At 45.7% G+C, this 144179-nt stretch overlaps 1 protein-coding gene and 2 non-coding genes across 7 annotated transcripts; all 3 read right to left on the minus strand.

Moving 5' to 3' along the window:
* Positions 1-57569: 57569 nt before the first annotated feature.
* SLC25A37 (solute carrier family 25 member 37) lies at positions 57570-107900 on the minus strand. 5 transcript variants are annotated; one of them, XM_036749505.1, is made up of 4 exons: positions 107525-107900; positions 67048-67276; positions 64865-64921; positions 57570-61343 (listed from the first exon to the last, which is right to left on the minus strand). In XM_036749505.1, the coding sequence occupies exons 1-4, from the start codon at positions 107723-107725 to the stop codon at positions 60823-60825; spliced, it is 1008 nt and encodes a 335-aa protein (XP_036605400.1). In that variant the 5' UTR covers positions 107726-107900; the 3' UTR covers positions 57570-60822. The 5 variants fall into 5 exon arrangements, with proteins under 5 accessions (XP_036605400.1, XP_036605401.1, XP_036605403.1 ...); XM_036749506.1 differs by lacking the exon at positions 107525-107900 and adding an exon at positions 82006-82085; XM_036749508.1 differs by lacking the exons at positions 67048-67276; positions 107525-107900 and adding an exon at positions 66351-66888.
* Positions 82487-82735, minus strand: LOC118845195. The gene has a single exon (XR_005010060.1). It is a non-coding gene; the product is annotated as a small nucleolar RNA SNORD17 (small nucleolar RNA).
* Positions 107901-129425: 21525 nt separating the features above from the next.
* Positions 129426-129532, minus strand: LOC118845247. The gene has a single exon (XR_005010105.1). It is a non-coding gene; the product is annotated as a U6 spliceosomal RNA (small nuclear RNA).
* Between the last annotated feature and the right edge of the window lie 14647 nt (positions 129533-144179).

Consider the following 144179-nt stretch of genomic DNA (forward strand, 5'->3'; position numbering starts at 1 on the left):
AAAAAAACATACTTGTACAGACAAAGAGAAATGGATAGAAGAGAGAAATCGGCCTAAAGAGATAGATACATAAAGGGAAACAAAAAGAAAAGACAGAAAATGGGGTAGACTGGTGATGATGGGAACTCAGTTATAATGGGTTCCTGGATGTGTTAAAATGTTTTCTCGTCAGGATCCTGTTTATTAATATGTATTATGTAATTGCTGGTGGAGTCACCATTCAAACTCAGGGCTCTCATTGCCAAGTTCAGTGCTCTCTCCACCATCACAGGTTCACATTTGTTTATTATGGGATATGGGAAAAATTAGGAGTAAGTCACAGAATCACAGCTTCTCAGAGTTGGAAGGGATGTCCAAGGGCATCCAGTCCAACCCACATGCAAATCAAAATCCCCCTTTTACCTCACCCAACACATCATTTATTCAAAATGTGCCTAACATTTTTGAGATTGACTCCATGGAGAGGAAGCCATATTCTGACAATGATCCTCTGGTATTAGGAGAGAGCCCCGGTCTAGAAGAAACATGTATCTGACCGATATAATCATTGGGTTCTCAGGACAAGAATAAGGACTGGATCTGTGATTTCACTGATGGAAGGCAATCCAGGTAAGGAAACTCCCTCTCCCAAAGCAAATCAGCACCTTCCTTGCATCTTCTAGTCTCAGAGGGCTGCCTAGAGCCCTGAGAGGTTTAGAGACTTGCCCAAGGTCACACAGCCAGGATGTGTCCCGAGAGGAATAAGCAAAACAGCCAAGTGGAAGAAGAACTGGATTGTGAGTTAGGGAATACGGGATCAAATACCAGCACTGGTATTTATTCCTTGTGTGACCCTGGGTAAATTATTTAATTTCTCTAAGCCTCAGCTTTCTTGACTTTAAAATAGGGCTGGGGGCAGGGTTGCACTATGATCTCTAGAACCCCTTTCCAGGTCTAGATGCTATGGAGGAAGCAGAGAAGGAAGAGGCTTTGGGAGAAGGGGCAGGTCTGATGTGCAGAAGATCCTCCCTGCCCCATGGATCTCTCTCCCACCTGTCACTAAGATCCTAAAATTCTACCAGGAGAGTTTCATTCCTTCGTGTTCAAGACAGGTTGATTGTCCCCTAGTGAACAACAGATACAAGGATAAAAATGTTATCGAGCTACTGTTAGTTAATGCCACCTTACTATGTATGTATTTTAATTAGTGGTATTATAATAGAGAAGGGAAGAGAAGGGAAGGGAAGGGAAGGGAAGGGAAGGGAAGGGAAGGGAAGGGAAGGGAAGGGAAGGGAAGGGAAGGGAAGGCAAGGGAAGGCAAGGGAAGGCAAGGCAAGGGAAGGCAAGGGAAGGGAAGGCAAGGGAAGGGAAGGGAAGGGAAGGGAAGGGAAGGGAAGGGAAGGGAAGGGAAGGGAAGGGAAGGGAAGGGAAGGGAAGGGAAGGGAAGGGAAGGGAAGGCAAGGGAAGGGAAGGCAAGGGAAGGGAAGGGAAGGGAAGGGAAGGGAAGGGAAGGGAAGGGAAGGGAAGGGAAGGGAAGGCAAGGGAAGGGAAGGGAAGGGAAGGGAAGGGAAGGGAAGGGAAGGGAAGGCAGGGAAGGCAAGGCAAGGGAAGGCAAGGGAAGGGAAGGGAAGGGAAGGGAAGGGAAGGGAAGGGAAGGGAAGGGAAGGGAAGGGAAGGGAAGGGAAGGGAAGGGAAGGGAAGGGAAGGCAAGGGAAGGCAAGGCAAGGGAAGGCAAGGGAAGGGAAGGGAAGGGAAGGCAAGGGAAGGCAAGGCAAGGGAAGGCAGGGAAGGCAAGGGAAGGGAAGGCGAGGGAAGGGAAGGGAAGGCGAGGGAAGGGAAGGCGAGGGAAGGGAAGGCGAGGGAAGGGAAGGGAAGGTGAGGGAAGGGAAGGGGGGGAGGAGAGGGGAGAGGGGAGGAGAAGAGTGGAGAGGAGAAGGGAGGAGTGGAGAGTAGAGGGGAAGAGAAGACTTCTAACCTCTGATTGGAAAGAAAACACTGGAGTAGTCACAGAGCTTGGTCTTCTTGAGACCACTGTTATCCAACCCTGCCCTTTGTCTTCCTGAGAACACTGTTATCCAACCCTCCCCTCATCTAAAGAATAAAAACATGTATGGTGTTGGAGCCAGACAAGGATTTGGGGTATCTTCTTGTGTCTAGGCAGGGTTAAACAGAGATAGCCCCAGGTAGCCATGGCCAGGCAGGGTGAGGTTAGGAAAACTTTTTCAGAAGCAGACACTGTACACTGCTGTACCTGTCATCCAAGGCAAACACACAGTTTAGTGAAATCTGAGGGGCTGGCCAGGGTATTTGCTTTGATGTCCAGTTCCCTATAAAACCTGGATAATATTTGATGAGAAACAAAAGATTCCTTGAGCCCCGATAATCATCTTGTCCTGGGGACAGATACAGGATTCTGATTGTTTAAATCCTGGATTAATAAATGACACAGGGCATCTACCTCCAAGTGGTCAGGCAAGAAGAGCCTCTCAGAGAACGGCTGGGCCCATGGAGGACTGGAGCTAGTGGAGGACACCTGGTCTGCTAAGAGGAAAGGGAGTCAGAGGCCAAGTTCTTTTCTCCAGGGAGAGAAGGTCCCTTTGTGTTCCAGCCCTCAGCTGGAGAGTCTGATTTGCATCTCAAAGCAATCAATCAACAAGCATTTATTAAAGGCCTGCTGTGTTCTAGACACTTCACTGGCCACTAGAAATACAAAATGAATCAGTTGCTGCCCTCATGGAACTTTCATTTTGTAAGAAGTACAACATATATAAGAAATAAACGTGTTATGGTAATGGTGGAGGGGACACTAACAGAGACAGTCTATTTCACCTGCAAATTGTGCCTGTTCTCCAGGTTGTCCTTAGTTATTCTGGATTCCTTAGCCTTCCTATGTGCTCATCAGCTTAGTCTGATGTATATACAGAGAGAGCCCCAAAGTGTGTTCATAAATACAATCACTTCCTTCCTCACCTGTGCAAATGGGGATTGCACTCAGGAGGCTCCCAGTGATTTTCCATTGGTTTCATTATCAACAAAAGCACCCTTTCCACTGCCCATCAGTGTGGAAACAGTCCCAAGTTGGAAAAAGGCAATAGGATCTTGGGAGAAGTTTCCATGGAGAGAGCCTGTGCTTTGGCCCCTGTTTTGCCCTTCAATGGGTGACCAATCCCACCCAATCCAATTCAACAAGTATATAGTAAGTGCCCGCTCTTTGCCAGGCATTGTGCCAGGAACTTTGGATTCAGAGACAAAACAAATGAAAAAACTAACCCATCTATCAAAATACTAGTATTCTTTTAAAGGGACCATTGGAAGGGGCCAGGGTGCATGTTTAACCTTTGGGAAGTGCTCCAGCCCACCTCTCACTACATAGAAGTGTGTATATACATGTATGTGTGTGCATATGTGTATATATACTGTCACTCATGAGCCCCCACCAGTGTGTTCCCTGATGACTGACAGATATATTAAATTAGCTTTTAGAAAGGGTTATAACTAACCAGGTATACCAAAGAGAGTTGCTATAAAAAATACCCCCACAAACCCAAAGCCCACTTTCAATTTGTACACACAAGGTCTCTAGGGAAAGTGGACTCAAACTTAGATTGCTTTGTCAGATTTGTAGAGGAATAGATTAGACAGGGGACAGGTTGAACAATTCGACAATCATTTATTAAAGGTCTATTTACAAGTCATAATTCTAGGAGCTAGAAGTATAAAAATGTCAAGGTACTTGACCTCAAAAAGCTCACATTCTACTGAAAGGGCTACCATAGAAATATAGACAAGTACATAGGATAGGAATTCCTGGGAAATCTAAGTGAAATTCTGGAGTGAAGCTATTTTCTCAGACGGTATCTCCCAGATGGAGTCCCTTTGTGTGATCAGAGCATGGGGTTACAGGTCCATAGTGGTCCATAAAGTCTGGCTTGAAAAAAGAAGACCCCTAATCTGGAGCAGCCTCTTTACTCCAGCCTCTCCCCTTCATCCCTGGGGCCCAAGACTCATGTGGTGACAAACTGCTTCTTGTCAAAATCAGCTTCAGGACAAAAGGTGTTGGTTCTAGTGGGCCCTCAGAGCAATTGTGCCCAGATTACTTTGTGTCTGCTTTTCTAGGCCCCTCAGTGGGTCAGAGCTTGTATTTGGAGGCTCCTGGGAAGAAGGTCATCTGCAAACCTGGGATAAGGTTTTTCTCTAAAACCTTTGATAAGGTTGACCTGCCTAGTTCATAATACTGAAAGTCAATGATTTGTAGAGGAAACCTTTCCTTTGCTCAAACCATTATCCCAAGATGTGGAATGGATTCTAGGTCTAAAGCTGGAAGGGACCCAGAAGCCAGTGAATCTAAGCATCTTATTCTTACATATGGGGAAACTGAGGTCAAGAGAGGGGAAGAGACTTAGTATCATAGACTAAAAGCAGGAAGGAACCTTAAAGGCTTTCTAGTCCAAACATCTCACTCTACAGATGAAGAAACAGGCCCGTGGAGGTTGAGAAACTTGTCCAAGATCAAACAGTAAATATCAGAGAGGGGATTTGAAACATTCATCATTTAGGCCTTCTCCCAGTCACATGGATGAGATGTTCAAGTTGAGTAAGGGTTTACCTAGAAGACCTATCCAATTGAAACCAAAAAGAGACCCAAAGTCTCTTCCAACTTTCAGATTACATTGCCAAAAACAATAATTGAGTACCTGCTGTATATAAGGCATCATGGTAGATATTTGAGATAGTGTGCCACATACTAAAACATAGGAGGAAAACCCTTTATTAAAGTAACTGCATTGCTATAAATTAATCCCTAGTCAATGCATTTTAAGAGGTGATTCACAATTTAGAGAAAGATTTAAAGAAATGTAAACCCCAACTACTTTTTGCTCACCTAAGTGCTTTTCTGCCCCTTACCTCCACATCTTAATTTTTCTGGCTTCTTTCAAGGCTTGGCTCTTATCCCACTTTCTGGACAAGGCCTTTCCTGGGTCCCCCTCCCAAGCTGCTACTGCCTTTCCCTTCCTTACTCTACATAACTTGTATGTCCCTGGTTATGTACATTTTCTCTCCCTTCTTAGAATATATGTCCCCTGAGAGTATGTGCTGTGGTTTCGTCTTTCTTTCTATTCCTACTGTTTAGGTCAGTGCCTGGAACACTTGATAAACACTTATAGATCGACTGACTACAAAACTGCAGCTCCTATCAGTCACTACTTAATATAATCTCTCATTTTCTTAGTCCATCTTTAAGAGGACCTTAAAAAATACACAGAAGAGAACAGGGGGAGGTTCAGAAGGGCACCCAGACAAGCAGGGCAGTGTTGGAAGTACTATATTAAATGGAATATGTACTTTTAAAAAGTTGTACATAATAGAGCTTCACGGTGTCCCATACAATCTTCTTTCTGTTCTTTGTATATGGAAAAGTTCATGTTTGTTTATGTTTGTCAAATTCACAATAAAAAAGAAACTTTCAAAAATAAATAGAAACTTTAACTGTTTGCTGGCAATACTTAGCAGGGTTCCCTATCCCCTCCCCAATAGCCCTCAGCCTGCCAATTGGTGTTGGGCATCATCCTCACTTTGGGGGGGTTAAACAGCAAGCTTATTATATTGTTCAGGACCCACTGAGTCTTTCACCGCACATCGGCTGTTTCTTTTTGACTCTCCCTCCTTCACGTGGTCTTTGAAAGCTCAGGCAGATTTGCTTTCAGTTCATCTGAGAAGTATCACAAATTCTAGCCTCCTAGACCCTGGATGTACTCCCTGGAGCACTACGGGGAAGAGAGAATGGGTGCAGAGACATGTTTAGAGCTTGGATTCCCAGCACAATTGTTTTCTCCCAGCAGATGTTCCTCTGGCTCCTGGTCTTCCCTGGAAAGATGGAGCTCCTTTGATACCTGGATGAGTATATTAATAAGAATAAGAATTGAATAAACTTAACTTAAACTTTGAGGCTTGCAAAGAACTTAGCATTCACTTGATCTCTCAACAACCCTGTGAGGTGGATGCTGTCATCACTTCCATTTGGGAGGTGAGGGGATTGAGGCAGAAGGAAGTTAATTGACTTGCCAAGGGTCACATAGTTAGTAGGAAGTCTGAAGAAGGATTGGAACTCAGGGCTTCCACTCCAAGTCCAGCACTCTTTCCTCCGTGGCACTTGTGTGATCTTGTTTATGTTGGTCCTCCAAGTGGTATCAATCATAAATAATTCATGCTTTATCAGCTTTCCATAAATCACCAAGGAAGGAAGGAAGGCACTTCATAAATAATATTCATTTGATCCCCACAACAACCCTGGAATGGTCGATGCTATTATTATCCCCATTTGCAGTTGGGGAAACTGAGGTAAATGGGGTTAAGTGACTTGCCTAGGGTCATACAGCTAGTAAGTGTCTGAGGCTGGATTTGAACCTGGGTCTTCTTGACTTCAAGCCTAGTGCTCTAACCACTGAACTACTTAGAGGACTCCTGGGTCATTTCTCTGGATCTCCTCTTTCTTGCTCCCCTCTTTTTCCATTCAAACATCTCTTTGTTGTCATTTTCCCACCATTTTTGTCATCCATTCATCACTAGTTGAATTATTTGCACACACACACACATAGACACCTTCAACTGCCTCTCCATTGCTTTTTAGGTGATTTGTAATTTTGGTTCTTCAGAAACGTGCTTTTCCATGATTCACGGACACACAGCACCCCCTGAAGAACATATATACATATATATATATAGGCTTTTTTCATTTTCAAGAGAAGTTTGGGGTATTTAAAGCATGGCCTAATCTCCCAAATGCCTTCCAGCTCACTTTCTGCCCCTTACTTCACTCTGGCCTCAGTGAGGGGCTGATCAGATCAGTTGAGTGTCTCTAATTCATTTGATGAAAATAAAGCATAAGGACAGCTAGGTGGCACAGTGAGTAGAGCACCAGCCCTGGAGTCAGGAGGACCTGAATTCAAATCCAGCCTCAGACACTTGACACACTTACTAGCTGTGTGACCTTGGGCAAGTCACTTAACCCCAATTGCCTTGCCTTCCCCCCTCAAAAAAAAAGAACAAAAGAAAATAAGGTATAGACCTTTGGTAGAAAGGGGCATCTGCCATGAATTGAACATGGGATCTGGTCACAGGGGTGTGTCGGTAAATGTTTAGCAATCAGCTTTCTAGAAAAAAAATATATATACACATGATACACTTTTAACTTTAATGTCTATTATTAGCATTTTCCCCATCACCTTCTTAAGCCTAGACAATTAACAAAATGATAAATCAAGCCCTGATTTGTAACATTTGCCAATTGCCAAGGTTTGCTGGAAATTATCAAAGTGGAAATTTTAACAATCAGCTCCATGTCAGTTTGAGCTGGCTCTGAGATCCCACTTGGACCAAGTGTTTTACTGAGGTGAATGTTAAATATTGATACAGCAGTCTCATAAAGAGGCTTTTACTTTGAAGGGAGAGAAAAATGAGCATAAATGGCCATTTGAGATGCATTATGCTTTCTGATTTGTGCGAGCTCATGACTCATTTTTATCTAAGGCATTTTCAGTGACAGTAGAAATAGCCATCTATACCTGATAACTGCTTTGTACATGGAGTTCCTTTTCTAGAAGGGACCCTGGTATTCACATTGTGGGGAGATCTTAGACATAAAATACCTAAACTTTTTAAAGATATTTTCCAAGAGTTACTACAGAGTTGGGAGTATGATGAGCCAGAGAGATAAGAAATGGAATACCCCCATTTGGGGTCAGTCCTACCTCCTCAGGTCTGAACACAGTTCTCTGAACCCAGAGCTCTAGAGCCATGTGGGAGAGGGAACCCCTGGAGGAAGAGTCATATTTAGTAATGTCATGCCTTCACAAAGACCCAGAAGCTTTGGTTCTGCATAGGTGGGGTAGGAGCAAAGGGAAGAGTTCACAAGGAGCCCTTGAAATAGAGAAATAACACGGTGCTTAGGCAACTCTCCTCACTTTGCTGGGGCTCAGTGCCCTCATCTCTGAAATGAGAAGTTTGGTTTCATCTGCAGTTTCATCAAGTTCTAATGAGCTAAGAATTCTTAGCTTTAGGATTCTTTAGCCTAGAGAGGAAGCTTCACTATGGCTACTTCACTATGGTTTTCTAAATATAAGGAGGGGAAGATGTGCTAAGAATTAGAACCCATAGTTTACTCTCACGTTGTGTGATTTGCAGGGGAGAGAAATAATAGCATTTGCACAGCACCTTAAAGTTGGCAGCCAATTCTACTTGTCTTTTTAGCCTGATTATCCTCACAACCCCCTGTAAAGGGTATACTACCAGTGTCATCTTCATTTTCAGGATGGGAATACTGAGGCACAAAGAAGTTGAAATTTGCTTAAAGATTTAGAATTAGAAGGGGCTATAGACCATTTGGTCTACACCATCACATGAAGATGAATGAAGGGCAACAATGGTCAGATGACTCGCCTAAGGTCACACAGCTATGGACAGAGCCAAGTCCTCTGACTTTAAATCTAAGCTAACACCCACCTCCGCAGAAGAAATGCCCCCATTCCCACAAGAATCATCCTCACTAGCTCATCTGTGCCTGATAACTGCTTTGAACGAGGAGTTCTGAATGTCCCATGATACTGGTCTTCCTGCTGTTCCCCGAACACAACTCCATCTTCCTTCTCCAAGACTTTTCACTGGCTGAACTTCATGTCCGGAATGCAGGCTTTCTTCAAATCCCTGGATTCCACTAGCCCTTCACTAAAATCCGACCTTTCTTACTATCTTTGCTCTGAAATTACCTTCAATTGATCCTGTAAATATATCATGTTTGTATATAATTATTTACGTTGTCTCTCCCTCATTAGATCACGAGCTCCTTGAAGATAAGGACCAGTTTGGATTTTTTTTCCTTTGTATCTTCAGGGCATGACACAGTTCCTGGCACATAGTAGGAACTTAATAAATGTTTGCTGACTTGATTTGATGATTAGAGGAAGGCTTTGTCAAAAGGTAAATATATTACCCAAGATGAAGTAATAGATTAAGTAAATTACCTTCTGCTTTGCATCATCATAGATAATATTATCAGATTCATCCTAGCAAAGAATAGACTCCTGGGAGGGTGAGGCACAGGATAGGTAGTTTTGGATGGAGATGATAAGGGAATAGAGAGAATAATCTGAACCATGGGGCACTGTAATTGGGAACCCAAGTCAGCCTAGGAGACACTGGGGACTATGAGATGGATGAAGGGGGAGTATGACCAAAGTGGGGTTGGGGGCACATGGATATGTTGAGAGGATTGAAAGGAGGGTTGGTATGAAGAGCCTTTAAAAGCTGGATGCAATTTCCTGTAGGTATACACTTACCTGGAGTAAATCTCCAATTATAAGTATAGTATCTGATTGTCACCCATCCACATGGACCTGGTGTTTCCTCTTTATGGATCTCTCTAGGAAGGCTCATGCCTTCCTTATAACAGTATCTCCCATTTAAGCTGTATACATCTTGCACATGCAGAGTTGTTTTCCCCTACTTTGAACCTTGATCTTTGTGAGAGCAGGGTCTGTCTTCTGTCTTTCTTTGTATGTTTAGTGTTTGGCACAGCACCTGGGAAATAGTAGGTGATTAATAAATGCTTGTTGACTGACTGACTATAGGTTTTCCCAGGTCTTGGTGTGGGAAAGGTACAGAAACCAGGACATTAAGGACTAGATAGCTTTGTGATATAAATAGAATGCCTGAGGTTTTACAGCATCCCCCTCTGAAGTGAGGGATTAGAGAGGGGGGTTTTAAAGTGACACTTTATGAGGATCCAAAAGAAAGATGCTGGACATGCCTAGGGGCTGCAGGGCAGGAGACAGTGAGAGAAAAAGGTGGATGAGAGTTAGTACATTGTGTGCTTTCTTGGGACAGTCCAGCTTTTGTTAAACTGGAAAGTCCTCCTCTGCCATTCAGGGTTCCAGGACAGCAACATCTGAAGACCGCACTGAAAGATGATGCTTAGAAGAACACTGTTGAGCCCACAAAGGGAACAGGTGGTGGTCATTCTAGGAGCAGCCAGACAGCAGGACGTGTCTTCTTCTTATACCTTCTCTCTCTGAGATGAAATTACTTGATGGACTATCCCCTATCACTATAGTCTTCCAGTATGTCTGGGAGAAACCTGGCATGGAAGACTACGACAAAGTTGAGATTTCAAACCTTATGAAGTATTGGATCACCTGACACTCAAAAGATTGAAAGTCAACACTGTTTATTTCATTTTCATTGTAAGAAAGAGTCCCTTGAAACCATGTGTGAGTAATACTTTCAAATCACTTAATATGCTGGTTTAGAATCTCAATAGGATAGAGGCTGAGCTATAAAAGATTCATGAGTTATTATAGATATTCATATCTCCACAGAGAAAGCCCACATAAAGCAACTAGGGAGTTCTGAGCATGGACACTTGGTAGGGGTACTGGTCACACATGTGCAGTGATCTTGGCAGACTCAAGCTTGTAGTGCCACCTATTGGTCAATGAAGATAGTGCATGTTGAATAACCAACCAATCAAAAAATATTTATTAAGCACCTACTACATTCCAGGCACTGTGCAAAGCTCTGGGGATACAAAAAGAAGCAAAAGAGTCTCTTCCCTTAAGGAACTTACAATCCAGTGGGGGAGACATACAAACAAAGGCATACAAAGCAGGCTATATACAAGATAAATAGGAAATACTATTTTTCTTTTTTTATTTAATATTTTTAGTTTTCAGCATTGATTTCCACAAGAGTTTGGATTACAAATTTTCTCCCCATTTCTACCCTCTCCCCACTCCAAGATGGCACATATTGTCCCGTTCCCCAGTCAGCCCTCCTTTCTGTCATCCCACTCCCCCCATCCCCTTTTCCCCTTACTTTCTTGTAGGGCAAGATAGATTTCTATGCCCCATTGCCTGTATATCTTATTTCCTAGTTGCAAGCAAAAACTTTTTTTGAACATCTGCTTTTAAAACTTTGAGGTCCAAATTCTCTCCCCTCTTCACTTCCCTTCCCTGCTCTAAGAAGGCAAGCAATTCAACATAGGTTACATGTGTATCATTATGTAAAACCCTTACACAATACTCATGTTGTGAAAGACTAACTATATTTTGGTCCTTCCTTTCCTAGCCCCCTTTGTTCAATTTTCTCCCTTGACCCTGTCTCTTTTTGAAAGTGTTTGCTTTTGATTACCTCCTCCCCCTATCTGCCCTCCCTTCTATTGTCCCTCCTTTTTATCTCCTTCCTTGTTCTTTCCTGTGGGGTAAGACACCCAATTGAGTGTGTATGTTATTCCCTCTTCAGGTCAAATATGAAGAGAGAAAGATTCACTCACTCCCCCTCACCTGCCTCCTCTTCCCTTCCTATAGAACTGCTTTTTCTTGCCACTTTTATGCATGATAATTTACCCCATTCTATGTCTCTCTTTCTCCCTCTCTCAATGCATTCCTCTCTCATCCCTTAATTTGATTTTATTTTTTTAGATATCATCCCTTCATATTCAACTCACCCAGTGCCTTCTGTCTGTTTATATATATACATATACATATACATATATATGTGTATATATATACATACATTCCCTTCAGCTACCCTAATACTGAGGTCTCATGAATTACACACATCATTTTTCCATGTAGGAATGTAAACAAAACAGTTCAACTTTAGTAAGTCCCTTATGAATTCTCTTTCTTGTTTACCTTTTCATGCTTCTCTTGATTCTTGTGTTTGAAAGTCAAATTTTCTATTCAGCTCTGGTCTTTTCACTCAGAAAGCTTGAAAGTCCTCTATTTTATTGAAAATCCATATTTTGCTTTGGAGCATGATACTCAGTTTTGCTGGGTAGGTGATTCTTGGTTTTAATCCTAGCTCCATTGACCTCCAGAATATCATATTCCAAGCCCTTCAATCCTTTAATGTAGAAGCTGCTAGATCTTGTATTATCCTGATTGTGTTTCCACAGTACTCAAATTGTTTCTTTCTGGCTGCTTGCAGTATTTTCTCCTTGATCTGCGAGCTCTGGAATTTGGCAACAATGTTCCTAGGAGTCTTCTTTCTGGGATCTTTTTCAGGAGGCAATCAGTGGATTCTTTCAATTTCTATTTTGCCCTGTGGCTCTAGAATATCAGGGCAGTTCTCCTTGATAATTTCTTGAAAGATGATATCTAGGATCTTTTTTTGATCATGGCTTTCAGGTAGTCCAATAATTTTTAAATTATCTCTCCTGGGTCTATCCTCCGGGTCAGTGGTTTTTCCAATGAGATGTTTCACATTGTCTTCCATTTTTTCATTACTTTGTTTCTATTTTATAATATCTTGATTTCTCATCAAGTCACTACCTTCCATTTGCTCCAATCTAATTTTTAAGGTAGTATTTTCTTCAGTGGTCTTTTGGACCTCTTTTTCCATTTGGCTAATTCTGCCTTTCAAGGCATTCTTCTCCTTGTTGGCTGTTTGGAGCTCTTTTGCCATTTGAGTTAGTCTATTTTTTAAGGTATAATTTTCTTCAGTATTTTTTTGGGTCTCCTTTAGCAAGTCATTGACTTGTTTTTCATGGTTTTCTCTCATCACTCTCATTTCTCTTCCCAATTTTTCCTCTACTTGTCTAACTTGCTTTTCCAAATCCTTTTTGAGCTCTTCCATGGCCTGAGACCAGCTCATGTTTTTCTTGCAGGCTTTTGATGTAGGCTCTTTGACTTTGTTGACTTCTTCTGACCAAAGAAAGATTCCAAAGTCTTAGTCTGAATCTGAGTCTGTTTTTCCTGCCTGGCCATATTTCCAGCCAACTACTTGACCCTTGAGTTTTTTGTTGGGGTATGACTGCTTGTAGAGTATAGAGTACTTTGTCCCAAGCTTGAGGGGCTGTGCTGTTGTTTTCAGAGCTATTTCTACATAGCAAACTCTGCCACACCAGTGCTCCTTCTCCCCCAAGAACCGCCAACATGGACTGTGACTCAGATCTAAGCAGGCTCTGCACTCCTGTTCAGATCCATCACTTAATTCCCCCAACCAGGTGGGCCTGGAGCCAGAAGCAACTACAGCTGTAGTTCTGTAGCTGCACCACCTCCACTTACCCCTGGGGTGGTGGCCGAACTGCAAACTCCTGTCACTCTGTCCCCACAGTTTTTTCCCACTAAACTTCTCTCTTGTCTTTGTTGTTTGTGGGTTGAGAAGTCTGGTAACCGCCACAGCTCGCTGATTCAGGGTGCTAGGGCCTGTTCCTGGTCTGGTTGGTCCGGGTGCAGCCCACGCTGGGCTCTGCTCCTCTCCGCTCCCAGCTCCATGCAATAGACCTTACCCAGTGACCATCCAGGCCGTCCTGGGCTGGAGCCCTGCTTCCCTCTGCTATTTTGTGGGTTCTGCAGTTCTAGAATTTGTTCAGAGCCATTTTTATAGGTGTTTGGAGGATCCTGGGGGAGAGCTTTAGGCCAGTTCCTGCTTTCCAGCTGCCATCTTGGCTCCACACCCCCAATAGGAAATAATTAAAAGAGGATGGGCACAAATATTTTGCATGGCTACACATGCATAACCTACATTGAATTGCTTACCTTCTCAATGGAGGTGGGAGATGGGGAAGGAGGAAGGAAGAGTATTTGGTACCCAAAAATTTTAAATCAAATGTTAAAAATTGTTTTTACATGTAACCGGGGGAAAATAAAATACTAAGTAAAGAAAAAAAAAGAGGGTGGGCACATATACTTTACATGTCTTTACATAATGCTCTGGGACAACTTCCCAGAGCATCAAAAACCATACATAGTAAGATCTAGAAAACATTTTTGAACATAGGCCATAAAATGTCAGATTTGAAAGAGACCTTTGAATATAGATGATCAAATATCAGAGCTGAAACTGATTCCAAAACATAATACACAGAATGCAATAAATAAAAGGAGTTTTGAATCCAGAACTAGAATGTCATAACTGAACAAGACCCTTCAGCTTGTTCAATTCAGCTCCCTCATTTGACAGAGGACGCAAATGAGTCCTAAAGAGAATGATTTCCCCTAGGTCAGTGGCACAGTGGATAGAGCACCAGGTCTGGAGTCAGGGAGACTCATCTCCCAGAGTTCACATTTACTAGCTATGTGACCCTGGGTAAGTCACTTAACTCTGCCTCAGTTTCCTCATCTGTAAAATGAGCTAGAGAAGGAAATGGAGAACCACTCCAGTATCTCTGCCAAGAAAACCTCAAATGGGGTCACAGAATAGGGCACAACAGAAACAGCTGAACAACAACACAATAGTGAATGGCAAAAAGAGACCTAGAAGCCGTGTCTCCTGTCTTTTTCCTTTCTTTGAGGGAAGTCTTCCACCCCACACACAGTAGGTGCTTAAAGAAATGTTTATTGACTGACTGAGTTTTGTTGTAGATTATAGTACAACAGAGATAGCGTGCCATGGTGGAAATGGTGCTGGAATCAAGAGAGACACAGAGACAAACTCCAGCTCTGATGCTTCTATGTTCTGTGACCTTGGACAAGTTGCTTTATTTCCCTCTGCCTCTGTTTTCTCATCTGTAAAAGAGGACTCAGACTCTCCAAATATAAGACCAGAAAGAGATTCTAAGTCACCCAACACTCTCAGATAATAACACCCTTCCTGCTCCTGCCTGCCTACTTCACATGCTTGTTGGGGGAAAGTGCTTTGTAAATGCACATGTAAAAAGTCCTTTGAATAGGAGAATGGTCTTTATGTTTATTGTTACCATTCCCCTACCCTCCACTGGATTGCAAACTCCCTGAGGGCAGGAATTGTGTCTTCTTTGATCTTTGAACCTCCTGTAGCAGATTCTGAGAAGGCAGTTGTTAAATAAGTGTGGAAGTGGTTAAAGATCAAATAAGATAAGGCTTGGGAAAGTACTTTGAGAGACAGAAAAGTATAACATGAATAGGTACTGGAAACCATTCCTGCCCTTGAGGAGCTTATGTTCTCCTGGCCTATGTAACATGCAAACCAATAAAAGTGATAGTGTGCTATGTGCTATACGGTGCTGTGTGAGGGGTGGGAGGAACTATTTAGACAAAGTGTTCTATGGAAATTTGGAGCTAGAAGGACACAGTGATTCCCCTGGTCTGAGCTGGCTAGAGCACAGCCCATGGAATGTTGAGTTTCGTCTGCTATTTATTGGCATGTTTGTCATAACCTTCAACGGAATATAAGTGCCTTAAAAAGAAGGATTGTGTTACTTCTCAGGAAACCTATGGCTCAACCCTGGACAGTTCGGTGTTTTGGAATGATGCCACAAATCTTGGGGGTTACCCACACACACACACCTTTACAATAGAATCTCAGAGTTGGAAGAAGACTCAGTGACCGAGTCCAAACCAAGGAACAAAAGTCCCCACTGCATATCATGGCAGACAAGAGGTCATGGATTCTCTGCTTGAGGAAGAAGCCCCATCTCTTGAGACAATCTGTTCCACTTTGGGACAACTCTACTTGTAAGAAAGGCTTTCCCTCTTTATACATACCATCCATTGTTTCTGGTTCTCCTTGGATTGTCTTTCATTGTGTTCTCTGTTTAGGGTGTGTAATCAGGAAAGGCTGCATGGAAGAAGTAGCTATTGAGCCGTGCCTTGAATGATGAGAAGGATTCTGATAGGAATTATTTTACTGGTGTTATTTTTTTTTACTCTGGCATCAACCCTTCAGGTTGGGGTGCTCCCTGGCTATCTGCACATCTGAACCTGACCAATAACAGCTCACCTCTTCTCTGCACTGACTAATTAAGTTCCTACTTCAATTAACATCTCCTGTTTCTTGAGCACTTCACTCTCACTCTTCACTTGTAACTCTTGGAAACTTTGGTTTCCCTCAAAACTAAGCTCAAAGGCCACCTCCTACAGGAAGCCCACCCAGCAGCTAAAGCCTTCTCCAATAAGGTCACCTTATCACCTTCTATCTCTTTCTCTATAGGTATATACAATTTTATATGTATCTCCATGTGTATAGAAAGTAAGTGTGATAGAGTAGAAAAAATGTAGGTTTGAATCTAGACTGTGCCATTTAATACCTAGGTAATTTTAATGTATAAATACTATAAGTATTAGGTATCAAACCTGGTGATCTTGGGTAAAATATTCTCTGGGCCTCAGTCTTTTAATCTGTAAAATTAGAAGATTAGGTTGGAATTAGCTCAGATTCTAAGACTCTTCCAACTCCAGATCAATGATCCTATCTAGTATAAATGAATATGTTGTCTCCTATTACAATATAAGTTCCATGGGGGTGGGGAGCATTTTTCTTTGAATTGGGGTTGTCCCATACTTACAACAGTGCCTGGTACATTGTAATACTCAGGCATACCATTTGCGATCTAACAGATTCATATATTCCCTCCAATAATGCAGACCTGAGCCTGTCTATTCCCGGCCACCCTTGTCTATTTCTTTCTATAAGTTCAAGGTAGCTGGGTGGCCCAGTGGATAGAGCACTGGCTACGGAGTCAGGAAGACCTGAGTTCAAACACTTACCGTGTGACCCTGGGCAAGTCACTTAACCTCTGCCTGCCTAGGTTTCCTCACCTGTAAAATGGGGGTGATAATAGCACTTGACTCCCAGAGTGACAGTGAGCATCCAACAAGATAACATCCGTAAAGTGCTTTGCAAACCTCCAAGGACTGTGTAGATGCCAGCTAGCATTATTGTTGTTTGCCAAGGGGCCCATCTTCTCATTGTACCCTAACCCTCAGGGTGTGCCAGGGGAGCACTCTGACTGTCCACCTGTCCTCCTTCACTGCCACGTGACTAGCCCACCTTCTCTTCCTAGCATACCACTCCTGGGTGGCATATTTTAAAAATTCTTGTTGATTAATTGGTATGTACACACCTCATGAAATTCAAAGATATAAAGACCTCCCCATTTTACAAAGCTGGTTCTCTAATTGAGGAGACACGGCTAATGCTATTGTTCTAAAGGACCTCTGCTTATTTTAAGTAAATTGTTCCTTACTACTAATATGAAATCTAAGTAATTTGTTGGGCAGCTAGGTGGAGCAGTGCACAGAATGCCAGGCCTGGAGTCAGGAAGACTCTTCTCCCTGAGTCCAGATAGACACTTAATAGCAGTGTGACCCTGGGCAAATCATTTAACCTTTTTTGCCTCAGTTTCTTCACCTGTAAAATGATCTGGAGGAGGAAATGGCAAACCACTTCAATCCCTCTGCCAAGAAAAGCCCAAATGGGGCCATGAAAAGTCAGACAAGGCTGAAAAACAACTGGACAATACGTGTAGTAAAGACAATTGAATTGAAAAAGGATGAGAACTTGCCAGTGGGTGTGGGCAAAAGAAGCCTGAGAGTATCATGAACCTGGGACTAACAATAAAGGGAAGATTGCTCGTAAACCCCAAGAAACTGTGACACTAACCAACATCCATGAAAAGTTCCCTAACAGAAGAAGGCAATCCTGTGTGTCCTAAGTGTCTGGTGAGTGATATGGACAATTAGTACTCTAAGGGTTCAGAGCCAGGAGAGATCACTGTGGCCTGAAGAACTCAGGGAATGTTTCCTGGAGGCTGAGGCGCTCAGACTGGGCTTGGAAAGCTGAACTGGATTTTCTTTTGGAATGTTTGTTACTTTCCTTCCCCCTGACTTTATCCACTATGAAATACTGCCTCCTCCTTATAACCAAGGAAGACAGCTAAGCCAAACCAACAGATAAAGGAAATGAAATGGATCAGAGAGGGCAGGCAAGGCACCACACTCATAGCCCACCACCTCTCTATAGAGTTTTCCATCATCTGTCCAGGTGAGTTGAATTTTGAGCACTAAAGTAGAGAGGGATGTAGCTAATACTTTCTCATTCAACAGGACAATTCCAGCATGCCCTGTCCTTGTGGGTCACATTGACACTAAGTATTTTAAGATGCTCCAGCCATCCCTTGGCTTTGCCGAGTGCTCTATTTAACTTGGCCTCACAGACTATACTTTATGAAGTTTCACTTACTCCCTTCTTGTCTATTTATTGTCCGTGAAGAGCAATGGCAAACTCTTTCCACATGCCAAAAAAAAATCAACATTTGGCTTTCAAGTTATTGATATTCAGATTGGTTTCAGCTGACTACAACTTCCTTGGAAAAGCTTTGCTCAGGGCACCCAGGAAGGCTCTGGGAGAGGCACTCAGGACTCTCCCATCCACCACGCAAAGACAGGGCTTCAAGGAAATCCTGGTCCGTGAAGAAACTTCCATGGTCTGTTGGGTGCATAAGATGCATTGAAAACTACCCAAAAGCTGTATTTACACTTGTCGTTGTCATCATTCCAAAGCAGCCATTAGTGACGTTTGGGTAAATAAAACTATTCCTAGTGTCACTAAATACATATTTGAGGGATATTAAGCTGGTTTTCTTTATGGGCCCAGGATGGCCCAGCTTCCATTTCCAAGTGAAACCCTAGTTGGGCAACATGTGCCCTGTGAAACACTCCTCTGATTTCTCTACTTTTTCCCCTATTTTTTCTATTTTTCTCTATTTCCCTATTTTTCCTCTAATTTTTTTTTCTAATAGAATGGAAAAAATGAAAACAGACCAATTCTCTGATGGTACTTTTTGGACTGTCCAATTACAAAGAAAGAATTCCTGCTCGATTTTCTATCAAAGTTTGGGTTCCTGTTCATTGGACCAGGAGCACCCTGCCAGTCCCAGGAAGCCTTGGTAAAGTCAGTTATTCAGTCGACAAGCTCTACTCTGTGCCAGGCATTGTATTGAGCAGATAGGGACCAGATGTGGGATTTCATTAGTATAGGGACAAAAGGCCACTCCACTGAAGCAAGTCCACACAACATGTACAATTTCGAGTCTTAGAGAGTGGCCAGTCTCTGTGAGAGGCAAGACTTGAACTCAGGTCTTCCTGGCTTTAAGAGCAGATATCTCTCTATTACATGCTGGAAGTGTCAAAAGTGAAATAATACCTGCTGTCCAGAAGCTTGTATTCTATTGAGGTTGAGTGGGTGAGATGGACGCACAACATGTACATATACAGAGAGATACAAAATAGAGACCAGATAATGGGGGGAGGGTAGAGCAGTAGCAAGTGCGGCGGGGGGGGGGGGGTGGGTTAGGAAAGGCTTCATTGTAAGGTAAAACTTGTGGTGAGTCTTGAAGGAAACTAGGAATTCTGACAGATGGAGGTAAGGAGGGAGTGCATTCCAGGCATGGGGGACTGCCAATGCAAAAGCATAGAGAAGAGATATGAAGGGCTATGTATGAGGATTGGTAAAAAGGCCAGGTTTAATGGACTAAACAGTTTGTGAATGGGGATAATGTGTAATAAGGCTAGAAAGGTCAGTTGTAATGAGCTTTAAGCACCAAACAGAGAGGTTTGTTTTTGACCCTCAAAGTAATAAGGAACTAAACAATGCTTTGGAATTGTGGTGCTGGAGAAGACTTATGAAAGTCTCTTGGACTGCAAGGAGATCAAATCAATCAATGCTTATAGAAATTAATTCAGGCTATTCACTGGAAGGTCAAATACTGAAGCTGAAGCTTAAATCCTTTGACCACATAATGAGAAGATGGGACTCATTAGAAAAGATCCTGATGTTGGGAAAGATGGAAGGCAAAAGGCAAAGGAGGCAATAGAGAATGAGATGGATTACGTGGTGTCATGGAAACAACAAGCATGAACATAGACAGACTTTGAAAGATAGTGGAGGAAAGAAGACCCTGGAGTGCTATTGTCCATGGAGTCATGAAGAATCATGACTGAAGAACAACAGACTTCACCAAATAGCGAAGTAATGTGGTGAAACTTGTGCTTTAGAAAAATCACTTTGCCAACTTGGTGGAGGGTAGATTTGTCTAAGATAAAGGTTTGGAATCCTTGCTAGGGCTTGAAAGACTAGAGGCTAGACACTAGAGTGATTTGGGATGATAGCTCAGGAGAGACATTAGGGTTGGCTACATAGACCTGAGAATCACCTCCATAGACCTGAGAAGTGAACCCTTGGGAGATGATGAGTTGGGGATATCTATGGTTATTGGGCTTGTGAGGGATGAAGGAGCAGAAAAGGATACTGGGAAAGGGCAGTCAGATAAGAGGAGCAGGGTCACCAAAATGAAGAGAGGAGAGAGAATCCAGGAGAAGGTAGCTGGACATTAACTGCTAAGACAGGTCAAGAAGGATGGTGACTGAGCTTCTCGAGGGTAGGAGCTGTCTTGCTTCTTTATTTGCATCGCCAGGAAATAACCCAGTGCTTTGCACGTAGAAAGTGCTTAATAAATGCTTTCTTGTTCATTCAATCATTCATTCATGTTTACCTCTTAAAATCCCTAGCTTTCTTTAAGGCTCAGCTCATGGGCTATCTACTACATGAAACCTTTCTTGATCCTCCCAATTGCCAGTGCCTTAACCTCCCAGAATTATTCTAACATTAATAACCCTTATTGGGCCCAAAGGGCTCCAACATCCTATTCTCTTCTCCACTTGTAAGGCCCTCTTTTCTAAATACATGAATGTGATTGGACTGGGTTCAATTCTGGGGGAACCTCCTTTTCTCTTTGGCTTACTATGTCTTCTACCACAGCACTCTCAAGGAAAAATGCTTAAGGCTTAGACTTTGACTCATGTCCAGGCTTTCTCCAAAAGCAAGGAGTGATGAGAAAGGGGAGGAGTAGAAAAGAACTCTCAATGTACAATATGAATCTGGTATAGGACAGGTATCTATTTATTTATTTATTTAGTATTCACAAAGACTCATAAGAAAGACTGAAACCAGGGTTCAGTAACTTAATTTATAACTGTCGCTATAGATGGTATTTAAATCTTCTCAAAACAAAAAGCAGTTTTGCAGGACTGCTGAGTAGGCATTTTACATCTTACCTTGGCTCAACATTGTCACTCTCATTATAGATAGGCCAGGGCTCGGATTCTTGGTTGTTATCTGTTCCAAGAGCACCTGAGTGGTTGCTGAGGCCTCTTTTCCCTGTCCCAAGTCATCTCGAACCAAAGGATCCAGGATCACCAAGCCTCTCAAAATCACAGGGCAGTCTGGACTCCAAGTCCAGACAGGTTCTTCTTGGGAAAGAAGACTGAAGAGGCAGCCCTAAACCCAGAATCTAGATTACTTAGTCACAATGTGGACTTTAGCTCCCATGTGCTCAAGTCCACCATTTCTGCTCAGCTGAGTGGAAGAGTGGCCCCGGACCCCCAGTCCTCATGGGAAAATTGCTTGTCACATAGAGTGAGTCCGAGCAAGAAGAGATCAGGGATGGATTTCACTGCCTTTTTGAAAGGTCCACTAAGTCATCAGCTCTTCTTCCCATTGGCCAATAAGGTGATTGATTTGTCATCTCAAAGTATCAGTCCACCTCCATGCTCTCACAAGCATGTGGTCAGCCCAAACAGAATAAGTAGTTTTGTATGTGCTCTATTCAATCCCAAATGACATTTTCTTTTTCTAATCTCTTTGGATAGAGGTGTGAGTTCATTGGCAAAGGGAATTCTCCGTGAGGAAACTCCCTCTCTCAAGCAAACCAGTAGTTGCTCTGTGTTTTATCATCTTAGAGAGCTACCTCGGACCCTAAGAGCTTAAATGACTTGTCTTGCCTTGGGCATGATAGAATCCACCTCACTCTTCATCCCCTAGTCCTTATAGAGATCAGAAAAATGAAGCCCAGAGAATGGGCAAGTGACCCATAGACTTAGAGATGGGAAAAGCCATAATGGCAACTTTTGTCTGGAAATAGCAAACTTAATCAGTTTGGCCAATTTGGTTTTGTTCTGCATTCGAAATTTTTTATCGATGCCCTTTTTTCCCACATCTTTCATTCCACACTAACCCACACTCCCTAAGAAGCATCTGTCCCTTGTATCAAATATGTATCATCAGACAATACAAATGAACACATTTGCCATGTTGGAGAATGCATATCTTATTCTAGGGTCATAGATCCCTCAGAAGTCACTGAGTTCTATTTTCCATTTTTACAGGTGAGGAGACTGAGGCCCGGGGAGGCTCAGCCACATCCTGGGTCACCCAATCAATCTAATGTTTATTAAGTGCTTACTCAGTGCCTACATTGTATGAAACAGTCCCTACCAAGGGGCTTCCATTCTATTAGGGGGACTCCTAACTCTGAAACTGACTCTCCCACCAATAAGCTGCTGCACTGCTGTTTTAAGCCATTTACATTTTGTTTTCACTTATCTGGTTTTCCCTCAATAGAATGTAAGGTGCTGGAGGGTAAGACTTTTGTCTTCTTATCTCTGGTACCCAGCACAGTGCCTGGCGCACACAGTAAGTATTCATAAAGCCTTTTTGGTTGACCTTTAGTTTGATTTCTGCCTCTCAGGATCCTTTTTTCTTCCAAGGCACAACCATTTTTAGGGACTTCTCCCTCCTCAGTCTTCTGAGTACTCTCATTTGTTTACATGTTGTGTCTCCCCAAATAAAAGGTAAGCCCCTTGAGGGCAAGAATGGATTTGTTTTTGTTTCTATATCCCTAGGCCTTGCCTAATGACTGACACACAGTAGGTGCTCAATGAATGCTTGTTAAATGAAAGGACCATCAGTAGCACTTACATTTTCTGGTGAGATAAATAGGATCTATTGATTCATCAGCTGTGATCAGTTGCCCTCCCTCCTTATCCAAAGCCACAAATATGTAGGATCCTGGGAGGGTGTGGCAAAGATTTATCTCCATTACATCCCTGCTTAACTATCTGTTGACACCTTCCTCAGTTCCAGTCCAAAACAAATGCCAAATCAGGCCAGAATGCTTGAAAACGTTCTGGAACACACCCCAGCCAAGTCCCTGAAGTTGGTTGGAATCATTCTCCCAGAACAAATGGCTACTAGACCCAGTGAGCAATCACACGTTTGTGCTTAATAAGGTGTACATGCCTGTGATTTGCACTGCAGATGTAACATCTCTGAAACTGCCCAGCAATGTTGTCTCTAGGCAGCCAGCTTCTCATGTGAGTATTTTCTACATGCTCTAGGAGAAAAGTACAGTGGAGACGCCAACGGCTCTGGAGTCAGAGGTTGTGGGTTTAAATCCCATCTCTGATAAAGCTGTGTGACCCTTGGCAAGTCACTTAAACTGCCTCAGTTTTTCCACCTGTTAAATAAGGGAGTTGGACTAGATATCCTCTGGGATCCCTTTGAGCTCTAGATCTATGATTTATGAACCCATGAAGACTCACTTTGCTTCGTGGCATAAGAAATGATGTCCTATCACCTTTATCTTAGTTAAAGTGGGGTTAGTCACCTTTTTGCCCTCGGACCCAGGGCTGTGTTTTCAAATGTTTAACAATTAGCTTTCTGAAAAACGTGTTGAGACACTTTAATCTTTATTATTAACGTTTGCTTCATTATTTTCTTAAATCTGGGCAATCACCAAAATGCCAAATCAAACTCTGATTTGTAGTGTATGCTGTTTTCAAGGTGTGACTTCTCACTCTTCAAATTTAAGGATCAGCTCCCTCTAGTCAGTTTGAGCTGGCACCAGCACAGACCTGCCTGGATTCCTTTGGGAGTCTGGTGCAGCCTTTGGACCTTCTCAGAGTAATGTTTTAAAATAGTTGGTGGAAATTAGTTAGAAGTTAATTTATGTAAAGATGCAAAGTTTTTCCCCATACAAGTTCATGAACCCTCTGGAGTTGATCCATGGAGCTTGAGTTAAGATTTTTTTTAAAGAATTTGATACCGAATAATTGGGTTGGGGTAGGGAAAGAGAGATCCAACTAGGGAAAGATTTTAAGAGAGATCGAATATACTTTGTTTTCCTTTTAGTTTGGTCAAGGAAAAAAAAACACGTCTCAAAGTGGTCCTAATCTCAAATGACCACTCCATAGATAAAAGGGGGATATTTTAAAGTATAACCTGGTGCAACTAAAGGGATGCATCGAAGATGGAGATTAACTTGAATTATTCTGTTTAGGTCTCTCTTTCAAAGAGATAGAGACAAAGAGACAGAGACACAGAGACAGAGACAGAAACAGAGACAGAGACAGAGAGAACTCATTAGGAGACTAGAATCCCCTCCTTTCTGTCCCTTTACCTTCTTCCAGCAAGGACCAAGTGGCCAGCTAAAGAAGTGCCGCTGGGTCTATTCACCAGGATTGGGTCTAGATTGACTGCTTTCCTATCAAAGTAAACAGAAAGACAATATCACAGTCTAGGGGTGGAGAAGGCTAGAGAGCCTGGGAGGGCAGTCATGCAGACAAATGTATCTCAATGAAAGGGGAGGATTAAGGAGAATCAGAACTCTGAAGTTGGACTCCTCTTTGCCCCTCATAGTGTCAGAGGGACACTTTGCCCCTCTGAGCCTCAGCTTCCTTACCTGTAAAATTGGGGGTGGGCAATATTTCCCTTAGAGGGTTATGGTGGAAAAAAAAAAAAAGCTTTGTGAATCACAAATGGTTCTGTAGAAATTAGAGAGAATAGGATAAATCAATCGATAAGCATTTAATAAGTGCCTACTGTATGCCAGGCACTGTGCTATGCTGTAGATACAAAGAAAGGCAAAAGGTAGTTCCTGTCCTCAAAGAGCTGACAGGCCAAAGGAGGAGACAAAAAGCAACTACATATAAACACCACTACATACAGGAGAAATAGGAAATGATCGACAGAGGGAAGGCACTAGAATTAAGGGGAATTGGGAAATGCATTTGCAGAAATGTCAGGTAGTGTTTCTGTTCTGTGAAGACCAGCCTGGCTAAATTTGGAGGGCATCAGCAATGGTGGTTTCAGACCCTGGTCATTTCCAATTGTCTGTACATTGGTTTCCTAATTGGTCAACTGCCTTCAGCCTCTCTCTCCTCTTTTCCCATCCACCTTCCTTATAGCAATCAAAAGAACCTCCCTATAATACAGATATGGCCACATGGTTCCCCTGCTCCAGACGATTTGGTGGCTCCCAATGGCCTCCAGGATAAAACACAAACTGATAAGTGTGGCATTCAAAGTCTTCCACAGCTTGTACCCAGCACACCTTTCCAAGGTTATTGTAAATTTTTTCCCTTGTGCACTCTGTGCTCCAGTCAAATTGACCTTTTCCTTATCTATGAATTGGATAAAGACCATCTATATGACATGGTCATCAAATCTGCAGAAGACACAGAGCTGGGAGGGAGAGCTAACACATTGAATGGTGGAGTCAGGATCCAATTAGATCTCAAAACCCTACAGCATCGGGTGGAATCCATTAAGATGCCATTCAATAGGAATGAGGGTCAAATTTAATGGGCATACAATTGGGCAAAATAATTCCTCTTCATTAGAGGTGAATTCACCCTTTTCATTTCTGATACTGGTAAGTTGACTTTCTTCTACACGATACAATGCTGAGCAAGCAGAGCAGAGCCAGGAGAACATTATACACAACCACAGATATATGGATTCTGTGATGACTAACCTGGATAGACTTCGCTCTTCTCAGCAATACAAGGTGCAAAGACAACTCCAAAGGACTCACGATGGAGGTAACTAGCTATATCCAGAGAAAGAACTATGGAGTCTGAATGAAGATTGAGGCACACTTTACTCTCACCTTTTTTTCCCTTTGTTTTTTTTTCTCTTTTGTTTTTGTTTTTGGCGGGGTTTTTTGTTCTGTTTCTTCTTTCTCATGATTCATTCCAAGGGTCATAATTCTTCTCCACAACTTGACTAGTGTGTAAATAAGTTCAATGCAAAGTTATACATAGAAGATATATCGTATTCCATGCTGTCTTGGGGAGGGAGGGGGGGAGGGGGGAAGAAAATCTGGAACTCAGAATTATGTAGAACCAAGTGCGGTAAAATAAAAATAAAAAAATCTCAAAAAAATGGGAATGAAGGTCAAAAAAATCAACTTCACAAATGCAAGATGAGGGAAGCATGATTAGCAGTTCTGAAATGATCCAGGTGGAAGGCAAAGAAGACAATCAAGATTGGGATGTTGTGATCAACAAAGCTAACGAGCTCTTGAACTGAGTTAAGGAAGGCAAAGTTTCTAGGAATAAGAAGGTGATGGTCCCTCTGCATCTTGCCCTGCAGTCCACATTTGGAGTCCTGGGTTCAGTTCTGAGCAACCACAATTTAGGAAGAACATTGACAAGCCAAAGCCAGTCCAAAAGAAGGCAAACAGGATGATGAATGGTCTTTAATCCATGTCAAATTCAGAACCTGGTGGATGTTAGCCTGAAGAATAGAAGACACAGGGGAAATATGAGAGTTGTCTTCAAGGGCCATCATGTGGAAAAGGGATTAGATTTTTGCTTGGCCCCAGAAGACAGAACTAGAAGCAATGGGGAGAAGTTGCAAAGAGGCAGATTTAGACTTATTGTCAGGGAAAAACCACAACTTCCCAGCAATGAAAGTTGTCTTAAAAAGGAAACAGGCTGTCTCAAGAGGCAACAGGCTCGCTCACCCTCTGGAAATCTTCAAACTAGATGACCATTTGTTCCAGGGAGTTGGTAAAGCTGGTTCCTACCACTGGGATGAAACATCTGATTTTAAATTTTAGGGAGACCATTTATATCTCAGAAATGGACAAACACTACAAATCAGGACTTGATTTATTCTTTTTCTGATTTGTAGACTTGCGAAAGTGATGGAGAAGGGTGGAGTCAAGATGGTGGAGTAGAGACAGGAACTCAGCTAAATTCTCCCAACATTACCCTTTAAACAACATTAAGATAATGCTTCAAATCAAATTATGGAGTATCAGAGGCAACAAAAAGTTGGGGTGAGATAATTTTCCAGCCCAAGACAACTTAGAATGCTGGGAAGAGAGATCTGTACCATTGGTATCAGGGCCAGCTCAGAGCACAGGGGTGGACCTTGAAGGTGGCTGCAACAGTGGCAGTAGCAGCTTCAGGACCTCTCAGCCCAGAGACAGTAAGGGGGTCAGACAATTGGTCAGAAAGAGATTACAGGAGACTCTTTGCTGTCACTGAATGCAGGACCCTTGTGCATTGCCTATGCACAGTTCCAGGTCATGGTTTCAGGGCACTAGCACTTGTGGTCAGGGGAGAGCATGATACTTGCCCATAGTTCCAAGGCACAGAAGAGTGCTTGTGATCTCTCACAAGGGATCAGGCCGGCCCTGATCTTATTTCCAAGGCAGAAAGGAGCACTAGCATTTGTGGCTGTAACAGAATAGGGGACCTGGTCACAGTTCCAGGGAAAAGAGGAAAGTTTCAGGGAAGCAAAGTCCCTTCCTGGGTAAAGACCAGCATTCAGGTCAGTTGAGCAGTGACCACACTTCTTGGATCATACCACCTTAGAAGCACTGAAAATTTACAGACTCCTAGAACTATCTCTGAAAACAGCAGCACATAAGCTTAAGACAATGTCCCACCCCCACCCCAGGAGCATAGCCTAATTTAACATAAAGTTAAAAGTCAAAAAATAAGCTGGTAAAATGAGCAAACAAAAAAAAAGAGAGAGAGAAACTGACCGTAAGAAACTACTGTGGTGACATGGAAGATACACAAGCTCAAAACTACTACACAAAGCCTCAAAAAAAAAAATTGGACACAAGCCCAGCAAGAATTCCTGGAAGAGTTTTTGAAGGATTTTAAAAGATCAAGTAAGAGAAGTGGAGGGGAAAATGGGAAAAGAAATGAGAGTGATGCAAGAAAATTATGAAAAGAGTGTCAACAGCTTGGTAAAAGACACACAAAAAATACTGAAGAAATTAACACCCTGAAAAACGGAATTGGTCAGATGGCAAAAGAGGTTTAAAAATTCACTGAAGAGAACACTTTAAAAGATATCCTATTTCAAGAAATTATCAAGGAAAACTGCCCTGAAACAGAGAGGAAAATAAAAGTTAAAAGAATCTACCAATCACCTCCTGAAAGAGATCCCAAAATAAAAACTCCCAGAAATATTATAGCCAAATTCCAGAGCTCCCATTTCAAGGAGAAAATATTGCAAGTATCCAGAAAGAAACAATACAAATATTTTGGAGCCGCGGTCAGGATCACATAAGTTTTAGCAGCTTCCACATTAAAAGAGTGAAGGGCTTGGAACATGATATTCCAGAAGAGAAAGTACCTGGGATTACAACCAAGAAAAACCTACCCAGAAAAACTTAGTATAATCCTTCAGAGGAAAATGGATATTTAAAGAAATAAAGGACTTTTAAGCATTTCTGATTAAAAAGACCAGAGCTGAGTAGAAAATCTGACATTCAAACAGAAGACTCAAGAGAAGCATAAAAAGGTAAACAAGAAAGAGAAATCTTAAGGGATTTAATATGATTAAACTGTTTATATTCCCATATGGGAAGATGATATTTCTAACTTTTAAGAGATTTATCATTATTAAGGCAATTAGAAGGACTATACATAGACTGAGAGCATGGGTATGAGTTGACTATGATGAGATGATCTCAAAAAAGTTAAGGGGGTAAGAAAGAAGGATGCATACTGGTATAAAGGGGAAGGGAGATGAAGAATTGGAAAAATTATCTCACATATGAGAGGCACAAAAGGAATAGCTTTTACAATGGAGGGAAAAATGGGGGAGGGAGTGGTGGGCAACACTCGAACCTCACTCTCATTGGAATTGGTTCAAAGATGGAATGACATATACACTCATTGGGTATACAAATTTATCTTACCCATCAGGGAAATCAGAATGGAAGGGGATGAAAGGGGTGAGGAGGTGAAAGAAGAGAAGGCATACTAAAAAGGAGGCAAGGGTCAGAAGAAAAACAGACTTTTGAAGAGGGACAGTGTAAAGAGAGAGAAAGAAGAGTAAATGGGGAAAATAGGATGGAGGGAAATACACAGCTAGTAATAATAACTGTGAATATGAAGAGGATGAACTCACCCATAAAATGGAAGTAGATAGCATAATGGATAAGAACTCAGAATTCAACGATATCTTGTTTACAAGAAATATATTTGAAACAAAAAGATGCATAGAGAGTTAAAATAACGGGTTGGAGCAGATCCATTATACTTCAGTTGAGGTGAAAAAAAAAAAGGAAGGGGTAGCAATAATGATCTCAGGCAAAGCAAAATCAAAAATAGACATAATTAAAAGAGATAAGCAGAGAAACTACATTTTGCTAAAAGGTACCATACTCAATGAAAGACTATCAATACTAAACATTTGCCCCAAATGACACAGCATCCAAATTCTTAAAGGAAAATTTAAATTAGTCATAGGAGGAAATAGACAGTAAAACTATATTAGTGGGGACCTAAACTTTCCTCTCTCAGAACTAGATAAATCCAATCATAAAATAAATAGGAAAAAAGTTAAGGAAATAAATAGACTTTTAGAAAATTTAGATATAATAGATCTCTGGAGAAAATAAATGGAAATAGAAAGGAGCAAACCTTCCTTTCAGCTGTATGTGGCACCTTCATTAGAGCATAAAAATCTCATGGCCAAATGCAGAAAAGCACTTAAATAACCCTATCTTAGGAAAAGAAATTGAAGAAGCCATAAATGAGCTCCCTAAGAAAAAAATTCCCGGGACCAGATGGATTCACAAGTAAATTCTACCAAACATTTAAAGAACAACTAGTTCCAAAAATATGGTGCTGACACCTAAACCAGGAAGAGCAAAAATAGAGGGAAAAAGCCTTTAGGCCAATTTCCCTAAGGAATGTTGATGCAAAAATCTTAAAAAAAAAAAAATACTAGCAAGGTGATCACAGCAATATATCACAAAGATCGTGGACTATGACCAGGTAGGATTTATACCAGGAATTCAGGGAAGCTTCAATATTAGGAAAACTATCAACATAAGTGACTATATTAATAATAAAAACATCAAAAATCATATAATTATCTCATTTTCACAAAATACAACACTCACATTAATAGGAGTGACAAAATACAACATGCCTATTAAAAACACTAGAAATGGGAATAAATAGAGCTTTCTTTAAAATGATAAGTAGTATTTAAAACCTTCAACAAGCATTATTTGTGATGGAGATAAGCTAGAAACCTTCCCGATAAGATCAGAGATGAAGCAAGGATGTCCATTATCATCACTATTATTCAATATTGTACCAGAAATGCTAGCTATTTCAATAAGAAAAGAAAAAGAATTAGAAGAATTGAAATAGGTGGTGAGGAAATTAAACTGCCACTTTTTGTGGATGATATGATGGTATACTTAAAGAACCTTAGAGAATCAACTGAAAAAACTAGTTGAAACAATTAACAACTTCAATAAAGTTGCAGAAGATAAACCCACACAAATCATGAGCATTTCTATGTATTATCAACAAAGTCCAGGAGGAAGATATAGAAAGGGAAATTTCATTTAGAATAGCTGTGGACAATATAAAATACTTGGAAGTTTACTTGCAAAGACAAACCCAGGAACCATACACAACTATAAAACACTTTACACAAATAGAGACAGATTAAAACAATTGGAGAAATATTAATTGCTCATAGGTAGGCTAAACCAATATAATAAAAATGACAATTCTACCTAAATTAATTTATTTGTTCACTACAATACTAATCAAAATACTGTAATTATTTTATAGAGCTAGAAAAAATAACAAAATTCATTTGGAAGAACAAAAGATCAGGAATATTAAGGGAATCAGTGAAAAAAATGTGAAAGAAGGTGGCCTAGCAGCATCAGATGTCAAACTTATTACAAAGTGGTAATCACAAAAGCAATCTAGTATTGGCTAAGAATAGAGTAGGGGATTAGTGGAATAGATTAGGTACACAATACACAGTAGTAAATGGCCACAGTAATCTAGTGTTTGAGTAACCCAAAGATCTGAGCTTTTGGGATAAGAACTCACAATTTGACAAAAATTGCTGGGAAAACTAGAAAGGAGTTAGGCAGAAATTAGGTATAGAACACCATCTTAAAGGTTATACCAAGATAAGGTCAAAATAGGTACATGATTTAGACATAAAGTGTGATATCATAAGCAGTTAGGAGAGCATGGAAAAAATTACCTGTCAGATCTATTGATAAAGGAAGAATTTATGACTAAACAAGAGATAGAGAATTACAGGAAGTAAAATGGATAATTTTGATTACATCGAATTTAAAAGATTTTGCACAAACAAAACCAATGCAGCCAAGATTAGAAAGCAGGAAACTTGGGGAAATTTTTTTTTTTTTTTACTGCAAGTTTCTCTGATAAAGGCCTCTTTTCTCAAATATAGAGGAAACTGAGTCAAATTTATAAAATACAAGTCATTCTGATAAATGGTTGGAGGATATGGACAGGCAGTTTTCAGATGAAGAAATCAAAACTCTCTATATTCACCTGAAAAAATGCCCTAAATCACTATTGATTAGAGACATACAAATACATCTGAGGTAGCACCTCACACCTGTCAGATTGGCTAACATGGCATAAAAGGAAAATGATAAATATTGTAGGGAATGTGGAAAAATTGGGACACTAATGTGCTTTTAGTGGAGTTGTGAACTGGTCCAACCATTCTTGAGAACAATCTGATATTTAAAAGCTCCTGGTCATAGGATCATAGAGCCTTCAGGAGATTTAGAAGTTATCTAATTCAATTGCCCTCATTTGAGAAACAATCAAGCTTAAGTCGAGGGAGGGGACACAGTTTTGCCAAAGGTAACAAAGACAATTAGTAGCAAGCCTGGGAGCAGACCATGGTTTTCTAGCTTCCACTACAGGCTGCTTTCCCCTGCTCTAGCCTGCCTGTGACATTCTGTCCAGATGGCCATTCTTTCCTTTTACATTTGTGTCTCCAGTCCTTAGCATATAGTAAATGATTAATAAATGCTTTTTCACTGACATCCCTTTCATTTCTGTTGAAAATTTTGTATTTAACATACCTGTGCTTTCAATTATTCTCCTCCTCTATAGATGTACATATATACATATATACATGTGTGTATATGTAGGGAGTGGGGTTCATACTCCACTTAGGAAAAAAAGACAAATTTCCTTTCTTCTTAGAAAACCTTCAGACATTTGAAGATAGCTATCATGCCCTCACTGTATCTTCTCTACTGTAGGTTAACCATCCCCAGTTCCTTCAATGGATTTTCAGAAGGCAGTTCAAGACCCCCTCAACATCCTGGTCACCCTAATCTAGATGCATCTTAGCTTGTCAATTTCCTGCCTAAAATGATGGCTCCCAAAATTGAACATGATACTTTAGAGGGGGTCCTGGGCTGGACAGAGTCAAATGGGGATACCATCAACCTTCTTATGGATTAAAAGATGGTGTGTTCTGATGAAGAGCATGCAGGCTTTGGAGTCAGAAAACTCCAGATCATACCCACTAATGGTGTCTGGGACCATGTTCTCTACCTGCTTTAGATTATCTAGCTTGGTGATCTCACCAGATCCCATGGGTTCCATTATCATCTCTATGCTGGTGACTCTCAGATTTATGATAATCATCATAATAATAGCCAGTGTTTATATATCACTTTGAGGTTTGCAAAGTACATTATAAATATCTCATTTTATCTTGATAATACCCCTGGGAGGTGCTATAATTATCCCCATTTTACAGATGAGGAAACTGAGGCAAAGAATGCTTGCTTGGGGTCACACAGCTAACTAATGTCTGAGGAGGGATTTGAACTCAATTACTCATGACCCCAGATCCAGAATTCTATCTGTTGAGCCATATAGCTGTCACTAGGCATACACATATATGCATAGATACATATAGTCATACATAATATATGTGTATACACATGGGTGTATGTATGTGTGGTGTATAAGTATGTGTGTATACACGTGTGTGTTCGTGTATGCATATACACATACATGTTTATATGGGACAACATATAATCCGATGCAGAGTATAGTCATCAGAAACAGGAAAGCAATATATGCAGAAGAGAGAATCTACAACAACGTAAATGGAAAAGAATAACAACAAAAATCAAATGGAATTCTGGGTAATTATAAGCTTGACCGCAGAAAAGAACTTAAGAGAACTCTGGGTGTGGAACCTCGCACAGGTCATCAGACTCAGTGGATGCTGAACTTTTTCAAAATTCATTGTTACAAATTCATCGTTACCTAGGTACCTCTCTAGGTAGGGGAGGATTTGATTCAGAAATGAAAGCTGTATGAAAATAATAAGCATCAAATGATGTATTTTAATTCACTAGGGGAACCTGAACTTTGGATGGAATTCTTTTGCAAAGTAAGGAATTAGGAACAAGCTGTGGTATATGAAGGTAATGGAATACTATTGTGCCATAAGAAATGGGGATGATACGGACTTCGTAACAACCTGGAAAGACCTACACGACATAATGCTGAGCGAGTGGAGCAGAGGCAGGAGAACATTGTACACAACCACAGATATATGGATTCCGTAAGGACCAACCCTGACAGATTTTGCTCTTCTCAGCAACGCAAGGTGTAAGGACAACCCCAGGGGACTCACGATGGAGAATGCTATCTTCATCCAGAGAAAGAACTGTGAAGTTTGAATGCAGATTGAGGCACACTTCATGCTCGCCTTTTTTCTTCTCTTATTTTTGTTTTTGGGGTTTTTTTTGTTCTGTCTCTTCTTTCTCATGATTCATTCCATTGGTCATAATTCTTCTCCACAACTTGACTAGTGTATAAATCAATTCAATGCGAAGTTATACATGGTAGTTATATGAGATTCCATGCCGTCTTGGGTAGGGAGGGGGGAGGGAGGGGAGAAAATCTGTAACTCAAAATTATGTAGAACCGTGTGTGGTAAACTAAAAATAAAAAGATATAAAATAAAAAAAAGTTTAAAAAAAAAGTAAGGAATTAGTCTGAAAAGCAAAGGAGAGGTTTAGAGCAAGGTAAACAATGGATCGCCAGTGTCTTGCCAGTATTTTGCAAAGGCAAGAAGGCTCAGATGGGTTTGTTGGTTCCAAGGATCTTTTGAAAAGTCAGTTTAGTGAATAGACCAAAAGGGATCGCATTAGGGCACCCTAAGGGCATAGAATCCCTGGATGTTAGAGCTGGGTAAGGGGACCTTAAAAACCATCTAGTCTAGCGGTGCTCAAAGGGTGTGCCCTGATATTTGGGATGTCACATTATGTATGAATGGAGGAATAATTTTGCTTAATATGCATTTTCCTTGTCCCACCATAAAAATATTTATGAATATTTCGTAAAATAAATGAAATTTGCCTATTACATACGTGCACTAATCTCAAAGCACATCAGACTCAGAACTTGCAAAGAACTTCAAAAAGAAGCTGCTCTTATCAAAAGGAAACTGCACCTGCTTCATCCCCCTCCTGACTCTCCAACTTCAGCCTTGAGTGCTCGGCCACTTCTGTAACACATCTGTTGCATTGGAGTGTGGCCCCAAAACCAACTGGATGAAAGTTGCCAAGTAGCAAATTTAGAAACTTTCATGGAGAGAGAATCTATTGCATCCCAGGGTAGCTCATTACATTTGTGGACAACTTTAATTGTTAGGAACTTTTCCTTTATGTAGAGTCTAAATCTGCTTCTTGGCAACTTTCATCCATTTGCTTTTAGGGCCAATGTAACAGATGTGGCACAGGAAAGAAGTGAGGGGTGAAAGATTGGAGGTCATCATGAAGACAAAGGGCAGGGCTTGGGGGTTGTGAGAGGGAGTGAGAGGTGGAATAATAGTAGATTGTGATCACATAAATAATCTCCAAATTCTCGAAGACAGAAGTGGCGTGATTGTGGGTGATGGCAGATCAAGAGATGACCATCTCTGGTTTGGGGTGACTTGGAATGAAAGCCTGGCTCACAGGAAATGAGGAAACGAATGAGCTGTGAGGTTGGGGCGTTTGGGAGAATATCACTATGTATGTGGAAGTCCTCTGGTGTGAAGGCGGGAGTTGGGGGGAAAGGAAAGACTGTGAGCTCAGCAGTGAATTCATAGAGGAAGAAAGGAGAGTACCCTGGAAGTTGGTGGACAATAGCCAAAGGGGATTTGATAGGACAATAACTCTGGGTTAGGAGAACCTGGGAGGGCAGTGGGGAGCAAAGAGCATTTCAGCTCCCCCACCATGATCAATGAATGGGGAAGAATGAGTGAAAGGGCCACTGGGCTGGAAATCAGGGAGGCTGTGTCAGCAGGAGGGTGGCAGGTGTCAGTGAGCGCCGGGGGACAAGGAGGAGTGGAGAAGGAAAAGATTGAAAATGAAAGTTAGCTTGACAGTGAAAGGGGTGGGTAGATTCAGAGTGGGACTAGTGGGCAGGCAGCAGGAAATGGAGAATAGTTTCGAGTAATAACAGCCAAGGGTTCAGAATCATTGGAATTGGGTGGGGAGTGATGGTGACCTGGGAATATGTTAATTATGACAAATGAGTTGTTTGGTTATCAATGTCCATAAGGGGCGGGGTTGTCCTAGGCATAAAGCACCTATGTGTAGCTAGGAAAAGATGGGGAGGGGTAAGAGGGGCCAGCATAAGGGCAAGGGAACCACTCTAGAGTGTACTTCCTCAGGGAGTACCGAGGTAGGTGGAATGGCTCATGGCAGCTAGGAACCTCTCCTCCTTCCTGACTGGACAGGAGAAGCAATCGTCTATAAAATGAAGATATTTTACTAGATGGCCTTTCCAGCTTTAAATACATGATCCTATGGATCTTGGTCCACTCCTCTTCTCCCCTTCTGATTGGTTGACCACACACCCCCTCGGGGTCAGGTTCGACCCTTTTGTGATCAGGTTGGGGACTCCGGGGCAGCGGGTGTCCCAGACTCTACTCTCGCGACCACTGCTAACTGGGATGTGAATCTCTGTTCCCCGGCTTAGTACTGCAGGACTTTGAGCAGGCCACTTCCTTTCCCAGAGCCACAGCCTCCTCATCTGTAAAGTGGGGGCTCGCTCTCTGCAAGGACTGCTAGGAGGGTTGAACTGGGCAAACTTCAAGGTGCCAGCAAACTAGAGTCAGGACAATGATTATGACAGACTCCTGGGTGTCAGGCTGAGGCAGGCAGAGTCCGAGGTCCCACTCTCTGGTGACTCACTTGCATCAGGCTCTTTCTCCCCAGCTAAAACGAAGTGAGCCCTGAAGGACCTGGCCCGATGCCCTGGCCCTCCACTTTGCAGTGCCAGGGCCGAGCCCTCTTGGAACACCCTGAGGTCAAGTGCAAACAGCAAAGCCCCATGAGAAGGAGGAAGTGGCTTTTGTCTCAGGCTGCCGCTCTCTGATGTATGTCAGGGATGACACCCGTTCAATAAGCCGAGCAAACTTTACCCGTCCGGCTCTTGGCCCTCTCCAAGCCCCACAGTTAGCTCAGCTGTTCCTCTTGGCTGTTTTGTACATCCTGGTGAAGCTTTCCTGAGGCCTCATTTCCCAAGAAAAGCTTCTGTCTCAGGACCCTTTGGAGATCTGGGAGGGGACTCTGCCCTTGCTGTCTCCCCCCATCAGAAGGGGAGCCCCTCGAGGGCCAGGGAATCTTTGGGAATTTTGTTACTGTTTGTTCATTGGGGTTCTGCTTTCTTTGTATCTCCAGGCTTTAGATCAGTGCTTGGCACAGAGGAAGCCCTTAACAAATTCTTGTTGACTTGACTCCCAGAGAAGCAACCTCAGAGGACATCTAGTCCAACCCGCTTATTTTACAGATGAAGAGAATGGGACCCAGACAGGGGAAGGGTCTTGCCCACAGCCAAAAAGCTGGAGGCAGAATCAGAGGGGAACCCCAGAGTCTTCAATCCCAAATCTAGAGCTCTTCCCTTCTCCATCCTTCAATGGACATCAGTTGATACAAGAGATGTTTCTTTGAGAGGTTACACTCAAATATTTGAAAGGCCAACATGCGGATGAGGGATTAGGCTTGTGGTCCCACCAGAGCACTGGGTGGGTGCTACAGAGAGGCTGATTCAGGCTCAATGTCAGGAAAGGCTTTGTAACACAAAGCTGGCCACGCAGGGCTCCTGGAGAGGAAGAGAGTTCCTCCCTTGGAGGTCTTCAAGCAGAGGCTGGCCAACCACTTACTTGCTGGCTAGGTTATAGTTAAGATTCCTTCATGCATGGAGTGGCCTAGACGGTCCTTTCCAACTGTCCAGTTCTGTGATTCAGGAAGTTACATTTTGGTCAATCAATTTACACTTTAAGTACTCTGAAGGAGCTTAGCATTAAAAGGAAGGCTATCATGATGGCAAAACAAAGACCACCACTCTGGACTGGAAAAGAAAGCTGATTTTCTTGGCCAAAAACCTAGGTCATGGATAATTCTAACCCACTCCTCCCTCCTGTTTCTTTATATATCGTAAATGGGGAATCACAACACACACTCACTCACACATTCTCACATACTCTCACACACATACACACACTCACACACATTCATGCATTCTCACATACTCTCACACACTCTCTCTCTCTCTCACACACACACACACACAATTATGCACTCTCACATACACATACACACACACAACTTCTGGAGAGATTCAAGCACCCCAACAGGAACAGAAATCTCTTTTTCATTCCTTTGCCAATATCTTTTAGCTTCTCTGCCAGCTCTGTCTACAGCCCAGTCAGGGACAAGATGTGATGATGTGATGAAGCCTTCCAAAGAAGGGAGGGAGGTGGCTGTGACCAGGAGGGGGTGAATATAACCCATGGGACACAAAGTAAACAGCCACAAACCTCATGGGGTGGGTATTTATTTTATGTAAGGTGTAATTGAGTTCTAAGGGGAATTGTTTTTTCCCACTTGACATTCATGGAGTATTTTTCCCCAAAATCATTCTTTAGACTCCCTCCTAAACCCTCTGTCACACACACACACACACACACACACACACACACACACACACATGCACACACACACACACACACACACACACACACACCTCAACTAAGAGGGAGGAATGAGCAGGCTTAAAAGAAAAAAAGAATAGCTAAAATCAAACATAAAAGAAACTTTTGAAGACAATTCACGTGCCAAAAGGCAGCTGGAAGCCAGGAAGGGCCATTCCCACCTGTGATGTGAAGTGAGACCGACCACTAGGCTTACTCTTAGGGCAATAACATTGTCCCCATATTACCCTGGAATATGGAAACTGAGGCAGACATAGGTTAAATGACTTGCCCAGGAACACACAGCTTGTAAAGGTCTGTAGCAGGATTTGACCTCAGGCCTAGCACTGTGCCAACTAATCATCTCCAGTAAGGAATACGTCCAGAGAGAGCAGCACAATCACAACACCAGAAGACCTCAGTAATCCTGCAGCATTGGGAGTATGAGATGTCCCTCCTCCTCTATACCCTGACCACCTATGTTCCTGCAATAGGTGTCCCTAATAGATGATCCTTCAGGGTTCCAATTCTCCCCACTGTCGATTAGTGTAGGTCAGAGAATTATGGGAATCTTCCATTTCAGGGGTTCTTAACCTGGAGTCTGTGTATTTGCCTTTCTAATATTTGAAAACTGCATTTCAATACATTTTAATCCTATTTATTTTATTTTATGCATTTCAAAACTGTCTTCTAAAGATTCCGCAAGTGTTTATAGATTACCACGTGTCCACGACACACAAAAAAGCTTAAGAATTCTCGTCTTATTGCGATTCATTTTACGATGCTATTTGATTCAAGGTTTTTTCCTTAAACTGATTGTCTCCCCCGGCTCACTTGTAAAAGCAAGCACATTGGGTGGGAGCCAAACCGAAGAAGTCTGATCTCTTTTCCTGATGACAGTCCTCTAGCATATTCTGCCCCTACCCCTGCACTACCACCCCCAGTCTTTTCTTCTCCAGGTTAAACATTCCCAGTTCCTTTGACTGACCATCATGTGACACAAAGTCAAACAAGTATTCTGGCTACCTTCCTAGCGTTACCTTCCAATTTATCAACATCCTCCTTAAACTGTGACCCCCAGCCCAGGGCACAATACCCCAGGTCAGAGGACTGCCCCCTCTACATTTCTGGGAGCTTTGCCTCTCTCAATGTACCTGAAGATCACAGTTGTGACCTGGCCATATAGCCAGAGAGAATGGAAGTTTCAAACATGGCGAGAGAGATTTTTGTGGAAATGGGTAGTGGAAGTATGTGGCTAGAGCTGAGGCTACGGAGAGATTAGAGAGATCTCCAATCCCTAAGACCTTTTTGGACAATCATACCCATTTTAAGGTATCTGAAGGGTTGTAGAAGAGAAGGGAGGTTGAATTTATTCTACTTGACAGTCTATGCCTTAATGTTCCTCCTGGCTTCATCTCCCACCTCCACATCTTTGCCCTGGCTCTTCCCCCATGCCTGGAAAGCCCTCCCTCCTCACCTCTGACTCTGGCTTCCTTCCAGATTCAGCTCACCTTCTGCAGTCCCCTCTGCTTTAGTGCCTTCTCCTCTAATGTCCCATCTACTCTTCCTGTGTCTTGCATCTACCTATTCATTTATATGTTGTTTATTTTTATTTTATATTTTGTCCCCCCCTCTAGAGTGTAAGCTCCTTGAGGGTAAGGACTGATTCTGCTATTTCTTTGTATCACCGGTGCTTACCACAGGGCCTGACACACGGTAAGCATTTAATAACGTGTCTTGATTGATCAATTGGAAAAAAAACTTCTCCTCCAATTCTAACGGTCTAGAATTGGATGAGTTGATGAACGAGTCAGAGGCACCTGAAGGAAAACTTAAGGGAATCACGTCCAGTCGTTCCCTTCTGCACAACTTTTGTTCCTGTGGAATACTTCTGAACAGAAAGTTCTCCAAAACCCACTGTGTTTCCCTGAGATCACTGAGTTAACCACATTGATGAAGGACCCATGCCACCTTGTGGCAGGTGATGGGAACAACTGGACTTTTAATTCCAGCTTTTCCCAGGGTTTGTGGAATCTGTAGTTGGATCCAGTTGAATTCAACTTACATTGATAAAGCACCCACTATGTGCAGAGTATGGCGAAGACCCTATACTGGACATTGTCCCTGTCCTCTTGAAAGGGGAGATATGAGGCAGGAACAGGGATAATCAGAAGACAAAATTATAGTCAGAACTCCGCAACACATTAATATTTGTGACTGGGGCGTACAAGGTGCAAGGGAGGACTAGGGCCCCAAGACGGAGCCGCCGAGGCCTTTTCAGGACTCTTCATCCACTCTCCCCCGTGGCTCCAAGAAGCTGTAGCATCCACCCTCCGGTAAAACCAACTCGACAGACGGGCTAAATCAGGAAGAGTTAGGGGGAGGTCTACCCCAAGCGTGTAAAGACTTCACCATGGGGGAGTGGACAGCCGAGATGGACATGTGGGGCACTTAGATGCCGAAGTCATCCGTCGCATCCCAGGGCATCACCAGTTGTCTTGACTTTTGTCCTGCCACTTGACTTCGATGAATCAGGAAAGAAAAGTGAGGCTGATGACTTTGTGCAACTTTGCCTCGCTTAAATCTGATCCAAGCACGAGTCAAGACATTACCCTGTTAGTTATTGGTCCTCTCGGCAAACAAAAGGCAGGCAACAATATTTGCTAAGCAATTTCCTCACTCTAGTGTTGTAAGAAAAGTAGCATATGTATTATTATGTAAACTTTACTGATGAGGAAACAGGTTCAGAGAGGTTCAATAATTACCCAGGGCATGCAACGACTCAGCAAAGAAGAACTCTAAAACTTGAACCCAGAGCTTCAGACTCCAAAACCAATGTTCCCCCTTCCACTACTGGAGTGGATCTCAAGGCTTCCTTTCTCAGGTCCCCTTTATACTCTTAAAATAAGGACCCCCACCTAAAGAGCTTTTATTTATGTGGTTTATATCTATTGGTGTGTGGTATATTAGGGTCTTGGGGACCCCCAGAGGTCCCTGAAACACACCTTGAGAACTGCCGTACGACACCATGCCAATAAGAGATTTACAAAGTGATACAGGAGGTAAGAAGGGAAGAGATCATTAATAACTCGGGGCATGGATATGATGGAAGAACTCATAGAGGTGGCATTTAAGTGGAACTATAAAGGTTGGATCAGAACTTTAACAGATATGGGGAGGGGAGCAGGACAGTATTCTAGGAATAAGAAACTGTGTTAGCAAAGGAACGGAGGCTGGAAAATACAGAGAATTACAAGCAATAGTGAAGGACTAGTCTGGCTTGAGTATTATTATTTGATAAGCCTGGACAGGTAGGATGCCCGCCATATTTTGGAGTAGCTTGAAGGCTAGGCAAATGATAATAATAAAAGCTAGCATTTATGTAGGGCTTTACAAATGCTATCTTGTTTTATCTTTGTATATATTTACATGTTGTCTCCCCCACTTTGTGACTGTAAGCTCTTTGAAGGCAGGGACTATATTTTGCTGTTTTTTGTATCTAGCCCTTAGAATAGTACCTGGTATATTTTGTTGTTGGTAAGTCATTTAGTCGTGTCTAACTCTTTATGACTCCACTTTTAACGGTGTCTTCTTATCAAAGATACCAGAGGGGTTTGCCATTTCCTTCCCCAGGATCCCATTTTACAGTTAAGGAAACTGAGTTAAACAGCGTTGAGTGACTTGCCCAGAGTCACACAACTAATTAATGTCTGAAGCCAAATTTGAACTCAGGATGATGAGTCTTTTTGACTCAAGGTCCAGCACTCTATGCGCTATGGTGCCACCTAGCTGCCCCTCTAATAATATAATAGCTGACATTTATCTAGCACTTTAAGGTGTACAAAGGGTTTTCATTTTGCTCATCTGTAAACTGGGGATAATAGCGGCGGCTGTCTTATGGGGTCATTGTTAGCATGAAATCATGGAATTCACAGCTGAAAGGTACCTCAGTTACCTTCTAGTCCTTCTCCTATTAAAAAAGGAACCTCTGCCATCATAGATCAGACATGTGGTTCTCCGGTCTCTGCTGTAAGACCTCAGAGGACAGGCAGCTCACCCCTCAAGGAAGTCTATTCCACTTTCGGCAGCTTTCATTGTTAGAAGTATTTTCCTGACTCCTGATTCTGCACTCTGGGGCTAGAAAGAAAAAAATCTGATTCCTCTTCCACGTCACGGCTTTCAAATAATTGAAGAAATCTATTTTGTACCCCTGCATCTTATCTTCTCCAGGTTAAATATCTTTAGTCCCTTCACCAAATAAACCTAAACCCTCTTTGTTTTGCCAGCCCTTCACATACTTGAAGACAGATAGCAAGCTCTTCTTCAGATAGTTCTTCTCTGGGCTAAACCACTCCAGTTCTTTGAACCAGACTTCCTACGGCTTAGTTACTGGTCCCCAAACCCCAAGGGTCTGTCTCCTTGGGATCCATTCCAGGCTGTCAATGTCCTTCCTAAAATGGGGTTCCCAGAACAGAACAGAACCTTCCAGTTTGGTCTGATCAGGACATAGGACAGTAACATTTTTACCTCTTTTATATCAAACATTGTGCTTTTGTTAAGCCTAAGACCCATTAGACATCCTTAATGTCATTCTCCACACCTCACCTTCATTCACCCACACACCCAGTTTGTTGGCAAATCTTATTATTTCTATCTTGCCGACACATCTCATTCAGGTCCTCATTACCTCATGCCTACAACACTGCAGTAGATTTTGAACTGGCCTCAACTACCTCGTCTCTCCCTGAGCCAACCCAACCCTTCTGAGCCATTAAGGTGATTTTTCTAAATGGTAAGCCTGACCATGTCATCCTTCCTTCCCCTCAGTAAGATCCAGTGGCTCCCTATTGCCTCCAGAATCAAAGAGAAACTATCTGATTAGCATGTAAAGCTCTTTATAACCTGGCCCCTCCCTACCTTTTCCTTACCAGCAGTCTGGTCTTTGTCTTGCCATTGGACTTTGATCATTCTGGAGAAAAGAGTGAGGCTGATGACTTTGCAAAGCTCTGCCTCACTTAAATCCAATCCATGGCCAAGTCAAGATATCATCCTTGTGATATCATTGGTCTTCTTCGAAAAACGAAAGACAAACAAAGCAATTTACTCCTCTCCACACGCTATATGATCCAGATGTGCTGACCAGTTACAATTCCTAGATTATGACATGGGAGACTCCATCTCCCATCTCAGTGCCTGCCTGGCATGGCTCTGGCCCCTCACCTTCATCTCCTAATTTCCCCAGCATCCTCCAAAATTCAGCTCAAATTTCCCCTGCAGTGACAGGCCTTTCTTGATCCCTTCCAATCTGCTAATGTCTCCCATTTTTCCATAATACCTTGTTTCCAAGCGGTCTCCCCCATTAGAATGTTAGCACCCTGAGGACATGGACTGTTTTTAGTTTTGGTTTTTCTTTGTATCTCCAGCACTTGGCATAGTATCTGGCATATAATAAGAGCTTGATAAATGCATGTTGACTGAATGATCAATTCGATGATGAATCAAGATTGCCATATGCTACCCACCTCCTAACAGTAAGGTGATAGACTCAAGGTGCAGAATGAGATATGTATTTTTAAATAGTATTTTTCCCAATTACATGTCAAAACAATTTTTAGCATTCATTTTACGATATTTCGAGTTCTAAATTTTTCCCCCTTCCTTCCCTCCCTCTTCTGAAAACGGTAGGTAAAATTTACAATAGGTTATACATGTTCTATCATGTAAAACATATTTCCATCTTAGTAACAGTTGTGAAAGAAGAAACATGAAAATTAAAAACATGAAAAAGAATAAAGTAAGTGAAAAAATATATTTCCATCTGCATTCAGAGTCCATCAGTTCTTTATATGGATGTGGATAGCATTTTCTTTCATGCGTCTTTTGTATTTGTCTTGGATCATTGTGTTGCTGAGAAAAGCTGATCATCACACAATGCTGCTGATGCTGTCTACAATGTTTTCCTGGTTCTGCTCACTTTGCATCAGTTCATACAAGTCTTTTCTGCCTGTTCATCATTTCTTATTGCACAACAGTATTCCATTACATTCATATTTGACAGTTTGTTCAGACACTCTCCAAGTGATAGGTATCCCTTCAATTTCCAACATTTTGCCACCATGAAAAGGGCTGCTATAAATATTTTTGCACATATAGATCTTTTCCCCTCTTTTTATGATCTCTTTGGGATACAAACTAGTAGTGGTATTGCTGGATCAAAGGGTACGCATAGTTTGATTGACCTTTAGGCATAGTTCCAAACTGCTCTCCAGAATAGTTGCATCAGTTCACAACTGCACCAACAATGCATTAGTATTCCAACATTCCCAATTCTGTCCAACATTTATCACTTCTTTTTTTGTCCTGTTAGACACTCTGATAGGTGTGAGGTGGTATCTCAGAGTTGTTTTAATTTGTATTTCTCTACTCAAAAGCGATTTAGAGGGGATGGAGCCAAGAGGGCAGCTAGAAAGCAGGGACTGGCCTAAAGCTCTCCCCCAGGACCCTCCAAACACCTATTAAAAAATGGCTCTGAAGAAATTCTAGAACTGCAGAACCCATGAAATAGCAGAGGGAAGCAGGGGTCCGGCCCAGGAAAGCCTGGATGGTTGCTGGGTAAGGTCTATCACAGGGAGCTGGGAGCGAAGGGGAGCAGAGCCTAGCATGGGCTGCACCCAGACCAACCATATCCGGGAGCCAGGAGGAACAGGCCCTAGTGCCCTGAATCAATGAGCTGTGGCAGTTACCAGACTTCTCAACCCATAAACACCAAAGACAACAGAGAAGGTTAGTGGGAAAAAACTGTGGGGACAGAGTGAAAGGAGTTCACAGTTTGGCCACTGCCCCAGAGGCAGCAGAGGTGGTGCAGCTACAGAGCTACAGCTGCAGTTGCTTCTGGCCCCAGGCCCACCTGTTGGGAGGAATTAAGTGACGGATCAGAGCAGGAGTGCAGAGCCTGCTCAGATCTGAGTCGCAGTCCATGTTGGCAGTTCTTGGGGGAGAAGGAGCACTGGTGTGGCAGAGTTTGCTGTGTAGAAAAAGCTCTGAAAACAACAGCACAGCCACTCAAGCTTGGGACAAAGTACTCTATACTTTACAAGCAGTCATACCCCAATGAAAAACTCAAGGGTCAAGTAGATGGCTGGGAACATGGCCAGGCAGTGAAAAACAGACTCAGATTCAGACACAGACTTTGGAATTTTTCTTTGGTGACAAAGAGGACCAAAACATACAGCCAGAAGAAGTCAACAAAGTTAAAGAACCTACATCAAAAGCCTCCAAGAAAAATATGAATTGGTCTCAGGCCATGGAAGAGCTCAAAAAGGATTTGGAAAAGCAAGTTAGACAAGTAGAGGAAAAATTGGGAAGAGAAATGAGAGTGATGAGAGAAAACCATGAAAAACAAGTCAATGACTTGCTAAAGGAGACCCAAAAAAATACTGAAGAAAATTATACCTTAAAAAATGGACTAACTCAATGGCAAAGGAGCTCCACAAAGCCAATGAGAAGAATGCCTTGAAAGGAAAAATTAGCCAAATGGAAAAGGAGGTCCAAAAGACCACTGAAGAAAATACTACCTTAAAAATTAGATTGGAGCAAATGAAAGGTAGTGACTTGATGAGAAATCAAGATATTATAAAATAGAACCAAAGTAATGAAAAAATGGAAGACAATGTGAAACATCTCATTGGAAAAACCACTGACCCGGAGGATAGACCCAGGAGAGATAATTTAAAAATTATTGGACTACCTGAAAGCCATGATCAAAAAAAGATCCTAGATATCATCTTTCAAGAAATTATCAAGGAGAACTGCCCTGATATTCTAGAGCCACAGGGCAAAATAGAAATTGAAAGAATCCACTGATTGCCTCCTGAAAAAGATCCCAGAAAGAAGACTCCTAGGAACATTGTTGCCAAATTCCAGAGCTCCCAGATCAAGGGGAAAATACTGCAAGCAGCCAGAAAGAAACAATTTGAGTACTGTGGAAACACAATCAGGATAACACAAGATCTAGCAGCTTCTACATTAAAGGATTGAAGGGCTTGGAATATGATATTCTGGAGGTCAATGGAGCTAGGATTAAAACCAAGAATCACCTACCCAGCAAAACTGAGTATCATGCTCCAAAGCAAAATATGGATTTTCAATAAAATAGAGGACTTTCAAGCTTTCTGAGTGAAAAGACCAGAGCAGAATAGAAAATTTGACTTTCAAACACAAGAATCAAGAGAAGCATGAAAAGGTAAACAAGAAAGAGAATTCATAAGGGACTTACTAAAGTTGAACTGTTTTGTTTACATTCCTACATGGAAAGATGATGTGTGTAATTCATGATACCTCAGTATTAGGGTAGCTGAAGGGAAGATACATATATATATACAGACAGAAGGCACAGGATGAGTTGAATATGAAGGGATGATATCTAAAAAAATAAAATCAAATTAAGGGATGAGAGAGGAATATATTGAGAGAGGGAAAACGGGAGACACAGAATGGGGCAAATTATCTTGCATAAAAGTGGCAAGAAAAAGCAGTTCTGCAGGAAGGGAAGAGGGGGCAGGTGAGGGGGAATGAGTGAATCTTGCTCTCGTCAGATTTGACCTGAGGAGGGAATAACATACACACTCAATTGGGTATCTTACCCCACAGGAAAGAAGGAGGAAGGAGATAAAAAGGGGGGCATGATAGAAGGGAGGGCGGATAGAGGGAGGAGGTAATCAAAAGCAAACACTTTTGAAAAAGGACAGGGTTAAGGGAGAAAATTGGATAAAGGGGGTTAGGATAGGAAGGAGCAAAATATAGTTAGTCTTTCACAACATGAGTATTGTGGAAGGGTTTTGCATAATAATACACATGTGGCCTATGTTGAATTGCTTGTCTTCTTAGGGCAAGGAAGGGAAGGGAAGTGAAGAGGGGAGAGAATTTGGAACTCAAAATTTTAAAAGCAGATGTTCAAAAAAAAAGTTTTTGCATGCAACTAGGAATAAGATATACAGGCAATGGGGCATAAAAATGTATCTTGCCCTACAAGAAACTAGGAAAAAAGGGGATGGGGGGAGTGGGGTGACAGAAGGGAGGGCTGACTGGGGAACGGGGCAATCAGAATATATGCCATTTGGAGTGGGGGAGGGTAGAAATGGGGAGAAAATTTGTAATTCAAACTCTTGTGAAAATTAATGCAGAAAACTAAAAATATTAAATAAAAAAAGAAAAAAGTGATTTAGAGCACTTCTTCATATGCCTATAGATAGCTTTGATTTCTTCATCTGAAAATTGCCATTTTTATTATATTGTCTCAGCCTACCCATGAGCTATTGATATTTTTCTAATTGTTTAGATGTGACTTTATTTGTACAAAAAGTGTTTTGTAATTGTTTTCATATCGTTCTGCGGTTTATCTTGGCAGGTAGACTCCCAACTATTTTATATTCTTTTCAGATATTTTAAATGGAATTTCTCTTTCTATCTCTTGCTGCTGGGCTTTTTTGGTCATATAAATAAATGCATGATTTATGTGGGTTTATCTTACATCCAGCAACTTTTCTAAAGTTGCTAATTATTTCAAATAGTTTTTTAGTTGATTTTCCAGGGTTCTCTAAGTATGCCATCATATCATCTGCGGAGTGGTAGTTTTGTTTCCTCGTTGCCTATTCTAATTCCTTCAATCTTTTTTCCCTCTTATTGCCATACTTAACATTTCTAGTACTATATTGAATAATAGTGGTGTTAATACGTGTCCTTGCTTCACCTCCAATCTTGTTGGGATAATCCCCATTACACATAAAGCTTGCTGATGGCTTTAGATACATAATGCTTATTATTTTAAGAAATGCTCCCTTTATTCCTATGCACTCTAGCATTTTCAATAGGAATGGGGGCTGTATTTTGTCAAAAGCTTTTTCAGCATCTATTGAGATAATTATTTGACTTTTGTTGGTTTTGTTATTGATATGGTCGATTATGCTGATACTTTTCCTAATATTGAACCAACCCTGCATTCCTGGTATGAATTCCACGTGGTTGTAGTGTATAATCCTTGTGATGTATTGCTGTAGTTGCTTTGCTAGTATTTTGTTCAAAATTTTTGCATCGATATTCATTAGGGAAATTTTCTTTCTCTATTTCAGCTCTTCCTGGCTTAGGCATCAGCACCGTATTAGTGTCATAAAAGAAGTTTGCCCATTTTCTTTGCTTATTTTTTTTCAAATAATTTCTATAGTATTGGAATTAATCATTCTTTAAATGTTTGGTAGAATTCACTTGTGAACTTGTATTAGGAGGGCAGAGTTTATAATCTCAAAGAGGATCATAAACATGTCTGAAAGGTTCGGAACCGCCGGATATAAGAAACTCTCAAAGTAAAAGGCAGAAGAATCAAAACATATATTTAGGCTCCACAGTAACCAACCCATGAACCAGCATCCCCATTTTGACATATTAATGAAAAGTTTCCAGGCCCAATAAGTACGCCTTACAAGAGTAACCAGGAGGCTACAGAGAAGCATGATTGCGTAAAGCAAAATCATGCTTCCCCCTCTATGGTAAAAAGATTACCCACTGGCCTGAAGTCTTTGTTCAGCTTCCTCCCGTAGGTCAGCTCTGCTACTGGCAGCTCCTGCTTCAGCTGCAGCTGCGGCTGCGGCTGCGGCTGCGGCTGCGGCTGCGGCTGCGGCTGCGGCTGCGGCTGTAGCAGCCTCTGGCTCCAACGGGAGCTGCTTTTAACCATCCAGCTTCTGCGGGGGTGTAAGGTACGCCGGGGAAAGCACAGGTTCTTTCAATCTGCTTAAGCAAGGTGAAGGGGTTGACCGGGAAAGCACAGGTTCTTTCCATCAGCTTAAGCAAGGGAAGCAAGGCGAAGGGGCCGACAAGCTTACTCCAGTCCAACATACAAACAGCATTCAGTTCAGGGGAAAAAGCCAAACTAGTCAAGGGCACTTGTTCACTAAGTGCTAAGGAGCCCATTTTTGGTTGCCAATACAGAACTCATCTGGCCCTGGGGATTTTTTCCTAGGGAGTTCATTAATGACTTGTTCAATTTCTTTTTCGAAGATGGGGTTATTTGGGCATTCTATTTCCTGATCTATTAATCTAGGTAATTTATATTTTCATAAGTGTTCTTCAATTTCACTCAGATGTTCAGATTGGCATATAATTGGGGAAAATATTTCCTAAAAGTTTGCTTTGATTTCTTCTCCACTGGTGGTGATTGAATTCACCCTTTGAATTTTTGGTACCGGATTTGTTTTTTGTTTTCTTTTTTAACCAAATTAACCAATGGCTTATATATCTTTTTGGTTTTTTCATAAAACCAGCTCCTAGATTTATTTATTAGCTCAATAGTTTGTTGTTGTTGTTTTAATTTTCAGTCTTATTAATCTCACTTTTGATTTGCAGGATTTCCAATATGGTGCTCAATTGATGATTTTTAATTTGTTCTTTCTCTGGTTTTTTTTTAGTTGCATGCCCAATTCATTGATATGTTTTTTTTCCATTTGTTGATGTAAGAATTTAGAGAAATACATTTTCCCCTAAGTACTTCATGGGCTGAATTCCCATAAATTTTGGCATGTTGTCTCATTGTTGTCATTCTCTTTAATGAAATTATTGATTGTTTCTATGATTTATTCTTTAATACACTTATTCTTTAGGATTAGATTATTTAGTTTCCAAATAATTTTTAATCTATCTTTCCACTGCCCTTTGTTGAATGTAATTTTTATTGCATTATAATCTGAACAGAATACATTTAATACTTTTGCCTTTCTACATTTGATGTTGAGGTTTTTATGCTCTATTGCATGGTCAGTTTTTGTGTAGGTGCCATGTGCTGCTGAGAAAAATGTATATTCTTTTATGTTCCCATTCAGTTTTTTTCCAAAGGTCTGTCATATCCAACTTTTCTAATATTTTATTACCTCCTTAGCTTCTTTCTTGTTTATTTTTTGGTTGGATTTATTGAGTCCTGAGAGGAGAAATTTGAGGTCCCCCACTAGTATAGTTTTGCTGTTCATTTCTTCCTGTAACTCACTTAACTTCTTTAAGAATTTGGTTGCTATATCTCTTGGTGCATATATGTTTTGTATTGACATTGCTTCATTGTCTATGCTACATTTGAGCAAGATGCAGTTTCCTTCCTTATCCTTTTAATTTGCTCTATTTTTGCTTTTGCTTTGTCTGAGATTGATTGCTACCCCTGCTTTTTTTTTTTTTTTACTTCAGCTGTAACATAACAGATTCTGCTCCAGTCCCTTACCCTTATTCTGTGTGTGTCTGTTTCAACAATCTGGCTAGCAGCTGTTGTGGGGGTGAAAGACCAACACAAGCCCAACAACAAGCACACTGCCTGCACACTGCCAAAGCCCAGGTTTTTTGATCTCCTTTACTAAGGAAAGCAACGTTAAAGGGTTAACAAGTTTACTTTAATTCAGCATACAAATGCCATTCACTTAGTTCAGGGGAAAAACCCAGCACCCTGAACTTCAGAACAAATACAAACAAATTACAAATATCGACAGACAGACCTTGTCTGATTCAAATCCCAATACATAGTTACCAGAGTTTAACAAAGTCCCAACATCCAGGTTATGAGCTGGAGGACTCTTAGCTACAGCTGCCCGGAGTCTCCACATCAGCATGCCACCAAGAGTGAGAGCCCTTCGCAAATAGCTCTGTCTTCTCTTCTTATACTGTTTCAGATGTGTCAAACATCATCTGAATGACCAGAACTTAGGCTCCTATGATTGGCTCTTGGGTTAGCACCTCCCCTTAGTACCCTGGGAGCTTCACACCCACATGGGCTTAGCACCTAATAGGGGTTTGGGCCTGGGGCTTAGCACCTAGTAAGACCCAATGAAATACACTGAATTAATTAAAGGAAACAAGCCAAACTCTTCAAGGGCACTTGGTTGAACTGAGTGCTAAGAGCCCATTTTGCTTACCAGCACAGTGTCTCTCTGCTTCTAGTGTGTTTCTTGTAAGCCACGTATTGTCGGATTCTGGTTTTTGATACACTCTGCCATTCACTTCCATTTTATGGGAAAATTCATCCCATTCACATTCACAGTTATGATTGCTACCTGCGTATTTTCCTCCAACCTTTTCTTCCTCCTGTTTGTTCTCTCTCTCCTTTCACCCTTTCCCTTCTCACCAGTGTTTTGTTCTGCTACCACCTCCCCTGATCTGCCCTCTCTTCTGTCAGTCCCCATTCCCTCCTCTTTACTTAATCTCTTCCCCTCCTACTTCCCTGTTGGGCAAGATAGATTTCTATATTCAACTTACTGTGTATATTCCCTCTTTGAACCAACACTGATGAGAGTAAGGTTCAAGTGATGCCCATTATCCACCCTCCCATCTTCCCCTCCACTGTAATAGGTCTTTTGTGGCTCTTCATGTGAAATAATTTACCCCATTCCAACTCTCCCTTCCCTGTGTACCCAGTCTACTACTCTTTCTCATCTCTTAACATTTTTATGTCATTCCCTCAAATTCACCTTATACTCATACCCTCTGTCTATGTATATTCCTTCTAGTTGTACTATTAATGATACAATTCTTAAGAATTACAAGTATCATCTTCCCATGTAGGGATGTAAACAGTTTAGCTCTATTGAATCCCTTAGGTTTTCTTTCCCTTATTACTTGTTCATGCTTTTCTTGGGTCTTGATATTGGAAATCAAATTTTTGGTTTAATTCTGGTCTTCTCCTTATGAAAGCTTGAAATCCCACTATTTCACTGAATAACCATTTCCTCCATTGATATATTATGCTTAATTGTGCTGGGTAAGTGATTTTTGGTTGTAGTACTAGCTCCTTTGCCTTCTAGAACATCATGTTCCATGACCTACAATCTTTTAATGTTGCAGCTGCTAAATCCTGTGTAATCTTGATTGTGGTTCCCCAATATTTGCATTATTTGCTTGCTCATTGCACTGGGGCTCAGGATCTACCGCTGGTTTGCTGAGGTGGGACTCGCTGCTGGCTTACTGGAATGCTTCCTGTCCTGGACTGTGCTCCTTTTTACCTGAGTCAGACCTTTCCGGCCAATCTTCCAAGTTTCTTGAGCTCAAAGGTTGTTTCACCCCGTCTTTTCATTGGTTCTGTCATTTCAGGATTTGTTCTGGAGTGCTATCTTATGGTTGATTAGAGAAGAATATGGAAGAGTTATGGGCATTTACGGCTTACTCTACCATCTTGGCTCCCAGAAGTCAAGGTAGTGAGACACGCATTTTTCACACAGCAAATGTAGGAATGTGTTTTCTTTGCTTATGTAAATTTGTTACAAAGACTTTGTTTTTCCAATGAGGCAAGGAAAGTATAACAAATGATAGATTGTTTCTCCTCCCAAAAAAAGAGAAATAAACGAGGATCGTTGAATAATTTTTTAATGCACAGAAGGGACAGAGGGAAAGCCAAATGGAATCAGACAAGCAGCTTTGAACTATATTCTTCAATATAAAAGTAAGCTATACTTGAGCGATGAGCACTTTCAGACAGTCCTCTTTCTCTGTTCTCTTTTGAAGGATCTAATCTGATGTTTGTTAAGTTTCAGAGCAATTTAATTTAACTTTAAAAAAGCTGAAAATGGCACTAGCTTTGGGACTACCACATCAGAATACAGGCTTGTGCTTGGTTAGGTTCAGTTTGCCTGAACAGGGGGACACAAGCAAGCTTGAGATACAATAAAATAGGCAGATCCTCCAGGAACAGAGAAGTGAGAGTCCCACTGTGCTCTGCCATAGTCAGGTAAGAGTATTGGCTTTGGTTCTAGGTGCCACTGTTCAAGCTGGAGAGCACCTAGAGGGCATCCAAGATGGCAGGGGGACATCCAAGGTGGTGGTGGGGGGCATCAAAGATGGCAAAGGGTCTCAAGTCCTTGGGACATGAAGATTTCTTGAAGGAACTGAGGATTTTTAGCCTGCAGAAGACTCGGCGGGAGACAGTCCATGAGAGCTAACTTCATGTACTTGGAGGGCCATCATGTGAAAGGCTGACAAGACTTGGTTCACTCGGCCCCAGAAAGAAGAAACAGGAGGAAGGAATAGAAGCTACATACAATCCCGTTCAGGCACCCTTCCATCCAAACAGAAATGGATCGCCTTAGGGTGGGAGCTAGTGGGTTCTGACTCCCTGGAAGTGTCCCAGCAAAGCCTGGATATCCGCTTGTAGAAAGGACTCTTATTTAGGTATGTGTTGGACTAGAAAACTTCTGGGGTCTCTTCCAATTCTGGGGTTCGATCATTCTAATTCTATTCATGTTTCATCTCTCTATGCCACTGACCACAGCTGGCCTTCGTATGTTCACTCTCACCAAATTCCACCAGTGTTGGGTTTAAGGGGACATGAAGTGGGTTAGTGGGACACAGTGTGATTTAGATCCCAAACCTGCCTTCACTTCCTCTTAGCAAAGGCCCTACATAAAAAACTAATGTACACCAGCATTAAAGACAACTCAAAACGGATAAAAGTTACTGAGAATGTTAGAGGAAAAGACTGAACCCCAGGAAGGCTATTCATAGTTAGGTATTTCCAGTTTATCTGGAGCTATGAATTTCACTCACAAAAAGGATCACGGATCACAGATTTAGGGTGGGAAGTGTCCTTAGAAGCCTTCTAGTCTAACTTCCTCACTTGATAGATGAGGAAACTGAGGTCCCGAGAGTTTCCCAAGGTCACACAGGAACGGGAAACAATGGTACTTCCTGTGAAATAAGACTTTAGGGTGAGGGTTTTGTTTTTAAACAGATATATAAAAAGGTGGGAAATCTATCCATAGCACCATGCCCAAGCTAGGGGTGATCTCAGGACACAGACTAGGAGATTGGCAGGAGCCCTTCTAAGCACTTCTTGAACTTTTTTGGATCTAGGTGAAAATGAGAAGATCCCCAAAGGGCTCAAAATCTATCCCAGATGTTTCTTTGGGGCTCTCCATCCCAACTAAATTAGCCTGGTGTTATTCCCCAAGGATGACAGTCTCTTGCTTCACATTGCACAAGCTGTCCCTGGTGCCTGGGATGCTTGCTTGCTCTCTCTCTCTCTCTCTCTCTCTCTCTCTCTCTCTTTCTCTGTCTCTGTCTCTCTCTTCCACACCTCCCTCTCTTGGCATCCCTCGTTCCCTCCAAGGCTTAGCTTAAGTGTTGCCAACTCCATGGTAAAGCTCTTCATGACTCACTCAGTTGGAAGGCTTGTCTTTTCCCCTCCCCTCCTACCACAGATACAACTTTGCATTACTTTTATTTTGTATTTATTTGTGTACATTTTGGTTCTCAGGAGAATGTAATCTCCTTGAGGGCCGGGGCTTTCTGTCTTTGAGTTACCTGTGCCTTCTCTCTTTTATTTCCAATTTATCCCTCTATAACTTGTTTGTACATAGCTGTTTGCATGTTCTCTCCCCCATGAAATTCGTTCTTTGTATCTTCAGTGCTGGCACAATGCCTGGCACATAGTAGGTGCTTAATAAATGTTTATTGATTTTGGTTTAATAGAATTCTTATTCAGGCACAGAAGAAGGCAACATGGGACTGTAGAATGAAACATTTGGAGTTCTTGAACCCGGGTTCTAATCCTGCTTGTTATCACCCGTGTGACCTCGGGCAGAAAACTGGCCTTCAGTTTTCTCATCTCTCCAATGAGGAGGATGCTCTAAATGACCCCAATATCTCTCCCACTCAAAATCTCTGGCTCCATGGTCCTGGGTTGCAACAGATGGCCTCTGAGGGCCCTTTCACTCTTGAGACCCTGAAAATCTTCTGATCTGGTCAGAAAAACCTAGTAGTGAATATTGGGTCTGTAAGACCCTCTGGTTCAAAGCCTGGTCCTGGCACATTCCAGCTACATGACCTCAGGAGAATGACTGTTCTGCATCTGTTTCTTCATCTGTAAAAGGAGGTTGAACTAGGCAACTTCAAGGTTCCCTTTCAATTCTAAATGTTTCTAAGTATTCTCTCCTTTCCCCAAATGTTGCACTGGTCTCATCACTGGTTTTTTGATAGGATTTGTGAGAATTGATTCAATTCCCTGATTAGATTATAGAGTCTTGGAGGGTCGAGACAGGGGGATTCCCCGCAGCAGCCAGCACATAGTAGGCATTGAGGATTTGGATGGGCACTTCTTCCTACTCCTGGCATCGATCTCAGGCCCTGAGTCTTAGACCTGAGCACAGGGCTGCTGGTCTTTAGAGGATCTGTCAATAGGCAAAGGGGTCTTGCCCTTCCCCAATCAGCTCCAGAAAGACCCTGTCTCTTCTCCCAAATGTGCCTCTGCCTACTTTATCTTGATTAATACAATTTAGAAAACCATTGGCCTGAGGTGAGAACGATAGTAGGTTCTATGTATTTGAGATTTCAAAAGAGCTTTACAATCTCCCCATGAGATCCCTGACAATCTAGCGAGACCTCACTTTACAGAGAAGGAGATCCTTGTCCAGGGTCACACAGCTGGAAAGCATCAGAGACAACACTTAAATATGCAGCTGGGTGATCCGATGGATAAAGCACTGGGCCAGGAGTTAGAAAGACCTGAGTTCAAATCCCACCACAGACGCTTAACCTGGACCAGTCGCTTAACCTGTCTGCCTATTTCCTCAACCGTAAAATGTGGATAATAATAGGACCTGCTTTTAAGGGTCATTGTGAAAATCAAATGAGACGATATTTGTAAAGCACTTAGCACAGTACCTGGCACATAGTAATAAATGTTGGCTATTATTTTTTTTTGGAGGAGGGAAGGCAGAGCAATTGGGGTTAGGTGACTTGTCCAAGGTCACACAGCTAGTGAGTGTGTCAAGTGTCTGAGGCTGGATTTGAACTCAGGTCCTCCTGACTCCAGGGCCAGTACTCTACGCGGTGCACCACCTAGCTGCCACTCTGACTATTCTTATTAAAATCCAGGCTGTCTTGACTGCATTGCACCCAGCTGCCCCAACCACACTGCCTCTCAGAAGACCCAGGCCACCTGGACCTGCCATCTGTGAGCTGGAAGAGTGAGCAAGCTGCCTTTGAGGGCCTCGGGGCCTTCCTCTGTGAAGTGGGGGATTTAGATGACCTCAAAGGTCCCTCTAGCCCTAGAATTAGGAGGTTCCTGAGAACATGCGGATTCTTATCAAGGGAGGAGAGCTTTGCCCACTCCAAAATAAGGGCCTCTCTGGGTTATGAAATGGGGCTGGCCAGTCTTTTGTGCCCATGAGCACTTTGGAGAAAGGCAGCTGATGCCGCATTCCACTTCACCAAAGACCCCTTTGAAGGCACTGCCAGGCCCTGGCACAGTCGGATTTTTAAAAGGAAGCTGGACACCATTCTCTAAGGTGGTGTTCACCCACAGAGCCTCAGCATTCCAAGGGACCTGAGAAACCACCTAGTCCAAGCAGCAAGATGCACAGCGGATAGAGGGCTGAACCAGAGGTCGGGGCGGGGGGGGGGGGGGGGGGGGGGGGGGGGGGAGGGGGGGGGAGGGAGCTGACTTCAAATCTCACCTTAGACGCTTACCAGCTGTGTGACCCTGGGCAAACCATTCAACCTGTCTGCCTTAGTTTCCTCACCTGTAAAATGGGACAGTAGTACTTACTTCACAGGGCTGTTGTGAGGATTGAATGAGATAATAATGTGCTTCGAGCAGTCCCTGGTGCATAATAGGTAGGTGCTTAATAAATGCTTATTCCCTCCCTCCCTCTTTCCTTCCTTCTCTCCCCAGACAGCCATTCCAGCTCAGTCATCATGTGACCGATTGTCTTCTTCTGGTCATTCCACTTTCTCCAGCTCCTGAGGAGCCAGGCATGGGCAGACTGGCAGCCTTGGTGGCTATCAGAGCCCTAGCTGTGCATCTCAGCTCCAGTACTGACTACCCCGGTCAATGACAGTTGGACCAGACGACCCCAAGACCCTTCCAGCCCCAAATCTAGGACCCAACAACCCTCCCCTGGGCTTCGGCTTCCTCAGTCTAGATGCCTGGACTCTGTCATCTCTGAGGCCCGTCCAGCTCAAGATCAAGGAGTCTGGACCTTCATTTCTGCCTGTAAAAAGAGAGGGTCGCAATCTGTATTTAAAGTCTCTTCATCTCTCTGAAGCAGCAGTGAGAGTGTACATTTAAGTACCAAGTAGGGAGGGGACTTGGGGTCCAGATCCTGCCTTTGCCCCTACATATGTGACCTTAAATGTCCTATAATCCCCTTGTCTGTTTTCTGCTCTACAGTAAGAGGCTGGACAAGATGGTCTTCAAGGTCCAATCCAGCTGATTCTGGGAACCTTCCCTTCCCCGGGCCTGTGTCCCTACCTGTCAAACCAGCGGGCCTCTGCAGTCCCTTCCCGGCCTCAAGGAGCACACGATGCTAAACGCTGGCATTGACGCAGCATTTCAGTTTGCGAAGCACTTTACATGTCTCTTCTGATCCTTCATCCCTTCCTAGTGGATGTGATCATCCCCATTCTTATATATAAGGAAACTGAGGCAGATGCCACTTGCCTGACTAAATCCAATACTCTGCTGTGCCATCAAACCTCCCCTCAGCCTCAGTTTCTTTTTCTGTAAAATTGGTATTAGGACTAGATCTCTACATATCTCATTGTGGGAGACAGGTAGAGTGAGGAGCATTCCATCTCAGGTCCTGGGCTCCAATATTTGCTACTTGTGTGCCCCTAACCAAACATGGACTCACGTTACTGAGAAGTTTCCTTCCCTGTTGGACTAGCCTGTTTCTAAGGTACCCTCCAGGTGTAAATCTCTGAGCTGCAATCGCTTCTCTGGGCCGATTTCTCTCTCTATAAGATGAGAGGGTTGAGCTGCATGGCCTCATTGGTCTCTCCCAGCTCGACAGATACGGGACAAGTTACCTCACTAGTCTTGGAAAATTTCAGCTCTAACTCACCCCTTCTCAGCATCCCATCAGCTACTTCCTCATTCCAGCTCCCTCTGCCCCCCCCATTGCACCCCCACCCACAAGGCACACGAGACAGATGGGTCAATACTTTATTTTTTTCCTCCAGCTCCAGTGGTACAACTGTAGCAGCATATTAAGAAACAAAGACCCCACACACCAAGGCACACTCCTTCCCCCACCCCCCAACCTGCCCCATTCCTTCTTCAAACAGCTGGTTAATAATCAGAAAAGATGGAGAAACAGGTTTGATACAAACTACATGTAGGCAGCCATCACAAGCTTTAAATTTTTTTTTAAACAACACTCTTTTGCTCCCTTTAAAAAAATATACAGTGTGTTCTTGCAGATATAAAGCAGCAAACACATTTGGATTTCACAGGCCAAACAAAGCACAAGACACGTTTCCTCCCACCCCCATCAAATACAATGGTCCTTGACAGGGCAGGTGCGTTGAGAGAGGCAGCCTCCAAGAGTGAAAGCTGGACCCATGTGGCTTCTAGCATCATTTAATAAAAAGGACAGAGAGAAAATCAGGAAACCAGGCAGATTTACCAAGCAAGTAAGGCAGGGTTGGGGTAGTGGGGAACAATCAAGTTCCTATCCAAGTTCTATCCATTACAATTGATTTTAGGAAGGTAGAACCTTTGCCTTACAGCTCCTACATATCAGAAGTCGATCATCTAGACATCAAGGCACAGAACAAATGAGAAACTCTTCCAAGGATGAGCCTGAGGCACCATGTGCTCTTTAAGGCTAAGTGATCAATGAAGGGCATGATTTCATTTTTGCCTTGCAATCCCAGTACACAGTAGGCACTTAGTTGCCTTAGTTGAATCAAGCACAATTAGGCTAAGCCCTGGCTTGGGAAGTCTTGAAAAGAGATCAACAGGTCCCTTCCCTAAAGAAAGTCTTGCCTAGACAAGTGGGCATTCCAGTTTCTAAATACCATTTGAAGCAAAAGTTTAAGGAGGACTAGAAATGGTTAGCAGGCCAAGGGGGAAAGAGAAGGATGAGACACTATTTTAGAAAATAAATTAATCCTGGCTCTTGATTCGACAGGTTCAACCCTTCCATTGCCCACTTCCCCCTCCCCCCAACCCCCAACACGGCAGAGGCACAATGGGGACCCCGTCTCTGCCCTGTCTGCTGTCCCCAGCTCCCACGAGCTCTGACTAGGCAGAGGCAGGTTATCTGGATCCTGACAACAAAGCCACACTTCTCTTTGAGGAACCTCAACTTGGCACTCCCATCTTTGTGAATGAATGAAGTCAAGACAGACCTCCTAAGTGTTCAGATTCAGAGGAAAAGCCCCTGGGATTACCAAGCAAAGATTTGCACCCCCTGCCTAGGGCCCACCCACACTTCCCTGTGTCCCCAAGACCATGGTACTGTCTCAAAGGGATGAAGTCAACTCCTCCCCCAAGTGCCTATCCTCAGGTCAGAACACTCAAAGAGAGATACTTTGGCCCAGGGCAAGTGGCTGTTGGCTCAGAGTTTCTGCCAAAAGAAATGCCCATTGGCTGAGACTTAAAGACAGGCACTTGGGCAGGGAGAAGAATGCAGCTAATTAAATTAGTCTTTTCTCTGACCTTGGGGCTAGCCGCTAGCAGTGGGCTAGAAAAAACAGGTCTGTATCTTTTTTAAGGAGATTGTCACTCAGGACATACTATAAAGCTTACAAGGGCCTCTGAGTCATTAACAGAAAAATACCCAATAAAACCCTTCCCAACAGTCTTGTCCCTCTGTGCAACTTGGACTCTTCCCTCACCACTGATGAAGCCAAACACAGCCCGCCCCCCTCAACACACACACACACTTTTTTTTGGCACCTCCTTCAGGGCATGGAAGAGCAGAGATGAGCTTCAGCAAGGTCCTTCCTCCTTCACCCCCATCTCTCCTCCAAGCTGGGCAGAAAGATCAAGGCCTTAAGTACTGCCCTAGGAAAAATTATCTGAAAATAAAGGATTGGGGAAGAGAAAAAGAACCCTGGCAGACATCCTGCTCTGTCCACATCTGCCAGCTCCACACATATCTGTCCTCTAAACAATCCACCTTAGCCACTGAGGAAGAGAAGAGTCCTCAGAAAAGAGTCTTGGAGTGTCCTGGTCAGAAACACACCTTTTATGGAACTTCAGAACAGATACACACACACACAGAGAGGCCAAAACCCTACACACAAGCACAACCAATGCCCCTTCAAATCTTCCATCTTGAGACGTTGGCAGGGGCTGACTTGGCCACGTCCTTCCTCACAGGAAGGGCCTCAAAAGACACAGGACTCAACATCCATCAGAGTCCAGGAGAAGGGAGCGCTTGCTCTCCAGGGACTTGGAAATAAAAGAGATTCATCCCAGACAAAAGGAAGTCAGTGTGCTGAGAATGACTTAAGTAACCTCACCCATGCCAAGGCTCAGTTTCTTCATGCACATCAAAAGCAGGGAGCCGGCTCAGGTGGCCTCTAACATCCCTTCCAGATCTAACATCCCATGTGTGTAAGGAGAAGAAATGACCAAGTAGTCATGTTTTCCCTCTTGGCTAGATTTTTTTTAAATGTACCTTTTTCTCATTAAAAAAAACCTCAAAAATATAAACTCAAAGTTTACTACATACATTCAAGTGAAACTTCCATGGGGGTCAGGGAGGGTGACTAAGCCCTAGGCTTCAGGCCACCCCTGGAGGTTGGGTAAAGATGCTTCGGTGCTTAATTATATATCATGATGGGAGAAATTGAGCCCTTTGTTTCATTTTTTAAAAAAGCACTTTAAAATCTCAACTGTAATACTATTTGCACACTCTCACACACATACACACACGAATTCAACTTCTACATAGAAAAATAAAGGATAAACATTATCCATCTATTTTTATATTGCGTAATGGAACTTGTATATACATATCATATTTAGTTTGTCTTTAACATCTTAAGTCTCTGAGGTGCAAACTCCTCACCTATCCAGACCCCCCATTTCCCCAACCCTATTCTGTGCGGTTTAGTTCTAGGGAAGAAGAAAAGTCACATTCATTCTTCTAGCAGGGGAGGGAAAAGGCAGGAAGGGGGAGGAGGAAGGCATTCATTTTTCTTCCACTAAAATCTTTCCCCAACCATCAGTGCCACCATTTTGGATCCGACCCCTCTTTCAAGGCCAGCCACAGAGAGGAGCTACTCAGTGGCACATACCCTGCAAGAATCACATTGGTGCTTCAGGAAACCTGAAGCTCGTAAAACTTGGTGCGGGTGCATGGGGGAAAGAGGGATGGAAACGGGAGAGGGAATCCTTTCTTTCTTTTTTAAATAAGATGCTGGAATTGCTCCCCACAGTCTGTTCCTTTAGTACGGAGTTCTATTCTCCACCTGGTGCTTTGTCAGGAAGTACTTGAAAAACTCATAGACTGACCAGGAGATGGCTGTGGATGGCATCTGGTAGATTATGCGTGCCTGGATACCTTTGAAGTATCCAGAAATACCGCTGAGCTGGTACACTGTTCGAAAGGCATTGGCCATGCCAGACAGATGTCCGCTGACATTGGCCAAAGAGAGAGCCATGTTTTCCTGAGTGTTGAGGAGGGTCTTGCAGACATCCAGGGGGGTAGTGGCGGCCGCGGCGACGGCCCCCGCCAGCCCTCCGGCAAGGATGTGGGACTGGGGATTGTAGCCTCGGTGAGGGTTGATCTGCTCCTGAAGGAACTCATAAGTAATAAAGTGAATGGCTTGGAAGGGAATGTTCATGGTGAGCTGGGTGGTGTAGCTCCGGTAGAAGGCGCCCACCCCCTCGGTCCTCCAGACATCCCGGATGCAGCGAAGGGCCGAATGATGAGGAGAGTTGTACATCTGCATGCGCTGCTTCACCACTGCCAGTAGAGGGCATCGATGGTCCAGGTGATCCAGGTGGAGATGTTTGCCACCCCATGATGGAGATGCCAGAGAAGGCAAGTCATAGAGAAAAACAGGCAAGTTAGACCCAAAGGATAAAGAAGCTCTCACAGCGCTTCAGCAGCCTCGGTCTTGGGCACCCATGACTGGTCCACTGGGGCAGCCCAGGCTGGATCTGCCCCATGACTCTGAGAGTCCCAACCCCAGGAGTTCTTAACCTTCCCCATGTCCTGGACCCCTCGGGCTGGCGGCGAAGCCCCTGGACATGAGATCACAGAAGAAAACCAAAGCCTAGTCAAAACCAGCTTAATTTTTTTCCCATTCAAGTCTCCAGACCCCAGGTTAAGCCCTGTCTTACCCATCCCCAAGTGGTGTTCGTTGTCTTATTTAGAGCTGCCTGATCAGCTGGCCTCCCTGCCCCAGCAGCCATGGGGAAGAAGAGGGAGCCATAAGGACCCCTACTCCTAATGCTGTTTAGAGCTCTGCATACTTGAAAGCAGGACAGAAGGGAAGATTCTTGTTATTATAACCATGCAAACTTGACCTTCCCCAGGCTCACCCCAAATTTCCCAATCTAGGTTGTTTTTCCTCGAAAATAAGCATCGTTTTGTTCTTTGTAATTGTATTTTCATCAATGAGGACAGTGTCTGGTATACAATAGATGCTTCATAAATGCTCACTGATGGACTAAATGACATCTGTGTTTTTAAATGGCCTGTCAGAATCCTCTTGGGCCCAAGTTCAATTAAATTCATAAGAGGGAGTTGGCTTGGGGAATTAACGAAAGGTCACACACAGGATCTCAGAGGTCATCTAGGATCACGGCTCTAGGACCAGAAGGGACCTTAGGGGTCATCTGGTCCAACCCTCCTAATTTTACAGATGAGGAAACTGAGCACCATAAAGGTTACCCATACTTAAGAATCCTCTCTACAATCCAGTGGAATATAAACTCCTTGAAGACAAGAACTACTCCATTTTTGCCTTCAAAGCCTTGAACAGACTCTGGTAGGCTTTTAATAAAAGTTTGATATACTGAGTTGTTGACTCTCTAATATGAAGTTAGCTATTCTTTGCTTAAAGACCTCTAGGGTTGGGGAACTCACTATCTCTTATGCCAGCCCATTCCTCTTTCAGATTAGCTCCATTAAAACATCAGCTCCGTAAGGGTAAGGACCATTTTTTGTTTGGTCTCTGCCTTTCTTGATAATCATAATCAGTGCTGAACTGAATTGCTCAAATGATATAAGGAAAAACTTTCTAGTACAGAACTAAAGTCTTCCTTGGAAACTTCCATCTACTGCTCTTAGCTCTGGGCCCCTCACTCCCCATACCCTCACCCTGTGGCCCAAGCAGAACAAGGCTAATCCCTCTCCCATAAGACAGCTCTTCAACTGGTGGTCCCACAAGTGAGAAGCAAGCAAAGGCTACTTAATTAATTCCAGGTTCCTTCAGGCTGGTCATTAAATATACAAAAAGGAAACCATGCTTAAACCCTAAATAGTGAGAATTTAATTCCAAAGATACATGAGATAGGAATGACCGCAAAACTCAAATTTTCTCAAAACAAAACCCACAGTCTGATTTACAGATATCAAACATTCATTTAGCAGTCCAGATATAAATGCCTAGAAAAGGGGGAAAAATCCCAAAGTAAAATTAGGCAACAGGTTATGAGCTCCCTCAAGAAAGAGTGAGATGCCTGGGCTGGATAAGGTGGCAAAGCACAGGGCTGGATTTCTAGTTAGGTAGAGGGTATGGCTTCAAATCTTAGCTACTTATCACGTAGCTACATAACTGTGCAAATCCCTGGACCTCAACAAACCTCAGTGTCCTTTTCTATCAAATAAGCAGGTCTGAGTTCCCTTCTAGCTCCTATGAGGTATAACAAGTTTTGATCTTTGATCAAAAGGCCTTTCGTCTTTCCTTTCTGAAACTTTCTGCAAACATACTGTGACGTTTCTCGAATCAGTCTTTCCTGGCCCCAAAGCTGCCTTGTCTGGTGTGAAGTTACAGTTTGGGGAGGACTCAGGAAGTTTTGTAAGCTCTTTGAGACCATCACACTGATTCAGACAGCTGATGTTTACGAAACCGGAAGCAGTTGGCTATTTCTTCCCCATATTCCACCCTGCCAAGTCCTTACTCATCATTCTAGCTATTACTTTATAAATAAAAACAATTGGCTCTTCCAAGATGTCTCAACCTAGCCAGTGGGAGGAAATCCAACGAAAACCAACCCTTTTATTCTCCTGAAACACCACTGAACACCAAGGTTAACAAAGGGAAGCCCTTTCCTCGTGGTTTATGTGTACACCTGGTGTGACTGCTAGAGAGGAGTGAGCTAGCCAGTCCTGGAAAACCAAGAGGGCCTTCAATCTTCAATAGCTTTAGGAGGTATTCCCTCCTAACCCTAGGTCCACTGGATACAAAAGAAGGCCATGAGCCTCTTTTTTGCCTAAAGCTGTTCTGGGCTCAAAGAGGGGCCAGACTTCCTTGGAATTCTGTAGGTCTGGGTCCAAATTCCAACTGTGGTCGTTTACTATCTGTGTGATGTGGGCAAGTCACTGCTCCCCCAACTTCAGTTTTCCAATAAGGGGGTTGGACTATGTGACCAGTTATCAATTTTTTAAATCCAGAGAAACAACAAGCCCTACCATGAAAGGAACACTGAATTTGGAACTGTGTGTAATTCCCCAACACAGCCCCCTACACACACAACCTCCTTGTCTGTCTCTGGTCAAGTGACAACCTGGGTGGGCCTCAGTATTCTCATCCATAAAATGGGAAGGCTGGATTTGGTGACCTCTAAGGTCCTTTCCAGGATTCCTATGATCCTATCACTCATTAATGCCTGATACCATCACTAAGGGGACAGGAACAGAGACTAGACCTGGGATTTCATTGATAATGGGTGATGATGGGTGAAGAAATGCCCTTCACCCATGCACATTGGCAGCTTCTCTGCAACTTCAGAGTCTCAGACCAGGGGTTCATAAGCTTGTTTCTCAATACGGACCCCTTTGGCAGTCTGGTGAAGCCCACAGACCTCTTGTCTCAGAATGTTTTTTAAATGCATAAAGTAAAATACTTAAGATTGCAAAGAAAATCCATCATATTGAAACATAGTTATCAAAATGTTTCTAAAAACCAGTTCCTGGGCCCCAGATTAAGAAACCGTGTTATGGAGTTGCCTAGAACTTGTGACTTGCCCAGGGTCACACAGCTAGTAAGTGTCTGAGGCCAAGTTTGAACTCAGGTCTTCCTGAGTCCAGGCCCAGCACTCTATCTACTGCACCACCTGCCTGCCTCAGTGATTAACTACCTCATTTACTTAAGGAGCCCAGTGATAAAATAAAACAAACTTTGGGGGTTCTCTTGTTCTTTAAAAATAAGGCACTAGGTCTTGCTAATTATTGCCCTGGGTTAGAGGTTACTCCTCCCTCCCAAGCTGTTGAGACTTGCACCAGGCTCCCCCTTCCCCAGGGCAGGGACACGTTACCTTCAGCTGGATTCATTACAGCATCATGGAGCAGGGTGGCCATACTCCCCGCTATCCCTGCAAAACAAACTCCAGAAAGTTAGCCTCCCACAGTAAACCACTGGGGCTCAGTCCCTGGGGACCTCAAACAAGCCTCTCAAGGCCTGGCTTTTTAAGAAGAAAAAAAAAAATAAAACCACTTACCATCAGGTGACTGTTTTTTATCCCCAAAGGCCCCAAGCAAGGATAAGAGTAGGAGGGGGATATTTGTGAAGTGGGGGGTGGGGAAGAGCAGAGCTCAGCAAATTCCAGCAGCCCCCGAAGGCCTCAGCTCTCTCAAGGCAACTCTGGGGAGGAACTGAGGCCAGAGAACCCACAGAGACCACCCTCATTAGCCCTCTCCCCCCTCACTTTCCGCAGGGTTTCCTTACTCTCACTGCCCTCTCCATCCCCCCAAAATCCTAATAATTCAATTCAGTTCCTCAGTTCTAGCCTGGACGGAGCCCAGCCAAGGGAGGGTGGGAAGGTAAGGCAGAGAGGGAAATGTAAAGGAGGACAGTCTTGAAGGACAGTGCAGACAGGAGACAGCAGAAGAGCTGGCTGGGTTAGGCATCAGAAAATCCTTGGAGAAAGCGACTTCATTTCTCTGGGCCTCAGTCTCCCTGGGTGTAACATGAGGGGACTGTACTAGATATGACCTTTAAGGTCCAAGGAGGTCTAAATCTATCATCTTACAGAATTAGAGTAGGGGATAAGCCAGGACAGTAGTGGAAGGAAAGGGACTCTGCAGATGTCCAAGATAAATCTGAATATCCTGTCAGCTTCTCCACTGAAGGTACCCCAATCCCCCACCCAAACTTCAAGAACCATGAGCATCGGTCCAGGAATCCTACCTGGGGACTCTGAGCTTTCTTATTCAGCGCAGACATTGCCAAGTAATTGACGTTACCACTGGAGAGTGGGAGGGGAGCTGAGGAATGAAGTCCGTCCTCCGGCCGGCCTAGATGGTCAGCACCAGGAGAGGCCAAACGGGACGTCTCTAAGCTACGGAATGTCTTCAAACCTCACTACACTCCCAGTGGGGTCTCTCTGGGGACTGAAGTCACCAAAGACCTAAATTGAGACAATTCCTAGGTGGTCATAACTAAAAGATGGTCCCCAGGACACACCTCAGTAAATGTTATCAACACATTTCTACACAACATATCAGTGACGTGGATTACCAAGGTCTGCTGGCCGAAGGGGCAGAGAAAGCAGGACAGAAGAAGGCTGCTACAGGTCACATCAGAGAAAGGAGGGCTGAAGAAAGCGGGTCACATCGCCCCAGCTAAGCTCGGAAGACCAGGTGTGGCTCCCAGTAATCCAGCCCTACGTCATCCCTCAACACCACCACCCACAAAACAAAAGCCCAAACCCCACACAGATGCATCCCCCCTCCTCTCCTAACTCACCCTCCCGTTTCCAGCCCACGTGGAACGTTACAGAAGAGCTGTATATATGAACTCACAAAACCCTGTCTCCACCCCCCTTCTCCTTCAAAAGTAAACTATTCCATCCCTTGCTCCCAGAAAGCTGTGACTCAGACAAGCCGCAGGGGCGGGAGGGGGCACCCTCCCAGGAGCTTAGATCCTGCCACATGGTGGTCTGCTCTGGAGATACGACTCCGGTCAGTCAATATACTTCTTGAAAGATCTCTTAAAGCCTGAGCTTTTTCTTGCCGATGCTGCTGCTGTGCCAAAGGTCTTTTATCTTTTTTAACATAGTCTGAGAGAGGCTGTTTTTTTTTTTTTAACATAGTCTGAGAGACTGTTCAGAGCGTGTTCTCGTAGCCCGCATTCACATGTTTGGTTTCTACTTAAGGTCTGATCAATAAAGGTCTATGAGAAGAGTCTGAGTATTAAAGCAAAGATCAAAAAAAACAAAAAAAATACAAAAAAACCGAGCACACCCCTTGGTTGTCAAGCTCCCCAAAGTTCAGAAAAATTGAATACTTCTATATCTATCTACAGATCTACTCAGCCATAGATCTATAGATAGATATGGACAGCTCTACTGTTCTTTATTCACAAGGAATCAGGCTGAAGACTGGGTGTGTTAGCTCGCTGGGTCACCCAAGGGGGAAAGGCCCAAGGAAGCAGAGAGGGGAGGGTCTGTTGTAGAACAGAAGAGAGCAGTCTAACTCCAGACAAACGCTTTCAAAATACCATTGGCCAGGTGGCTGTTTCCTCTGCGGTGGAGGACGTCATTTAAAGTCCTTTTCATGTTTTCGTAGCAGGCAAAATACATGGCGTGGGCCGGCCCTGCCCCCATCACCATCACGTTGATGCCCCGTAAGGGTCTCCAGAAGCCTTCTGTCCGGATGATTTGCTTGAGAGCGCCATATACGCTTGTGTAGCGGGCTTTGGGATCTGGATGCAGGCTCTGCATTCTAGTCTGCGCGGGGAGGGAAAGAGAACAAAATGTGGGTAAGCGACCCTGGAGAAATACTTTTTAGGAACCTGATCTAGTCAGATTCCCCCTCCTTGTTTCTGAGGCTCAGAGAAGTGAAATGGCTGCTTAAGGTCATTGAGGCCCCCCAAAGAGCCATGATCGTCCTGCTCCTGGGAAGCCCTGATGGGAGGGGGCTTCCTCCGCCACATCCCGTCCTCCATGTGCCAGACGCAGAGCAGGTGCTCACTAAATGTGAAGTCACTGAGAGTGAGCAATTCAACAGCAGCACGTGAAGGTCTGAAAAGCTCTGTGCCTCATTTGGTCCGGAGGTCTCTGCCTCTAGAGAAGAGGCCTGGGAATACTGTCCCCCTCAATAAAAGGGCAGGTTCGGTTTGCAGTTCTTTATGTCCTCAGCCCCAAAAGCACTCTGTACACAGGGGGCACGAACGCTCGCTGTTTGCCGAACTGAGTTAAACTTAACTGCTACATGACTATGTGGAAATGTGTTTAAAATGACTGTACATGTAGAACCTATATCAGATTGTTTGCCATCTTGGGGAGGCGGGAGGAGAGGGAGGGAGAAAAAAATTTGGAACTCAATGTCTTATAGTGTCTTATAAATATATATATTCTCATATATATAAATATAAGGCGTTAAATATATATTGAGACAAAAAATGTATATAAATATATATCTTATAAAAGCGAATGTTGAAAACTATCCTTACATGTAACTGGAAAAAAATAAAATACTATTAAGTAGAAAAAATCAATAAATGTAATTGCTAGCTGTTCTATTCCTTCAGATGTATGTGACATATAGGGATGCGGCGAACCTTGGAGGGTGGGACTGCTCAGCTCAGCAGAAAGGCCAAGGGCCATCTGGTATGGCAGCATGTCTGTGGTAGCTATGGTATAGGGAGCCATAGTATACAGAGTGCTGGGCCTGGAGACAGGAAGACCTGAGTTCAAATCCTGCCTCAGACACTAGCTGGGTGATGCTGGGCAAGTCACTTAGTTGCTGTTTGCCTCAGTTTCCTCATTCTCAAAATGGGTATACAAGACAGGGACAAGAGGAATAAATATTCATTAAGCGTCTACTATGGGCTGGATCAAAGTTGAGGAGGGGCACATCCCAGAGGTGATAGATCACACTGAAGTTATAGCAGTGATGGTCAAGGAGCTTCCCATCCCCCTCCTCACGTCTACACAAAGAAAAATGGCTCCCCAAGAACTTCTGCCATCATCCCTCCTGTTACCTTCATACCCTGGGGCCTGTCACAGAGGAGGCACTCATGGCATCCCCCTTTACACCTCAAGGAAAAATAATGATAGGTTTCATTTGTACCATGGAGAAGCAGAGCAGCTTGACTCGGGCGGGTCTCCCAGGGCTACACCCAGGTCAGCCACGCAAAGACCGCTGGAGGCTTACAAAGCATGTCCTCACAGATCACTCAGGGAGGAAGAAGTGTCATTACCCATCCCCATTCTACAGATGAGAAAGACGAGGAGGCCTTGTGGATAAGGCTGACCTCAAGTCCTGATTTTGACACAGCCTGATTGGGGGACACCTCCGTGGCCGGCTAACTCTCCAAGGTTCTCTGAGCTGTAGAGGAGGTGCCGATCTGTACTGGCAAGGGAAGTTTGTCACTGGGAGTTCCCCCTGTCAGTGAACTCACAGGTCCAGGACCTACCCTCTCCCTACAGATGAGCAGATTGTGCCCCACAGCGGCTTGAAAGGAGGTGCCTAGGCTCACACAGCCAAGAGCCTGGGTGAGCCCAGGTCATTCTGATCCCCAGAGTTCACTGCACCTTCCATTAAGCCAGGCTGTCTCTCCATTCAAACAGCGTCCACAAAAAATGAGGCACAGAGTAAAGGCCAAAGAATTCCAGTATCTCAGAGTAAGGGACCCACCTCTTCAAGTGTCCAACCTTATTTCATGGGGAAGTGGTCATCCAACCTCTGCTGGGCACCTCCAGGGATGGGGAGCTCACTACCTGCTGAGACAGCCCATCTTACTTTAAAAATGCCTCAGCCTATCAGGAAGGCTGTCCTCTGCCAAGCCAAAAGTCCACCTCTTTGCATCCACAGGCAGGGGCCAAGCAGAATTCTTCCTCCACGTGAAGACCCTTACTCCCAATGCTGAATCCGCTTTAGGCTCCGTATCCCCAACTCCTGCAATGGACCATGTCCTGAAGGGGTCTCCAGTCCCCTCACTTCTTTCTGGGACCTACGTCCTTCCTCACATGGTGCCTCCCAGGTGAGCCTAGGCCTACCCTAGCTGTAGCCTCCTCCCCCAGCCCTGTGACATTGCATTGTCTGGCCTGATCTTGAAGTCTCCGTTTCTCAGGAGGCCTCAGGCCTCTCTCAAGGTCACTCTCAACCCTGGACTAAACAAAGAGACTGGTGAAAAGTTACTAAATCCCAACAGCAGAATTCAATTTTGCTGCAGAAAAATGATGATGACAATGATGATAAATGCTAATACTAAGGATGGCTGACATTTATATAGTATCTACTGTGTACCAGGCACTATGCTAACGAGCATTTTACAATAACTCATTTGATCTTCACAATTCTCGGAGGTAGGTGCCATAATCATCCCCATTTTTGCAGAAGGGTAAACTGAGACAAACAGAAATGACTTGCCCAGGGTTACACAGCTAGTAAGGGTCCCCAACCTTCTTCCTTGCTTTTTTTCTACTTCTCAAATAGTTCAGCAATGAGGTACTAAGCCCCCACCATGTCCAGAGCACTGTGCTAGGTATCTAAGTTCCAGTCTGGTCTATTTGGGGAGATGAGGTTCACCTAAAATGCCTTCCAGAGTTGGAAACGGGACCCATATTAATCATTTAATTTAGCCCCATCTGAAGAGGAATGGGCACTGTCTCCCAAACATGCCTGGAAGCTCTCTGAGAGCAGGGCAAGGCATAAGGCCTTTCTCTGGATTTCCCAGATGCCTAAAGCTGCTGCGCAGATAACTTTGTACCCAGGCTCCTCCTCTGCCCTTAGTCAAGCCCAGCTTTGAGAGGGTCTCCTGCCCAGCCTGAATGCAGTAGGCAGGGTGGGGGGCCTGTGAGGATCAGAGCACTGACTAGCCCAAAGGCCTGCTATTTCCATCACAAGACACTGTTTAGATCTTCTCCCATGACGTGGGGGAAGGGGCAGGGGTGCCCACGCTAACAAAACCCAACCAAGGCAGAGATCTGCTTTGCTGAGTCTCAAGCAGAGAAAGTCAGCTTTCTCTGGCAGCTGTCCACCAAGGCATGTGTGTGGGTGCCAGATGGGGGAGGCGGAGCGGTAAGTCACCTTTCCACAAAAAGAGGCCCCCAGACAAGAAGGTTCTCGTGCCCCAGTAAGGGAAGCCCACGGCCTGTGCCTGGGGAAGGAGTGCTGCCCCTACTCCACTGCTTCTTGACAGGGTTTGCATGACTGGTCCATTATCCAGGATTTTTCCTGGAGTTTAAGAGAAAGATGAGACAGCTATCTCGGATGACTACAAAAGCCTCACCACCCAGAACTGGCAGTGATGGGGGCCACATCTGGCTAGACCAGGCATGCAAGGTGGGGCTGGAGAGAAGGGGGAGAGATGGGCACCGCCATTCCTGACATCATCCCCTGGGGCTCAGTTACAAATCCTGCCTTTGTTAGTTCTAATGAGGCTGTTCTCTACAGAAAGCTCATTTACACGGTGGGAGAAGGGATGCAGAAAGGGAGAAAGCAAGAGAAAAGGAGAGAAGAAAGGACAAAGGCATGAGAGAAACAGAGAAACAAGAAGCCAACGAAAGGATGGATAGGTGAACGAATGAAAATTATCCCTTCCAGCCTATATCCACATAAGGAAAAAGACACACTCCAATGTATCTCCCCCAAAACAAAGAAAATTCTAGAAATACCTTCCAGTATAAATACCTTTTAGCCTGGCCCATTTTAAGGAAGACTTCAAGAAACAAGGTCACTCCAAGCTTCCACGAGGGACTAGACTCCAAGGCGAAGCCAAGATACCCTCCAGGCCCGGAATGATCCCCCTCCTCACTCCCACCCCCCCATGACCACTGACCTCCCCAGCTTCCTTTACTTCCAACACAAATCCCACTTCTGTTGGAATCCTCCTCCTTCCCCAAGCCCTCCTCAGTCCAGTGCCTTCCCTCTGTTAATTATTTCCGCTTTATCCTGTATAGAGCATGCTTGGTACCTACGGGTTTGTATGCTGTGTCTCCCATTAGATTGTAAGGTCCTGAAGGGCAGGGACTGTCTTTGGCTCTTTTTGTATCCCCCAGGCTTAGCACAGTGCCTGGTGCATAGTATGCATTTAATGTTTATTGAATGAATGAATATGCTAGTTCAGTGTTGTAATATATAATACTGTACTGGAAGAATTTCATTCTTAGGAGGTCGAAAATACACTGACTCTGGGGTCAGAGGACTGGGTTCGAATCCTACCTCTGACATCTACTATCCGGGTCACTTTGGATGGAAGTCATCTATTCTTCCAGAGGCTTGGAGGGAGGCCCTTCCAGCTCTGGATCTATGAATATAGACACTTTTACACCGAATCAAACACCATTCCAGCCAAGAAGATTTCCATCAGGAAGGCAGGACAGGGATTATGTTTCAGATGAAGAAACTGAGGCCTGGAGAGCAAACCAGTCCCACCAGAATCCAAGTCCAGATCACCCGCCACTAGGCCACCCTGCATCTAGCCTGCACCCTGGAGGATGGGTGGGAACTGGCATCATGGTGCTAGGAAGGAGGGGCATTCTAGGCCTCATGGAACAGCATGACCGCAGGCCTGGAGGTCAGGAAACAAAGGGTGTGGAGATATGACAGAGGAGCTTGAGAAGCCTGACTTGGCAAGGACAGAGAAGGAGGGAGGAGAAAGGAGGAGAGGAGAGACAAAGAGTGCATTTATTAAGCACTTACTGTGTGCCAGGTACTTAGCAAGGCACTAAGAAACAAATATAAGCCAAAGACAGTCCCTGCTATCAAGGGGCTTACATTCAAATGGGGGGAGACAAAAGAGAGCTGGGAAGTAGGGGGAGTTAGGGCAGGGAGAAGACTCTCACTGAGGGAAAGGTGCTGGGGAGGGGGAGGTAGAAAAAGCTGGAGCATGAGACAGAGAGCTAGGGGCGAAGTCAGTATCGATGGCTAGCTTCTGTCGGTCTGTCTTTCTTTCCTCCTTTTCTTAATTCCTTTCTTCCTTTTTTCTCCTTTTCTCCCTCTCTCCCTGCCTCCCTCTCTCCCTCCCTCCCTCCCTCCTTCCTTCCTCCCTTTCTTAATTCCTTTCTTCCTTTTTTCTCCTTTTCTCCCTTCCTCTCTCCCCTTTCTCCTTTCTTCTCTTCTCCCCTTCCTCCAGGCACCAGGGGCCAGGGGCCAAGGACTCACCAATCAGAGACAAGGGCCAAAGGGCAGAGGCATTTCCAATCTCAGATCATAGAAAGCCTTGAATGTCAGACAAAAAGAAGCTTGGCCCTTCTTCTCTAAGCAACCAGCTGTATACAGTTCTGAAAAGAGCCCCTGAAATACTCGGCAGCAAATGCAGCTTGACTGCGGATATGTCTTAGGCCCAGAGTACTGCTTTACTATTAGAATACAATGCTAACCCTCACAAAGCTAGCAGCCAATGGTAGTGGGCAGGCTGGGGATTCTAGTGTGGTCTCTGCCACCTTGGACAAGGCCCTTGGGCCAGATGACCCCAGAGGCCCTATCCAGGTCTGGGGAGAGCAGTGGTCCATCAACTCTCCCTGGGACCCCCAGACTGCTGGGAGACTCCAGGAAGACTCGGCTGGGAGCCAGAAGGCAGCATGGGGGATCGGCCAGAGTTCTGGACTTGGCATCAGGCGGACCTGGGATCCAATCTCACCTGACATTCACTAGCCATCTGACTGGAGGAGAGTCGTATAAGCTATCCTGGACTGAAGCTTCCCCATCTCTAAAATGTGAAGGAAAGACAACATGACAGTGTCAGGGAGACCTGAGTTCAAATATCACTTCCAATGCTACTTGTATGACCTTAGGCAAGTCACTTAACTTCCAGAACCTCAGTTTCCTTATCTGTAAAATGGGATGGGGGGGGGCACTAGACTAGACCAGTTTCTGAGGTCCCTGCCAGCTCTATGTCTGTGGTCATAACAAACTGCCTGGGGATCTCTGGACAAGTCACTTACAGTTCCAGGGCCCCAGGTAGTTTGCTAAGAGTTGGGAGGCACCAACCCATATTGGCAAAGGGAGTTTCCTACAGTTGAGGTGGCCAGATAATGGATAAAGCACTGGATCCAGGGTCAGAAAGACCAAAGTTCAAATCCTACCTCAGACACGTGCCAGCTGTGTGATCCTAGGTAAGCCTCTCTCCCTCTCAGTTTCCTCACTAGTAAATTGACAATAATAGCACCCACTTCCCAAGGTGGTTGTGATGACTGAATGAGAATATATATAAAGGATTTTGCAAACCTTAAAACACTGCAGAAGTGCTGGCCACCATCGCCACCATCATCACCACCATCATCATCACCATCATCATCCCAATGAAATCACAGATTGGGCCCAAAAGAAAGAATCTTTAGAATAACACCACTACAAGGTGAGGTGATGCCCTCAAAGGTCCCTACTCTTCCTGACGCCCTGGGAATCTCCACCTTCACTCAGCAGCAGACCTAAAGACCAAAGATTCCAGGCCTGATTTTGCAAATCCAGATGAGTTATCTCAGAGGTGATAAATGTCTCATAAAAAAAGCCCACAAACATCCTCAAAAGATATTCTAATGAAGATAAGAAAGGGACTGGTCCTATGATATGATGATCATCAGTTAAGGGAATTCCCAGATGAAGAAACTTCCTCTGCCAGTTAAGGGTCCCCTGGCACAGAGACATGAACTGGTCTGCCAAAGGTCACACAGGCACACAGGCAGGGAGTACGAGAGGCAGGAAATGCGGCCAGGTCTTCCCTGGACTCCATGGCTGGCTCTTTGTCCATAATGCCTCCCTTTAACTTATGTAACAATAATACATGTTATAAAATAATATATAACTATAATATATTATGCATATGTATGTGTAGAGACACACACGCACACACTCAGCACTAATAAATGTTCTCCAGGACTTGGCAGTGACCCAAAGCTCTGTCATTAAGAGGAGCCACATTGTGTCTGGCATTCAAAGCTCTGCTCCTCTTCACTGGGCTGGCCAGAGGGCGATCTATTTTCATCTTTTAAAGGCCATCCACTAAGTCCCAGAGGAGCTGGGATCTCTGCTTGGGGAGGGAAGCCTACCCCTGGGCAAGCCTCTTCCTCTCCTCTCTGAGCCTGTTTCTCCTACTGTACAATGAGGGGAAAGGGGTTGGACTCTGGCCTCCGGGGTCCTTGCCAGCTGCAGATCCATGTTCCTGTGACTTCTCTGAGCCTCGGTTTCTTCATCTGAATAACAGAGATGTTCATCATTAATACTTGTAAAAGCTTCAAGGTTTCCTGAGTGAGTGCTTTCCCTATGTTCCCTCATTGGATCCTCACAGAAACCCTGTGGGGGAGGCACCATTTGACAGATGAAGAAAAGGCGGCACAGAGTCACACAGCTGGGAAATAAATGTCCGGGACAGGATCTGAATGCAGGTTTTCTTGCCTCCTAATCAGACACCCTACACCTTCACCCCCTGCACCACGGACACCTACATCACAGCCTGGTCCCAAAGATCAAAGGACTTTGCTAAAGCATTATTAAAAAACACCAGTTTTTAATCCCAATTTCCTTAATCTATAAACAGGAAGAGAAATGAGGCAGAGCTGTCATCCTGGGCTGCCAGAGATACCCAACCTCTGCCACTGCCAACTGAGGGCATCAAGGCCAGACCCAAAAACCCTTCATACAAAGGCTCCCCCCACCCCCACCTCCCGGCCATCAGAGACCTCCAAGCCTTGCTGGCCATGCAGTGTTGTGATCTGAACTGGAGGTCAGCGGATAACTCTCAGGAAACCACAAGGCCACCTTCCCACTGACTATCTTTGAACTAGGACACTTTAGCAGAAGTTAGCATCCCTGCCCGGAGCTGGCCCTTCGCGCACACACAAACAGAACTACAAATCATCCTCCTTCCCCCACCACCTCCTCCCTCGGCCACCCATTTAAATACCGGAGGAAATCCTTGGTCTGGCGGCAATCTGTTTGTAGAAACGACCTAGCCAGGACGAGGTCAGCACGATGTCACAGCTTGTGCACCAAGGCCTTCCTAGCTCTGCTTCTCCTCGCCCCAAAGGCTGGTGGGTGAGACAGCAAGAGCTCAAAGCCACATCAAGGTAGCTTCTGTATATCTGAACTTCTTGGAACCGTCCATACTTCCAATGAAAACTGAGACTGGGCGCTGGAGGTCTGGAGTCAGCCAGAGAAGATGAGAGCCACCATGATGGTGAAACTGTCATGATACCATTCACCCAGGCCCCACAGCAGAATGTTCCCTGGTGCCCAAAAATGCAGCCCAGCATCACCAACACAAATGTGTTTACCAAGAGATCCAAGATCTTCAGAGGTAAGTGGATGGAACCTCAGAGGGAGCAGAATTTCTTTGACTTTTGTTTGTGTTCTGGCCCCCTGAGCAGGCCGTCAGGTGAAGACTAGGGACTCCTCAGAACTGTGTTTTTAAAATAAAATACATGGGATTGCAAAGGAACTCAGAAGTTAGGAAAATAAAGATGTATTTTTCCCCATCCATGTTCACAAACTATCTGAATCCAACTGTGAATCCACAGATTAAGAGCCCCTGATCTTGGGCAGCCCCCTCCTGAAGAAGGGAAGCTAGGTGGCTCAGTGGACAGAATGCTGGGTCTGGAGTCAGGAAGACCAGAGTTCAAATCTTGCGTCTAGCTGTGTGACCCTGGGCAAGTCACTTCACCCCATTTGCCTCAGTTTCCTCATCTGTAAAATCCAGTATTTCCACCAAGAAAACCTCAAATGGTATCGCGAAGAGTTGGGCGCGACTGACCAACACTCCTGAGTTAGAGATCACTTTGACGACACCTCCAACCAAGTCACCCAACCTCGCAATGACAGAGAGCTCACTAGTTCCTGAGAAAATTCATTCCACTGTCGGACAAATCTAATCATTAGAAAGTTAATAGGCAATTAGAAAATACATTGTATAAAGGTGAGAAGCAATATGAAACAGGGCTGGAGAGGTTGACAGTGAGGGCCCTATCAGGAGCCTCTGGTAGTAAAGTGGAAAGACAGCGCAGAGAGAGGTCAAGTGACCGGGTCACACAGCTACTAAGTATCTAAATCCAGATTTGAATTCAGGGCTTTCTGACTCCAGATTCAGATGTAGGACTCAACACACTGCAAAAGTTAGGTTTTATACTGTGGCTTGACTAAAAGACCAATGTTCTTGGGGCAACTAGGTGGTACAGCTGGTAGAGCACCGGACATGGGGTCAGGAAGACTCGAGTTCAAATCTAGTCTTAGATACTTACTAACTGTGTAATGAGGTGAGGTCATTTAACCTCTGTCTGTCCTGATTTTTTTCATTTGTACAATGTGATAATAACACTACCTGCCTTCCAGGGCTATTGTGAAGATCAAAATGAGGTGGAAGATATTATCATCATTGTTAAGGGAAGCTGGACCTGAGGAACACTCCTCCTCTACAGCCACACTGGCTCCCCAGGAAAGGGGAGGGGAGCTGAAGGGGCCACCATCCTGGGGAGGGGTCTGGTTGGCTTTTCACCCCACCTTACACTCCCCACTCCAAGACCTCTTCCATCTAATGGCATGGCCTCCTTGCCATTCTTCACCCAAGACCCTCTGTGTCTCCAGACTCCAGGCATTTTCTCTGGCTGTGCTCCATGCCTTGAATGCCCTCTGCCTCCTGGCTTCCTCTGATGCTCAGCTAAAATCCCAGTCTGCCTGAAGCCTTTCCCAGCCCCTCTCAGTGATCATGCCTTCCTCCGTTGACCGATTCCCATTTATCAGCTCCTGTCTGAGGCTTGTTCGTACATATGTGTTCACACACTGTCTCCACCATTAGACCGTGGGCTCCTCGGGGGCAGGAACTGCCTTTTTTTATGTCCTCACCCCTAAGGAGGTGCCCAGCACATGGCAGGCACTTAATGAGTGTTTATTGACCAACTGACTGACCCATGAAATCACAGCCCCAGTCCCAATCCCTGTCTCTAAAAGCAAAGAACACAAGGAATTCAGAGAAACCTGGCCAGACTTTCTGGATCTGAGGCAGAGCAAACAAAACAGATGAGAAAACAATCAACACAGTAATTATAAGGTCCTAAATAAAGACCCAACCCAAAGGCTGCTCCATTCTGTCTCACTGGAATGGTCCATTTGGGCCTCCAAGTAGAAAGGTGGGGCACGACAGGCCTACACTACTGCATACATGCTCAAAGAAGCCTGCTTTGGCCAATGGTTTTATCTAAGTATTTTCCTTTGTTACACAGAAGGGAAATATGGGGAGGGGACAGGAGAACGGGTGGGGAAACACCATTCCCTTCCTCTGCTGGGTAGAGAAGCCAGGGCCTGCAGGATCCAAACACTGTATGCACTGTCACAGGAAGTCCTTCCCTGTGGTCGACTGTGACTCTGTTAGAAAGGTAGGTCCAAAGCGGGGGGAAGAGGCATGATGAAACTGTAAACAGGCAAAGGCATCAAGGAAAGATTTAAAAATAAAAAAAAAAGGCTAAACTCCATGGTCTGAGAAGGGTCCTCAAGCTGGCCTGAGCCCTCCCCTCCCCAGGGGAAGAAAGTGAGGAAGGAAATGAGTGTCCAGTGTCCAGGTGCACACAGGTGTCCCTCAAATCCCCATGTCCTAACCCTCCCTGTACCAATCAGGTGTGAGCACAAAGGAGCTGCCTGCCACTGCAGCAATTCCCTGTTATGTAAGGAAGGCCCAGCTGCTGAAAGGCACTGCCAGGGTCAGATTACCCAAGAAGGGCCCAGAAACCCACACAAAGGTCCTTGGGGCAGGGCAGGGCAGGGCTGAGCCCTCCTGGGGGAGGCTGATACTCTGAGATCTTTGCCCTCACCTTGCTAAAGTCCACCACATGCCACCAGGCTCCTGTAAGACCAAAAGGCAGCAGGCTCCATCTCCGGGCATGAGGGCCCAAAGCCACTAACCGACCAACCAACTAACCAACGGACAACTGCTCTACTGAGGAAAAGGGGCTGACAGCAGCCCTGTGCCCAAGTGGGGCAGCAGGGCCAAGGCTGAATGCCAAGTCTCATTCTAGTCTGGTACCGGAAAAGGGATGGAGGAGATACAAGGCTCTGCTTCCCACCAGCACACCATGAGAAGTGATTGCGGATCTGCACACATCCATGTTCTCTCTCACACACATACGCGTGCGCGCGCACGTGCACGCACACACACACATGCCATCCACATTCAATATGATCCCAAACCAAAACCTGAATACAACCAAGGTATTCCTATAAAAGCGAGTGCCACTCTGGGATGCCAAATCAGGAAGCCAAGGAGAAGAATCTCAGAGCCCGGGTCTAGCAGCCTCCCTCCAGTTCACACTGGGCCAGCCAGTCTCCACCAGCCCTTCTAAACAGCAACCCCCAGGAGCCAGCAGTCACGTCAGGGAGACGATGAACAAGAGAAAGGAGAGTGTCACAGCACTTGACATGGAAGGGCTCACACTGCAAAGGAAAAGATCCCCAGGCCCAGAGTCACAAGAGTCCTAAGCAGCAGGGCCAAGATTTGAATCCAGGCCCCTTCTGACTTCAGAATGCACATTTATTACTCTTTATTACTGTTACTGCTGATCATGGTGCAGCATTTTAAAATGTACAAAACACTTTACACGTGTTCTTTTCTATGGGCCTCACAAGCACCTTGGGATCTGGTCAGCACAGGTATCACCTCCACTTTACCAATGAGGAAACAGGGATCAGAGAGGCTAGATCACACAGCTAGTGTCAGTGACTGGATTTGAACCCAGCCCCATCCTGACCGCAAGCCCAGCAGTCAATCCACCCTGCCCTGCCTGCCACCACCACCCCCCCCCCAGCTTCCTGGACAGTTTTTTTATAGATGAGCAGAGTCTGAAGCTCACCTAGGAGACACAGAGCTCTTAACCAGCCTGAGCCAGGCCCAGAATCCCAGGCTCTGACTCCAAGCTGAACCTCTTTGCACAAAACTACCCACCCAGCTGGCGAGTCCTAATTGAGGGATTTTGCAATCATGCATCAGCACATACTAGCTTTGCCTAAAGCTCCCCTGCACACCTATTATGACAGTAATAACTAACATTTAGACAGGACTTTGAAGTCTGTACAAGCACTAGACACTCTCTCAGAAGCTCTGACGTAAGCCCCACAGGTAATTATGATCCCCCTTTACAGGTGGGGAGACTGTGGCTCCAAGGGTGGTGAAATCTGAACCCAAGTCTTCGGGATTCTAAGGCTGCCAGAGCTCCCCGTTCACAGGCTGACGAGCCACTCTTCCTCAAGATGCCTCAGTGACTTGGAAAGAGAACCAAGAGACTTCTCACAGGATCCCAACCTCCAAGGCTCCAGGGAGTCCTGAATCCTTGGATCAGCAGGAAAGTCTGACAGACACCTCCTGGAGCCATTCAAAATCCTGGGGACCTCAAAGCCCAAGAGTCCAAAAGGACGGAAGATGCAGTGGGGGGCAACCACCAGCTACAGCTCCGAATCAGCCAAAACTCTGCTTTTAGAGGCAGGGGACAGACCTGGGGGCAAATCCTGGGTGTGCCACTGCCTGGCTGGGGGCCCTGGGACTCACATGTACAAGGAAAGGGTTGGAACAGATGGCCTTTAAGGCAAGAGCATCCTGTGTCCCTGGGGCAGTCAGGGGAAGCTGATGAGCTCCCTCTAAGAAAAAAATTATCTACATATGGAAAATAAAATGCATAGGCCTCCAAAGCAAACCCATTATAGTGAAATCCAGTTAGCCTATCTTTCCCAGTACAAGTTCACCAAGGCCAAGGAATCTCCCATCAGAGCCCCCGGCCCACCCTTGCTCCCTCCTGGGTCCTGTGCCCCAGGTAGGTGTCTGTCATCATCTCAAGGGTAGAGACAGAGGTGGGGCCATGGAGGGAGGTGCCAACTCTCATTCCAGGCTAATGATGCCTGAGTCTCTCCAAAACAAAGGCCCTGGTCACAAGGGCTCAAGAAGGATGGAGTTGGGGAGGGGAGGAAAGGGAAGGAAGGGAAGGAGAGGGGAGGGTTGGGAAACTCAGGAGGGAGAGGAAATAAAGTGTCCCACATAGACTCGGAGGTTGTCTATCAGTGATGTTCAGGCTCACTGGTCCCTGGCAGAGTCTGGGAGACTCATAAAGCTCATGCAGGGGATCCTTGCTCAGTTTCAGCCACCTGGCCTTCTAACACTCATCCTCATCCTCATCTCTCCAGTCATCAGTCAGTCAACAAGCATTTAAGTGCCTACTATGTGCTTGTGTGCCTGGCCCTGTGCTAACCACTGGGGGCAGGAACCAAGGCAAAACCACAAAAACAAGAGCCTGGGGCTCAGAGGTTATCCCATGAATTCCCTGGGCCTCCGTTCCCTCCCCTGTAAAAAGAAGGGGCTGGTCTAGATAACTTCGATGGTCCCTTCCTGATCTATCCTGGACAAGCCCAGGGGCCCTTAGGGGGTGCCAAAGTCCAGTAATCGGTGCCTGCCTCAGTTTCCTCATCTGTAAATGGAACCAATAGCACCTACCTCGAAGGGTCACTGTGAGGATCGAATGAGACAATCACTGTGACTCGCTTGGCACTATATAAATGGGAGCTATCACCGTTGTTGTAATTATCACCATTTCTCTCAACCTCCTGGGCCTCTGTTTCCCCCTTTATAAAGTAAGGGAACTGGGCTTTGGAGTCAGGAAGACCTTGAGTTCAAATCTTCCCTCAGACACTGACTGATCTCTGTGACCTTGGGCTGATAAATCCCTTCTTAGGACTCTTCCCCTATAAAATGACCCCATGGCATCTTTCTGCTCTAAACCTATGATCCACTGAAATCTCAGGCATGGACCCCATGCCAAAAGTCATGGTAACCTTGGAAAGCTGACTCTACAGGAAGGCAAATAATTGCTCCCCATTCATCCTGGGGTTGGGGGGAGGGGGCTGGCTGTTTTTTTAAATCTGCTGTTTGGTCTGATTCTGGGGGAGAGGAGAAGGAATTAGATGCTATCCTGAAAACCAACTGGGAGAACCCGTGTTTTACAATGCAAGTCTTGGAAGGAGCCCAGTATCTCGGGCTGGAATGTTCTTCCTGCCCTACCATGGTCCAGGAGGCCCTGCCCGTTGTCACTTAAGAACCAGCGCCAACCCCATTGGCAGGCTAGCTAGATGCAGCCCCGCTGGAGTCTAAGGAACACAAAGCCCCCCACCACCAGTCAGAGCAAATCAGGTACTTGGTTTTAAGAATGACTTCCAGTATTTGCATAATATTAAATGGTTTATATAATGTTAAATGATTTGCATACTGGGAAGGCAAGGAAATCACAGGATCGGAGCATTTCCCCATTCTACCCCCACACAGGAAGTTCAGAAGAGGAAAGGGAAGGGAACAAGCACCGATAAAGCCCCTACTATGTGCCAGGCTTCTAGGAAAACAAAGAAAGGCAAAGACAATAGTGCCCACCCTCCAGGGGTTCACAGCCAAATGGGGAGACAATGTACAAACCACCATGAACAGATGAGAAGAATCTCAGGGATAAGGGACCATAATGTTTCTTTGTTCATCAAGGGGTCTTTTCCTTGATACCTTGATTCTCTGGAGCTCTGAGCAAATCTTCCCTTCCTTGTGCCTGTTTCCTGCCCCATTCCCTCTTTGACTTCTCTACTCATGATATGAAGCAAGGTCACTTCTCCTACAAGGTTCTCAAGTAGGAGAGAAAGGGTCTGCAGAAGAGGGAGATTTATCTAGAGAATTCCACAGCCCCACATTTGGCAGCCGGCAAAGAGAGTGGCCCAAGATCGCTGTTCTTGGCCATGGACCAGTAGCCCTTCGGGACAGGTAAAAGAAGGGACAAGTTAATCATTACAAGGCATCATAGCTTTTGGAGGGTCAACAAACTTTGCCTCCCCCCAATGAGTCCTCTGGCCAGAAGCTACAGACTATCTGAACTCCACCGGCCACTGGCCCTTCCTGAAGAGCCCTCGGAGCTCCTCCATTTGGACAAACCTCATGACCACCCCAGATCACTTCTGGCTGGGCTCTCTGTAGTTTAGAAACCACTTGGTGTGTGATCAGACTATCAGCCTTCGTCTCAGCCCAATGGAACCCCAAACAAAAGGGGCGCCACTTGGCTGCCACTGTCCCATTCCTGATTACAGGCCCCACACCCACCCATTGTCCCCAACAGAATGCTGGAAGACCGAAGGTCATGTAGTGGCTGCATAGCTCAGAGCCCCCAGAACAAGAGTCTCAAAGCACCAGGAGGACAGAAAGGGCAGCATGCTTGGAGAATGGATGAACGTCATCATCATTTCACAGGCCATGCCAGCCAGAGCCTCTGATCCAAGGGCCAAACCAGAAGTGTCCAAAGGAAAGGGGCCTCAACCACCTTCAAGAAAGGAGTCAGTCAGTCAACTGGCATTTATTTGTTAAGGACTTGCATATGTCCTAATAAGAAAGGCAAAAAAGTCCCTGTTTTCCAGATGCTCATAGACCATTAAGATTCTTCTCCACTCACATTCCTAAGTGTTCTAGAGTTTACAAAGTCCAGTCACCAGTAGAAGAGAGAACAGGATCTCCCAGAGGGCAGGGAATGTCCCGCTTCTGTCTCTACAGGACCCCAGGAAAATGTAAATTCTTTCTGTCTCCTCTGTATCTGTTTCCTCAGGGATCTGGCTTATAGTAGGAATTTAAAAAATAGAATTAAATTTTCATACGGTATCTTTGCTAGTGCCCCTGGCCCTGCCAAGGCAGATGGAAGTTGCTAGAGGGCAGCGGGGCGGGGGTTATCTTGCATGTGTATATACAAGCATAGTGCCTAGAACAGAGGTGACATTAAAGAAATGTTTGTTCACTGATTGATTCTGAGCCTTCTCCCTCAAAACACCCATTAGTGTTGGGGCTAGAAGGAAGCTCTACTTCCCTCTTCCCATTTTAAAGACAAGGAGACTGAGGCCCTGGGAGTGACCCCTCCCTCCACAAGTGTCACAACAAACTCACAAGGCAGTCAGAAGTGAAGGGTCTAGTTTAATCACCTATTTTATAGATCAGGCAAAGTGAAGCCCCGGGAGATGAACTGGCCTGCCTGGCACCCAAGGTTACACAAGTCATGCCAGAGAGGGATTTGAATCTAGATCCTCTAATTTAAGAGGAAATGCTCTTTTCATTTTCCCACACTGCCTCCCCAAGAGTTTTAATACGGGACACAACATAGATATATGGAAGTATGGAAAGTAAATGGCTGTTGAGTGAATGAATGAAATTCCCAAAACTAGCAGGCCGTCAGGGGCATGGGCAGCATGCTCCCTCCCCTCCCCTCCCCTGCCCTCCTCCCTCTCCTTTCCTCTCTGTGGTTCCCTGCCTGCCTCCCCAGGCCAGCCCTCCAAGGCCCCATTCAGGGTGATGGATGGGCAGGGCCGCCTGGAGCCTCTCTAACTCAATCTTCCTGGCCTTGGCTGGCCAGCAGGCCTCTCTGTGACTCAGCTTCCCAGGGCTGAACTTGCAGGAGGTCTCCAGCAGGATGGAGGATCAGGGAGGGGCCCCTAGGAACACTGCAGGATGTTACCCTTGTCCTTACCCCTGTGCTGCCCTCTGCCACTAGAGGGTGGGTCCCTGCTGGGATTCCTGGAATCCCCCTGGCAATGAGGGGAGTGGGGGCATTCTAGCACTCACCGATGAGTTTAGAGAGACAGTTTAGGTGCAGACTGTTCCCAAAATCTGGGGGCAGGGGCCAGCTCTCAGTGACCTTGGCCATGGCCTGGCCCAAACTACCTTTCCAGCTTTATACACTCTACCCCCCTCTCCCTCCAAACCCGTTATGGTCCAGGCAAACTAGCCTTCGGCTCCTTTCTCTTACACAATGCTCCTATTTCCCATCTCCAGGCCTGGAATGCACACTCTTCCCATCACCTCTTAGAATTCCATGCCTCCTTCAAAGCTTAGTGCAAAATGCCACCTTTTACATAAAGCAGCAAGGGAGTACACTGAATAGACAACTGGACTTGGGAGTCAGGAAGACCTGAGTTCAAATCCGGCCTCAGACATCCACTACCTGGGTGACCCTTCTGATCTGTTTCCTCATCTGTGAAATGGGCCAGAGAAGGAAGTGGCAGATCAGATGAAATACTATTCATGAAGCACTCTGCAAACCTTAAAGAACCATTTAAAAGCTAGCTAAGTGACTTCCCTCCCCCTCACCCCCGCCCCAGAGCTATTCCCTAATTCCCCAATTCCCATCCTGCAATTTTATCTGTATCTGCTTTTAATACACCTACAGACAGTAAAGTCTCCCCCTGCTAAACTGTGAGCCCTGGACTGGCCCACTGCCTGGCATATACTGGGTGCTTAATAAATGCGCATTGATTGACTTCCCAGCCCCACTGCAGCAGTAACCTCCTTGGGCTCTTCTCCAGATTGAGTCTGGAAGGCCACCTTTCCTCCAAGCCCCTCAACAAAGGAGAAGGAGGCTCCAGGTCTCCAAGCTGACCTTTTTATCAAAGGCTGGCAGTGGTTAGGTCTCCAGCTCCACACAAAGGATAGAGAACCAAAAGATAAGAAAGACAGCCTCCAGAAGATTGCATAGACTTACAAACCTACTGGGAGCCCACCTGGAAGCTCCCTTAGGGCAGGGAAGAACTGTATTCCTAAAGCTTAGCACAGGGCTCAATATACAGTGAGCACTAAAAGTCAGCCGGCAGACTGAAGAAGCGCTTAGGAAGTTTACACAAAGATCCAGGGATAAAGAGTAGCCTGGCACACAGTTGGGGCTTAATAAATGTTTACTGACTCAATGAGTCATTAGAGGATTAGTAGCTGTGCGACCCTAGGCAACTCACCAAACCTCCTCTGAGCCTCAGTCTCCTTGTCCACCAAAAGAGGCTAACTAAGAGCACCTGTGTCACAGATTTGGTGAGATAATGTCTCTAGGGCAGGCCCTCTGGAGGCTCAAACACAGGCTGACTCCTACTGTCCAGCTTCAGGCCAAGAGGCTGCACTGTTTCCACAGATCCCAGGGCAATGTGAACTCTGCATAGGAGCCATCTCTGAAGGGTGACAAGGAACAGAACACAAGGCCTGGGGTACAGAGGGAAGACCTCACAGGAAGGTGGTGGCAGGAGAGCGGATGTGTTGGTGAGCAAGGTGAAGAGGGAGAGCAATGGGGTGCAAAAGCCTGGAGGTAGGAGATGGAGAGTGAACATGTGAGGAGTAAGAAGTTGGCCAGACAGCATAGAGATGGGGCTGCAAGAGGAGCCCCCTCCAGGCTACTTGCTCCCATGGTGACAGAGGCAAGATGTCATCCCAGATTAGTCATGTGAAGTGCACCTGGAAAGGTCAGCTCAGGAAGGATTGGAAAAGGCTTTAAATGCCAAAGAGGGGAGCCTGTATTTTAATCTAGAAGCAATTGGGAGCCATGGGAGGTTCCTGAATACTGATATGGTCAGCCTTGTTCTCTAGGAATACCAACTTGGGCAGCTGTATGAAAGGTGGGTACAGCTGGGAGACAATTACAATGCTCCCCACTCCACTAGGGTGGGGACCATAAGTGGAGCAAAGGGGATGGATGGATGGATGCATGGATGGATGCATGGATGGATGGATGGATGCATGGATGGATGCATGGATGGATGGGAGGTATTTGCGGTTAGGAGGAAGGCTCCCAAGTACTTGGTGAATCAGCTATCAATCCCAAACTATCTTCCCTCTCCAGTCCATGAGGCCAAGATCTTCCTAAGCCCCTGCTCTGATCATGCTATTCTCTACTCAGAAGAATTCAGGGGCTCCCCACTGACTACTGAATATAGACACAGTCTGATTCTGGCATTTAAGGCTCTTCACAATCACTAAGGTCTTCTTATATTACAAAGCCAAACTGAGTCACTCTGTATCTCTTGTTCTTATCCTGCCTTTTCCCATCTCCAGACCTTTGCTCAAATGGTCCTCCATCCTTGGAACCTGCCCAGGTTCTGGGTCAAGTCCCAACTCAGATGATACCTCCTCCATAATGGCTACCCTGACTTGAGCCTAAATGAAAGGGACTCCCTCCTTCCTATTGTTTCTCACGCAACTTCTTGCACTTGCTGCCCCATCTATCACACCCAGCTGCTTTCGTACAAGTTTTTCCTTATTTGACCGTAAACTCTCTGAGAGCAATGTCAGTGTCGTATATATCTGTCTCCCTAGCACCTAGCACAGAGTATCTTACATGCATGTTTGTTAAACAAAGTGAAAGAATGACACGGCAATTCACACAGATGCTAGGACCTGACAGTTTTTCTGTGATGATATGGTAGTTCACAAGTCTGTTTAAGGACTCAACAGTGTGTCTATGCTGACCCGTAGAGAGAAGAGAAACCAGGAGAGGACATCAAGAACTGACAAGAAGCCATCCTAGAAATCCAATCTCCCTCCTCCCACTTCACAGATGAGGAAACCGATGCCCAACAAATAACTTGTCCAGTGTCACAGTGCCCAATGCTAATCCTGCCTCAGACAATAACTAGCCCTGTGTGACTCTAGACAAGTCACTTCAACTCTAGGCCTCAGTTTCTTCATCTGTATAATGGAGACAATAAAAGTGTTTACTTCCAAAGGGTTATCTTGTTTTTCTTTTTGTATCTCCCACATCTGGGGCAGTACCTGGAACACCAAAGGCATCTAATAAATTCTTGCTGGGTGAATGACTTCCTAGTTAGTAGAAGCCCAGTACCTTTAAACTTACTCCAAGCAACTGTCAAAAACAACAGTTTTGAGAGCAGCCAGAGGAACAAGTCCATCGCTCTGGACTGCTTTTCCCCATGCCTCCCAACTGCAGTCAGTTGTTCTCATGGCCATTCACTGGCAGCTTCAGGGTTACACAAACATCTCCCATGATCCTCCCTGGCCCCTTCACCCATCTTCCGCCAAATCGCTTGGAGCTGCTGCCAGAAACCTGTTTTCAATTAAAATCATCTTCCAGTAAAAACCACACGTTCCAAATGAGTTTGGATTGTTCCAGAATCATCCAAAGGAACTCTGGGAACTTTCTATGAAGAAATGGCTGGCATGAGTGGCCCAGAACTTCCCTGAACAGGGCAGAAAAGGAAACCTATCTCCCAGAACCTCCTCCTCCCCAACAAAAGGAGGCTAAGTATTATCCTGACAAGACACCCCAATGGGACAGCAGAAAAACTGACCATTAATCCATCCCCTAAGTGAGGTCCTAGGGTTGGAGTCAGGAAGGCCTGAGTTCAAATCTAAACTCACACACTTACTAGCTGTGTGACCCTGGCCAAGTCACTTCAATTTTCTCAATGCTTCAGTTTCTTCATGTGTAAAATTAAGGTGTGCAGTTAGATGACATCTCTCAATTTCCTTCCAGGTCTAATCTAGGATGTCAATGCCTGCTTTGAAAACCAGCACTGCCTCAACATAGTGGAAAAGTAACTGTTTGTCTATGAGCCTCCTCATCTATACAACAGAAATAATTCAGATCTACTCGATTATGTCCAAAGCCCTGGTTGTTAGATAGCTACAGGGCCCTGTATCTGGGTGCTGGCGGGAGCTTCTTCCCTTGGGCTTCTGGGAGGAAAGGGTTCTGGACAATGAAAATGCTATATATGTGAGCTTTCATTAAGACTAAGGCTTTGTCCAGGTGGATAAGGGAGCCAACTGCTCAACTGCACTTTTGACTCCAGCTCCCAGTCTTGAGAAAGGAAAAAGGAGGAGAGAAATGGAGTCCCAGCAGTCATCCCCAATACGAAAAACCAGACGGCAAATCCTCAAGAGGAAATCCCAGAATTAGAAACAAGGACAGGAGGAGGAGGGTCTGAGAGATGGTTTCATTTTACAGACTAGGAGGACTAGAGTCTAGAGAAGCCAAATGACTCACCCAAGGTCATACAACCCAGCAAGTCAGCTGACAGGCTTCCAATCTTAAAAGTTCTCTGTCTAGTAGGCTGGGCCTGAACAGCAGTAAATCAGCACCTGTTTTCCAAAGAGGAAGGCTGATTGGATCCTTAGTCCTCCTTAATCTGCTTGGCCCGCAGAGTTATTAGTTGACTGCTTCAGAAGTCAAAGTTAAGTATATTAGGAGAAAGAAAAAAAGGAGAGAAGGAGGGAAGGAGGGAGGAAGGGAAAAAGAGAAAAGGGAGGGAAAGAGGGAAGGAAGGGAGAGATGGAGGGAGAAAGAAAGGAAAGAAGGGAAGGAGTGAAGGAAAGGAGAAAGAGATAAAGAAAAGAAAACGAGAGAAGGAAGGGAGATAGGGAGGGAGAAATAGAAAGAAAGAAAAAAGAAATGAAGGGAAAGAAGGAAATGAGAAAGAGAGAGAAAGAAAGAAAGGAGGGAAAGAGGGAAGGAGAGATAAAGACAGAAAGAAAAGGGAAGGAGGAAGGAAGGAAGGAAGGAAGGAAGGAAGGAAGGAAGGAAAGAAGGAAGGAAGGGAGAGAGGGAAAAGAGAGAAAAGGGAGGGAAAGAAGGAAGGGAGGGAGACAGGGAGGGAGAAAGAAAGAAAAGAAGGGAAGGAGGGAAGGAAAGAAAAGGAGAAAGAGAGAGAAAGAAAGGGAAAGAACAGAGGGAAAGAGGGAAGGAAGGGAGAGAGGGAGGGAGAAATAGAAAGAAAAAAGAAAGAAATGAAGAGAAGTAAGGAAGGAAAGGAAGAAAGGGGAGAGAGGGAAGGAGAGATAAAAACAGAAAGAAAAGGGAAGGAGGAAGGAAGGAAGGAAGGAAGGAAGGGAAGAAGGGAGGGAGGGAGGAAGACAGCTCCCTGGCCTCCTGTACCACTTGGGGATTTGAACTCTTGGACCAGAAATGCTTGATTCCTCCCCCCATGCTCAAACCCCAATCAGGCCATTCTATGAAATTCAAGCTGCACTCTCCCTGCCACATGGCTCTCACACTGACCTTCTCCTCCCTGAACAGCTGGGAGTTGTCAGAACCCCCAGCTCCCCAGTCTAGAAAAGGACAAAGCTGCCCCCTCCCCTAGGGGATGCCCAACCAACACAGGCCTGTGTGTGGCATGGCAGCCCCTGAGGCAGCAGCCCTGCTGAGCCCCATGGAGGCCAGATTCTCCTCTTTGCCAAGCCAGGCCTGCTTCTGGGCATCTGATACTCGAGGTTAGGCATCAAGGCCAACAAACAAGCCCGAAATAAAAACCTCCGGAGGCTTGCCCTTGGATCCAGTGTCAGAACCAGTTGGAGGTAACAGGATGTGGCTGCCTAGTCAGCTAAGATGTCCCCCTTCCCCCACAGTTCTTTTGGGTGGCAGGATGAAGTCAGAAAGAACTGGGTTCAAATCCACATCTGACACTTTCTAGCTGTGGGGCCCTGTACATGTCCCATAACAGCTTGGAGACTCGGTTTCCCCATCTGAAAATGGGGACAAGAATTGAACCCACCTCAAAAGACTCAAATGAACTAATGCATGTAGAATGCCAGGCAAACAGAAGCTCTTATTGTTCTCATTAAAATTATCACCCAAATGGGGGCGGTGGGGGAGCGGCAGAAGGGAAGAGTGCCAGGCCTGCAGTCTGGAAGACCTGAGTCAATCCCAACCTCTGACACTTCATATCTGGGTGACCCTGGGTCACTTCGCTGTCTGCCTCAGGTTCCTAAGGCTCTGCAAACCTTAAAGCCTTATGTAAACGCTAGCCAAGACAATGATGTTTGAGCCACCAGCCCCAGTCTAGGACAGCAGGAAGGAGCTTTTCTGGGAGACTGGAGGGTTGTCTGAAAGGGTTGTCCCCTGGGCCACCGGGAGCCTGGGCTGGAATCTTGCGGCCAATCTGGGCCTCGGTTTCTCCAATCATCAAAGCCAGGCCTCTACAGTCCGTTTAACTCTTGACCTAGGATCCTGTCAGTCCTGAAAGAGCAGCCTGGTCACTGGGACCCAAAGACACTCACATTCCACCCATGGCGAAGAGCATGACCAGCAGGAATGAATAAATAAAATCTTCTCCCTTTTCTATGGGGCATCCTATGCAAAGAAAGCATCATCCTCCCAGCAGCCCCATAAGGTAGGCAGTACTAGCATCACCAGGCCCATTTCACAGATGGGAGACTGAGGCTTGAGAGAGGGAAACAGACATGTTCAAGGCTGTAGCAGCTGCGAGAGGATCCAGAGACTCCAAAATCTGCTCTCCTGATGCCACATAACTGTAAGCACAATGATAATGAGATCTGGCAATACAGCTGAGTGACCCCACGTTTCTGAACATCAGACACCAGCAGGACAGGCTGCTGACGACTATCAATCAAGGAGTTTCCACTGGGAAGTCCCAAGCCCAAAGAACTGACAAGCCTAGACCAAATTAACAACAGGAGGAGCAGCTCATGTCTGGGGTGGGATCTGGGCCCCAAAAGGCCTTGGATTCCAGGAGAGGCCCAAGCGTCACAGCCTGAGGCCCCACCTGTCAGTCTCTGCAAGGGCAGCCAGCCCATCCATAAAGGGGAGGTAAGATACTGCTGCTCTAAGGAGCTGCCTTCTGCCCCTTCTTAAAGGCCGGTCCCATAAAAGCTGTCCTCCTCAGCCCAACACACACAAGCCAGGCTTTAGCCACACAGAACCTCACTCCCCAGAGCATGGCTGACAACGGGAACCACCTTCTGGTGTCTGCAATGGCCTTGCCTCGGCCCTCTCAGGTCTGGCTTCTCCCACCCACTAAGCAGCTAGCCCCTCCCCCCATCTCTCCCAAGGCCTTGAGACACCTGTGGTCAGCTCTGCCATTCACAAAAGGAGGCACCTTGAACAGAGCTCAGCCAGTGAGTCAGAGCCAGGGAGAAGAGTTTCCCAGCAGGTGGAGAAGGTTCATGTGTGTTGCAAGGAACTTCCTCTCCAGCTCGCCTCCCCAGAGCCAAGCCAGGCAGGGTGCGGTGCCCTTCTCACCAGCCCTTCCAGTCAATTCCCTAAGCCAAGAGCCCAAAGGATCCCAAAGGCTCCTTTGTCCCATCACCCACTTCCTCCTCTTCCATTCCAACAAATGAGTTTATTCGGGAAGATAAGGACAAACAGAAGAGAGAGGCATGGCTGGGGAAAGCCCCAACAGCTGAGGGCAGGGCAGCTTCAGGCCGGGGAAAGTGTCTCCTTTCATAGAAGATGGAAGGAACTTCACTTATGAGGTCATCAACTCCAACCTGCTTCTTTTACAGATAGGGAAACTGAGGTCCACAGAGGTTGACATTTGCCATGGGGCACATATAGCAGGGTCTGAACACCTAGGGATTCCTGACTCTGAGATTATGAACAGAGGAGAAATCCAAGCTATCCACAACCATAGGAATGAATGCTACAAAGGCATTTCACATCAGGCTCAGATTTGGCAAAGGGGACATGAGAAGATACTGGTGAGTGGCAAGCATACCAGCTGGTCTTGACTGGACAGTCGTCCACACCCTCTGACTCAGACACACAAGGGGGTGGGCAAGTACCCCAAGGAGGGTAAAGATCCCCAAAACATAAAATACTGAGAACAGCCCTCCTTGTGGTAGCAAACGAATGGAAATCAAGTGAATGCCCCTCAAATGGGAGCATGGCAAAGTCAAATCGAGGCATGTAAATGCAACAGAACAGTATTGAAGAATAATGCCAAAATCAGCAGAAGAAATGCTCAAAGGGGCAGATTCCATAAACCTTTGAGGTCTCACATGGACTGATGCCAAGTAAAGTTAGCAAAACCAAGACAGCAATGCCTGGGATGGTCACGATTAAGGTGCAGCCAAATTGGTTACTTCGTTTCCTACCTCCATGCTTTTGCATGAGCCATGCCCCACGCCTAGAATGCACTTTCCTCACCCCTCAGCCTCTAACAAACTTAGTACCCCTTAAAATTCTGTGTTTAAACACCACATTCTCTACAAAGCTTTCCTGATCCCTGCCCTAGTTGCTAGTGCCTTCTGCCTCAATGTTACTTAGTTTTTTTTTTCTTGCAAATACTTTGTATATAACTATATAGATAACATACAAAGTCTCTCCGAAAAGGGATATACATTTCTTGAGGGTAGAGACTGGAACTTAATAAAGCAAAGTTGAAGCAAACTAAATTTAAACTCGGTTATTCTCCCCAGCCTTGGCACAAAGTTTACACCCAGCAGAAAAGAGGAATAAATGTACCTCCCCCCTCCCTTTGTACAAGTTGGGGACTATGGGTGTGGAATACTACATATATCAGTCAGACTTGGCCGCTACTGGGTTGGTTTTGCTGAGCTGCCTTTTCCTCTTTTCTTGGCTTGGGTGGGACTAGGGAACATATATGTAAATGAAGGTATGAGGAAAGCAAAAGCCATCCAGCCCCTCCCCCACTGAGCTTCTGGAATGAAGGGTTGGGCCAGGACTTTCTAAGGTCCCACCTTGGATGGAGTGACCTAGGGCCCACCAGGGCTGGGCCTTCAGGCCAAGACAGACAGACCAGACCCACACAGCAACTGCCCTCTGCCCCTTCCTGTGGCCTAACCTCGGCCAGATATTGCACAAACCTGCTCGCCTGGTTGGGCAAGAGACCCCACCCTGCTCAGACTTTCCCTGATGTCCACACTTTTGCTTGTCTTTATCCAGAAAATACTTGGGGGCAGGAAAACAAAGAAAAACAAAATCACTATGGAATGACTGCCAACCCTGCTCCCTCTTTGGAACTACTTGGGGGGGGCGGGAGCAAAGAGGGATGGGTGAGAGAGGGAATGAGGGAGGGAGAGGAAGAAGGACAGGAAGGGGGAAGGAAAGAGAGAGGGAGAAAGGAGGGAGAGAGAGAGAGAGAGAGGATGGAAGGAGGAGGGGAGGGGGTAAAAGGAAAGGGGCTCCTGTGTTTGCATTTTTAAGGCAATTCATGGCAGCCCACGTGCTCTCCCACAGTGACTAATCTTGGCAAACAAGGAGAGAGGCCGTGATTGGCATGCCTGTGGGCAGGATGTCCATGAAGTAGAAAGTGCCACCTCAATCTGGGAGGGACCTTGGAAATAATCTAACTTTTTCATCTTACAGAAGAGGAAACTGAGCCCAGAGAGAGGAAGGCATTTGTCTATGGTCATCCAAATGGGGGACTGTCTGCTGCTCCCACCCCCCTGGCTGTTCCTCCCTCTGTACTCCAGCCAAAATGCAGCCCTCAGCACTCTCTCATCTCCCACAGCCCATTATCATCTCCAGGTCTCTGGGCCTGCCCAGCAAAATCTTTCCTTTCCCTCTCCGAGCACCTATATCAGCTGCCATGGGTTTACTGATCATCTCTATGCAAATGATTCCCAGTCCAAACCATCCTGCCCCAGTCACTAAATGCCTACTGCATATTTCCTCCTGCATGTCCCATAGGTACCTCGACCTCAAAATGTCCAAAACAGAACTCAGCACCTTCCCCCCAACCCTGCCCCCTCTTCCAAACTTCCTTCTTTCTGTCAAATGCATCATCATCTTCCCCTATAATCAGTTTCAAAATCTCATCATTTTCCAGGACTCAACATTCTCTCTCACCAGACATACCCCATTGGTGGCCAAATCCTTGGACCTCCACAGTGTCTCCTACATCTGAGCCATCTCGCCCCTCTCAGAGCAGTTACCTGGGCCCAGACTACTGCAATGGCCTCCTCATTTGTCTCTCCCACATACAAAAATATAGGAGCTCACTGGAAATTGAGAGGATGCTCATCCATTGGGGGATGGCTGAACAAGTTGTACTCTCTAATTGTGGTGAAATACTACCGCACTATAAGAAATGATGAGTAAGATGCTCTCAGAAAAACCTGGGAAGACTTATATGAACTGATCCAAAGTGAAGTGAGCAGAACAGAACATTGTACACAGGAACAGCAACATTGTAATGATGATCAACTGTGAAAGACTTAGCTATTCTCAGCAATACAATGATACAAGACAATTCTGAACACATGTCCACCTCCAGAAAAAGAACTGAGTGTAGATCAAAGCAGACTTTTTAAACATTTTTCTTGGTTTTTTAGTCTGTTTTCTTATGCGACATGGCTAATATGGAAATTATTTGCCTGACTACACAAGTATAATCTATAGCAAATTGCTTTTCTTCTCCAGGAGGGAAAGGAGAGCAGGAAGTAGATAATTTGGAACTGAAAATTTAAAAAAATGTTTAAAATTGTTTTTACACATAATTGAGGAAAAATAAAATAAAAATATGAAGTCATTTGCTTCCCCAACTCAGATCTCTCTCAACTCCAGTTTATCTACCACATAGCTCCCAAAGTGATTCTCTTTTAGCAAACATCTGACCCCACCCTCCCTCCAACTCAGTAAGCCTCAGTATTTCTCTCCCTCTTGCCTCTAAGAGAATATATAAACTCCTCTGTCTGGCTCTTGAAGTCCTTTACCATCTGTCTTACCAGCCTCATTGTATGTAACTCTCTTGCCTGTTCTAAGGTCTGATCAAATTGGCCTTTTCTCTGTTCCATCCTCTCATCTCCCACCACCATGCCTTTGCATCCGGCTCCCCGCTTCTCATACCTTGAATGCCCTCCCCTCCTCACCGCTGCCTCATAGAATCCCTTACTTCCTTCAAGACAAAGCCTAAGCACTGTCTTCTGTATGAAGTCTTTCCTGACCTACACTCCCTTCCTAATATTTATTTCATATTCATTCCGCTTATACTTACATATGAACTTACTGTTTCCCCATTACAAAGTAGGCATTATTTCAATCGTCACCTTCTCTAGCCCTAAGCACAGTACCTGACACACGGGTACTTAATGATTAACCCAAAGTGTCCCCACTTCCATGAAGCCTTCCCTGATTTCCCCCACCCAAGTCTCTCCTTTTGAGGATCTTGTTTTACAGCTTATGCATACAACATAGCTATTTATGCCTCTGTTTTATTCCCTCCAAGTGACTGTAAACTCCTCCATGGCCTGGCTGTCTTGTGCCATCTGAATCCACAATAGCTGGTATTATCCTGTTGTACATACATAATAGACTCTAACTGCCTCCTGCCAGGTTGAGACCCTCATCGCACCTAAGTGTGGGTGGTACAGGGTGGACAGTTGGGTAGCCAGAGGTAGACAGAAGAGCTTGGAGGAACATTTCCCCAGCATAGGGGAAATTGGCTGGCCTGGGTTCAAATCTTTGCTCTTAGTACCTTTGCAACTTTGGGCAAGTCTCATCTAATGTCTGGGCCTCCATTTGCTCATCTGTAAAATGGGGGTTCAGACTAAACAGCCTCCAAGAGGTCTCTTTTAGCTATGACTTAAATGGCTTCTAGGCAAATATCCACAATAGGCCCTGAGACCTTCTCCTGGGTGATTCAAACTGCCAACAAGTATTTAATGAGCACCTATTACTCGCTAAGCACACAGATACACAAGCAAAAATGAAGGCGGTCAAAGATAAGGACCTCGGCCGGTGTCTCCGAGCAAGACCACTCTCGTTCACGTCCCATTTTAAAAGGGGAGGCCACCACCGCAGGAGGCAGCTCTCCACTTCAGAGGCTAATCTGTCAGCTCGGTTTCAGACGAGGCTGGCGGCAGAGGCAATGTCATCGAAGGCCCCAAAAGGTCTGGTTCAGAAGCACCACCCCCAGTTTGTGGCAGAGGGGACAGGCAGCATGGCAAAGACCCACGCCTGGAAGCTGACACCATGAGTTCTAATTATGGCTCTCCATGAATAAGCTTTTTATCAGGAAAGAGAGGAAAAAACAAGTGTGGAGAGATAATGACCATATTTGTTTGGCCAACCCGACAGCTGGCTTTATGAAAGCAACTCACAATTCTAGAGCAATTCAATCTCAGGAGCATTTATCATGTACCTACTATGTGCTGCCAACACTGAGACATCTAGTCACGGCCCTTGAGAAGCTTTGGCTTTTATAATAACCAGCCCGGGAGGTCACAGGTTCACAGATTTACTTAAAGCTGGAATGGATCCAAGAAATCACCAATTCCAACGCCCCTCTTTACAGATGGGGAAACCGGGGTGTGTGGTTCACTATTAGGCATCTTGGTGGCCCAGTGGATACAGCACCAGGCCTGGAGTCAGGGAGCCCCGAGTTCAAATGTGACCCAGCTGTGTGCCTTGAGCAAGTCACTTCACCTCTTTTTGCCTCAGTTTCCTCATCTGTAAAATGGTAATAAGGACACCAACAATGACAATAACCACCCCTGCCTCCTGGGCCTGGCACATAGTAGGCGCTATATAAATGCACGTGCCCACCTCCCTGTCCCCATTTTATACCAATTTGTTTTAAAATACAAAAATAAAAACAAAACCGAATGTTGTATAATACGGTCTGAGATGAACCCCAAAAAGAGCAAAGAAAATGTATTGTCCTCACCCCGCTCCGTCCCACAGGCTAAGAGACTAAACACCCAGTGAGAATTCTGGAGAGGAGATTTCTGCACTTGAAAGAAAAGGTAGAGTCTATGATCTCCCCTGAGAGGGGGAATTTTATTATTCTATCTTGTATGGGAAAGGAATGAGCATTTATTAAGCACCTACTATGTGTTATATACTGTGCTAAGCCCTTTGTAAATATGATCCCATTGGATCCTCACAACAATCCTAAGAAGTTCTATTACTACCCTCATTTGATGACTGAGGAAACTGAGGCAAAGAGAGGTTAAAGGACTTATACAGGGTCAGACAGTAAGTATCTGAGGCTGCATTTGCAATCACCTAATGTTTGTACATAAAATTTTATCAACATGGGCTATTACATCTAGAAGAGTCCTCAAAGATCTGTAACCTCCAAGGGCTGGAACTGCTTCAATTTTTCTGTTTCCCCAGTGCCTAGCACTGTGCCTTGCACAAAATAGGTCTTTAATGAATGCTTACTGATTGACTGATACAGTACCAGCCTTAAGAGGGAGGTAGTTAAGGCTCAGAGAATAAAAAAAGAAAACCATACTTGGCCAAGAGCACAGAGCCAATCAATGGCACAAGGGGCCCAGGTCCTGGACCACTGATCTGTCCAGTACTTCACACTGTACCTGTGAAGAGCCCGAGCAGCCCCAGAGAGGCACGGCTCAGCTGCGCCTGCCCCAGCCTAGGGGCCAGTGATCGCTTTTCCCCTAAGTACTTAGGAAAAAAGAGGCAACATTTGGCCAACCTGATAAGTAGGTTTCAATTGCCAAGGTCTCTTTTGAGCTGTTCCCTTTTCATTATTACTACTTCACACACACACACACACACACACACACACACACACACACACACACACACACACTCATGCTTGAGTCTCTCTCCTGTCTGTCTGTCTCTCTCTCTTGAAAGCATCCCCCCTCCCTTCTCTGCCCAGGAGAACTCTGGGTGTAGAATACTGCATATACTGATTGTCAGACTCAATGGATATCAATTGGTTTTAACAAAATGCTTCCTTGAGTCTTTCTTTACAATGGATGGCTAGCTGGCGAGGGATGGGAAGGGCTATTAAAAAAAATAAAAAATTCATTATTTTTCAGTGACAAGGGCCAGGCAGAGGAAATCCCACCCTGTGGTTCCATCAAGAAGCCAAAGAGGCCACTGCACTAGGAAGTCAGGAGACTTGGGTTCAAGTCTTGACTGACGCTGGATATGTGACCTTAGGCAGGCTACAGAATCTCAGAGGGAAATGGAACTTCAGGTTGCCCCTTCTCCCATCCACCCTCCACACAAACTCATATTTCTAAAGTCCAATGCTGGCCACCACATTCTCCCTGCCCCCATGGATTCACTCCTCTGGCTCCCAAGATCAATTACAAACTCTTTTTTGGAATTTCAAGTCCTTAATCTGCTTCCAGCTAACTTTTCCAGGCTTATTACACACCACACCTTCATGCACATATTCCAGCCACATAAGTCTGTGATAATTCCTCATAGAAAATAGTCCTTTTCCAGCCCTCATACTTTTGCATAAGCTATGCCCCATCCCTAAAACATTCTCTTTCACCTACATCCCCTGAAATTTCTGACTCCCTCTAAGGCTCAGCTCTCTCCCCACATGAGTTTTTCCTGATTGCTCCAGTTGCTAGTCCCTCCACCTCAACCCATCTGCCTTCCCACAGCACTATGTACATATGAAATCTAAATAATCTGACCACTTCATGGGGCTCATTCTGCCTCCTCAGGACCTAGTTCTATTTCCTATGGAAGCTGATCTCAGGAAGGTCTGGGTTCAAGTCCAGCCTCTGACACATCCTGCCTGTGACCCTGGCCAAGTCATTTTTAACCTCTCAGAGCCCCCAGACAACTCCTGGGAAGAGAAGTTTCCTCACTACTTTATATGTTGTTCACACATGGAAAAGACTGCAATTTAATAGATCCGCAAGCTCCCGAGGGAAGAGACTACTTCAGTTTGTCAAGTATCCCCAGCACCTAGTCCAAGGCAAGGTACACAGTAGGTACTTAATAAATCCTCACTGAGGAGTAAAGGCACACTGGCCCCCTCCCGGGTCCTCCCATCCCCCCATCTCAGACAAGGAGAAGGAGCGACTTTTCTGCCACCTCTCTGTTGGGCAGAGCCAGGCCAGGACAGAGACACTTGGCTAGAGGAGAGTGTGGCTCAGTGGAGAGCGCCCTGGGCGGTGGGAATTGGGACAGACTGGCGATGGCACTTACCATTAATCAGCAAGCATTTATTAATCGCCTTCTGTGTGCCAGCCACTGACTAGCTGTGTGCCCCAGGCTCAGTCACGCTTCCTCTATGCTCCTCAGTTTCCTCATCTATAAAACGGAGACAATACCACTTGTAGTAATCACCTCCCAGGGTGGTTGTGGGACACCAAACTTCAGAACACTGTATTATTCTACCATTATTAATCAGGTGTTAGATTGTTTTTATACTTACAGGAGAGAAGGAGCTACAAGGCCTCCCTAAGGCTGATGCACAACAGAGGAAGGAGTAGAGTAATGAGCTCCCCGTCACTGGAGGTATCCAAGAAGAGACAGGGTGGTTGGATCACATGACCCCTAAGGTTCTTTTCAACCCTGAGGGCCTAAGGTTTGGGGGTGCTAAGTCAAAGAGTCAGAGCCCCACTTCCCCCACCGGAGTCCTGAGAGGGAGGCAGACTCCAGCCACAGGAAGCCTCCTCATTAAAACCTGGGGACATCGGCCAGGCCCAGCTGCTCTGGCATTCCTCCTCCAGAAGGAGGCAGCCTGGCTAATCCCCTGAGCACAGGAGGGGGATGGGGAAAGAGACAGGCCTAGCGAGCTCACCTAACACCCACACAGGGGTCCCTCTGGGCTGCACATGGAGACCCTGGGCTGGAGAGACTAGAGTCATTAGCGCTGGGGTCAGCAAGCCTATTACTGGTGGTTGCAAACCTCACCCTTCCGGGCCTCAGCTGCCTCTTTGGGAAAATGAGAAAAGTTGGCTCTGACCCAGCAATTCCACTACTGGAGAGAGAGACATAGACAGATAAATAGACAGAAGACATACAGACGTGTGAGCGTGCATATACACACATACGTGTATTTATATATAGACACGTCTACGGGGCTACGTATACTGGCTGCTGTTGTCCTTGGTAATCCAAGAGGACCAGAAGAACATGGCTACATCAGGGTCAGGGTACTGTGAGTCCAGCTGTCTGATCAGACCAGTATGGCTCCAAAGGCTGCACCACAGGTCAGGCACAAACAGTCACTATGAACACTGGGAGGGGCGATAGCTCTAAATTTGGGCTTCTCACGTTTCTTTCGAGATACTGAAACTATGTATACATATGTGTATGTATGGAGATACATATGTATACACACATATATCCCAAGGAAGTCAGAGAAAAATAAACCAATCGACAAGCATTTATTAATCACCTACTATGCGCCAGGCACAGTGTTAGGCGGCTCAGACGCAAAGACAAAACAATGAATCAGTTCCTGCCCTCTAGGAGCTTACGCTCTGAGGGGGGTAGCAGCACTTACATATGTGCTTATTTGGGTGGGGGGGAGGTTGCCAAGAACTGCAAACAGAGTGAGCACCAACTGGGAAATTGACCAAACCAAGTGAGGGATGTGGACTGAATGGCCCCGGCGCTGTTTAGCGAGGAGTATAAGGCGTGATTGGAAGGCTGGTCCGGACTGAGGCGGAATGAAGGGAGTGGTGTCCTCTGGAGAGGCAGGCATACAATTACCTCAATCAGCTGTACCCCAAGGAATAACCATTATTAGGTCCAGAAAACAGATGAGGAAACTATAGGCCTCCCTTTTCCCGGCAGAGAGGGGTGGAACCATGGGGGCAGAACACTGTACTCTCAGACTAAAGTAGCTGGATTGGGCATAACTGGGGAAGGTTCATCGAGGATTCTGTCAACTTCACAAGCATCAGGAACTTCCAGGTAAGGAAACTCCTTCTATGGGTGCAGGTAGCACCTCCTCTGCAACCAACTAGTCTAAGCTCCCTAGGCACAAAGAGCTTGCCCAGGCTCACATGGACAGTGTGATCTTCCTAAGCCCAGCCCCCTAACCACTACTGCCTGTCCTAAAAGCAAAACGACAAATCTCGTTTTCTGAACATCAGGCTATGGTCCTAAGTGATTTGTTATCTGACTCAAATCCAAGATTCACCAAGAGCCTTAAGAATTCGGTATGGGGCCTGAGGAAGGTTATGAACACAGACAGACACACACACACACACACACACACACACACACACACACACACACACACACACGGTCTATTTACACACCAGCCTTCCTTCCCCACTCCTTCGGCACACATTGTACTGACTTACCATCACAGCGCCATTACTTCTCCTGGGCCATAAGGTTCCCAGACAAACAACCTGATCCCAGAAAATCCTCCCTGTTCATCCCAGAGCCTGTTTCCTTTTGGACCAGCTGAGTCACGGTTAAATTCTGGCCCCTGCTCCCAGCTCCCCCTTGCCTTCTCCATCCCTGGATTTAGAGTCAAAACTAGTTGTGTGACCTTGGCCAAGTCACTCCCACCCCTCATCAGTCAAATGAGGGCAGCTAAGACAAGATGCTCTGAATTGTGCGATCTCAGAGACACCCCAAGTAACAAAAGAGCCGACCGGAAAGTTTTCTGCCTCCTCTCCAAGTCTCGGATCTTTCCACTGCCACAAACAGGATGGCAAGAATAAACAGGACCACAAAACAAAGGGGCCCCTTCCTACTCTAGTCTCTGGTCCCTCTGGTCCTGTGACAGAAGGGAGGCAAGTGATCCGAAATCAGTTACAGAAAAGGTAGCCCTCAATCACCGCACCAGGAAGCCACACTCCTCACGGCATCAATAATGGAAAGGAATGTTGTTGTACTGAGAACCGGGAGACCTGGGTGCTTGTTCTAGCTGTTAGCAGTAACATCCTGGCTGTTAGCTGTAACATGGCAAACTGACTTCACAGCTGGAGGGGATCGGATCAGGTGACCAACCATCCTCCCAGAACCAATGGGTTATAACCCTGATATGAACTCTTTGGGCCTCAGTTTCTCCTCTTGTAAAATGAGGGGAACGGACTTGATAATCATGGTAAGATCTCTTCTGTCTCTGAGATTCCGTGACTTTCTGATTTGGGGGTAAAAAGGAAGAGAAAACAGACTGGGATGGGGGGAAGAACAGAATAATTTTGCTCCAAGATTGGAAACATGGGGCCTGGTTCCTACCATCCTTTTTCTTTACAGGGGCAGAAAAAACCCGGAAGGAACAGAAGGAGGCTGAAAGCTTTACGTTATTATGGGCATTGCCTCCAGAGGCAGCAGATGAGGTGAGAGGACATAAATTCAAATTCCACACCTCTGGCACTTGGTTCCAGAGGGAATTACCAAAGTGCCTTGGCCAAGTCTGTTTTCCCCCTCCCTAAGCCTTGGTTTCTTCATCAGTGCAATCGTGGGAAGAAGGGGCGCTTGGGGGACTAAATATTTCTATGGTCCTTTCTAGCTATGATCCTCACTAGCCTCACAAACCAGGGTGGGGGGTAGGGGGGAAGAACAGATACTACAATATTTTCCAAAGGAGGAAAGAGGCTCCTTAAAGGTGAAAATGACTTACCCAAAGTACCATTAGTAGCATCCAAGGCGGGATTCCAACCTAGGTCTTCCTGACCCCACCTGCAGAATTCTGTCCCCTCTGCTACTGCAAGCAGCAGCGCTCCTCATAATCCTAATGGCCACACCCCTCCAAAGCACCCTACAATTCCAAATCCCGAGAGAAAAAGACATACAGTCCTGCCATTCAGCAGAGGAGATGAATTCATGGCATCTGAAGGTAGAAAGGGCCTCTGGGGTCACTGAGTCCAACCCCCTCATTTTGCAAACCAGGAAACTGAGACCCAGACAAGGGTAGGAATTTGGCCAGGGCCATAGGCTGCAGAACCAAAAGGCTATCTAATCCAACCCTCTCATTTTACAGATAGGGAAACTGAGACCCAGGCAAGGGTAAGGGCCCATGGGGTACAGGGGAAGAAGCTGGAATTCCTAGCCAGGTCTTCTAACTCCTAAACTTCAGTTTTCTCTGCACTGAAACTTATTAAGTCCCCGTGGTTTGGAGAGGCAGGTGGGAGGCCTCTTCAGCCTGTCCCTCTCACTCCTGATGGGAGCCTGGGGTAGGAGGAAGAAAAAGGAGACCTCTATCCTGGAAGATTCCTTTTGCCCCTCTCTCTGCTGCTGTCACTGCTGCTGCCGCTGCTTCAGGGACCAGCACAGGCTCTGTATGCCTCGCCTAATCTGGTTGGAATTTCCTTCTCCACCCACCTGGCATTCTGGCTCCACTCTCCCTCCGCACTCCTGACTTGGAACAGCAGAGTCCGCCAGTCCCAACTGACACCCTTCGGCCCAGAAGAACCCTGGACAACACCTAAAGATGCCTCCCGACCCCTGGCCCAAGCCTGGCACTGGGGAGAGGGAGGGCCTCAACTCAAGCTGAGGGCCTGGAGGAGAGGACGGAGACAATGAATTCAGCTCCTGCTCTAAGGGGACGCTGCCTAGGCCCCTGGGCCAGCCACCCAATAATAACAGGTCACATTCTATGGAGCACTTTGTCTCCACTTACCTCATCTGATCCTCATAACCCTCTGAGCAGACATGGCATTTGTCCCCACTTACAGATGAGGGAGTTGAGGCTCAGAGAACTGTGACCATGGTCACCTAGACAGAAAGTGACTGAGGCCAGAACAGAACCCATGTCTTTTAAGATCAGACAGATTCAGCACTAAAGGGGCCCTCTCAGGTCATTCAGCATAACCCCCATACTGTAAAAACGAGGAAACTGAGGCTCAGAGAGGAAGTGATTTCCCCGTGGTCACAAAGCTATCAAGTCTCAGTGGTCTCCTCAAGCCCAAGCTCCAGACCGCACTACCTCTCGATTCTGAAATCCAGGGGCAGACAGTCAGGGAAGTGGGTGGCACAGGGAAACAGATGCTGAGGCTGAAAGGAAAGGCTCCAGGTTCGAGGAGCCGAATCATCGGCTGTGCTGTAGGGGGCAGGAGGGGAGAGCCCTCAGCTTGCAGGCAGGGAGGCAGAGACCAGAGTCTCCCCTCAGGCCCTCAGCAGCTGAGTGACCTTGGGCAGGCCTCGACCCCTCTTTGAGACTCAGTTTTCTGATCTCTAAAACTGGGATCAAAGTAGCAACAATCTGCCTCCCAGGATTTATGTGACAATACAATGAGATAATTTTTGTAAAACATCATCATCTACTGTCTTACATGCTCATTTCACAAGAGAAGAGGGGTCTGGCCCTGCCTGGGATAAGGGCAAAGCCAGAATTAGAACCCAAGTCTCCTGGACTCCCAGGGTCCACTGTTCCTTCAAGGAAGGTGCCCTCCATTCCCAGGTCTTGAAAACATCTGCAGAGAATCCTCTGAAAAGCACAGTTAACAACTGGATACAAATATAGCGATGCTTACTATAAGCTATTAGAGGCACCCAAATCAAGAAGAACCAGGTGAGACCCAAAAACAGAAGGAAGGCAGACCAGATGTCACACGTGGTAGGGTTTTCCCCGAAAAAGATCCTACAAATTGTAAGTGTGTTTGTTTGTTTGTTAAAGACTAGAAGCCAAAGTCACCCCAGAGACGTGGAGACACTTATCTGCAGTGACTAGACAGAGGCATCAGGCTGCCAAAGCCATGGAGGATGGGGCTCCTGGCCAGCTCCGCATGGGCTCCAGGTCTGAGGCGTACTCAGATAACCACCCTGGGCTCGGGTGTTTCCCCCCAGCCTTTATCCAAGTACCTGGGAGCATGGCCTCCAAGGTGGCGAGCTCTGTTCTCACTGATGGATGGACTGCTTCCTACAGGAGGGCCACTTGGTATTCTACAGTTCCTGGGGAGATAGGCCAAGGACCTGGCAGGCATGATCTCACTTGCAGTTCAAAAAAAAGATTTTTTTTTTGCATAGATCTTTACAACAGGCTATTCCTGCCAGCCTCCTCTGTTAGCACATCACCCCTTGGGAATAGATGGTACAGAAATTTCATCCCCATTTTAGAGATGAAAAAATCAAGCATCAAAGAGGTGATACTATTATCCCTTCCCCCGCAAGGTCACAAGGCCAATTAACTGACAGAGTGAGACTGGAACCAAGGTCTTCTAAGTCTTAGATCTCTGCTCCTCCCCCCACCCCCAATTATAATGTCCTACGTGCTCAGGACACCTTGGCACCTAAGACAGGGAAGTGCTCTTCTCTCTAAGAGACAGATTGGTGGGAAACAAGTGGAAGGAGGGCAAATTGTATCCTCGGCAACTGAATGAGGCCAGGAGCTGCAGGACAGAGCCCTGGACTAGGGGACAGGCTACAGCCTCAGCTGGAAGGGGGAGTCCTGGACCAGGGGATGGGCTAGAGATTCAGCTGGAGCAGGGAGCCCTGGACCAGGGGACAAGCTAGAGACTCAGCTGGAGGGGGGAGCCCTGGACCAGGGGACAGGCTAGAGACTCAGCTGGACCGGGAAGCCCTGGACCAGGGGACAAGCTAGAGACTCATCTGGAGGCAGGGAGCCCTGGACTAGGGGACAGGCTAGAGACTCAGCCGGAGGCAGGGAGCCCTGGACTAGGGGACAGGCTAGAGATTCAGCTGGAGGGGGGAGCCCTGGACCAGGGGACAGGCTAGAGCCTCAGCTGGACCAGGGAGCTCTAGACTAGGCGGAAGGCTGGAGGTAGACCCAGCTGCAGGGGAGAACTTTTGTCTAGGGGACAGACTAGCAATCTCAGCTCTTTCACTTAGTGACCCAGGGCAAGTCTCCTGGTTTCCTCATCTGTAATATGATGAGGCTGGCTTAAGGTTCCTTCCATCTGTAGCCCTATGATCCTTGTGGACAAAAACCCTTGCCAAAGGCCAGGCTGGGACCACACTGCCTCTCTCCAGTGAATGCCACTCTATTTTCCAGACACCACCAGCAAACACTCAGCAGGCAGGACCGGTCTCTGACTTCCTCCTGTGGCCCTGACTTTATCAGTGGGCAGAGGTGAGAAAAATCTGCCCTCAATCAATGCATTTATGAATTATTACCTACCATGTGTCAGGTCCTGCCCCAAGCCTGAGTATCAGCAGATCATAGATAGGGCTTCATGCAACCCTCAGGGCCAAAGCCCTCATTGTACCCAACTGTGCTGGTGGACACTGGGGAGATACAGCGTTAACTGGGCATCAGCCTTGCTGTCCGGGCCAGAAATGCTCTGCTGGGAATGCTCTGGGGGCAGCCCAATAGCGAGAAACCCCAGGAGCTCACATCAATTCAACCACCATTTATTAAGCACCTACTATATGTCAGGTACCCAAGACAGAAAGAAATAAAACTTCCTGCCCACAATGAGTATATGTAATCTACAATACGAAGAAGCATGAGCTCACCAATGTCTTATCCATACAGAGCCCTGCACACCCAACCAGGCAGGGACCATATTGTAGCTAAACTCTTAGCCACCCCAGGTGCCCTGTAGGCAGCATGATACAGGAGAAGGAACAGGAGGACTGTGGAGTCCACAAAGCTATGTGACTTTGGACAAGTGACTTAAGCTCCCTGGTCCTCAGTCTCCTCCTCCCCTGTAAGATAAGAAAGTTGGACTCCATGACCTCTGAGGTCCCTTTCGGTTCTAGGGTCTAACTGGATGAGGACTCAAAGACCATCTACTCCATTCTTCCCTCATCTGGATGGGGGTGGAGGGAGAATGTTAAAGGCCAGCGCAGTGACTTGCCCAAGGTCACACAGCTAAGCTAGGGCCCAACTGGTTAACGGCAGGACCAGCACTAGCTAGATCTCTGATCCTGACCCCCATCCACGGCTTGCCCCGGAACTCTCAACAGGCAACCCTTCCGGGCCCCACTTTCTCCACGTGGGTGTTTAAATGATACGGGGGAAGAAAAACTACCACTCTCCCAGGTCCCTTCTTCCCCCGGAGGGAGCGGAATCCGGCAGTTTTTCTGTCCTCCACCTGGAATCTGGCACCCGCCCTATCAGCTTCACTATCCCGGGAATGCCTGCCTCGGGGTCTTCGGCACTGGAGGGGGGGAAGGGACCCGAGTCCACCCAGGGAGACGGCAGCTGCCACGTCCAGGAAGAGGCTGCCCTCGCCAGCTCAGAGCCAGGGCACCCACCCCCTGCAAACCAACGAAAAATAAGCTGGGGCAGCCGGTCCCCTTTCTCCCGGGCAGACGGAGCCTGCCGGCTGGATGGACGGAGAAGGAAGGGGCAGCGGATGCAAGTTTCTCCTGTGCATGGTCTCTGCCCAGGGGCACCCTCGTAGAGAGGGGGTTAAGGGGGGGGGGTGTTGCTGAGCGCAGAAACTCAAGCAGAGGGCAGCGACCCGTGCTCCAGTGTAATAGTCTGTTCCCCCTCCCCCCAAAAAGCACACACCCACTCTGGGAGAAATGTACTCGCTGCGGGGCTAGGGGGCGAGGACGAGCAGGAGGAGGGGGCGGGCCGAGCCCTCCCAGGACAAGGAAGAGGGCTCCGATGGCGCGCGCCATCCCCGGCTCCAAGGGGCGGGGAGCAGGGCACAGCCAGCCCGGCGGCGGCCCTGCACGCTCCTCCCCGCTCCCCGAGTGGAACGCCCCCCGGGATGGAAGGTCCCCGGGGTGGACCGTGGCCGGGCAGGGGCGCCCCCGGGATGGAAGGTCCCCGGGGTGGAACGTGACCGGGCAGGGGCGCCCTCGGCACTGGGCACCCCCCGCAGCAGTGGCGCGCGCACGCCGGCTCGCAGCACCGGCAGGCTCGTACGGGGGGGGAGGGGTGTCCCCGGGGGCCCACGCGTGCTCGCGGAGCCTCACCTTCACGCAGTCCACGGGGTACATGACTGAGTGCTCCAGGATCCCGGCCATGGCCCCAGCTGTCATGTGCGTGGACAGAGAGGCGCTGGTGGGCAGGTTCTCGTAGTCCTCTGCGCCCGCGTCTTTGCCGCCGCCGCCGCCGCCGCCTTCGCGGGCGTCCCCATCCATCCTCAGCCCCGCAGCCGGGCTCCGCAGCGCCATCCGCCCGCCGCCGCCGGGGCCGAGGCGTGGGAGCAGGAGGGCGAGCGGAGCCGAGCGGCCGCAGAAAAAACTTCACTCCTTCAACTGGCTCCCACCTCCGGCTGCAGCGGCGCCTGACGCCATGGCGGGGAGGGGGGAGCGCGGCCGGGCGGGGCGGCCGCCGCCAATCCCGAGCGAGGGAAGGCCGGCCCGCGCCCCCTCATTGGCGTGCCCGCCGCGCGGGCCCGCCCCCTCTGTGACGTCACAGCTCCCTGCACATTTCCAGGCAGCCGGGGCCTCGGTGGGGCGGGGGGAGAGGGAGGGGACGCGGCGCGGGCTCGGGGTGCTCCTGGGGAGGGGCGGGGAGGCGAGGGTGGGGTGCACTCCTCCCGCTCCTCCCCCCTCCCTCCCTCGGGAAGGGCGCGCGTGCACGGCCCCGCGGGGGCCGGGAGTGCCCCACGAGTGGCAGCCCCCCGCCGATAGAGCCCCAGCCCTGGGCCAGGAGGGTTTTGCAAAGCCAGCTTTGCCCGGCAGCCTCGCATTCCAGAGGCCCGGAATGGAGAAAAGTTGCAAGGACGGCCTGTTGCATGAGCCACGGTACTCTGGACGTGGAGAGGCGCCAACGCGGCCATGCCCATCTCTGCCCAGCCCCGTGGGGGGCTCCGCAGCAGCCTCTACCCTAAGGGAGCCGACCCGTAGCCCCCAGTCCGTCCTCCATTTCTCTCGGGGTTAGTGAGGCCTGCACGCCTTCCACGCTTCCACCCATGGAAGCTTCCACTCCACCTAACAGTAATCCAGATTGGGACCGATGCCCAATCCAGCCTTACCTAGGCCCCTGAATCGTGCCAGCAGCTGACATTTTCAGAGTTTGCAAAGGACTTTGGGCGAATTATCTCATCCGAGCCTCACAATAACCCGGTGAGGCAGGGGCTAATACAGCCCAGGAAAACTGAGGCTACCAGCCCTGGGGAGAGTCCCGCGTGCTTACTGGGTCGCTCAGCTAGCCAAGGAGCACTTAATAAGTTCCCACCGTGTGCCAAGCACCCTTGGTATGTACTAAGGTAGGTGCCATTGTTATCCCCGTCTTTCAGATGAGGAAACTGAGGCAGAGGGGTTAGATGTACTGTTGTGTTATTCAGTCGTCTCCAACTCTCTGTGACCCCATTTGGCGTTTTCTTGGCAGAGATGCTGGAGTGATTTTCCATTTCCTTCTCCAGTGCATTTCATAGATGAGGAAACTGAGGCACACAGGATTAAGTGACATGCCTGGGATCACAAGCTAGTTAGTAAGTATCAGAGGGCACATTTGAACTCAGGTCTTCCTGACTCCAGATCTTTTAGGTGGGTGACATTTCACTCCAATCCATCCTCCACTCAGCTGCCAAGGAGAGTTTCCTAGGACTGGAATGCTCTCTCTTTTCACCATCCCTCCTTAGAGAACAAGAGCCTTATCTTCCCCTGGCCCACTGCTAGCCCCTCTGAAGCTATTAAGGCTACTTTGTATCTAGCAGGTATCCATTCTGTGTGTGCTCATGTGTATGCCGGCTCCCCCATAGCGGGTAAATTCCTTTTCTCCCTTTGTCTCAGGGCCCAATATTGTACTTGGCCCCCACATAGTAAATGCAATATGCACTCATTATTGACCAGACCCTCTGTAAAAAAAAGGGGGGGGGGGTTGGATCACATGACCTCTGTGGTCCTTTCCAGCCCAGACCTTCTAACATTCCATTAGTGTGACATGCTGTGTCCAGAGCATCTGGAAAAGGGGGGAGTGGACTAGAGGACCTCACAGTCCTTTCCAGCCAGCCATTCTTAGTCCCTTAGGCCCTATCCACCGGGCTGCCACCACACCCATGCCCTTCCCTTTCTGGGAGCTCCCAGATAAGGAAGGGGAGAGAATCAATGAATCACAGCTGGAAGGCTCCTCGATCATCCCTTCCAGGCAGGAGCTATGCACCAACCTACTCTCCCCCCACCTTTGTCAAAATGTGCAAGACATCCCATGGGTAGGTTTCTACGGATCTGAGATTCTGTGGCCTGCTTCTGGTCAACAGCATGGGTTCCAGACTCCCTTCTACCATAGCTGCCCATCCTGGAGTCAGGAAGACCAGAGTTCGAATGTGGCCTTAGACACTTAGTAGCTGGGTGACCCTGGGCAAATCACTTAATCCTGTTTGCCTCAGTTTCTTCATCTGTAAAATGGAGATAATAATAGCACTTACCTCGAAGGGTTATTCTGAGAATCAAATTACATATTTGTTTTTAAAAAGGGCACATAGCATAGTGCCTGGCACATAGTAGGTACTCACCAGCCACCAGCAGTGCCTAGACATTTGCAATATTCTGAACTGAAAATTGTTTCTTGGAGGATGGTTCCTTTTGGCAGGGAGCAAACACTGCTGAGTGATTGGTGCCCCATTTCCCTCTCTTTCACATAAAAGCCCCTGGTCGGATGGGCACACTTTGGCTCCACAGCTCATTCATTCATTGAACAAACACATTAATTAAAGTGCCTACTCTATGCTTAGGCTCACAGAGCTGGAAGGGACCTTAGAGAGCCTCCAGGCTGGGAGTCCTAACCCAGGGACTCTAAACTTAGATTATGAACCCAAAATTATATCTTTTTGGACTCATCTTTGATAATCCTAAGTATTTTATTTCATGCATTTACAGTCATTACTCTTGGGAGTTTGAAGGCTTTTCCAGATCACCCAAGGAATCCCTTTGGCTCAAAACACCCTTGGGCTTAGGAGGCCTGGAAGGCACATGCCGTGGATGCACTTCTTCAGTGTTGGCCTGCAGCCCAAAATGATCTTCTTAAGGCGCACAGAACTCCTGGTGACCCTCCTGCTCCAAAGCCTTCCATGGCTCCCTCTAGCTGAACAGATGAAGTCCAAATTCTTTTGCCTGCTATTCCATGTCGTCCATCATCTCAATAGGTGGTTTTGTCCCCCTGTTTCTTTTCACATATTCTGAGTTCTGGCCAAGCTGGATGACTTGTCCAAACATATTTTGGATAATTTTACTGTCTCTCCCTTTGTTTCTAGTTTAACATTTGCCCAGAATGCCACATTGGTCCTCTCCTCTGTCCCTCAGGCCTCAGCTCAATGACATAGGGAGTGTTAAACAGCAGAAAGAGCTGAGGTTCTGGAGTCACAGGAGCTGGGTTCCAATCCTGGTTCTGCCACTTACTAACTGTGTGACCTTGGGCAAATCACATGACCATCTTAGGGCCAGAAGAACAGTAGGTGAAAAGGCCAGGAGATGAGAGATGGGGCCTTATGAATGTAGAATGCCAAGTAAGCCAGTCTGGGCAAACTTGGGAGGTGAGTAATGTGTAACAAGAGTGGAAGGGAGAAGAGGCCAGATTGGCAAGAGTTTCAGATGCCAAGCAGAGGAGGGTCTGTTACATCCTGGAGGCACCAGGGAAGCATCATGGGAGGGAGGACAAGGTCAGACTTAGGCACTAGGGAAGTGGCTTCGGCAGCTGTATGAGGATGGATTGGACAGGCAGGACTAGGGACAACCAACTGGCAGACTATTGTCACAACAACTATTTTTCCCTTGGTGATCTCATCAGCTCCCATGGGCTCCACTATTATCTCCACACAGATGATTCCCAGGTCCATATATTCAGCCTCTGTCTCTCTGTCTCTGTCTCTCTCTTCCCAACTCTCTCTATCCCTCTGTCTCTGTCTTTGTATGTCTCTCCCTCCTTCCCTCCTCCTCTCTCCTTCCCACCTTCCCATTTTTTCTCTCCTTCCTTCCGTCCTCTCTCTCCTTCCCTTTCTTCTTTCTCTCCTTTCCTTTCTGTCCTTCCCTTCCACTTCCTCTCTCTCTCTTTCTCTCTCTGTCTCCTTTTCCCCTCCTTTCCCTTCCCTCTGTCTCTGCTTGCCTTTTTTCCTCTGTGTGTGTGTCTCTCTGTCTCTGTATCTTTTTCTCTCTTCTCTCTCTCTGTCACTCTCCTGAACTCCTATCACACGTCACCACCTGCCTATTGTATATCAACAAAGATGTCCCGTAGGTATCCAATCTCACCATTTCCAAAGCAGAACTAGATACTCTCCTCCTCATCCCAATTTACAACCTCAGGGTCAGAACTTCTGATCTTTCCTCTCTTGCACCCCCAAACATTCAGTTGTTAAGTCATGCCAACTCTCTGCCTCCACAGCATCTGTCCCTTTCACTCCACTTCCGTGGTCACCACTTAAGCCTAGGCCCTCATCTGCCAAAAAAGGGTGTTACGATAGTCTCCTAATTGGTTTTTCTGCTGCCAGTCTCTTCTCCATCCTGTGCATTTACTGTGTTACATACTTTGTGCTGCCTTATATGTGCACCTACTACATGCCAGGCACTATGCTAATCACTTTACAAATATCCCTTCTGATCTTCACAGCAACCTTTGAGGTCAAACCTGTTATTATTTTCATTTTACAGTTGTGGAAACCGAGGCAGACAGTGGTGAAGTGATGTGCTCAGGTTCACACAGGTGTCTGATACTGGATTTGAACTTAGGACTTCCTGACTCCAGGCCCAGTGTTCTATCCACTGCACTTCCCAACTGCCTCTATGAAATTATGGAATATGCAGATACTTATTCTGATATTACCAATGAGGAATGGAGGACATGAGAGCTTAGGTGACTTGCTTTGCCCCCATGATCTTTCCTGAGGCTTGATTCAAAGCCAGGTTTCTTGATTCTAGGGAGATCCAAGATGTCATGCACTGTACTATATTGCTTTCCCCTGAATTCCAGGTGGAAGGACCTAAGGGCCACCTGACCTCACTTCCTACAATAACTCTGAGCAGCAATTGATAAGCCTCGGAATATTTCCAAGGGATGGGGAAGTCACTACCTCACGAGGCAATCCATTCCATTACTGGGCCCCTCTAATTGTTGGGAAGTTGTCTCTTATGATGAGTTCAGGTCTGCTTCCCTTTTTCCCATCGATTCTGTCCTTGGAGCTCTAGAGGGAAAGTCTAATTACTTTTCCATGTGCCAGCACCTCCGATACATGAAGTCATCTGTCACATCATAAACAAGCACACACATATATCACATCACACGTCATCTTATTATATCATATGTCACCATGTCATGCCACCATATTGTGTAGATAGTAGCATGTCATATGTCACGCCATCGTACCATATCTTGTCATTGTCATCTTACTGTATATCATATGTCATCACATCATGTCATGTCATCGCATTGTGTACATAACGTCATATGTCATTATATCAAATCACGTCTTTTTCAGTCTAAGTATCCCTAGTTTATAGACCCTGGCTCATAGAATTTTCCACCCGGGAGGAGCCTTAGAGATGATCTAATCATTCTCTCTCTGCTCACCATCTCTATGGCTGCTTCCTTTAGCTGTTTCTCACATGGCATTTCAGCTTTGAAGCTACTCCCATCATGGTCATGGTATAACAGGGAAGGGCCCTGGGTTCAAATCCCAACTCTGCGGCCTGCCTGTGTGATCTTGGGCAAGCCCCTACACCTTCCTGGGCCTCAGTTTCCTCATCTGTAAAAATGAAGGGGTTGAACTAGCTGGCCCCTGAGGTCCCTCCAAGCCATGCTCCTATAATCCTGCTACTTACCCTTTCTAAGATTCTGTTGCTTCTGTAAAACATAATCATCATGGCTCCTGCCTCACTGAGTTGCTGTCAGTAAGTGTTTCCTATGTGCCAGGCACTGTCCTAAGCACTCGGGTTACCAAGACAGGCAAAAATAATGCTTGTCCTCAAGTGAGGACCAGATAAGAGGAAGAGCCCCAAAGTGCTTTGCCAACCATAAAGTGCCACGTGAATATCAGCTATAATTATTGACATCAGAGCTCTTCTTGTTTTGGGGGGCACAGGCTAGAGTCTGTGGTGGTATGATAAACTGGATTCTTGCCTGCTTCCTCTGCACTCCTGCCTCCTTCTCAAACGGGAAGGGCGATGCAAGCAGGGGATGGGGGAAGGTCCCCCTGGTCTCTGCTTGCTGTGGACCCAAGACCAAGAGATGCCTCTACTTCCAGCAAACGGTTCAGGAACAGCCGCACATGTGGCTGGGAAGGCAGGGCCATGCACTGTGACTTGCTGCTCCTGCCAGTCTCTGATGCAAAGTTCCTGGACATTGAGCCTGACAGGGTCATCCAGCAAATGGAAACTCAGAAAAGTTGAGTGATTTATCTAAGGCCACACAGGAAATACAATAAATTACAAGAAATGTCACCCTCAGTACTTCACTCTCAGCTGGGCCGATAACAAGGTTTACAGCCATAATGGCACTCCCTGGGCGCCTCTAATCAGACATGCCGTGGGAGCAACTGCACTGCATTGCTCACGTAGCCCTAGCGCTTCCATCCCAATCCACCTCTTAGACTTTGCACGTAGTCTGTGTGTTAGTGAAAACAAAATGAGGGAATCTGTGCAGGGGTTGCTTTTCCCAGGAGAATAAAAGCTCAGTGAGGGCAAGGACAGATTCCTTTTTGTCTTTGTACAGGGCCTAGTACAATGTGAGACAAAATAGACTGGGTGAGGAATGCATGCTTGTTGAATTACATTATTAGCCCAACCATCGAGCTCTAGGAGAGAGCCTATGAACCTCTGCTCAGAGAGTCATAGAGTTAGCACTAGAAGGGACCTTGGAGGACATGATAGAGATAGATGGACAGACAAATGGAGATGGAGAGAGAGAGAAAGAGAGAGAGAGAGGGAGGGAGGGAGGGAGGGAGGGAGAGGGAAATGGAGAGGGAGAGGAGGAGAAGGAGAGAAGGAGAGGGAGAGGGAAAGGTGGAGAGAGAGAGAGAGAGAGAGGGAGAGAGGCAGGGAGGGAGGGAGAGAGAGAGAGAGAGAAAGAGAGAGAGGGAGAGAGGCAGGGAGGAGGGAGAGAGAGAGAGAGAGAGAGAGAGAGAGAGAGGGAGAGAGGGAGAGAGGGAGGGAGGGAGAGGGAGACGGAGAGGGAGAGGAGGAGAAGGAGAGAAGGAGAGGGAGAGGGAAAGGAGGAGAGGGAAAGAGAGAGAGCTGTTTAGTCATTTTCACTTGTGTCTGACTCTTTGTGACCCCATTTGAGGTTTTCTTGGCAAAAAAGTGCTTTGCCATTTCCTCTCCAGCTCATTTTACAGATGGGGAAACTGAAACAAACAGGGTTAAGTGACTTGCCCAGGGTCACACAGCTAGGAAGGATCTGAGACTGGATTTGAACTTGTCTTCCTCTCTCCACCTGGTGCTCTATCTCCTGTGCTACCTACCTGCCCAGAAGGCTGGCTGGATGGATGGGTAGATGGGTGGATGGGTGGGTGATGGATGGGTAGGTGGATGGATGGATGGGTGGATGGGTGGATGGATGGGTGGATGGGCAGACAGAAGATAGATAGATAGATAGATAGATAGATAAAATGCAGGTTCCTTATCCTGGCTGACAAACATCGATAGATGAGAAAGAGAAAGAACATTAATTAAGTAATTACTACTACACGCTAGACCCTGCTAAGAGCTAAGGATACAATCCTTTTTCTCGAGTACTTTACATTGTAGCAGAGGAAGCAAACACAAGATGAGCATCTGGGAGCTGGGGCAGCCTAGCCCAGAGAGCTGGGAAGCAGCCTGGAGCTATGGCTCTGGGCAAAAGAAGCTGAAAGTTCCCCTATCAGAGGCTGAGTCCAAGTTTGGGGGTGGGGCGAAGCAGAGGCAAGGTGAAGAGGACGGCTGGGCTAGATGTGGCATGATGAGGGCATGGTTAGGAATGCATCGAGCTGGATCCCAGGTTTAGACCTAGGTGGAAACTTCAAGGCCAACAATAGCACCCCCTTCATTTTATTGCTGGGCAATCCGGCAAAATCCAGAGAGGCATCAGTGCCCTGATCCTCTGACTTCAAATCTGGCTTTCTTTCCATGTGTCCCCTACAGCTTAAGCTAAGCACATTTCTCTAAATATAGACCTCATGGACCCCCATATGTGCTGACTTCCCTGTCAGGAGAGCAGCTGGATCCTTACCCTGGGTTAGCGCGTCATCAAACTACATCTCCCCAGCTTTGTCCTTGTCTCTCCCCCTTTCCCAGACTTGTTTTCCCAAACCCAGATGACCCACCCCCAGAAGAACCCCAATTTTCAGGATTCTTTGCTACTTGATAAACCAATAGCTGAGCCCCTGGTTCCAGGCTGGACATGGTATCACCATTTGAGTTTGGATATCTATGGGATATCTCAGTGAAGTCTAGGGGTGAGGGACTAAAGCTCAGAAGAGAGATTAGCTCGGTATATGCACATTTTGGCATCATCTGCCTAGATATGACATTTGAGTTGTGGGAGCTGATAAGACTCATGGGAGATGATGTAGCACAAGGAGAAGGCCAAGGACAGAGACTTGCAGGACCCCCTTGGTAAGCAAGCAGAGAGACATATGGGTGATGGAAGAGCAGAAGCTGAGTAGCAGTGCTGAGGGCAGGAGGAGGAGCAGGAACAGGAGCATTCCAGAGGTCCAGTCAGGAGGCAGCATCCTGACCCAGGGGCTCCTGGCTGACAGTGTCAGACACAGCAGGGCAGGCAAAGATCCAGGACAGAGCCATGCCCCACAGGCCCCAGTTTGAGAGTAGTTCTGATCTTTCCCATGGCTTCTGGTGCAAAGTAACCAGTGGAAAAGGGGTCCTTTTTGACCCAACCCCTGGAATGGTATATTTGGAGAATATATCAGTGCCCTGATCAGGGCCTCCTCCTCTTCCTCTTCCTCCTCCTCTTCCTCTTCCTCTTCCTCCTCCTCCTCCCCAGAGTGCCAGGATTGAACACATCCTCCGTGGTCCCTTTCAGTTCTGACACCCTAGGATTGATGTTGTGAGCGGAACAATGGCTATATAGTACAATATTACTCCTCACCTACTGGCTCTTAGTGCCTTCTCCACCCACCAGTTATGTTTACTTCCCACCCCACCCCCAGCAGAATAGAAATGCCCTGAGGGCAGGCCTGTGTAGCAGGTGGTCACAAAGCTCCTTCTGGCTCTAAATCTCTCTGTCCCTGTAAGACCCAGCTCTCATCACCCCTCTGGTCCCTGATAGCTTTGTAACCACAAGCACATCTTTTCCCTTTGCCAAACCTCAGTTTCCCCATCTTCCACTGACCCTGGCTATAGCTTGTTTGTACATAGTTCTGTGGGTGTTGTCTCCCAGGAAGACTGTGAGCTCTGGAGGGCGGGGAATGTGTTTTTGCCTTTCTTTGTATCTCCAGCATTAGAACAGTGCCTGGCACATAGTAGGTGCTTAATAAATGCTTATTGACCTGACTTGTTAACTCCACAGCCACAATCCCTAGCGCAGGGTTCCCCACCCCCACCTCCATACTCACATCCTTGTTTTGTCTATGATTTCACTGGTGTGGGGAGCTCTCATCGAGGCTTCCCTCTGTTAGTATGGAATAATATCTGTCCTACAGCTTAGACACTTAGAATGGTCTGAGGTATTGAGAGGTTCCCTGGGTCCCACAGCCAGGATGTGTCTGAGGCTGGATTTGACCTCAGATGCTCCTGACTCCAGGCCCCGTCTCTGCACATTGTGTCACCAGGAAAAGGCCTCCCTCCCTCGACGTCAGGCGGTGGTGGCCCAGGTGTGTGTATGCGATGGGTGGGCATGGGTCAAGAGAGGTGGGGAAAGGGGGATGGATGAAGGCAGGCAGGCAAGCCCATCACTCCCAGTAACACAAGACAAAAGAAAGTGCTCCGTTTATTTAGAACCTTAAGGTTTGTGTCCTTTACCTCATTTGTAGGATAAACACTACAAAGGTCAGTCTTCATCCATTTTACAGATGAGGCTAAGGCAGATTGTGTGCCTTGCCCAGAGTCCCACTGGAGTGACTGAGGCAGAATTGAATTCAAGGCTTCCAAAATTCCAGGCCAACAATTCTATCTGCTGTGTCACCAAGCTGCCTAAAACGTCAGAAACTGGAGGAGCCTTAGAATGTAGACTTGAGAGGGCCCTTGGAGCTCACTTTGCAGGTGAAGAAACACAAAGAGGCAATGGCTACAGTCCTAGACTTGGAGTCAGCTTCAAATGTGACCCGGACAAAGCATTTTCTCATTTTATTTTTTTGGAGGCAATTAAGGTTAAGTGACTTGCCCAGAGTCACACAGTTAGTAAGTGTCTGAGGCCAGATTTGAACTCAGGTCCTCCTAACTCCAGGGTGGGTACTCCATCTCCTGCAGCACCTGGATGTCTCTAATTTCTGCATTTTTAAAATGAAGGACTTAGGGCTTTCGAGGTCGCTTCTGCCTCTCAGTTTAGGAGCCGTTGAATCTCAAAGAATAAAGTCTCACAGCTGGTCAGGGACAGATCTAAGATTTGGTTTCCAGTCTCTTGCCAGGCCCGGGGTCTTTCCACAACTCTGGGCTGCCTGATCTATTTTCATTTTCGATGACTTTTTTTTTTTATTCAGGGAGCCTGGCGGGAGCCTCTTAAACTTGACACACTCAGGCCCTCAGTAGATCTTGAACTAGTAGATCAAGAAACAGACATTTCTAACCTTCCCTACCCCCCAGGACTTCACCAGGCTTTGGTGGCCACATCCATCCTATATGTCTTGAGTCATTTGACACCCTGCCAAGGTCTGGGGATGGCTGCTCACATACTGATTGTAAAAGAAAAACCAAAACTGAAAGGTACAAGCTCTGGGCCGACCTAGCCATCTGGCAGCCTAGATGATGACTTTCAGAGAAATTAAAATAACAAGCCTCCCCACCCCAACTTCCTAAACCAAAAGAATTTATTTATTTGTTTTGAAATGGCAGAGAAACAGCTGGGGGGAGGGAAGTCCCACTGCTCCAGGAGGCAAGAGAACAAGGTTTTAAATCCCAGGTCTACCACAAATTAGCTGGGCCCCTCCATTCTCTCTAAAGTTCCATTTTCTCTCTGGAAATGAGATGGCTGGACAATATGAAATCTGAGGTTCTCTCTTTGGCTAACATGCCTTAAGGTCTGCCATCCTAAGGCCCCTCTCGGCTCTGCTGGTCTGTGCTCTAAAGCCTCTCCCACTTTTGCCATCCTCTGTTCTAAGGCTCCTCCCCATTCCGACATTCCACGTTCTGGGCCTTCTAGCTCTGCCATCCTCTGTTCTAAGGTCCTTCCTGGCTCTGACAGTCTGTACATCTGTTCTCTAAATCCCTCCAAATGTAGACTAAAGGAAGCTGAGCAGATTGATTCTATTTCTCTCTTAGGTTTTGCTCTGTTAATTAGTGGTTTGTGAGTGGCTGCTGTTCTGGATTTCTAAATGTGCCTCTTGCTGCCTCTGGGTTTTCTGGCTGAGTGTACCCACCTCTCCAAGGGGGAGGTGCGGGTATGAGAGGCTGAGAGCTGGGCAGGGCCAGGCTGACGCTGGGAGGCCTGCGCAGGAGCCTTCCAGCCCAGCCAGTTCTGTCCTTCGGGGCTGAACCCTTCCCCAGTCGGTCTCCTCTGCTGTGATGACTCTGGGCTTTGCCCAGCTGGGACTGTCCCTCACCCTCCAGGAGCCCCTCACCCTCTCAAGCCCACGATGATTGTCCTCCCCCAACAACAGATTCCTCCCTCCTCCCAACTCAGGAACTCATCTCTCCCCAAGAGGCAGTGTAGCTCATTGGAAGGTGCTCTGGATTTGGAGCTGGCAGACGGGCCTCCAATTCTAGGCTTTCCACTTCTCCCTGTTTGACTCTGGGCAGCTCACCTCTTTCCTGGACCAGTTGACTTCCAAGGTCCCTTCAAGCTCTGAGCCTCTTGTTCAAGGCTATATACATGGGGGTCATTGGATCACAGAGTCACCATGACAAGGGATGGGGGAAGGGAATAAGCGCCTACTATGTGCCGGGTGCTGTGCTGAGTGCTTCTTACAATCTTATCTCATTGGACCCTCACAACAGCCCTGGGAGAGGGGCTGTGATTACTCCAGTTTTATAGATGAGAAAACTAAGGTACACAGAGGGCGCCTAGTGTCCCAACAAGTGTCTGCAACAAGGTCTGAACTTGATCTTCACGACTCCAGGTCTCTGTACGCTTTATCACGATGCCACTGGAATGCTGATGACTAATATTATATATACACATACACACACATATATATGTATATACACACAGACACACAGACACACACACACACACACACATATATCCTCCAACAAACGATCATAGGATCAGGCTTGGGAAGACTATCCAGCCTATCCCCCCCTACCCCCCCCACCCCCCCATTTTACAGACAAGCAAATGAAGGTCCAGAGAATGATTTGCTCAGGATCACACAACTAGTAAGTGCCTGAGGTCAAATTTGAACCCAAGCCCAGAACTCTATCTACTACGCTATGACATCATCATCATCTTATGACTGATAAGAGCTCTCTTTTATATAGTGATTTATAAATGTTATCCCAATTTTAACAACAACCCTGGGAGGCAGGTACTATTATGCTCCCCATTTTACAGGTGAGGAAATTGAGGTAAACAGGTTCAGTGACTCACATGGCTAGTGAATGCCTGAGGCTGGATTTGAACTCAGGTCTTGCTAAGACCAGGTCCCATGATCTATCCACTGTGACATCTGTCTTCCTCCTACATTAATATATAATTAGAAGGAATGTAGACTCCTTTAAAAGTAAAGATCATTTATCATTTTAACTTTGTAACAAAGTACCTGGCATACAGTTGAAACTTCATAAATGCTTGGTGAGTGATTGCTCGAAATTCATATAGAACCTGAAAAAGTTCAATAGAAGTTAGCCCATCTGATCATCTCCCCAAATACTCGAGGTAGGCAGGATAGATATTATTATCCCCCTTTCATAGGTGAGAAAACTGAGTCACAGAGAATTGCCCTGACCGACTTGTGCAAAATCACAAAGCAGAGGTCAGGTCTTCCTGGATCACCCCCATTACTAACAGATTCTCCCTCTTGAAATCACTGTTTATACTTTTTCTTTTCTTTTTAAGGTAAACAGGGTTAAGTGACTTGCCCAGAGTCACACAGCTAGTAAATGTCCGAGGTCAGATTTGAACTCAAGTCCATCTCCAGAACTCTGTCCATTGTGCCATCTGGCTGCCCCTGATAACTTTTCTTTTTCAATTTTCATACATGTTGAATATTCCCCTTCTCCCTTACCCAGTAGAATGTGAGTTCCTCCCCAGTGCTCAGAACATTGAATCAATGCTTGTTGGATTGAAATGAATTCAAACAGTGCTAAAGTCAGAATCCCAATTTCACTCTTTGGACTTTGGCGCTGGCAGTGTTTTCCTTAAGCCCCAGCTGTCCTAAGGAGCCCTGTATACAGCAAGCGCTTCATTATCATTTGTTGAATGGAAGCAGTAATGTACACCCACGATCACTGGGAGGGCTAGAAGAGACATTGGCTACCAACTCCCAGCAGGATGGAGGGAACCTCAGAAGGAACCTCAGAAGGCATCCGGACTAATTTTTTTTAATAGCTGAGGACATTGAGGCCCAGAGGGAAGTGACTGGTCCAAGGTCACACATCAAGTGAGTGACAGAGACGGGTCTAGCCTCTGAGACTCTGGACTTCCAGGCCAGGGTACTTTTGGCCATCAGGTTCCAGCGGGGGCTTTAGTTGAGGTGAATCATTCCCAGGCTCACATCCAGAGCCTTCTAATTTCATCATATTTTCCAGGCTTCATTATAGCTGATGGGGTTGAAAGGAGGGGTTGGGAAAGGAGACCTTTGTTCGCAATAGAGACGCTTTCTGTGGCTTTTACCATTTGAGATGTGGATGGATGGAGGCCCTCCCCTCTGGAGTCTAGCAAGGCCTATCTCTCCTCAGCTGGCTGGGTGCTTCTCAATTGATTAGAGGGAGGGTGGGACTGAGGCCCAGGGGTGCGGGGCTCAGTACCAGACGTGATCTGCTTCCAAGCAGGGGACCTGTGGAAGAACCAAGATGCCGCCCCAAGGTTGTGGAGCTGGCCAGATAAGGCAGGCGTGTCCTGCCTGGAGAAAACCCTTCTTAGAACCAGGCCTAGGAAGGGCAGTACTTAAAGAGCCAGCTAGAGGAATTCTTTCTGCTGTTCATCCTCAGATTTGTACATCCTCAAAGGCAGATCAGCAGGTGAAGGAAGGGTCCCAGGATGGCTCTGCCGCCCCCCACCTAGGAGACCCTGAGCCAGTCATATGCCCTGAGACTCAGTTTTTTCATATGTCATTATGATACTTATAATACCTACCTCCCGAAGCAGTTATGAGACCAGGGCTGGGCAGGCTGCCTTTCCTTAGCTGTAAGAACTTGGCCTGGTACCATAAAAAGAGAGATGAATTTTATCAAACTCCTCAATTCCTAGAGGCAGAAACAGATCTTGGAAGGTCAAGTAACTCCCAGGGCCAGATAGACGGGACTCGAACCCAGGTCCCTTGACTCCAAATCCAGCTCTCTTTCCATGGTACCACCATGCCAAACCAAAGAAGCAACCCTGCCCCACTTTCCCAGCCAAAATCTTGGACATCCCCATGGTTCAAATCCTGGCCTTGGTGCTGCTACTGACCTCTTAGGGGAGGGAGACCATTTCATTCCTCTCTGCCTTCGAGTCTCCCTGGATCTAGCATAGTGCCCAGCACACAGTAGTCAATTAATATGACCCTGAGCAAGTAAGCCTGTATTGAGTCCAAAACTTACTTGTAGTTATCAGTTTATTGGACCAAATAGTCTTGGCTGATGATCTTTTTTATTGATATAATATTTTATTTTTCCGAATTAAACATAAAAACAAACTTAACTTTCTCTTTAAAAATTTTGAGCCTCGATGATCTCTACAAGTTCTAAGACTGTGAGTCACAGACCTATTCTCTGGACTTCCTTTTCCTCACCTATAAAAGTCAGGGGAGTGGAGGCCCCGGGGCACGTCTGTTCACTTGGAAGAAGAAGCAGGCCCCTTCCTCTCTCCTGGCCTCAGACAACTCTCTGAGACTGAGGTCCCTCGCTTCCGGGCCACCTGGATGGATTTCAGGGGTCTGTGAAATTGAATGGAAAAAAAAATGACATCTTTATTTCAACAGAATTGGCTTCCTTGGTAATCTTACCTGTTTTATTCTGCATTTAAAAACATTTTTCTGAGAAGGGGTCCATAGATTTCACCCCCTTGAGTGCCAGTGGGGTCCAGTGAGGAGGCTTTGCTCTAAGACTCCAATTCAGTACAATTCAATAAACATTTATGAAGCACCTACTATGTGCTCAGTGCTGCAGAAGTCGAAGATGATCTGCCCGGGGGCATAAGTGACTCTAACCTACCTTCCTAGCCTTGTTATACAGAGCTCCCCTTTGCCCACACTAAAGTTCAGCCCACCTGGCATTCTTGCTGGTCCTCAAAAATATTTCCTCTCCTTTCTAGAGGCACAGTGGATAGTGTGCTGAGCCTGTAGTCAGGAAGACCTGAATTCAAATCCAGTCTCAGATATTTACTAACCGAGTGATCCTGGGTAAGCTCCCTGCCTCAGTGTCCCCATCTGTAAAACAGGAATAGTAATAGCTCCTACCTCCCAAGGCTGTTGTGAGTATCAAACAAGATCATATTTGTAAAGTGTTTAGCACAGGGCCTGGCACAGAGCAGGCGCTAAACCAGTGCCTGTTCCCTTCCCTCCCCTATCCGGCTGCTATAGTTCTGCCCCCAGTAAACCTTTTGAGGAATACTGCATGGCTCTCCCTTTCACACATTGTATAGTCCAGCCAAAATGGCCTACCTCTTATTCCCCAGGCAGGATGATTTATCACCCGCCTCCATGTCTTTGCTCAGGCTGTCCTGAATGCCTAGCATGCCCTCCTGTCTTCATTTAGACCTCAGCTCTCCAGTGCTTCCTTCCACATAAAGCCTTTCCTGATCCTCCCCCTCAAAGCTGATGCCTCCTTCCTCCCTAGAACAGAACCTTGGAGTGATTTCATTGACACTTAGCTGACGTACATGTTGTCTTCCCCTGTTGTTGCTGAGTCATTTGCAGTTGTGTCAGACCCCATTTGGGGTTTTCTGGGCAGAGACACTGGAGTGGTTTGTCATTTCCTTCTCCAGCTCCTTTTACAGATGAGGAAACTGAGGCAAACAGGGGGAAGTGATTTGCCTGATTCACACAGCTAGTAAGTGTGTGAGGATGGATTTGAATTCAGGTCTTCCTGCTTACTGGTCCAGCTCTCCTGTAGAATGTAATCTCCTTAAAGTCCGGGACTGTTGCATTTTTATCTTCAGAGCTCTAGCTCTTAGAACCTTGCTTAATCATGGTATTTTTTTATTTTGTTGCTGCTGTTGTTTGGTCATTTCAGTTGTGTCTGACTCTTTGTGACCCCATTTGGGGTTTTCTTGGCAGAGATACTGGAGGGGTTTGTCATTTCCTTCTCCAGATCATTTTACAGATGAGGAAACTGAGGCAAACAGGATGAAGTGACTTATCCAGGGTCACACAGCTAGGAAGTACCTAAGGCCACCTTTGAACTCAGGTTTTCCTGACTCCTGATCTGGTGCTCTACCCGCTTCACCACCTAGCTGTCCCTAAAAATGTTTTTTGATGGACTAACCAGGAAAGGGGGAGGGGGAGCTTCACACCAATAGTTCCTTACATTATAGAAATCACAGGTCCAGACACAATCCAAAGACTCCTCCCAGCTAAGGAAGGGCCTGTGTTTCTAATGCCTGTAAATATGAAGTTCTCTGTGTCGGAGTGAACTAAGCATTGTTCTGGGAGCCCTTGTATTCCAGGATTCTGTCTGAGCTGACATTGAGCTGTTTGCCAGGCTCTCCAACCCTCTGGGGATATGATGTCACCCCCTGGCAAAAAACAGGGCAGGTCTTCCAAGATGGTTGTGTGTGAGTGTATTCGAGTCTCTGTGTGTGTATGTGTGTGTGAGTGTGTTGCCGTGTGTGTGTGTGTGTGTGTGTGTGTGTATGTGTGTGTGTGTGTGTGTGTATGTGTGTGTATATGTGAGTGTGCGAGTGAGTGTGTGAGCATGCAACAAAGAAACTGTGGGAGATTGTGGAGTCTTCTCTTCAGAGGGGAAAATGGCCCCAAAGGACCCAACCAGGAACAATGGGGAGCAGGTGTAGAGGAGTGGGTTTCTGCTCTGTTTAACGGGAAAAGGACTTCTTAACAATCAAGGCTAGCCCAAGGAGCACCCAATGGGCTGGGTCAGGAAGTGGGGGACCCCCCTGCCTCTCCTGAGCCCTTTAAGCAGGGCCTAGATGCTCACTTGGGATGGGGTAGAGAGAATTCTTACTCAGGCTTGGGAGGCATAGATGACTGCTGAGGTTCAACTCTGCCAACCTGGGATTCCACGAAGGAAAGTCATGGGATGTTGGATTTAGAGGAGGACAGGATCAGAGAGGCCAGTGCAGTGTTGGGATGGGCATGATGCTGAGAGTCAGAAGACCTGAGTTTAAATGTCTGTCTCTGATACTTTGTGCCCTGGAAAAAAGACTGCCTCTGCTCTGGCTAGGGGACTACTTGTCAGCCTCAGTTGCCTTCTCACACTGGATGCTCCCTCGGGGCCTATGGCCTTCTCACCTTCGCCCACTGCTGAGTGACTTCTGTAACTTCCATTTTGAGAAAGAACTCAAAGCAGTCATCCTTCATACCTTTCCCACCTCTTCTTCTGTCACTATTAACGTTGTCATGTTCTTCCTCTTTCCAACCTTTTCACCCTGGAACATTCCCACCCCTCCTTCCCCCAGGGATTGTCTTTCTTCTTGTTTGTATTTGGAACATAAAAAGTGCTTCATAAATGTCTAGTGACTTGATTTCACTGTTCAGGGTCTCAGTTTCCTTTTTTAAAATAAGGAGATTAGATGAGATCATCTCTGAAATCACTTCAACCATCACAGAATCTCAGAGCTAAAAGCACATTTAATACAACCCCTTAACTCTAAAAGGAGGAAAATGAAAGGGGGTTAGACTAGATGACCTCTCCCAGTTCCTTTACAGGTGTAAGTCTTCAATCCCATGATCCTTTTCACTGAGCCATATGATCCTTGCAGAAGGGGTTTGAATCTATGGCCTCTGAGGTCCTTTGTGGCTCAGTATCCGTGATTCTGTGGGTCCCAGAGGAATGAAGTGATTTCTCCATGCCTGAACAGGAAAGCTTTCTATAACATTCCTGATCAGTAGCCTTTGTCTGAAGATCTCCAAGTGATGAGTAACTCATGCCTCATGAGGTAGCCCAGTCCACTTTGTTACCAGTTTTAACCTTCTATGATCCAAGGGCCTGCCCAGTCTTGCCACTTCATTTCCTAGAGGCAGCTGGGTGTCCCAGTAGATAGAGCTCTGGGCCTGGAGTCAGGAAGACCTGAGTTCAAATCCAGCCTCAGACACGTACAAGCTGTGTGACCCTGAGTGAGTCACTTGCTATATGCCTCAGTTCCCTCATGTGTAAAATGACACTAGTAACATCTCCTTCCCAGGGCTGTTGTGAAGATCAAATGGGTTAATGTTTGTGAAGTGCTCTATAAATACAAAGAATCATCATTCTTTTCTAATGGCCCTCCCAGCTCTGAGGTCCTATGATCTCAGCCCATACACAGCTTACCTTTCCCTTCCACAGCTAACAGCAGTCCAAATCTCCTATGATCATAGACAGCCCTCAAGCTAAGCTTCCTGTCTTAGGAGGATCAGCTTAAAAACTGACAAAGCTTTGTCTTGATTCCATGGCTTCCAGTTCATGGCATTCAGGAGAGACGCGATGCCTCGCTTTGATCTAACATCATCCCTTCCCCTGCTTTACAGAGGAGATCTCGGTTATAAATATCACAGCATCTTGGAATCTCGGGGTGGACGGGACTTCTGAGGCCAGCTGGTCTGATCCATACCTGCTTGAGAAGCCCCTCTACTTTCTAACACGTGGTGAGCCAACTTTCTTTTGAGGAAAGACCTTCTGCCTCCTGAGGGGATAGGCTCTGCTTTTAGAAAGCCCGAATCAAGAGAAGTCACCCTTTACACTGAGTCGAAATCTGCCTCCCAGCAATTCCCAGGCAATTCCTTCGAGTTTGAGTGGGTGGGTGGGTGGGGAGGGAGGAGCTACTTTTAATGAATCCTTTTTTCACTTTGTTGTTATTCAGTCCTTCAGCTGTGTCTGAGTCTTCATGACCCCGTGGACCATGCTGTCTGTTGGGTTTTCTGGGCTGGTTTACCATTTCTTTCTCCAGCTCATTTTACAGATGAGGAAGCTGAAACAAACAGGGTGAAGTGACTTGCCCAGGATCACCCAGCTAGTAAGTGCCTGAGGCCAGATTTGAACTCAGGTCATCCCGATTTCAGGCCCAGCCTTCTATCCACTTCACCACCTAGCTACTTCCTTCTTCTCTGTAACCTACTACATACTTGAAAACAACTATAATGTGGCCCCCTAAGCCTTCTCTTCTACAAGCTGAGCATCCCTAGTTTCTTCAGTAATCTGCATAAGGCATGATTTTAAGACTCCTCACCATCCTGATAGACTGTAAGCTCCTTGAGGGCAGAGATTGTTTCAGCTTTGTCTTGGTTTTCACAGTGCCTGAGACATAGTAGGTGCTTAATAATGCTCACCGATTAATCAGTCCTGGCCATCTACCCTTGAAACAAGTCTCTCTGAATGTGTTTTACTTATGACTAATCCCTGAATCTACCCTCCCTCTTATTCTCTCTCCTCTCTCCTACTTTGTTCCTCTTTCCCTTTTGAGTAGAATGGATTTCTATGTCAAATTCTGTGTGTGTGTGCACGTGCGCGCGAGTGTGTGTATGTGTGTGTGTTCCCCTCCAGAGATGGAAAGAAACCCTAGTTTCTTTGGCCTTACTCTTTCTTCGTTAGAATTTAAATTCCTTGAGGGAATTTGATCTGGGTGTGCAAGTAGAAGACTGTGCAAATAACAATTTTTGCTTGTATCTAACAAATTCTTATTTCCTTTGCTTCCTTCCTTCCTTTCTTCCTTTCTTCCTCTTTCCCTCCCTCCTTTCTTTCTCCCTTTCTCCTTTCCTTCTCTGGCTCTCAGCTTGCAAGAACTCCATCTATTTTTTCTCCTCAGCAAATACAATTCTCAAAGTCAACCCTGTCCCAAACCTTCCCATTACTGTCAAGGACACCACCATCCTTCCAGTATCCCAGGTTGCCAACCCCAGTGCCCTCCTCAATTTCCCATTGACTGTACACACTCAGGTGGGTGCTGGATGTTGTCATTTCTGTCTCCATCCCCTCTTTGTCATATGTCCCCTCCTCTCAATTCACAGTCACCATCCTAGTTCAGGTCCTCATCACTGTGATCTGAATTATTAGAATAGCTTCCTATTTGGCCTTCCTATCTCCTCCAATCTATCCCTCATTCATCTGCCAAAGTTAATTTCATAAAGCGCAAGTCTGATTCTATCTATCTGTCTGTCTGTCTCTCTCTGTCTCTCCCTGTCTCTCTCTCTCTCTCTCTCTCACACACACACACACACACACACACACACACACACTCACACTCACACTTAAGAAACTCGAGTTGTTTCCCATTTCCTCTAAGATCAAAAATAAACTTCCCCATAGAGCATCAGACTTGGAGTCAGGAAGGTCTGAGTTCCAATTCTGCCTTAGACATTTAGCAGCTATGTTTCACAGCCTCAGTTTCTTCATCCATAAAATAGGGATAAAAATAGCACTTACCTCTCAGTTATGGTGGGGATCCAATGAGATCACATGTGTGAAGTGGTTTGCAAACCTTAAAGTGCTGTAAAATGCTAGTTATTATTATATTATTATTCAAATTATGGCTTCAATCTCTCTTTCCAGATTCATTTCACATTACTTCTCCTTGGAGATATTCCATCTAAACTGAGTTCATCTGAAGCACAATAGGTTTTAATTCGGCCCCTCATTTTAACTCTGTGTGAATCTTATGTTTCTTGTAAACAACATCATTATTGGGATTCTATTTTCTGCTCCATTATGTTATCTTCTTCCACTTTATTAGTGGGTTCATCCCATTTACATTCACAATTATTTAACTATATATTTCCCTTATTCCATTCTTTTATTATTTTTCTCTTCTCTGCCCTCTGATCCTCTCTTTACAAAGAAGAAAAGGGTGGTGACAGGAGAAATGTGTTCGTCACTAGTGATCTGTACATTTGATACAGCTTCCCTCTGTTCTCTTAACCCTCTTCTCTTTGCTCTCCTTAACCCCAATCAAAGGTTCTTACCTTTTCTTTTTTTATTATGCCTTCCCCTTCACAATCTGCCCTCTGAGGCTGAAGCTTGTTTTGCTTATGACTAATCCCCTCTCTGGATTTACCCTCCCTCTTGGTCTCCAACTCTCTCCTCTCCCAGTTTCCTCTTGTTCCTTGTTGATTTGAATGTGTTTCTACACTGAACTCCACATGTGTATTTTCCCCTCATTTGACTGCTTCAGATGAAAATGAGGTTTAGGTAGCACCCACTTCCAGTCCCTTTTTTGTTATTTTCACAGTCTTCTACTTACACACCCAGATTATATGAGATACTTTCCCTCATCCTTCCTCTTTTCTTCTCTAGTGTATCCCTTTCCCCTTTCTTTCTTCTTCTAAGCCCATCAAAACATAACAAAACCACCCCTAGGCCCTTTATCTTATTTACTTCCCTCTATGACCCTTGAAAATATTAGGATTCTGAGGAGACCTCTGTTTTTGACTCCTTTTAGAATGTAAATACATGTAATTTTCTTTTTAAAAAATTTATTTATTTTTAGTTTACAACATTCAGTTCCATCAGCTTTTGAGTGTTAAATTTTCTCCACCTCCTTGTCCATGCAATCTTATGTAGGCTCAAAAATGTAGAACACTTCGTGAGTTTACATGTCAGCCTTGCACAGGGGCCATGCTAGTCTTCTCTGTATCATTCCAGTTTTAGTATATGTGCTGCCCAAGCAAGCACAATACACCTATTTTTCAAATGTATTTATCTTTGTTATATTTCTCTTGACTCCAATATTTGCATTTCTAAGTTTCTACTCTTGTCTGATATTTTCTTCAGGAATGCTTGGAAGTCCTTTCTTTCATTAAAGATCCATTTTTACCCCAGTAAGATTCTACTTAGTTTTATTGGGTAGGTTATTCTTGGTGGTACATTTGTATATTTTGCCTTTTGGAATATCATGTTCCAAACTTTCTCCTTCTTATGGTAGTGGCTGCCACATCCTGACTACGACTCTTTGATATTTGAATTCTTTCTTTCTGGATACTTGCATTATTTTTTATTTTAACATAGAAATTCTGAATTTTTACTATGATGTTGCTGGGAGTTTTCACTTTGGGGTTTCTCTGAAAACATGACTGGTAGATTTTTTTTTCCTGTTTTCACTTTGCCCTCAGGTTCTAATAAGTCTAGGTAGTTTTCCTTCATGATTTCTTGAAGTATGGTATCTAGGCTATTTCTTCCTTCTTTCCTTCCTTTCTTTCTTTCTTTTTTCTTTCTTTCTTTCTTCTTTCTTTCTCTCTCTCCCTCCCTCCCTCCCTCCCTTTCTTTCTTTCTTTCTTTCTTTCTTTCTTTCTTTATTTATTTATTTTTATTTTGGATTTCAGGTATCCCAGTGATTCCTAGAATTTTTTTGCTCCTTGACTTGTTTTCCAGGACACTTATTTTTGATATGAAGTATCTTGTATCTTTCTAGTCTTCTGACTTTAATATTTCTTGTTGCCTTGTGGTCATTAACTTCTGTTTGGTCCATTGTAGTATCAGGACTCTATTTCTTAGATAGGGTTTTGTACTGCTATTAAGTCTTCTTCTAAGCCTTCTCTCACACTCTCATTTCTTCTCCCTGGGTCTCTTTTCCTAGAACACAAGGCTCAGCCTGTTAGCTCTCCTCCTCCTCACCCTTTCCTCATTCACAGGGGGCTTCACAGGATAAAATGCCAGCTCCTCTCTAGCCCACTGTAACCGGCCTGCCCCAGCCAAGCTTCCCATTGCTCTCTGGTCTTTGGATTGCCAGCCAACCTTCTCTTCACTGTCCCCTCTCAGTAACAGTGTGTTAGCAAGTACTTAACAATCCGCTTTCTGATTGATAACAATTTTCCACGTCACTCAGCATTAGCAACATTTTCTCTTTCACTTTCTAAGTCTAGATACATAAGAAAACAATAAATCAAACCCTGATTTGCAGCATTTGTCCATTTCTGATGTGTAAGTGATCACACTGAAAATGTAACAATTGACTCATGTGAGCTGATTAGAGCTGGCTGCATCCAGCCCTTGGATCAGGAACCTTGCCATCTGACCAGCTCTGGAACTAATCAAATCATTAATGTTATAGAGATTGTAAAGGGAATGTCAGATGATTCCCCTACACCTCCAGAGTGACTTCCCAAACCTAAAGACCCTTCCCTGGGTCTGCCCGGTTAGAAGGTAAGATCCCTGAGGGTAGGAACTGTCTCATTTTGTATTTATAACATGTTGCCTAGCACCAGTACCCAATAAATTCCTTTTCATCCATTCACATAATGCATCTCGCATCATTCCTCATCCTGTTCCCTGAACTCTGGCCAATCAGTCCACTTGTAGTTTCCTGAACACAACCTGAAGCATTCTGTCTCCAGACCCTTGGTTACACTGTTCCCTATGCCTGAAACGTGACCCCGCCCCCACCCCGACTCCCAGCCACCACTTCTGCCGGGTGAAATCTTTCCCAGCTTTCAAGGCTCTTCCACCTCCTTCTTGTAACCTACTTGGAGGCCCTAGCCAGAAATGATCCCTCTCTGCTGCTGCTATTTTAAACATCATGCCCTTTCACGGCCTATTTTGTTGTCAGTATTTATTTCTATATCTTATTCTTTTGCTCCTACCAGACTGGAAAGTCTTTGAGAGGAGAAAGAAGTCTCACTCTCTGTTTCCCCGTGACTTTTAGCTTTGGGCTCCATAATCAGTGTCTGTTGAAATGAATCGGGTAAACTCAATGACAATAACCTAAGAGGAAAGAATGCTGCGGTAGAATCTGAGAGATCGGCTTTCTGCTGTGGCTGACACTTCCAACCCAAACCAATGCACAGCAAGCCTCTTTGGGCCAATGTGGCAAAGTGAGAGAGCCAGGCTCAGCATCAAGAACCCTTGGCTTCAAACCCCACCTCTGATGGTCATTAGTTGTGTGACCCTGGGCAAGTCACTTAAACTCTGTCTGACTCAGTTTCCTCATCTGCAAAATTGGAATACAAACAACACCTACCTCCCAGGGCTTCTGTGAAAATCAAATAATATATATAAAGTGATTAGTGCAATGCATGGTACATAATAGCTATATAAATGTTTTTGGTTTTCTTTCTTTCCTTCCTTCCCTTTCTTTTTTCTTTCCTTCCTTCCTGCTTCCTTCTTCCCTCCTTACTTCCCTTTCTTTCTTTCTTTCTTTTTTCTCCCTTCCTTCCTTCCTTTCTCCCTCCCTCCTTCACTTCCTTTGCTTCCTTCCTTCCTTCTTTCCTTCCTTCCTCCCTTTCTCCCTTCCTCTCTTCCTTCCTCCCTTCCTTCCTTTTCTCCTTGCTTTCTTCTTTTTTCAGGGAATAGCAATGACATGCAATGAGCCTGGGAAGCTAAGCTGGAGCCAAGTCGAAAAAGCCTTTAAATGTCAGATCAGAGAGGCTGATAATAGGAAGCCCCGAAGGATCTTGAGCAGGGCAGTGATACCATTGTATTTGCACTTCAGGAAGATTGCTTAATCAGCTGGGTGGAACATCATCTATCAATCAATCATAAAATATTTTAACAAGGGCTTACTATGTCCCAGGCACTATGGTAAGCACTGAGGATACAAAAAGAGGCAAAAGACAGTTCCTGCCCTCGAGGAGCTTATAATTTAATAGGAAAGACAATATGCAAAACAAAAATATATAAACCAAACTATATACAGGACTATAGATGTTGCTGTGTTTGTCCTTCGTTCTCGAAGAGGACCGTGACATCAGGGAAATGATGACAAGATATGCAGTTGGCTTTGATTTAAGTGAGGGAGGCCTGAGGCCTATATATACAGAGAGCAGGAAGGCCTACAACAAGTAACTCAAAATAACTCAACCCCCTGGGAGGTAAGTACTGCTTATATCATCATGCCCATTTCACAGATGAGGGAGGTCAAACAACTCAAGATCATAGATTCAAAATTGGAGGGAACTTCAGAGGTCATTCATTGTTAGGCTAGTAAATGGAGGGCCCTTATTTTATGGAGGAAGAAACTAAGCCCTTGAAGATTAAATGATTTTTCCATGATCACACATAAAATAAGTATAAAATTTTTACCCAGGTTATTTGACTCCAAAGCCAATGTGTTTTCTCTCTGTTTTTTTTTGTTTTTTGGACATGATCAAGATTAAGTGACTTGCCCAGGGTCACACAGCTAGTCAGTGTCTGAGGGTAGATTCCAACTCAGGTCCTCCTGACTCCAGGGTCCATGCACCATCTAACTGCCCTGTTTTCTCACTTTATAAACAAGGCTACCAAGACACAGAAAAATGAAGGGACGAAATAGAGAAAGTGGGATTTTCACTCTGGCCCTCCACCTTTAAAGTGCAGCATTCTCAGCAAATGTTCACAGGGTGAGTATGGGGCAGAATGGGGAGAGGAGCCTTCGACTCCCACCTCCCAGTCCAGAACTCTTCCAGTGAAGCTAAGCCTCCTCTCTCCACCCAGCCCCTGCATTTGGCTGGTATCCCCAGGAGCTCCTGGGGCCCTGACCCTGCCTTCCCAGCACACAGCTGGCCTGTGCCCAGCAAGCTGGAGGGGCAAGAGGCTTCCCTCTGCTCAGGCATTCAGAATGTGTCAGATGTTTGAAATTCCAGCTGGTCACTCTAACCTCAGTAAGAGATAACATCTCACAGACAACTGACTTCCTGCATTTGGGGCCTGGAGTTTGGCTCAGGATCCTCTTTCTCTGCTTGTTGCTGCCCTGGGAGCTTCAAGTATGAAGACAAAGAAGGGGAGGAAAGAAGGCAAATGAAACCATTCCTTTTTTGGTATGGCCCTGAGGGGCAGGGCAAGCCCAGTATTTATTGGGGAGGGAAAAAGATAAATGAAATTATTGTATATAAAAACATAGCCAATGGAGGGGCCTGCTCCTGCCTTTGCTACCAGGTGACTCAGGGGCATAAGGGAGAGAACTTGAGACCTGGAGTCAGGAAGATGTGTGCTAGCTGTGTGACCCTAGGAAAGTCATTTAACTTGTCTGGGCCTCAGTTTCCTCATCAGTAAGATCTTTAAAATGACATTTTACGATCAACCTCAAAGGGTTGTAGTGAAAAGAATGCTTTGCAAATGAGAGTGTGGACTAATAGTGTTCACTTTTTGTGCCTTGCTTTCTCTGCCATCAAATGGGCAGATTTCTACTTTATAGACTTTAGAGCTGGAAGGAAATACAGAGACCATTTATTCTAACACTACCATCATACAGTGGGGGAAATGGAGGCCAAAGTCACCTGAACTTTGTTGCTTTTGATTCAAATAGCAAAGGATCTTCCCAGATTTCAAAAAGTCCAGTAGCCTCGGGTCAGGAGATAATTAGACAAGCAAAGAGCTTGAGGGCCTCCTTGCGTGGCTGTGTAGCCTTAACAGTGTTGCTGGTGATAACCCTGAGCCATCAAGGAAAGGTTAAATTGAGTTCAGCTTACTCTGTTTAATAAGGCAGGGAAATGTGAAATACCTCATCGATAACAGATCTGTCCAAAAGGTATCCCCATTTTAGAGATAACTAACAGAGGCTCAGAGAGGTCTGCACATCTAGTAAACCATTTCTCCAATTTGGGCATGAGTTCTCTCATTTATTAAATGAGGAGGTCATCCTCGAAGATGACTGATAAAGTAAATCTCCTCTCGGGGCCTTGGCACTCCCGTTAAAATAGACCTAATGATACCTACGATGTTTACCTGGAAAGATTTAATGAGGCATATGAAATATATGACTATACATATTACATGAAATTATATATTAAATATATGACATATGAAAGTGTTTTATATCCTACAAATCACATGCAAACAAAAGGCATCATTTCACAGTGTTGTCAGATTGTTTTCAGAGCTGAAAGGCACCTCAGAAACTATCTGGTCAAACCTCCTCATTTTTCATATGTGGAAATTGAAGCCCCTAGAGTGAAAATATGGATAATATCATCATCAGTGCTAGTGCTGAAAGGAATCTCAGAGACCGTTTAATCTAACTCATCATTTTAACTGAGTCCCAGAGAGATTAACTGCTTTGCCCAGAGCAGGAACTTGAGCTAAACCCAGCAAACCTATAAATTCTTTGAGGTCATTTTAGTCCTACTATGTGCTTGGGCCACATAGGAGACAAATTTGTGGTTGTTGGTTGATTGAGCGCTCCCTGTGCTAGGCACTGGGATACAAAATAACAAATGGTGAAGTCCCTGCCTTCAAAGTCAAGTCAACAAACATTTATTAAGCACCTACTACATGGAGATACTGCTAAGTACTTAAAATCTAAGAGTAAAACACAAACTCCTCAGACTGCTGTTTCCTTTGCAATCAGAGGCTCATGTACTTTTCCAGTCTGATTTCACATTATTCCCCTTTATACACTTTGTGTTCTAGTCAAACAGGCCTATTTTTGGTCTCTAAATCAGACATCCCATCTTCCTTCTCTGCCTTAGCACTGACTGTCCTCCATGCCTGCCATCAACTCCTTCCATCAGGGCTCAGCACTGCCTCTGCCTCCCGTGGGGCATCTCCTGATCCATTCCTCCCCTCCCCCGCCCCCACCTCTTTAGTGTTCCTTCCCTCTCAAAATGACTGCATTACTTTGGATGTTCCTTATATATCTCAGCACCTACGCATGCCTCTGATCAAATGTAAGCCTTTTGAGGGCAGGGATTTATTTCCCTTTTTTTGTCTTTATGTCCCTAGCACATTGCTTGGCCCGTAGTAGGTAACTAATAAATGACGAATTGGACTAAATTAAAGTAAATTGAACAGCAGGATCTGGGGGAATAACATGTGAGCAAAAAGTGGTACTTATCTTTGGAGAAAATTCCTAGACCACAGGATATCAGAGTTGGGGAGGGACCTTACAGATGACTAGGCCAATCCTCTCATTCTGTAGATGAAGAAACTGAGGCTGGGGGAGGCAGGGTGATTTGCCCAAGGTAATTGAGTACTACGGATGTTCAAAAGCTTAGAAGAGTGGCAAAAGGAGGGAGCCGGAGCTGGCCCAGGTCCTATGATGGCTGACCATCTGATGGCGTCCTGAGAGCACCACCTTTCAGAGCAGGGTTGCCGTGTTGGTAGGGGGTTGGCCTCCCCTGGTTCTCAGGCCAGTTTAGCCGCCTGTATTCCTGCTCTCCGATTTCCATCCTTTCTAAAAGAAGGACTATGTTGGGCTTGAAAGGCAAGGCCAAATGCCCTTTGGTGAAGTCCCACCCTAAAGTTGGGAGTCTAGATGTTACTATAAGTAGAAAGTGAGGTGTGACTTCATTCAAAGCTGGGCTATGACTCCTCCTAATAACTAAAGCCAAACTCAGCTTTTTATTGCAGTTTTCTACAAAGCTTTTCCAGTCTCAACTGGTCTGCATAAGCTTGTCTTAAAGGGCCAACTCCCCATACTTACATTAGCCCAGATGGAGTCATGCTCAGCCCATTCATTCATTTATCCATGCCAACGTAGCCTGGAGACTTTTAGCACTGCCCTCTGAAAGCTACACTCAGCTTCTCATTAAACGTTGGGTCAGCATCTATTCAAAGCCAAAGGTCATGAGCTTCTCTCCAATGATCCTCTCTTAACCAGACCCAGCCAGATGACACATGAGTTCAAAGAAAACACACACACACACACACACACACCCACACACACACACTCATGCATACTTGCTTCATTTAATAGAACAAAAGACAAGTGTTTTCAGTACCCTTAGCCACAGAACTACTTCCCATGACTGGTAGAGACATTATGAATGAACTCCCCAGTTCGTCCCCATATACGGTGATCAGAAGAAATGACGCAAGGTCACTCTCAAGGTCCCTCTTAAGAATTCCAGAATTGATTTGTGACATGGGACACACTCCATCAAGCATGGCTCACCCTCATCAGAGAAGGGGCTGTGCTCTATAAGCAAAGTAGAATTAAAGTAGCTAAAGCTGTGCAAATTTAGAGAATACACTCCAAGGCTCACATGGACTATCTGTGCCTGACCTGTGGTAGAACATCCCAAGCTCATATTGGTCTGATCAGCCACAGTTGGATGCACCATAATTTGACCAACATAGTGACATCATTCTGGTCCTTTTTGAGAGAGTAGGACAACAACCAACCCACCATCTCCACTTACACCACCTTGCTAAGAAGCCCCACACACAATCTTGTGGGACTTGTAGTCCATAGCCATCACAGGACCTGGGCAAGGCTTTCCCTCAGCTCCCAAGCATTGTGGCAACTTCGACGTCCAGAGGAGGAGTTGTTTTCTTAGAGAAAACAAATTAGGAGTGTCTCCTACACACACAGCATTGTGTGAGCCTAGACAGAATGGATGCTCATGTTTACCTTCAAGTTGCTTACTCTCTATTTACAGAGACAAGACCTGAACATATAAACTTAGATTGCTATCTAAATATTCTTGTATTGTTATACAAGATATATATATATATATATATAAAATCATAAAATTAAACAATTAAATCGTTACAAAATTAAATTATGCAAAATTATTATGAAATAAAAATAGACCACTAAACAAAATATCTTATATTACTCTACAGGACCAGGCTTCAGGAGATGCCACAGAATGTGTACTAAGTGCCAATAATAATTACTCCCAATTCTATTGGCTGTTCAGCTTTTATAATGCTTCCCTCCCCACAACTCGTGTGACAGATAGGGTCAGTATTATTCCCATTCCTCTTTTACCAATCACAGAATCTTACAATTGGAAGGGACCTCATTGGCCACTCAAGGGTGTTCTCACTTTTCTTTTTGCATCCCCAGAGGGCTCTGCGCTAGTAATTGCTTCATGAATGCTTTTTCAGTCGTTTAGATATCCATGGTAGAGCCCACAGGATAGAACCCTTTGTCTTCCAGTGGCCACTCTCAACCCTTGTCTTAGCCAGAGACCACCAGGATCATCCCTTTCCAACAGGGCAACCTAAAGATCCCTGAGCCTCGCTATTGGCCCTGCAGCTGTCTTTTTTATGTTGTATGGCCCCCTTAATTAGAATGACAACCTGAAAGACTGTTGGTCAACATTTATTAGATTCCCACTGTTTCATACACTGTGCTAAACACCTGGGATACAAAGAATGGGAAGAAAAAACCCAAAACAAAACAAAAAACTACCCTCCCATGGAGAGAGAAAACATGCAAATAATTGTATATGAACAAGATATATGCAGGAAAAAACTGGAGAAAACCAGCCAAAGGAAGGCACTGGGGGGATAGGGAAACTCTTGCAAAGGGTAGGATTTTCACCTGAAGGAAGCCAGGAAATAGAGGTGAGAAGAGGAAAAATTCCAGGCGTTGAGGAGGTGGGGCAGCCCATGAAAACTCCCAGAGTCAGCAGGTGGAGTATTGTTCGAGGCAGAGCAGGGAGGCCCATGTCACTGGATCCCATGGCATGTGGGGGATTAAGGTGTAAGGATGCTGGAAAGGTAGGAGGTAGCCAGGTGAGGAAAGGCTTTCAAAGCCAAACAAGATTTTCTATTTGATCCTAGAAGTAATAGGGGGCCACTAAAGTTTATTGAATGGGGGGAAGGGGAAGGGTGACACAGTGAGACCCGAATTGGAGGAGGATCAAGTTGACCCCCTGAGTAAAGGATGGGCTGGACAGGGGAGAGACCAGAAGCAGGCAGCGTGCCCAGCAGCTGTTGCAATAATCCAGGCATGAGGAAATGAGGGCCCACACTAGTGGGGTGGCAATGTCAGAGGAGAGAAAGGAGGATATTTAAGAGACATTACAAAGATAAAATCAAAAGGCTTTGGCAATTGATTAGATATGAGCGGGTGACAGAGAGAGAACCTGGGGATGACAGTGGGTTGTGAGTCTGGGACTTGGTGAGTTTGAGATATCGTCAAGACATCTATTTGAGACAGCCAATAGGCAGTCAGAAGTGGGAGTCTGGAGGCTATTGCCCTATTCAGTGCCCAAGGCGGAGAGGGTCTGAACTGGGGTAGAGTCTGTGAATGGAGAAAGATGGTTTTGGGGAGGCAGAATGGACAATATTTGGCAGTCAATTGACCATGGGGACTGGAGGAGAGGGGAGAGTCAGTCGATATGAGTCTGAGGTGTAACTCTGGGGGACCGGAAGGATGGTGTGGCCCCAGACTATCCCAGGCTTCCTCTACAAAGAATGTCTAATATCACTTCTGCGCTGTTTCTTTGCCTTATACGGTGGCAAATTCAAAGCCAACCAAAGACACCTGGTGTTCCATAGGAGGTGTAATTTGCCCAAAATAGCCAGGTAAGGAGAGAGGTGTGATTGACGTCAGCAGAGGCCCAACAATCCAGGTGTTGGATTAGTTGAAAACAGTGTTGCCCTCCCTCCCCCTCACCCCACCAAAAAAAAAAAAAGAAAGAAAGAAAAAGAAAGGGGGAAAACAAGGCCCACGTCGAAGACTGAGATGAAGAAATCCCTGCAGACAGGAAGCCCACCAAGATGTGGAGACTGCCATTTCTTACATCCTCAGAACAGCCTGGTGCTGCCCTGCCCTCCTCCCCAGCCAGCCTTTTCTCTCCTCCCTCTGCTTTATAGCTCAGGCTTGAGCTCCTGAATTTCCAGGGCAAATCATATGACTAAAGTCACCATTATCTCCCACCAGGGTTTAGGATAACAAGGAAAGGTGAGCTCTGATGTGACTCTGTAATTAGATACCAGGACCCATTGGTAAAGGGAACTCACCTTTCCAGTTTGGGGGGCCTGAGAGATGGTGAATGAGGTACTGGGGCAGCATTGGCCCTGGGTGAAATTGTGATTGTGTGGCTGTTCAAGGAGGCTCCACCCTAACCCCAGTCAAGCACCTGCTGATGAAGGATGCCCTGATGGACTCAAAGGCACCCAAGGAGGTGACTTAGTCCAAGCCCATCTTCACCACAGGCTGGCATCTATCCTTCCAAACCTCAGGACTTCTCCCTGCCCTACACATGCCCAGCTCCTTGTCCTATATCTTCTAATGGTGTTCAGAGACTTGACTATGCATAGGCATTCTTCCCCATTAGACCGGAAGCTTTATGAGGGCAGGTGTCTTTTGCATCTTTTTGTATCTTCAACACTTAGTACAGTGCCTTGTACATGGTAGGTGCTTAATAATCACTCATTGACTAACTGACTGGCATTTCTCTAACTCTGTACAGGCTATCTATAATGGCAAAAACTTGGAAACCATCTAAATGTCCAACTTTAGCAGAATGTCTTAGCACTCTATCCATAAAAGGACCAAGAGATAGCAGAAAGTGTAGAACTGATGTATCACCACCCCTTTATTATACAGAGGGGGAAATTAAGGTACAGAAAAGGGAAGCAATTTGCCCCCAGTTATACGGGAGATAAAGAACAGAGTTAAGAGTCAGCCATGCATGCTCAGTTGTCTTCCCACTGTACCAAACTGCTTTGTACAGACCAGAGATTGGACTGGAGCAGTGTTAGAAGCAATAGGGGATGACCTAGGCTAAAGATCACAAAACCCTTTCTAACACCTGAGAGTCATGGGCTAGGCCCCCTCTGGGGGCCCTTTGTCATTGGAGGAAAGACAAGCATTCATCCAGTGAGTGGCGGTGAGGGCTCCTCTTCACGTCCTGATTGATCCAGATGGCCTCTGGGGTCCCTTCATGTCAAATCTTCTGCAGTTCTGATTCTCATCATGCGGTAGTTCCAATACAAACAGCTTGGACTAAGCCACCTCTTGGGTCCCTTCCACTTCAGAGATTCAATGATTCGGTGTTTGGATGGAAGGCTAGTGACACACCAAACGGCAGGTAGATGAGCTACATTGTAATCTGGAAGCTCTCCATGGAGTTTGTTGTTTTTGAATTGTTTTTTCACTGTGTCCAACTGCTCAGGACCCCGTTTGGGGTTTTCTTGGCAGAGATACTGGAGTGTTTGCCATTTCCTTCTCCAGCTCATTTTACAGATGAGGAAACTGAGGCAAACAGGTGAAGTGACTTGTCCAGGGTCACACAGCTAGTAAGCATCTGAGGCAAGATTTGAATTCAGGAAAATGAGTCTTCTTGACTCCAGGCCTGGCACTCGATGCACTGTGCCACTTGGCTGTACTCTCCGTGGAATACTTTTATATAAAAACAGGTGAGCCCAGAGTCATTTGTATTGCTCTTTACAAAGATGTCAAAGTATGTGTGCATATGTGAAAGAATATGGGAAGGTGGAGCTGTGAACAGGTCCAACCATGTTGAAAAACAATTTGGAACTGGCCCCAAAAGTCACGAAACTGGGCAAGCCCCTTGATTCAGCAATACCACTGCTAGGCCTATAGCCCCAAAGAGATCAAAGGAAGAGGAAAAACAATCCCTGTGTGTTCAAAAACTCTCAAAGCACCTCATTTCAGAGTGGCAGAGGTGGTGTGGCAGGCAGACGGCACTGACCTGGAGTCAGGAACACTCCAGCCTTACATATAGCAGTGGGATATTTAACCGCTGTCTGCCTCAGTCTCCTCTTTTTTCAAATATGTATCTTACTGATCAGCTGGGATAGTATTTGTAGAGTTCTTTGTAAACCTTAAAGCACATGCTAGTACTGTTAGCTATTATTAGTATTAAGGAGGTGGGTGCCCCTTAATTTGTGGAATGGCTGAGCAAATTGTGATCTATGAATATGGCAGAATTATTGTATAGTAAGATACGATGAAAGTAGTTTCAATGAAACCTGGAAAGATCTGTATGAATGAAGTACACCCACACATACACATATGGATGCACACACACACACATACACATACATACATAGAACGATATTAATATATCTCTAGATCTCTGTATATCCATGTAGAATATGGATATACATGTATACATATGCATTCGGATACATACACACATATGACCAATGCAGGAGTATGTTTTGCTTGCCTCTGTACGTTTCTCCTTTTCTCTTTCTTTTTTCTCACTTCAATTCTAGGGTGGTAGGAGGGAAAGCTAATCAATTTTTGTTCAGTAAGAAAAAAAACTAATTTGAAACAAATAAGGAAGAAAAAGAAATTGAGGGATATAAATTGTATTTAATGGTCATGGTCTTGTAGGCCCAGTGCTCACTTGGTCTACTGCATGGCACACAGTAGGCACTTAACATGTGTTTATGATGAAATGACTGACCGTAGAATATTGGTATTGTGAAAGAACACTGGGTTTGATTTCTGACTTCACTGGTTACTGTCTGTGGAACCTTGTGTGGGTCAGCTCCTTTGAGACTCGATTTCCTCATCTGTAAAATGGAGTGAATGAACTGAATGAGCTCTCAGGTCTTTTCCAAGACCTAGATCATGTTAAAATGACATCTCAGGGATGGCCAAGCTGGAAGGGACCTTCACTGAATCTTTCTTTTAAGTACAGGTTGTATTAGGCAGCCTCAGAGGTCCCTCTAGATGTGAGATGCTGTGATGTAGAGGCCCAAGAAGGGGGATGTTCCTTGACCCAGGTCACATATCAAGTTAGTGGCAGAGAGGTAATACAACCCAGTTCTCTTCATTAGGACCTTTGTAGATGTGGGTTTGGGTGGTGTAACACATAGAGACAGCCTTCGAGTCTGGAAGACAGACTCACATCCCACTTCTGACACATGCCTACAATATGACCACAGCGAGTCTTCGCCGCTTCCTCCTGGATCCACTGGCTTCCTTCCAGACTCAGCTGGTATCTCACCTTCTCCAGGTGGCCTTCTGCATGCCCCAATCCCCATGTGCCAGTGTCTTCCCTCCTAAGTGACCGCCCTTCCACCTGTATCTGTCTTGTAGGCATATAATTATTAGAATGTTGTCTGCTTCATTAGAATGTGACCTCCCTGAGGGCAGGCATTGTTTTTTTTGCATTTCTTTCTGTCCCTAGTGCTCAGTAACAGTGTCTGTCACATAGCTGTTGCTGGTTATTCCTTTTCTTTGTTTTTTTTTTTAATTAATTAATTTATTTTTAGTTTTCAACATTCACTTCTGTAAGATCGTCCTTCCTTGTCAAAGAGGATGGATGAATGACCTCACAGGTGACGTCTTGACTCATGGATCGACTGGATTTAATTGAAGCAGAATTGCACAAAATCCTCGCACATAGTAGGACGTTAATCAATGCTTATTGACTAACTGACAAACAGGCAACTTTATGACTGTAAAGCTGGGAAGCCAGGAAAGAGCTTCAGTAGGAAAGGAAGTTCCCTACTCCAGTAAAATCACAGGTCTGACAGCAGACCAAAAAATACTAAAACAACAAAACAAAAATGTTAGACACATTTTACCTGTCCTTAACATCAAGGATGGAAGACAGACTAGGAGTCTGTCACTGTTCAAAAGGCAGGAAGGTCATTTTGAAAGTGAAAATTCAGAGAAAGGAGACAGTAGGAAGAGCCTGCAGGCAGGGGCTCAAGCCTGGGGCTTTCTTCTCAGGTTAGGGACGCACAGGCTCCTGGCTGGCCTTAAGAATTCTCTGTATCTCAGAATCGCAGGCACAGCTGCTTTAGCTCATCAGCTGGAGCCCTTGCGCAGCTGGGCATCTCTGGATCTGGCTCTGGCCATCTCCTGGCTCCAGCTGCTGCAGAGCAGGGAGGAGGGTGAACAGCCACCAGATGTGTCAAGGAGAGATAAGGGGCCGCCCCCACCCTGTGTGCCTGGCCTCCAAGATCAGACTTCTCTGCAGACTGGGGGAAAATAAAAAATATAGCTGAACTGAAAACAGAGAAATAGAGGGAGTGAAAGAGAAAAACAGAAAGGGGTTTCCTTTTGATCAAGGATGGATTCTTTAAAAGAGGCACTGTAAGCTAGTGGGAATTACATACAAGGAATTAAAAGTCATGAGATCTGACACCTGGTTGTCCCTTACTGAATGCTTACTGAAGAAATGAATGATTCTGAGGATTAGATCGCCTGCCAACAATTTTATTTCAGGCAAATGATATCTCTTCTCTGGGTCTTAGAGTCCTCATTTGTAAAATGAAGAATTTTAATTAAGTGGTTTCTAAGATTCTTTCCACTACTAATATGTGTGTATATATACACATACATACACACACACACAAATATAAAAATGTGCATGCATGTGGGGGAGAGACAGAGAGAGAGACAGAGAAGGAGGGAGAGAGAGAGAGGGAGAGGGAGGGGGAGGAGGAGAAGGAGGGGGAGGGGGAAGGGAAAAGGGAGAGAGAGAGAGAGAGAGAGAGAGAGAGAGAGAGAGAGAGAGAGAGAGAGAGAGAGAGAGAGAGAGAGAGAGAGAGAAAGAGAGAGAGAGAGAGGAAGGGAGAGGAAGGGGGGAGGGAGAGAGGGAAATCGCTTTGTGGTTGAATAGTCAGGGAAGGCTTCATGGAAGAGGAGGGCCTTTGATGTTGGATAGTATTTGGAAAGGCAAAGAGAGGAGTGGAGAGGAGTGCCTCAGTTTCCCCAACTGTAAAATTTAGATAATAACAG

Source organism: Trichosurus vulpecula, chromosome 3, assembly GCF_011100635.1.
Source record: "Trichosurus vulpecula isolate mTriVul1 chromosome 3, mTriVul1.pri, whole genome shotgun sequence".
Classification (NCBI taxonomy): Eukaryota; Metazoa; Chordata; class Mammalia; order Diprotodontia; family Phalangeridae; genus Trichosurus; species Trichosurus vulpecula.

Bases quoted from the DNA above. Each gene is read 5' to 3' on its own strand.
- SLC25A37 (XM_036749505.1), bottom strand. From the start codon at position 107,725: ATGGCGCTGCGGAGCCCGGCTGCGGGGCTGAGGATGGATGGGGACGCC. The intron at 67,277-107,524 runs GTGAGGCTCCGC...CTCCCCGCGCAG, and splicing joins ACCCCGTGGACTGCGTGAAG to ACTAGAATGCAGAGCCTGCA. The intron at 64,922-67,047 runs GTATTTTGAAAG...TTTGTTTTGCAG, and splicing joins AAACAGCCACCTGGCCAATG to GGATAGCGGGGAGTATGGCC.